General features: G+C 51.6%; 5 protein-coding genes and 1 long non-coding RNA gene across 23 annotated transcripts; 4 read left to right on the top strand and 2 right to left on the bottom strand.

The window, feature by feature from the left end:
• The first annotated feature begins 301 nt into the window (after positions 1–301).
• Positions 302–11,648, top strand: DDB2 (damage specific DNA binding protein 2). The gene is given in 12 exon segments (XM_072617599.1): positions 302–450; positions 453–560; positions 563–856; positions 3,886–4,019; positions 4,408–4,599; positions 7,718–7,863; positions 8,825–8,924; positions 9,012–9,189; positions 9,472–9,614; positions 10,849–11,013; positions 11,103–11,148; positions 11,339–11,648. Coding segments are annotated over 12 exon segments (1,716 nt in total). The 5' UTR covers positions 302–383; the 3' UTR covers positions 11,482–11,648.
• Positions 11,649–11,726: 78 nt separating this feature from the next.
• Positions 11,727–17,070, bottom strand: ACP2 (acid phosphatase 2, lysosomal). Of its 2 annotated transcripts, none has more exons than XM_072617601.1 (11): positions 16,817–17,070; positions 16,318–16,413; positions 15,822–15,908; positions 15,097–15,249; positions 14,902–15,000; positions 14,722–14,811; positions 14,168–14,300; positions 13,205–13,287; positions 12,935–13,041; positions 12,648–12,823; positions 11,727–12,565 (listed from the first exon to the last, which is right to left on the bottom strand). In XM_072617601.1, the coding sequence occupies exons 1-11, from the start codon at positions 16,949–16,951 to the stop codon at positions 12,432–12,434; spliced, it is 1,293 nt and encodes a 430-aa protein (XP_072473702.1). In that variant the 5' UTR covers positions 16,952–17,070; the 3' UTR covers positions 11,727–12,431. The 2 variants fall into 2 exon arrangements, with proteins under 2 accessions (XP_072473702.1, XP_072473701.1); XM_072617600.1 differs by having other exon boundaries at positions 16,279–16,413; positions 16,817–17,004.
• Positions 17,071–25,214: 8,144 nt separating this feature from the next.
• On the top strand, positions 25,215–34,912 carry NR1H3 (nuclear receptor subfamily 1 group H member 3). 2 transcript variants are annotated; one of them, XM_072617584.1, is made up of 10 exons: positions 25,215–25,338; positions 25,982–26,062; positions 27,067–27,291; positions 29,488–29,754; positions 30,144–30,352; positions 30,442–30,621; positions 30,828–30,927; positions 33,449–33,562; positions 33,729–33,823; positions 34,593–34,912. In XM_072617584.1, exons 2-10 carry the CDS (start codon positions 26,020–26,022, stop codon positions 34,737–34,739), a joined length of 1,380 nt encoding a protein of 459 aa, XP_072473685.1. In that variant the 5' UTR covers positions 25,215–25,338; positions 25,982–26,019; the 3' UTR covers positions 34,740–34,912. The 2 variants fall into 2 exon arrangements, with proteins under 2 accessions (XP_072473685.1, XP_072473686.1); XM_072617585.1 differs by having other exon boundaries at positions 25,226–25,338; positions 25,941–26,062.
• A 1,402-nt stretch (positions 34,913–36,314) lies between these two features.
• Positions 36,315–75,416, top strand: MADD (MAP kinase activating death domain). Of its 16 annotated transcripts, none has more exons than XM_072617553.1 (35): positions 36,315–36,443; positions 40,334–40,437; positions 41,683–42,279; positions 42,841–43,144; positions 43,503–43,634; positions 43,832–43,945; positions 45,281–45,361; positions 46,447–46,625; positions 51,239–51,474; positions 51,619–51,775; positions 52,027–52,130; positions 52,225–52,418; positions 52,847–53,115; positions 53,360–53,499; positions 55,529–55,630; positions 57,083–57,142; positions 57,511–57,613; positions 57,867–58,053; positions 58,142–58,292; positions 58,839–59,045; positions 61,546–61,646; positions 61,817–61,888; positions 62,216–62,374; positions 66,281–66,389; positions 66,644–66,706; positions 66,925–67,045; positions 67,138–67,243; positions 67,696–67,806; positions 68,385–68,492; positions 70,195–70,359; positions 70,501–70,573; positions 70,670–70,776; positions 72,458–72,527; positions 74,159–74,205; positions 74,471–75,416. In XM_072617553.1, the coding sequence occupies exons 2-35, from the start codon at positions 40,376–40,378 to the stop codon at positions 74,576–74,578; spliced, it is 4,899 nt and encodes a 1,632-aa protein (XP_072473654.1). In that variant the 5' UTR covers positions 36,315–36,443; positions 40,334–40,375; the 3' UTR covers positions 74,579–75,416. The 16 variants fall into 16 exon arrangements, 15 of the variants coding, with proteins under 15 accessions (XP_072473654.1, XP_072473652.1, XP_072473658.1 ...); XM_072617551.1 differs by having other exon boundaries at positions 61,817–61,900; XM_072617552.1 differs by having other exon boundaries at positions 36,330–36,347; positions 61,817–61,900.
• A 1,583-nt stretch (positions 75,417–76,999) lies between these two features.
• On the bottom strand, positions 77,000–103,504 carry MYBPC3 (myosin binding protein C3). The gene is made up of 34 exons (XM_072617598.1): positions 103,398–103,504; positions 101,192–101,458; positions 98,775–98,885; positions 98,609–98,683; positions 95,822–95,970; positions 94,670–94,787; positions 93,504–93,552; positions 93,103–93,126; positions 92,838–92,894; positions 91,803–91,823; positions 91,101–91,261; positions 90,171–90,303; positions 89,945–89,947; positions 89,461–89,585; positions 88,778–88,883; positions 88,279–88,445; positions 87,653–87,818; positions 87,370–87,476; positions 87,147–87,176; positions 86,476–86,612; positions 86,144–86,221; positions 84,891–85,050; positions 84,664–84,768; positions 83,759–83,947; positions 82,805–82,939; positions 82,417–82,584; positions 81,357–81,445; positions 80,805–81,000; positions 80,281–80,420; positions 79,300–79,459; positions 79,067–79,203; positions 78,468–78,654; positions 77,326–77,363; positions 77,000–77,192 (listed from the first exon to the last, which is right to left on the bottom strand). Exons 1-33 carry the CDS (start codon positions 103,420–103,422, stop codon positions 77,353–77,355), a joined length of 3,786 nt encoding a protein of 1,261 aa, XP_072473699.1. The 5' UTR covers positions 103,423–103,504; the 3' UTR covers positions 77,000–77,192; positions 77,326–77,352.
• On the top strand, positions 77,799–78,889 carry LOC140509742 (uncharacterized). Its single transcript, XR_011968901.1, has 2 exons — positions 77,799–77,978; positions 78,093–78,889. It is a non-coding gene; the product is annotated as an uncharacterized lncRNA (long non-coding RNA).
• Positions 103,505–106,549: the final 3,045 nt, after the last annotated feature.

Below are 106,549 nucleotides of genomic sequence, written 5' to 3'. Positions count from 1 at the left end.
GAGACCCCGACGGCCAGGAACCCGAGGCCCGGGACCCCGACGGCCGGGACCCCGACGGCCGGGACGCCGAGGCCCGGGACCCCCAAGCCCGGGACGCCGAGGCCCGGGACCCCCAAGCCCGGGACCCCGAGGCCCGGGACCCCGAGGCCCGGGTAGCAGCCGTAGACGCTAGCAAGGAGCGCGGCCTCGCCAGCACGGCCAGCCGAGGCCAACGCTCCAGCGGGCGAGCGTTCGCCCTGCGTTACCGCGGCAGCAAAGGGAAGACTCTCTCTTAAACCCACCCTCCGCGGCAACGCCCAGACGAATTAGCCAATCCTCAGGCCGAGAAAGGCTTTTTCACCAATTAGAAGCCTCAGAGCAGGAGTCGACGTTCTGATTGGTCGATGATCGTGAGGTCTTATTTAGGCCTGGCAAAGGGCGCGCCTGCAGCGGCTTCAGGGGCGCTGACGAAAGCGCCGACGACCATCTTGATTCCTGGCCTAGACCGGTCGCTGAGCGCCGCAGTGCGCAGGTCATCCTTGGCCCAATCCCACGCCTCCCCTTTGCCTTTTCCGGTTTGCCGGATTTCCCCGCCCCTCCCGGAAGGGGCTGAGCCACAGGCGGAAGGGGGCGGGACCAGAGGCGGAAGTCAGTTCGAGCGCGGCGCGCGTAAATTGGGGCTGCTGGCGAGTGGCCGTGGCTGAGGGCTGTTCTGGGGAGCCTGCTCCAGACCCGCTCCCCCTCCTCGCTCGCTCTCCGGGCCCAGGCGGCATGCCCCCCAAGAGGCCGGAGGGGCTCGGCAAGCGGAGCGCCCCAGCCCTGGAGCCTCCCCGAGCCAAGAGGCGGTGTGTGCGCAGAAGCCGGCCGCCAGCCCGGGGTATCGCAGACCCTCCCTCCGTCCTTCCCTCCCCACCCCGGGCCCGAAGCCGGCCCTCGGCCGACGGAGCGGGAGGGGGAGGTTGCACCCCCGAGTCCAGACGGGCCTCCCACGGTTGGTTTCCACGTGCACAAAAGCCCGGGGGACGGCCCCCTCCCTTTGGGGGTACAGGAGGCGGATCCCCAAGCGTGTCCGCCCCACCTCTCGCGGCGGCGGGTCCGCAGGACTGCAGTGTAGACCCCGCGCCCCGCGGCTGGTCAGCGGGATAGAAGAAGAGGGCCTTCCTTGGCGAGCTGGGCCAGTGGGCAGCCAGGCCGTGCAGGGGGCCGTGCAGGGAGCCAGGCAGGCCGGCGGGGCGGGAGGGGCAGGGGGCCGAGGGGGCTTGACGAGCGCCCGGGTGCGGTGGGGAGCAGCCGGGCCGTGCGGGTTAGGACGGTCAGGGTCCGGCGGGCACCCCCGTGGTGCCCCCGGCAGTGGCAGGGAGAGGAGGGGTGGGGTTTGGATAGCTGGGCCACCGTCTCGTGGGTGAGGCTCCAGCGTCTGTGCGCAGGTGACGAGCCACCGTGTGGAGGGAGAAGCGAGGAAGGCCCCGCTCGTGGGGTGCTGGCAGCTCAGTCCGGGTGTGCTGGGAGTGGTGTGAGCCCCTGGTCTCTCTAGTCCCATGAGAGATGGGCGCCCCTGACCGCTCCTTTCCCCGGGATTCCCCCTTCAGCCTTTCTTGTTCCCTGGCTCCCTTGCTGCCCAGCACTTCTTTCCCCCACCCTCGCTCCCAGTGAACTTCCACCTGACCCTGCTGCCCCTTCGGGTGAGCAGCCCCCGTCCATTTTTCTGTAGAGTGCGAGGCCAAGGTCCTCGGGGTCGGGAGGGGTACAGAGATGGCCTGTGACACCCAGTCCATTCGGGGCAGACCCAGTTGTGTGGCTGGTGGTGTTCAGCACGTGAGTAGGGCAGAAGGCAGATGGGGATAAACCCGGGGGAGAGTTGGAGCTCTGTAAGGGGTTCAGGGTAGAGGACAGCTTTAGTGGAACTGGTTGTGAGTTTGAGACCGAACGAGAAGGTGAGGCTAGATTTGGGTGGAGTCCCCAGCAGTCACAGTAAAGTGGAATGCTAAAGTTTAGTTGAGAGGCAGAGATGGAAAGATAAGAAATGGCATCTCAGCTGAATGGGGGAATTGTGTGTGATGGAGGCAGTTTGGGGTGTGTGGCTGAGGCACCCTGAGGCTTGAGCAGGGGGAGTTGAGGTTGATGACAGGGGAGATCAGGGCATTTGAGGAAACAGCAGCGTTTGTACTGAAGTCCTGAGTAGGAGAGCAAGAGTGCCCGTGAACCTGCTCCTGAACTCAAGAAAATCTAACCCCCACAGTCTGGGGGGGCCCATAGCAAAGATCTAACAAGCCCGAACAGAAGAGAGGTGCTGCTGAGTGATAGTGGGGGAGGAAGAGGGGAAAGGAGCATGTTCACTCTTCCTGGGTCAGGAATTTGGAGAATGGCGAAGGCAGATGGGTGCTGGGTCTTGTGGGGGCAGCTGGTAGAAGCAAGATGAGAGGAAGGGGCCTCTTATTAACTGGCCTGGAAGGGCAAGGCAGAGCAGGCCAGGGACCTGTGTTGGGTAGAACTGAGGTCAGGGGAGTGGGAGAGCAGGAGGTGGGAAACAGCCAGATTGAATCCTCTCAGGGATATGGCCTGTCCAAAGTGGAAGACAGACAACCTAGAACATAGAACACCAGAGCCCAAAAGTAGCTTTGAGCTCACTTAGGGCAGTTCCCTCATTCTGCCCAGGACAGCATGGAGGCCCAAGAAGGGGCAGTTGAGGTTCACACAGGCCCTTCAGATCAGCCAGGATTTAAACCCTGAGCCTCTAATTCCAAATCTGGAGCTCTTGCCACAGTCTCTGCCCCAGAGAGGGAAACCAGCTTGGGAACATGCATTTCTTAGAGTCCTGCTCTTCTGCCAATACTTATCTTGGTGGGTTCCATTTCAAAAAATTTCTGAGCATTTACTGATACCTCATCGTGCCAGGATTTTTATCCTATGGAATACCATGGGAAGCAAATGAGTCATTGGCTGAGGCTTGGCAACCTTCCTTAGGAGCTCTTCCATATGATGGAGTTTTGCTACAATTCCTTAAGACCTCTAGGAAGGATAGTGGCTGACAGGTGTTCCTGTTGTGCCTGAATATCAGAACTCTTCCCTGTCATTTTCAGATGGTTTCCTGGGACTCAGACCTGGCACCCACTAGCAGATCCCCAGCCATTTGCTTCTAGGTCACCATTCAGACTGACAAGTATGAAGCATCATGTGTAAGACACTTTCTGTGTCTGTGGGACCATAAGATGACTATGTGGATTTGTAGCTTTTGGAAGTGTTTGGACCCGTTCCAGTGGCAGATTATAGTGGGCTCAGCCCTCAAATTGATAGCTGCCTACATTTGGATGAAGGCAATTGTGGCCATGATCAGTCCCCCTGGGTCTGCTTGATCTTTTGGAATGGAAAACATGAAGTCTAACAGCCATTCACCTTGGGGTCTCTGCTTGCAAAGTCACCTCTGCGTCGCCCCTTTTTTAGTTTTTACATCATGCACTCTCTTGGATTTAAGATTTGTCATCTGAAGCACATCACTTCCTCTCAGTTTTCCTAGAATAATTTTAGAAGCTCTGCAAGGCAGTTCATATTTCCTAGCTTATTTTCCATGTCTCAGATCCCAGGACATCCACGATCAGACCATCTTTGTTTTAATTCAGAGTTACTGCCCTGGGGGTGGGGGGTACTTGCTGCTTTCTGTGTCCATTTCCCATTGTACTAGGTCCAGGTTAAGAGGAGTATGGAAAAGCCCTGCGGCAGGTGGTGTGTGGTCTGGGTGGATAGAAGCGATATTGGCCTGCTGTCATAACTAAGGTCGTGTCTCGGGCTTTCCCCGTTCCCTCCTCTTTGGCTGCTTTCAGAAGCAAAATCAGTTCCTTCTTTCTTGTGTGAGGGGGTAGATGATAGTTTGGGGTGAAGCGGGAAACATTTATTTCTTCTGCTTGGCAGGCTTGGGCAGAGGGGATGATGCTTCAGGCTGGCATCACCCTGGGTCAACTGGACAGAGAGAATGCCCTCATAGCATAATTTGGGCTCTCCACCAACATCAGCTGGGCAGAGCACCTCGGGCATCCTTCCAGCAGGTGAGATCTCTATTGAAGATGGTACTAAAGGGAATGGAGCGGTGGCCCCTTGGCCACTGTTGTGACAGATTTCCCTCTAACATTAGGGGATGGGCTGGTTAAGTTAATTGTGTGTAGAGGACATGATCAGACTCTCTGACTTTGAGTGATTGTAAACACCCTGATCCAAGTAACAGCCTGTTAGGGAGGGTAGGACCAGAGTGTGTCTTGTACTCTCCAGCAGGGGGTTGTCGATGACAGCTGGTGGCTTCCTAGTCATAATCCTGGGTGATTAGCTGTCTAGAGGTGGGGAAGATAGACCATAAGAGTGCCCAGGAGCTGTGACAGCCACAACAGGCATGTTGTGATGTGAATGTCTGAGTCCCACTTCTGTCCTCTCTGCCACCAGTGTCTTCAGAAGGCCTTTTTGCACTCTTTGGACTCTTACCGACTTTTCCGCACAGCCAGTCCCTTTGACCGAAGGACGACGTGCCTGGAATGGCACCCGACTCACCCCAGCACTCTGGCAGTGGGCTCCAAGGGTGGAGACATCATCCTCTGGGACTATGAAGTACTGGACAAAACCTATTTCATTAAAGGGGTGAGCTCCTGGGCTTAGCTTTGAATGCTTTTGCCCCTGTCCCATACTCTGGCTTCTCTGGTGTTTGAGGGACCTGGGGGAGGCTTTCCCAAGTGCTGGATTAGCTTCTTGGATTGGCGGAAAAAGCCCAATGACTCTCCCCTCCTCAAAAAGAGATTGAGTATTGAAGTTGCCTGGGCTAGTAGATGTGACAAAGTATTAACTTGGGCACATTAGAATTGAAAAATCTCTACTGGCACCTGGTAATCAAGCCAGAGTCGTACAAAGAAGGATTCAAATGTTTGAGGGCCTTTGCTATAGGAAAAGATAACCTAAGCTCCCGTAGGGCATCTGCCCACTAAGTGGAACAGACGAGTCCTGGGGTGCAGAGCAGGAGCTGGGGAGGGGAAGGGGAACTCCTCAGATTGCTATAAGAGGGTTTGCATTTGTAGGGTGGTAGGCCTGCACTGGACAGGGTCAGCTAAAGGGTGCCACTGGAGAAGAGAAAGTGAGGAAAGGGCCTGTAACCTAGGTGGACAGTGGGAGCTCCGCCGGCACGGTGTCCCTTCATCCCCAGCACTTGCAGCCCTAGAGACCGCTAAGAGCGGACGGCCCTCTCACAGGCTGTTTTTTGTATGCTGAGGTTGGGTGCTGAGGTGCTAAGCTGGAAACAGGAAGCAGATTGTTAAATAGTGACAGGGAAAGTGGCTGTTCTTCTGAATCCCTTAACGTAGGCGCCGTTTCTCTAGAACTGAGGTATCAAATTCCAATACAAACAAGGCCTTGTAGGCCACAGAAAACTCAGAAAACCACCAAGTGGCATTATCTATGTTGTACTTGTATTCATTTTGTCATACATTTCCAAGTTAACATTTGAATCTGCTCTAGAGTTTGGGGGGACATTTGGGCCTGAGCTGGACTGCCCATGTCTGAGGAGTAGGCAGTGGTAATCCTAGGTCCACGCTGGGACTGAAGGAGTGGGATCGGCTCCTGTCTGCTCCTTCCTTTCCTGGCTATAGGGGGCGCAGCCCCTGCCCTCTTCCACTTCAGTGTGGTGACTGGAGCCTAGGGCAGTTCACATTGAAATCACTCCTGAACCACTGAGTTTTAGAAAAAAACTGCGAACAAGCTTGAGAAAAAACATGAAATTCCAGAACCACAACTAAAATTCCAGTGATTAGTTTTTTTTAATTCCTATTTTTTCTAGAGAAGTGCCCAGGAAATAGTGTGAAAATATTTCTGCAGGCAAGCTTCCACAAGATACACTGTCTAATGTAAACTGCCTTGCATGTGGCATAGGTAGATATCTGATTGAGGATCTGGCCCATCTCCAAGGAGGATTTCCACCTTCTTAATAAGTAGTTTAGCAAGGGTGGGTCAGGCAGGATACAGCCAGTCCCGTTAGAATATTGGCCTAGGACTTTGTCTCCCACACGTTAAATAACAGACAGTTTATTCTGACCCCTCTAAAGAAGTGCCCAACCCCATCCTCCCTCCTCCAACTTTTCTTTTAGGAGTTCAGAATAAAAGCCACTTTCCCTGATCACTGGGGATGGGGAATTAGCTTATTTTCACTAAATGCTTGATATATAAACATGGTCTCAGTGAGTAAACCCATTTATGCAAACAGATATGAGGAAGTTACCCAAGAGTAAATGAGCCCTTTGGGAGTGAGATAAAGTCTCAGCTCAGCAGAGAAGAAAATGATCTCAGATCTCACTTTAGATCTCACCCTAGATCTCACCTGGGGAGTCTGTGCTTAGCAGTTTCTAGAGGTACAGGTACTGGGGACTCTGGGGATCTCCCTCACCATTCCCAGGTTTTCATCTTTTCTTTCCTCCGTCTGTCTCTCTTTGTCTTTCTCCAAAGCCTCACCGTACTCAGTGTCTGGGGCCAGCAGAGGCCTGTCTCCCTCCCAGTGAGCACACCGCCCAGCAGCAGGGACATCCTCCTCTGAAGGGCACTCTCCTCTTTTTATTTTAATCCAGCCTGGGAGCAGCAGTGCTCATTTCATTCCAAATTTAGACATCTGACCATGCCCCTGTGACTTTATATCCTGCAGGCCCTAGAGAAGAGACAGGTATGAACCGAGCCCCTGTCAGGTCATTGCGCCGCTGGGTGGCCTAGCAGATGGGACAGGGGACTGGGCTTGAATTTAACTCAGAACTGAGTTTCCATCTGACCCCATCTATGGCCATTAACTTCTGGTTCCTCAGCCATAATTTGGAGATAAGAAGAGCCCCTGTCTCACAAGGTTGTTTGATCAAATAAGATGGTATCCAGAAAGTGCTTAGCACCTAGTAGGTGCTTAATAAATGCGTGTTCCTTTTCTTCTACCCCACTTTTTTCTCCAACCCTTTTATATCCTAAGCAGATGATCAGTTCAGTGTTGTGGAAGTGGGGGAGTTGGCCGAATTGACCCAGGTCACTGGCTAGGAGAGGCTGAGAGGATCTAACAGTGCCTTTTTGTTTAAGACTTGTCTTCAGTCACACCCATTCACTCCTTTGATTGGCACAACCATCCTATCAGACTGGACAGATGAGGAAACTGACCCAGAGGTTGTCTCTAGCCTGAGGCTGCATGACTTAGTGATTAGTGGAGCTGGGACGAGCACAGGGTGTCTGACTGCTCCTGCCGAATCCAGCCTACATCAGAGAGGCCAGGAAAACCTCCAAGCATGTCCTGAACCAGATTCCAATGGAATTAGGAAATGTTTAACAAAATAAAAATATAAAACATAATGTTAATTTGGGGTTTTCTAAGTCCATATGCTGCTTGGAGGGATCTGTTTGATGCTACTTCTCTGAGCTCTGCCCCCAGTGCGCCCTTTTGACCAAGGGGATCCTATTCTGTCTAGTAGCCAAGAAGCAGCAGGGTACCCTCTGCTGAGAGGAGTCGGTTGGGTGTAGTGTGTCCGTGGGGCTGCCAGGTGATGTGTCTCCGAGCTGGTTGGGCTGGGAAGCTGAGCAACAGCTTGGGGAATCCTTCAGGTCCAGCTGTAGCCCCTGAAGCCAACACTGTTCTGAGGGAGCTTTCTTGGCTCATGAACTTCTGGTCCCTGCCCATGCTGGCTCACTTTTCATTAGGCACCAAAGGGATCAGCAATTCCTCCTGATCATCCAGCTTTTCTTCTTTCAGATTGGAGCTGGAGGGAGCATCACAGGAATGAAGTTTAACCCTCTCAATACCAACCAGCTATTCATTTCCTCAATGGCGGGGACCACCAGCCTCAAGGATTTCCGGGGCAACACAATTAGAGTCTTCACCAGCACAAGCACCTGGGAGTAAGCAGCCAAACCATCAAGGCAAAAGGGGCTTCTGAGATCCAAAGGGAGCACCCGGATCCCTTCTCCCTTCTTCAGGGGTATAGAGAAAGCTATTGCCATTTTCCTGTTCTGGCTCCCGTAGTCTTTCTGGTGTGAGTGGCTCCTTCAGGGCCCAGGACTGTGTGCTGAGCCTTTGCTTGGTAGGTTGAGTTGTTCTAGAGGAGATGGCAGGAGATATCCCTGTTCCTTTCAGTGCAGTTCGAACTCAAGACCTGGGGATGAGGCTAACAGTCCTGCTTGTCTGACTCAAGAAACATTGAGCAGGGGTTAGAGCTGGAAGCTTGAGTCTTAGACCTGTCATGGGTCCTATTTTCTTGGTCCATCCAGAAGAGGGTCATGTGCATAATCTCCCCAGGGGCAAGAAGCTAGACAAGTACTGTGTGAGGTGTGTGTGCATAGGAGGGGAGGGGTTCTTGGGTTCTTGACTCCCACATCAGGGATCACTGCCCTGCTGGAGTGGGCAGTGTCTCAGGTCCCTCCTGTGGCAGAGTGGCAGCAGCGATGAGTGGGGGCTAGCCCTAAGGGTTTGAGGGCTCAGTGGAGACCCAGGTTCGCCTGAGAAGACTGAGCAGTTTGTGGTGGGCAGCAGGATCTCCCTTTCCTTTCCTGCCCCTGGCCAAAGGGCCAGCTAGGGCCTCCAGGGTCTCTGCCTTCTCATCCTATCAGAGCTTTGGAAGGACTCGTACCTGAGCCCCCCGAGTTTGGGGCTCCTATTCTTGCCTTTCCAGGGTGGGGAATGGGCTAACATGCTAGAGAGCCAGCCTGCAGGACCCATGCTGAGTGCGGCAGCGCCAGCACAGCAGCAGCATCACATGCTTAGTCCTGACCAATCTGCCACATCCCATCCTGCAGTGTTCCAGGCTTTGTGTTTCTGACTTCAAACATGTGGGGAAGAAACTTGATCTATTTCTCCCTCCAGCTACTGGTACACCAGTGTGGATGTGTCTGCCAAAAGCCATGTGGTGGTCACAGGAGATAGTGTGGGCAATGTGATCTTGCTGAACATGGATGGCAAAGAGGTTTGTTCCCTAGAACTCAGAAACCTGGCCTTGCTCCTTTTCCATCCTCAGCACCTTCCACCTGAGCTGAGCCCTTCTTCTCTGCAGATCTGGAATCTCAGATTTCACAAAAAGAAGGTGACCAGCATAGCTCTGAATCCTCTCTGTGACTGGTTGTTGGCCACAGCTTCAGTGGACCAGACAGTGAAGATCTGGGACCTGCGCCAAGTCAGAGGGAAGTCTTCCTTCATCCACTGGATGCCTCATGAGCGTGCTGTCAATTCAGGTGTGAGGAGAGGGAGGGAGCTGGGAGCCAGAGCCCGTTCCCATTCTGCAGGGATGGCAGCCATTCTTTGAGGCTCTTGAGTTAAATGGCACAGGATAAACCCTCACACTGGGAGCTTTCTAGCTATTCCCAGTTAGCTCTCAGGAAGTTTCCAGAGTGCTTCTTCATGATTTCCACACTGGGACTGGCTCTTGGGGAAGAGGATGGAAGGGAGAGAGCAGCAGTCTGGGGATGCACTGAGGGGGCTCCTTGAAGACACAGGCTTCTTCTACACTTGTCCAGCTTATTTCAGTCCAGATGGCGCCAAACTCCTGACCACCGACCAGTACAGCGAGATCCGGGTGTATTCTGCCTCCCACTGGGCATGTCCCCAGCATGTCATTCCCCACCCTCATCGCCACTTCCAACACCTCACACCCATCAAGGTGAGTAGCAGTACGTGTTTGGCCTTGGAAACAATCCAGTGCCAAGGAACTGGTCAGGTTTGCCCTTGGAAAACCCAAACGAGTCATCCTGGAGCCCTGTCCTTGGAACTCTGCCGCGACTTCCCATGATCCTGTACTTTATTTTCTCCTGGCTAACGACTCTCACTTTCTTGTCAAGTATGAGCCCCTTCCCCTGGCTTCATTTATTGCTTAGGCACTGTATGCAGAGGACTCTGCTCTCTACAGTCCCATCTCTTCTGCAGACAGCATTTCTCAGCAATCTTACACCATCTCAAAGGAAATTCGTGGTTTCTTGTGCACAGTTGCTTTGCCCAGCCCCATGCCCGGCATCACTCTCCTGGTCCCCCAGGTTCCCAGCAAGAGAGCTCTGGATAACCCCTCTTGGCCCTCCCCTCATCCTTGGCAGACTTTCCTCTTAAACGAGTTTGGTCCTTTGCTCGCCTTGTCCACAGCCCTAGGCCAGGCCCTCAGGCTTTTAGGTGCCATTTCTTCAGATCGTTAAGAGCCTCTTTGGAACCATTTTTGGATTGTCTCATTCCCTTTCCCTCCAGCCCATGGAGGGCTCTTGGTCGATTCAAGTTAAATCTAAGCTTCCCTGAATGTATCTCAAGGCCCTTTGACCCGACAGCTCCTTCTTGCTCTGCTCCTTCTCAGCTCGCGTTTGCCCCTCCAGGAAGCACACTGGCCAATAACAGGTGGTTTGCTTCCAGTATTATGTACTCCACTTCTCCTTTGTCTGCTAAATTCTTTCCTCTTTCAAATTTATGATTTATGAAGCTTTCCTGTTTTAACCATACCTACTCCCTGCTCTTTCAGCCACTCTTAGACTTTATGTCTCCATATATTTAATATGTGAGTCTTTGCTTGTACAGGGATACTAGATTTAATCCAATTCTAGATTCAGCACTGTCTTAATTGGTCCAGAACATTTCTCTTTACTATAGGTATGCTGGCATTATCCCCCTCCCTTCCCCTAACGATTTGACTAAAAGTAGTTTGTATGTCTTTACTACATAGCAACTCGCAGTAGAGGGAGATGGCCAGGCCTAAAATGTTCCAGGCAGTTGGTGAAAACCAGCCTTGGATTATCCACCATGTACATGACTGGCTCTGCATGTTTATCTGTCTTATCTCCATCAAATGGACCATGACTGCCATGCCTGCTGAAGGGCCAGGGTTCTAAGCCCTCTGATCACCACCCTGTCCTCCCTAGGCAACATGGCACCCGCGTTATGACCTCATCGTGGTGGGTCGCTATCCAGACCCCAATTTTGCAGGTTTCACCCTTGATGAGCCTCGGACGATTGATTTATTTGATGGGAGCTCAGGGAAGATGACATGTCAGCTATATGACCCAGACTGCCCTGGCATCATCTCGGTGAGGCCTGGATCATGTTGTGGGTGGGGATTCCAAAAGGCCCCTGGGCACTCTTCTATCATCCTCACCTTTTCTTGTCTTCTTCGTAGCTAAACAAGTTTAATCCCATGGGAGATACATTGGCCTCTGCAATGGGTGAGTACACAAAAATTCTCCTGCTCCAGCTTAGTGAGAAGAGGTGCTGACCTGAGTTCTCCCACTTGGTCAGCCCAGAACTAGGGACCTTGCTAGCCAACGTTTCTAACCAGCCTTGTCTGGCTTCAGGGGGCCAACCCCAAAGTGCCTGGAGAGGCTAGGAACAGTAAGGTCTTTCTCCTTATCCTAGGTTACAATATTCTCATCTGGAGCCCAGAGGAGGCTGTGAGAAGGAAGCAGGAGGGGTTGATCCAGGCAATGAGTGAACAAGGATTAGGGAGGAACCGGTCAACCCACCAGCCCTCCCCTCGAAAGAGAGCAGGCCCAAATTAGCAGACAGCAGGAAAAGCATCTGTGCCTGGAAGGGCAGGCTCCAGGAGCCCACTGGGGCTTCCTCTGGAAGGCTCCTGATGCCCTTCCCTGTATCTGGCTGCCAGGCTGCAGTTTGATTTGGGATGTTTTCACTCTTAACTGTCAATAAAGTTATATCCATTTGGGAAGCTCCCTGGGTTCTCTGGACAGAGCTTGGTGAAAGAAGAGGCCGTCTTCCTCCCCACAAAGACACAAGAAACAACATGGAGAGTTCCAACACTTTCATTCCCCTTGGAGTCCACCTTCGTCCCTTCTGGGCTACAGCCCAGAGCTGTATAGCTCACGACCTGCGTTTGCCTAGGATTCGTGTCTTCTGTGCCCTGGATGTGCCTGTACTCTCCTCCCCCCCCCTTCCCCCATCTCTTTACATACATTCTTCAAGCCAATTCAGGATTCAGAGAAGTGGAAACAGCAGCAACTAACCCTGAGGTTTCCAACCTCAATGAGTTGGAGCTGTGACCCCTGCCTTGAGGGTAGGAAGAAAAGACTGGCTAAAGAGGCATGGGGGTGGTGGGAGATAAGATAGAATGTCCTGTAAGCCATCTGCCAAAGTTTCCAGGCTGTTGCAGAACGTAGTATCCAGAACTACTCTGGACTGACCAAAGGACTCCTTTCATCTGATCACTAGATACTTACCTAGCATGAAATGCATTGCTGCTGCTCTGTCCTGCCCCCCAGGACTGGCAGGGAGAAGACAAGCCCTCACACACCTGCTCAGAAATGCTGAGTGAGGAGGGTCCTGGGGTCAGGGCTTACGTCTCTGCATCAGATTGGCTTCCCAGCTTCCCTAGCCTGGGCACAATCAAAGGGCAGTCCGGCCAAAGGCCTCCTGTCTATGAATGGGAAGAGGCAGGAGGCAAGGGGCCTGCCCACCTCCTCCACAAGGCTGTAGGGAGGGGGCCTAGTGGTTGTCAGGCATGGTCTTCCCCATCGGCAACATGGCGGTAACCTGGAGGCTGGGCCTGCATTCGGAACAGGACTGTGAGAAGTAACAGGATGAGCAAGGACAGGATGGAGCCACACACGGCCAGCGCCACGATCACCTCTGAGGACAGGAAGAGGAGTGAGGTCTTGAGGGGGCAGGAGACCCTTTGTGTGAGATGACAAGAGAATGGTCCGGGGCTCACCTGTGTCTGCGACACTGCTTGTCCCTTGGCACTCCTGTTCCCAGTCCTCTGGTACCAGGGGCAGAGTGAGGCGTAGGAAGTCTGGGAGGGGGCAACGCTGGGAGCAGCCGAGCAGGGCCAGGGGCCACGGAGCCTTGGTGCTGTCATTCCGGAAATACATCTCCACAGTAAAGTTCCTGAGGGCAGCAGGAAAGCTCAATCTCCAGGCTGTGCTGGCAAGCTGGGGACCATCCTGCCCCTTCCAACCTCTACCCTTGGAGATTCACCAGGAAGCCAGGCCTACTCACCCATCGTCTTCTTGGTAAAGTTCAAACATGTGGCAGGAGGCATAAGGAGCTTGTTCTCCATTGTAGATGTCCAGAGCCATCTGCAGTGCCACCAGTGTGGTGTCATGCTGTAAGAAGAAGGCTCTTTCATTCCTGATGGCCCTTACACACACACCCCCCCAGTGGGGAGGGTCTTTCCTGCTGGCATCCCCAAATAGCCTAGGAATAGAGAGTCTAGGAAAGTGGGGGTCAACTATGGGTGAGAAAACATGAGTTAAAGAGTTGGCTCACCGCAGAGTAGACCAGCAGCTTCGGATGCCGGGAGGCTGAGGCTGCCCATGTGAGGTTCTTTCGAATCTCTGCTAGGAGGACCCCTGAAAGAAAACACACTCAGAAATGTTGAGTCACTGCTTGTGGCCATCAGAGCATCCTTGCCCTCTAGAAGAACTCCTTCATTTGAGCCCAGCTACCAGTTTTACCAGATAACTAGAATTTCAAAGAAAATGTTGACAGTATTAAAAAGCACAGTCCCTGCCTTTGAACAACTTATGATCTCAAAAGGCAGCATGGGCTTCAGTGAGACAACCTGCTCAACGATATATGGCTTTAGTCAGTGATGAGTCCATGAGAAAATACCTGGAGTACACTGAGGCAGCCCCCAAGAGGTGACTCAGATGCCTTTGACAGGCAAGGTCCATGGTCACGGGATTATCTATTCTTGCACCTGTACCAAAGTGGGTCCTGCCCACTTTCATTTATTTATTTATTTGGGATAATCCAAGGCTCTCTGAGGGCAGCCAAGTGGCACAGTTGATAAAAATGCTGGATCTGGAGTCAGGACGACTTATCTTCCCAAGTTCAAATCTGGCTTCAGACTAGCTATGTGAGCCCAGGCAAGTGACTTCACCCTGCCTGCCTCAGTTTCCTCACCTATAAAATGAGCTGGAGAAGACAAGGGCAAACCACTTGAGTATATCTGCCAAGAAAACCCCAAATGGGGTCATGAAGAGTTGAACATGACTAAACAACAACCAAAAGAGGCTCTCCAAACAGGTTCTGAATTCAGGGCAGAAATGAACCCAACTAACTCGCTCTTCAGAGATGAAGAAATGGATGGGAAAGATGAGCAGCTCTGTGAAGATGGGACTTACATATGACAAGTGCTGGCAGATGAGTCTGGGCACAGAAGCCAGAGACACCAGGGGAGCTTTGGAGGGATTCTGAGGAGAGTGGTGTGCCTTCCTTGTCACTCACCTCCCTGAAGCCGGGCCTTCTCTGTTGGCTGGTACATCCCAAAAAGGAACCGGAAACTGAGATCCTTGAGCTGCCTAAGGCGCTGCATAGTCTGGGGCGAGGCCCAGGTCGGTAAGGGCAGGTCATGAGTTTGCTGTATACCATATGGGCAGGTTAATGCAAGGTGGGTTAGAAGGAGCCCAGGGATCCCAAATGGGCAAATGGCTATGTGAGTACATGCGCTCATGTGGGAGGGGAGGGGAAAGAGGAGAGAGATGAGACCCGGGGACCAGGGTGGCAGCCAGTATGTCTGGGGATTGGGTGGTGGGGCAGACAAGAAGAGGAAGCTTCCATACAGACAGTCTGACTCAGCAATATGGAGTCACATAAGAACTGCTGACAGTTAGGAAACCATTTCCCATTTGGAGGTTCTCTTTCAGCCCTGGGAGGGGAAGTTGTGTCCGCTCCCCTAATATGCCTCAGTAGGTGGTGGGAGGCCTCTTCCCTTGCGTAGGGCCTGTGATTAATGACCCAGGCCCCTGGAGGAGGAACCCTGGGGTCTGTGGTCTGCACACCTCACAGAAAAGAGTGTCATAGATGTTCCAGGCTGTCTCTAGTGTCAGGTCTGTGACACCTGTCTCATTAGCGACCATCTCCAGAAATTGCTGTGAAGGTAAACCAGAGGTGGTCATGGTCACCCTGTTTCCTGTGGGCTGATGGCATCATGACTTCCTGCCACCTTCAACCCCACTTACAGCATTCTTAGCGGTCTCATTTTGGTATTCAGGGGTCTGGCGAGTCTCATTCTGTAGCTGCTCAAACCGAGGACAAGGGCCCAGTGGGAACTTCAGCAGCTGTAGCCAGAGGGGAGCAAAGCAGGGCAAGGATCAGTGACTGGTGAAATGAGGAGGAGGGAGTGTCCTTATAGGTGAAGGGACAGTCAGCCTCACCTTATCCTGGGCCTCAGGGACTGTATGGACAGGGATAGGCTGCCATGTGATATTTGGATTAAAAGACTGTGCCCCCTCAACAGGGAAGAGTCCAGCCAGGTTGGCCTCAGCACTCATAAGGGTGCGGTCAAAGTCTGTGCTCCGAATGTAAACCTGCCAAGGAAAAGTGAGCAAACCTCTGTCAGAGTGGCTGGGAAAGGACTTTGGCCCTTGGGACAGCAGACCTCCCAGCAGCTGTAGGCACTCCTCCGGCCTTGGACTACTGTGATAAGAGGAGCAGACCGGAAAAAATAGAATTTGGGAGAGTGGAGCAACACTGGAGAACCTGGGGTAGAAGCTGTCGTTAGGGTACGGTCCCTCGACCAGCTGCACTCACAACTCAGATTTCCTTAGGGCTTGTGGTTTACCTAGCCCTTGGCTCACAACCACCAGCTGTGGCCAGGGAGGCAGGGGGAATCCCCCAAGGCACCTGAGAGCAGATCAAGTGGCTCTGATTAACCTTCCCAGTGCAGAGGTTTCCTTCTCAGAGGTGGTGGTGCTTGGCAACTTTCCTTCCTGGTCTGGAGCCACATGGATGGAAATGCTCCCTCCCCTCAAGGACGGAATGGAGCAGTGAGCCTAGAGAGCTCTCTCCTCCTTGTACTGGAAAAGCTCCCCCAGGTGGTGCCAAGCAGAGAGAGGCAGAAGCCCTCCCAGAACCTCCCTGTCTGGATCCCTAGGCTCACCTCTTCCCGGTGGTAGGAGGCATTGAGGAAGCCCTGGTAGCGCCGCCGTAAAGCCTGGCCCAGCTCCCAGTGCTGGAGCATCCCCTCCTGCAGGCAGACCCAAGGGCTGGTCAAGCCGGGGAACCTTAGACTCTGCTGGTCTCTAATTCTGCCCAAGGAAGGACTGGTACTGAGTGGATCAGCACCCCTAGTCAGTCGGTCCAGCCAGATGGGTGGGGGGAGCTGGATAAGGGTGCCCCTGATCTAAGCTGGTCAGGAGGAGGGGTCGCAGATCCTCCAGCTCTGCTCTGCAGGCAGCTGGACCTAGCACCTAGGGTCCTAGCCATTTCCTTATTTTTGGCGTCCACGACATGCCCGGGGCACTTTGGGGGAACCTAGAGACCCCTCTGCGGAACCTTTCTGAGCGCATAGAACACAATACACGGGTTCCCACGGAAATCAATGTCATTTAACGAACCACTCGTGAGAGTCCCAGGGTCGGGGCGCCGGGACAGACCTTGGTCAGCTGGCCAAAGCCCTGGGGCCACTCTCCCTCCTGATAGGGGTCCTTGGGGTAGGCCTTGACGGGGGACCTGTCTCCGTGTCGGTACAGCTGAGGAAGAAGGAGAACCGCGCCGTAGCCCCTCACTCCCGGCGCCCCTTTACCCGAACCCCCCCGCCCTCCCCGCAGAGCAAGGTCCTGGGGTGGCCCCCGTCACGGGGGGGCGGGGGGTGACGCCCCGAAAGCCTCCTCCCTCGCTCCGGCCCGGCTCCCCCCCCGGCCTCCAATATCGATCCTTACCCGGAGACCCCCTGCGCCCAGAGCGAGCCCCTTGCTTACGCAGAGGTCCGCCCGGAACGCCGGAGCCTCCTCCCCGGCCCCCCACTCTTCCCCAGCCCAAGACACCCCCGACTCCGACCTGACGATCCCTAGCCTCGAAGCCCCCCTCCCACCCCGAGCCCACAGCCCCTCGACCCCGCGGAGACCCCGGCTCTGCGCCCCCCGACTTCAGCACCAAAATCACGAAGCGGAGACTCCGGGCCTGAGCGGGCGGCCTCGGCAGCAGCAGCAGCAGGAGGCCCAGGCCTCTGGCCAGGAGCAGCGGCGGCGGAGATCCCCAGCCGCGGCTGCCGGACTGTCCACCCGCCATCGCCGCCGCCGCCTACTGAGGGGCCCGCGAGCCCGGAACCTTAGCCGGGGAGTCGCCGAAGCGGCCCGGACGCGCGGCCCGGAGCTCCCACAGGAAGCGCCCGCGCAGCCATCTTTGTTGAGGGAGAAGGAAGCCCGGGTCAGAGGAAGGAGGAGGGAAATTGACCAGCGGGCCGCGGGCCTGGGGGGCGGGGTGGAGGGGCGTAGGAAAGGGCGCGAGGCCTCCGGCTGGAGGAGGGGCCGCCGAGGACAGCGCCCCCTGGGGGCGGGGCGGAGCGGAAGGAGCTAGGTCGATTCCCGGTTCCAATCCCGCCCCCGTGCCCCTGCGCGATGGATTAGCTGCATGGGCCCCCCACTCCCCCTCCCCCGCCGAGCCCAGCCCCGTGCCTTAATGCCCTCGTTTGTTAAATAAGGGCTGGGCCTGGAAGAGGGCGTGGTGGCGAAGCGCTTCGAGCCCTTCCAGGCCAGTTGTCCCCTGGAGGGCGAGAGCCGCCTTTTCTACCACGTGGCCCGGGGGCCTGGGTACCTGGGGCCTGGAGGCCTGGAGCCCGGCCTGGGGCCTGGAGCCCCGCCTGAGGCCTGGGTACCTGGGGCCTGGGAGCCTGGGGCCTGGAGCCCCGCCTGAGGCCTGGGTACCTGGGGCCTGGAGCCCCGCCTGGGGGCTGGGTACTTGGGGCCTGGAGCCCCGCCTGAGGCCTGGGTACCTGGGGCCTGGGGCCTGGAGCCCCGCCTGAGGCCTGGGGCCTGGGTACCTGGGGCCTGGAGGCCTGGAGCCCGGCCTGGAGCCTGGAGCCCCGCCTGAGGCCTGGGTACCTGGGGCCTGAGGCCTGGAGCCCGGCCTGGGGCCTGGGTACTTGGGGCCTGGAGCCCCGCCTGAGGGCCTGGGTACCTGGGGCCTGGGAGCCTGGGGCCTGGAGCCCGGCCTGGGGCCTGGGTACCTGGGGCCTGGAGCCCTGCCTGGGGGCCTGGGTACTTGGGGCCTGGAGCCCCGCCTGAGGCCTGGGTACCTGGGGCCTGGGGCCTGGAGCCCCGCCTGAGGCCTGGGGCCTGGGTACCTGGGGCCTGGAGGCCTGGAGCCCGGCCTGGAGCCTGGAGCCCCGCCTGAGGCCTGGGTACCTGGGGCCTGAGGCCTGGAGCCCGGCCTGGGGCCTGGGTACTTGGGGCCTGGAGCCCCGCCTGAGGGCCTGGGTACCTGGGGCCTGGGAGCCTGGGGCCTGGAGCCCGGCCTGGGGCCTGGGTACCTGGGGCCTGGAGCCCTGCCTGGGGGCCTGGGTACTTGGGGCCTGGAGCCCCGCCTGAGGGCCTGGGTACCTGGGGCCTGGGGCCTGGAGCCCCGCCTGAGGCCTGGGGCCTGGGTACCTGGGGCCTGGAGGCCTGGAGCCCGGCCTGGGGCCTGGAGCCCCGCCTGAGGCCTGGGTACCTGGGGCCTGAGGCCTGGAGCCCGGCCTGGGGCCTGGGTACCTGGGGCCTGGAGCCCCGCCTGGGGGCCTGGGTACCTGGGGCCTGGAGCCCCGCCTGGGGGCCTGGGTACCTGGGGCCTGGAGCCCCGCCTGGGGGCCTGGGTACCTGGGGCCTGGGGCTCCTGGCACAGTGCCCTGGGAAGTGCCCAGCCTGGCTGGTGACTGGCCCCAGCACAGATTTCTCAGTACCCCCTCACTGCAAACAGGGCCCCATCTTCCAGTGGTCAGTGACTCTGCCACTGAGCCCCGAGAGTAAGCCCTTGAGGTACCCCACCCGTCACGAAACAGAAGAGAGGGGGCACCCCGCACCCTTGGATTCTAGCATCATCGTCCCTGATTTGTTTCTTGGGGGGCAGCGGGTCTCTAGGGGAGGCCCAGATGCACAGAGAGGCGGTGGTAAGATGAACTGAGGCCTGAACTGGTTCTCAACCCTCCCTCAGATCCTTTGTAGTTGGAGGCCCTGGGGAAATCACAAACTTTCTGAACCTCAGTGGCCTCATCTGCAAAGTAAAGATGAGAGCTGTCCCCCAGGCTTAGTCAGGGGCTCTGATGCGATGTTAGGATATTTCTTTCTGAATTTTGAAGGACTCAGGTATTGGTGTCAAAGAGAAAAAGCGCCTCCCCAGGTGTAGGGGCCCCTGTAGGTTGACAGGACTGTGCCACGGGGCCAGGGTTTGCAGGCTGGGACCTGGGGCTCGGCGGAGGCTCCCCTTACTAGCCAGGGCCACCTCCGGGGAGGAATCAGTGCCAGAATCTGGTACTTCTGCTGAGGCGTTGCCTAAGGGTGTTGCCTTTCACCCAGCAGCTAGGCCCAGTGGAAGGAGCTCCATCTCAGCTCTTCTACTTATTAGCTGTGGACAAATCACTTCCCCACTTCATCTGTAAAATGGGGATGGTGACCTCTGAAGTCTCTTCCACCTTTAACTCTCTCCCTCCTATAGCCCTGGGAAGTTTGTGAATTCCTTGGAGCAGACTCCCCAGAAGAGAGATTTTTGTCCCGTGATGTTTGCCTAGCAGAGCTGGTTCTGGTCTCGGTCCTGGGGTGGAAGTTGTTTGGGGTTTACACGATGGGACAATGTTTGGCATATTCTGTAGCAGTGTGGACAGGATCAAGCCTGCTGAGTTCAACAGTACTTGTGAGGAAAAGGCCTGGGGGCCCAGAATGGCCAAAGAGAGATGTTTGATGAGGTTTCAAACCTGGAGCACAAGGGTTTTCAACCTGAGGTCCTTGAACTTTTTTTTCCAACTGTTTTGATAACTGCATATAATTGGCTTCTTCTGTAATCCAATGTACTTTATTTTACACTTTTAAAAAGGTTTCACTTAGACTACCGAAAGGGTGTATGGCACAAACCAGGTTAAGATCCCCCCAAATCTAGCAGAAAAACCTTGCCAAAAGATTCCAATATGGAGAAAGGGAGGAAAAGAGATACTAGAAGAATGTAGCCCCATCCTCCCAAATGGAAGTTCACTGAGGGCAGGGACTGATTCATTTTAGTCTTTGTTCCTCCAGCACTCAGAATAGTGCATGGCACATGGGCCTTGTTGACTTGGCCCCCAAGAAGACATACAAGGCAGCCCCTTCCCCTCTTCTGGTGGGGTTGGGAGATCCTAGGCGTGGACCGTGGTAGAGAAAGTTAGGCCTCCTCCCTCTTTCTTATTCTTTGTGCTGGAGGATGGAAGACTGTGCTCTGGAAGAGAGAGATTGGTGGATGGGATGAAAACCCAGAGGTATCAATGACGTTTTGTCATTTTTAACAAATCTGCTGAATTGGATTGGACCAGCTCTGGGCGTTTCAGGCAGAATCAGAAAGCCTGAGGAAAGGAGGAGGCCTCAGATGGGGCCAGGAGAGAGGGTGGGGGATGGAGGGTTTAGAGCAAAGTCTATCTCTCTGTGCGAAGCACATTTAGGTTTCTTTCTCTTCTAGAGCTGCTGGGGTGTGGTGGGAACAGGGGACCCAGGACTGGGAAGTTTGGGTTGATGATTCAGGGGAGCAAGAGGCTGGGGTGTCCCCTCCAGATGGGAGCCCTGGTCACAAGGCTGAACGGAAGACTGTGGGCAGGACCTTGGGGAGGGAAGGGGGTCACAAGGGCTTCTGGTCATGTGAAAACTCCTCTGGGGGCAAATTTGGTCACATAGGCCAGCCTTCTCTCTGGGCTGTCTCTCCCTCTGTTCTCATCACCATCCCTGCCCTTCCTCCTCCCTTCCCTTTCTGTTTTTCCTTAAGCCTCATTTGCCCCTTTTTCCTTCCCAAACCGCCCACCACTCTTCAAATCTCCGCTTTCTCTAAGTCAGAATTTACCTCTTCCCAGCACCCTCTTCTTTCTGTCCCTCTGCACCAGTGTCCAGTCCCCCTGCCCAATCATGTTAAAGTGTAGGACCCATGGGAACTGAATTCACAGCAAAACAGGAAGGAGGCAGTAAGCAGAGGGGTGGAGGCAGGGGTGACTGGCCGGGAGTAACCTCCGGCTTCTCTCTCCCACAGCTGTCCTGGAGCATCCTGCCTGGCTCCTCCATCAGCCTGTCCTCACTAGTCACCCCGTGGGGCTGGGTTCAAATCCTGCCTTCTGATGTATGAGCCAGTTCCAGGCCTCAGGCACGTGGTCCGTAAAAAGAGGAAGTGAGCATGCACACATAGGCCAACACTGTATTTGTAGAAATATAGATATACACACATCCACATGCATGCATAAAATAAACACGGATTTTAAATATATAATACACATGCTAACTATATAAACACATGTGTGCATATATACATATGTATGTGCCAGTGCATGCACACACATGGGTGGACATTTTGACTGTATAGAACACATATGTGCATATACAAATATGCATACAAAGGCATGCCAGCCATATTAGCATATATGTATATGCACACATATAAACTCATATATGCACATACATGACAACTATATACATACATGTGTGTACGTTTAATACATACAACCATCTTCTGACCTTTGACTTTGCTATGAATTAGCTGTGTTACTGAATGAGTCTGAGCCTTAGATTCATCTGTAAAAAGGGCATATTGCATGATATATGTAGACATGTATACATATGAATGTATGTATATGTATACACATTCTAATAGAAAATATGGGGTATGTATACATACACATACATGTCAAGGTGGGAGATTGAAGACCAAGTTAAGGGAACAGCAAATTCTATTTCTCTCTTATAGAATGTGATCTTTGCTTTGGCTTTGCATTTCCAGTGCTTGATGCACAGTAGGCCCTTAATAAATGTTCGTTGATTGGTTGGGAGGTCCTTTTTGAAGATGGGAAGCCCCAGGGCATCTCACTTTCAGCAAGTTAAAGGCAGAAAGTAGCTTAATGTAATGGGGAACTCCAGTCAGAGAGGACTGAGTTTGGTACTTCCTCTCTTTTTCCCTCCCCGCCCCAATATACTGCCTGTATGACCTGGAACAGTCACCTCTGAGGTCTCAGTGACCCAGGTGTAGTCTCAGTGAGCAAAAGGAGCTTTCTCTTCAGGAGTGCCCCCAGTCTGGATCAATACCCAGACAAAGTGAAAAGTCTGACACAAATATAAGGCCATTATGATTTTCCCCATGTTCTCCAGGGTTCCAGAGTGGGCCAGGGAGGCTAGGATGGAGCCTTACAGAGCTGCCCAGCCTGGGCCAACAGGAGGTGGAGGCACCTTTGGCCTTGAAGGGGCTGACAATCTTACTAGGAAGGGGGAGAGAGCCCAGGCTCAGTCTGTCAGCAAGTGTTAAGTGGTTAGTGCCCAGCACCACTAAGCTAAATCCTGGGGGTACAAAGACAAAAGGAAAATGTGCTATCATCAAGATGGCCTTCTAACTAAGAGATGTCAGATTGGAACCCTCTCGTTTTACAGATGAGGTAACTGAGACCGGGGGAAGGGCTATGCTTGTACAGCTCCTTGGGAGATTCAGATTTCTTGGTTTTCCATCCAATGCCATTTCCACCTGACTTCATCCGCCTTTATTCATTCCACAGATCTTTTGTTGAGCACCTAATAATGTATAAAGCCTTACATGCCTCAATGTACCCTTGTTTAGCACTGAATGTTTGCTCTCCAGGGGCAGAGGGGCTTTCCCTAGGAACTACATAAGCAGAAGCACTCCTGGGTCCCCTGGGTCACCTGCCCAAATCCAGGGGCAGCTGGAGAACAGTCCTTTCATTCTCACCCTGCCCAGCCAGACAATTCAATTCAGTTATTTCATGGGAACTTCTGAGCACAGGGATTCCTTCCATCATACGGATCCATCAAGTAGGGGGTTGCCAGAGGGACATGAAAATTAGGTGACCTGTCCAGGGTCGCACAACCTAGTGTCAGAGTTGACTTGAGAACCTAGGTCTGGGGAGTCCCAGTCCAGCCCTGTATCCCTAACCCTTAGGCTACCTCACAGGCACTGAGGAAAGTAATGGAGAATTTGCTTACATTTTAATGTGGGTTGCAGAAGCCAAGCCCATAAATAAATACACATAACAATTAGGGGAACTGGGAAAGTCTTCTGAGGGGAAGTGTCCCTTGAACCAGGAGGAAGCTAAGGATTCCTGGAGGGGGAGGTGAGTAGAGCAGGCTCTCTGGATTAGGAGGGCACAGGGTAAAGACCAGGAGGTGGGAGATGAAAGGTCAAGTTAGGGGAATATTGAGGTCATTTTAGCTGTGACATAGAGGATGTGAAGGGGAGGAATGTTAAAAGATAGGAAAGCTAGGCTGGACAGAGGCATCATGGGACAGATGGAGTGATGGATAGAGCGCTAGTCTGGGTTGTGTGACCCTAGGCAAGTCACCTGTGCTCCAGGTAGTGCTCAGAGATTGAAAATGGCACAGAAGTAACTGGTCTGCCTGGCTGAAAGGAGCTGGGAGTGGGGAGGAGCAGAGAGAAGAAAGAGGGCTTTAAATACCAAACAGAACTGATTAGGTCCCCTCCGAGGCCAGAACACGTGGTTAGCTGCTGGGGGGAGTTACTGCTTGGAAGCTGTTTTCCCCATTAAACTTGTGAGTTCCTTGAGGGTAAGAACTGTGTTTCCTTCTTTCTTTTGCCTCTTTATCTCACCTCAGACACTTGACACTCACTAGCTGTGTGACCTTGGGCAAGTCACCTAACCCCAATTGCCTCATCCTGGGCCATCTCCAGTCATCCTGATGAATACCTGGTCACTGGATTTAGATGGCTCTGGAGGAGAAGTGAGGCTGGTGACCTGCACAGCCCTCCCTCACTCTAAGCAAAGTCAGGTGCAAGTCATGTCATCATTTCTCTGACGGTGTGGTCTTCTTTGGCCACGAAGGAGGAACGGGACTGATCCCTTACCCCACGGAGCACTATTTCCTTTGATCTAACAATCACCCCCACGAGGGTTATTTATCATCCCATTTTACAGATATGGAAACTGAGTTTGTGAATCAAGGCATTCAGGATTGATGTGTGGCTCCAAAGAGGTCACTGTAAAGTGCTTAGCACACTGCGGTGCCTGGCACACAGCAGGTCTGTACAATGGTAGCTATTAGTGCTGTTGTTACTGCCGGTGAAGTGTCTGGGGCAGAATTCGAACTCACTTCTTTTTGACTCGAAGTTCTGCACTTAGTAGGTTAATATAGCCGTTAATAGTACCTGAGTGAGTCCTCCACTCTAGCTCACAGAGGCTCACAACTAACCTTTGAGGCAAGGATTGCAGATGCTCATCCTTTTTATCACTATTTTTACAGGTGAAGAAACTGAGGCTTGGAGGGTTTAAGTGACTTAGCCCAGCTATTAAATGCTAAAACTAGGATTTGAAACTGGATCTTCCTGACTCCAAGACCAGCCCTACTTCACACTTCACAACTTCTTGTAGCGCTTTGTAAAATGACCCCTGTTCAACAACCTGCGATGGAAGAGGTTGTTATTTTAGCGGCATTTTACAGACAAGGAAACTGAGGCCCATGGTGGCCCTCTAGGTCCTCGGGTGGGGCCCTTTGAATCCAAACGATTTGTTCTGTAAAACTCGGGCTCAGTTAAAAGGTCGCTCCTGAGGACCTAGAAGGCCACACGTTCCCCACCCCGGTCCAGGATCCACATCCGAACCCCATACGGTCCGAATCTAATGCTTCGCACTCTGGATCGTTAGACCGCTCATCGCAAGGTGAGCTGTCCGGAGAGCTCCAGGACCGGCTCGGAAGTCTCCTTTTGCACCCAGTGACCTTGGGCAAGTCATCAGCCGTACGAACCCGGAGGCTGCGCTGGACTGTCCCCTCCAGGTCTGGGGCAGCTCCCCTGCAGCCCGGTCCGGGGGTCAGCGTCCGACTCCGAAGTCCGCTCGTGCTTCCCACCTGTGCGCCGCGGCTCCCCGACCGCTCGATCCAGGTGGTGCGGCCGGGCGGACAGCGCCTTGGCCCCGGCCCAGAGGGGCGGCTGCGTGCGTGTGGGCGCTCGCCAGCTCGGGGTGTCGCAATCGCGGGGCCTCGGCCGCGAGCAGCGCCGGGACCTTTGCTCCGCGAGCTGGGTCCGGAGCCGAGTCTCGGGGGTGGGGACAGCGGGGCCGGCTCTGAGGCTGCCGGGAGGGCAGCGCAGGGCAGCGGGGCGCCCCTGGCCAGGAGGTGAGGAGCTCTGGGCTCGGTCCCGCGGGGGGAGGGCTGGGGAGGAGTCACGGGGGGGTGGGAGGCTGCCCCGGGAGGCCGGATCCCGGCCGGCGGGCAGAGCGCAGCCTGGCAGCAGCGAGGGGTGTTCCAGGCAGACGCCCTCTGAGCCCCTCCTCCGCCCTTAGCCTTTTCCCCACATTCACTTCCCTGGGGGGCTCCGGCTCCCTTTGCGCTGCCCAGCTCCGGCTCCTGGCCGCCTCGATCGCTCGCTCTCGCTGTCCTCTGGCCAGAGGGACTGCACCAGCCTGCCTTCCCAGCAAGGGGGCTCCAGAGGCATTGTCCAGCAAGGGCACCAGGCCTGAGGATCTGGTGGGTCAGAGGGCTGGGGGGTTGGGGGAGGGTTTCCCCCAGAAGTGAACTGGGCCCCTGAAGGGAATGGGAGATCTGGTAGAGTTTGCTGTCAAGGATATATCTGGGGGAGTGGGGGACTGTGCTGTTGGACATTTAGTGAAGAGGGGTCTTGGTGGGGAGGGAAGCTCTGTGCTGGCCGCCTCTGTTGAGATTCCAGATTCCTCCCAAGTACTAACTTGAGAGAAAGCCAGTGGGGACAGAAGTGACTGGATAGGGGCTTTGGTGAAGCCTCTTAAAGAAAAGAGAAGCCCCGGGGTCCTATGCCAGGAGGTGGCAGCAGCAGGCATGCTCAATGGAAGCTGATTCCTGAGGAATTAAGAGAGTGACCTGTCCCACTGGCAATGAGTTCTATCCCCTGTCCTTATTCAGCTATGGCAGCACTCAGAGCCCTAGACTGAAAGTTCAGCCTTAGCTTCCAGATGGGGCATTTGAAAAAAAAAAAACTAGCTAGGTGGGGGGGGAAATGGGGTGACACTGTACCTAAAGGCCCCCTGGCCCCCAGCCAGCATCAAATTTCAGAGCTGGCCCATTCCTAGAGGCTTGATCCCTCTCTATTTCAGAAAGGGCACCGGGGCACCTTAACTCTGTGCCTCTCCCACAGGACAGCTCCTTTGGGGATGTCCAGGACCTCAAGAGGAGATGTCCTCATGGCTGGGGCCACCTGTTTCTGATATCACTCCCGGTAAGCTTGGTTCATTTCCTCACAGAGGACTCCTGGGCTAGACCTATCCCCTTCCCCAGAAATCAGCTTCATTCTCCTTCTGACCCTGTCTTTTCTCTGAAAGTCAGCAAGTTTTTATTAAACACCTACTATGTGAATGGCACTGTGCTAAGTATTGGGGATACAAAGAAAGAAAAAAAATCTTTGCTCTCAAGGAACTCTCAGTCTGGGGAAGGGAAGGATTCTTCCTTGGATTTCTGGTCCCTCGATGTCTACACCAGCCCTATATTGGCCAGTGGTGTTTCCAGTAACTGTTTAACTCTTTGTCGTCTCTTGACAGTGAAGTTCTTTGGAGTATAGGTTTTGAGCTGGAAGACACCTTGGAGGTTACCCAGTCTAACTCCTCCATTTGAAAATTTAAAAAAAAAAATGTATTGAAGCATCCCATTAAGAAAAGAATAAAGAAGGTGGGGGAGGGGAGAAGGAGCTCAGAAAAGCTAGCCAACACATCAATGAATCTGTGTATGTGATGTTCCACTCCCATAGTCCCCCACTTCTCATCTTGTCCCTGGAACTTTAATCCTCCCCCTCATTTCACTGGTGGAGATTCTGAGGCTCAGGAAAGTGAGATGATTGGAGCAGTCATAGGCAGTAAACGGCAGGGCTGAGATTCATGCTTGGGCCCTCCAAATCCAACTGAAGTCCATTTCCAACATACCATGTTCTAGAAAGAACTGGCAAGCCCTTCCCCCCACCCCACCCCCCATGTTTGTCCAGGTTTTGTCTTTGAAGAATCATGGATGCACTCTGAAACAGACTTGTGCTAAGCTCTTCAGGGGCAAAATCTGACAGATTAGGAAATTGAGGTAGCTGAACCAGAAGGGAGGAACTAGTCTCAGGTCATACATAAACCCTGGTGTCCTGACTCTCCAAACTGATGCTCTGCTGCCCTCTAAGGGTGAAAACAAAATGATCATTTCCCAGGATATTGGGACTGAGTTGGGGGTGGCTCATTCTGTCTTCAGATTCGGTAGTGGAGCTGTGGAAGGTTGAATCCCAGGACGCCAAGCAGTTGTGGAAGACTGAGACTCAAGATGTGGTGGACAGCCTGGGAAAGGCTGGTAGCCCCTTCATCCTTGGGGAGGAAGCCAGGACTTCCCATCCCAGTGGGGGAGGCTCAGAGGTGGGGCAGGATGCAGGATCCACATCCATTCTGTTCCCCTGCTCAGAGGTTCATCCGGAGTCCACAGGTGAGGGGTGCTGTGTGTGTGGGGTCCTAACTAAGCCCTCATATTGGTACCCACCAAAGGGCAGCAGGGGCAGATAGTTAGGGAGGGGTGGGATTGGTAAGCACAGATGTCCAGAACAACAGGGCTGATGAGGGGACCACTAGTACTGAAGAACCATAACCAGGAACCTAATTTGGAGTCCAGAGTTCAGATCCTATACCTGCTTACTAAGTGACCTTGGGCCAGTCACTTCCTCTCTGGGCTCCACTGGTAAAACAAGGACATCCTTCAGCTTTAAATTCTATGATCAGATGCTTTATATCAGTAAGCATCTCTCATTTACCTCCTTTGTGTCTAGTCTTTTGCTAAGAACAAATACAAAAATGAGACAGTCCCTGTCCTCAAAGAACTTAGTCAGCTGGGGTATTACAGCATGTTCACAGATAAATACATACAGGCTATGTGTCAAACATCTACACAGTGATGGTGGGGAAAGAACTAACCTTTGGATTAATCAAGAAAGGCCTTTAGAAGGAGGCAGCATTAAATTGAGCCTTGAAAAGAGCCAGAGTTTAATTGGTCACTTAGCGAATGTTTGTGTAGTGCCCGATACCTGTCCAGCAGGAGGTGGAAGTGAGCAGAGAGTGCATTCTAGGCATGGGGAGGAGTCTGTTCAAAGGCAGTGAGTGAGTAGGTATTGGGGGAGGGAAGGTTGATTTGGGGGAAAGCCAAGTAGGCCTGTTTGGCTAAAGGGGACAGTGAGTGGGTGAAAGTAGCTGCTGCTGTAAGAGGTTTTCAATGCTAAACCTAGGCATTTTATGTTTCATCTCCCCTCCCCTGCAATTAAACAAGCATTTATTGAAATTTTGTGTCAGGCACCACATCTATCTCCAGGAATATGAAGACAAAACCAAAAGCAGTTTCTACCTTCAGGGAGCATGTTTCTATTGGAGAATTTTTCGGTGTTATTCTAGAGGCATTGGGGAGTTTCTTGAACAGGAGAGGGGCATGGTTAAGACCTGCAAATGAAGAATATCGCTTTGGTAGCTGGGTGCTGAATAGGTTGGAGAGAGGAAAGACAAAGGGGTCAAGAGGTTATTCCAGTAGTCCAGGCTAGAGGGGATGATAGTCTGACCTTGCATATCCATGGTAGGAGAAAAGAAAAGAAGAGAAGGATATGAGAGGCGCTGAGGAAATATACCAGGCAAGACTTGGCAGTGGGGAAAGGGAGTGAAAGAAGAGCATGGAGAATGACTCCTAGGCTGTGACTTTGGGGGGCAGTGAGATCAACAGAAGAGGGCAGTTAAGGAGAGACTTGTGGAGTTGGACGTGTTTCCATAGTTAGGAAGACAGCCATGGCCAGGGTCACACAGAGTAGTCAGAATGTGTTGTTGAATGCTGCAGAAAGGTCAAGGAGGTTGAGGACTGAGCAAAGGTCATTGGACTCAGCAACTGGGAGATCACTGGTGTCCTTGGAGAGAGCAGTTTCAGTTCAGTGGTGAGAACAGAATCCAGAAAGGAGGGGACTCATGTAATATGGTAGACAGATGAGGGACTATGGGTGTAGAATGTAGAATGTTACTTGGATACTTGGTTACTTGGATACAGACTTGCATACTTTGTTGATAAATTTTTCCTTAATTGTTTTTCTGTACCCATTTTTGGATATTAGGAAACAAATGATGTTACTAAAAAGGGGGAGAGGTAGCATGGTCTGGGAGTCAGGAAGCCCTGGGTTTCAGTCCTGGATTGGACACATGATCATGGGCAAGTTTTCCCAGCTAGGATGGAAGCTCTGTGAGAACAGGGAGTTTCCTTTTTGTCTTTGTACCCCTAGTAAGCGGAGGCAGTGTACACTCAGCCAGTGTGATGTTGGGCAAAGCTTTTACCTCCCAGTTCCCCCAGGCAACTTTCTAAAACTATTCAGTTGCATAAAATGCTCCAACTGGTAGAGAAAATGTTGCCTATCAGGAACCTGGTGCCAGTGGGCTCACAGGCCCGGCCCCTACCCTTTTCCCTCAGCACATCCCTCACACATAGTAAGTATCTGATAACTGCTAAGAATTGACACCATCTCCTTGTGCCCTGGGCATCTCTAAAACTCTAATCAATCCATCCATCAAATGCATCAACTGCAACCACCTCTGGGTAGTTGGGAGCGGTCTTGTCTGGATCAAAATGACAAGTGTATCCAAATCGTAACCAATCCTACTACAGAGCGGCGGCCACTGAAGAGGAAAAAGGGGCCGGCTCCCAAGATGCTGGGGAACGAGGTCTGCAGCGTGTGTGGGGACAAGGCTTCTGGTTTCCACTACAATGTCCTGAGCTGTGAGGGGTGCAAGGGTTTCTTCCGCCGCAGCGTGATTAAGGGTGCCCGCTATACCTGCCACAGCGGTGGCCAATGCCCCATGGATACCTACATGCGCAGAAAGTGCCAGGAGTGTCGTTTGCGGAAGTGCCGCCAGGCTGGCATGCGGGAGCAGTGTAAGGGCTTCTTTGTGCCATATGCTCAGGGATCCTGGGAGGGATGGGGGCAACCAGGCCAGCTGGGCACACGGGGGCAGTGTAGGGGCTCCCTCATGCCATGTGCCCAGGGATCCTGGGAAGGATGGGGGTAGATCCTGGGCTTTGTGGGATCAGTTCCTGGCTTCCTTCTAAGCACAGCCTTTCCTGACCTCCCTTATTCACATTCTCTTCTGGAGACCTCTTTGGAGGGTCTTGGCATTTCCTCACCTTCTGGTTGTAGACTCCAAACTCCTGATAGGCAGGAAGCCTGCCCAAGGCCCTGCTTCTCTTTCCCACACAGTGGGTACCCCATCCTCACCTGTGCCTGCCTCTCCTAGCCTTCTCCCTCACCTCCCACGTTCCCCCAGGTGTCCTGTCAGAGGAGCAGATCCGCCTGAAGAAGCAGAAGCGGCAGGAGGAGGAACAAGGCCAGGCACTGGGCCTACCCCCGAGGGCCCCCTCGCCACCTCTGGCCCTGCCCCAGCTCAGCCCAGAGCAGCGGGGCATGATTGAGAAGCTGGTGGCTGCCCAGCAGCAGTGTAACCAACGCTCCTTCTCTGACCTCCTCCGGGTCACGGTAGCCCTGGCATGAGGAAAGAGGGTGGGGGAGGGAGTCCACGGCCTTGGCTCTAGCTCACAGTACCTTCCCTCTCCTGGCCTGCATAGCCCTGGCCTCTGGCCCCAGACCCCCAGAGCCGCGAGGCAAGGCAGCAACGCTTCGCCCACTTCACGGAGCTGGCCATCGTCTCTGTGCAGGAGATTGTGGACTTCGCCAAGCAGCTGCCTGGCTTCCTGCAGCTTAGCAGGGAGGACCAGATTGCCCTGCTCAAGACATCCACCATTGAGGTGGCTCCGAATGGCTGCGGGTGGGGGGAGGTCGTCTCAGAGTAAGGGTATTAGCAGGAAAGAGGAAGGCTCCTGTATTTGAGTTGGGAGGCAGCCTGGAGGCAGAGGTAAGGGGGGAGGGCGATCCAGAAACGAGGATGATGGGGGCTAGGGGGAGATAAGGAATCAGGTCACCCTGAGCAGGAGTGACCTACCCGACTCCACAGGTGATGCTCCTTGAGACATCCCGGAGGTACAACCCTGGCAGTGAGAGCATCACCTTCCTCAAGGACTTCAGCTACAACCGAGACGATTTTGCCAAAGCAGGTAAGGACCTTGGGCTCAGGCAGGCTGAGTTTGGGCAAAGCCAGGAGGCCTGGAGGTCTCTTCTTTGTTCTGGGGGATCCGGAATGGTGGCAGAGCCAAACTCACCTTAGAAGAATGAGGAGTATTCTCCCAGCTAGGAGATGGCAAGGCCTATGTATCCTGGACTGGCATGTGGGCGAGGTCTCTTCTTGCCTGTAAGCAATTCCTTCTCCTTCATCTCCACCAGGTCCTTCCTATTCAGCCCAATCCAGTCTGACAAGTGTCATTAACAATAATTGGGGCAGCCAGATGGTGCAGTGAATAGAGCAGCCAAGTCAGGAGGATCTGAGTTCAAATCTTACCTCAGAAACAGACTAACTGTATAACCCTGGGCAAGTCACTTAACCACTTTTTACATCCCTCCCCCAAATTGTATTGATAGCTTTTGGTTTTATATCATTTCCAAATGTATCCTTCCCCTCTGCTCTACTCTTCGAGCCATCCCCTATAACAAAGAATTACAAAAGAACATGTAAAACAAGAGCAATTACGCCAAATTTACCAACATACCCACCATTTCTGACAGCGTATGCAGTGCTCCACACCCCAAAGCCCCCACTTCTGCAAAGCAGGAGAGTCTCCTTTCTCTGGTCGATTTTTCCCATGTCATTCTCAACGGCTCCCTACCTTGGGGTCAGGGAACTGACTGGCTTAGATGATAAGGGCCGTTTTAGGGTGCAGGATCGGGAGCTGCTCCCTGCCTGAAAGGTTTTCTCCAAGAATTAGCTCCTATTGACAGTTTCCCATAAGGCTGAAACAGAAGTGACCCAGAGCGCTGTGGGAAAGAGACTCTTCTAATATTCTATTGCCACCCTCATTCTCATTGTTATTTTATTTCATTTTGCTGGTGATTTCATCGGTGTCAGAAATTCCCTCCACTAAAAATCAGTTGACTTTAATCCGTGGCTTAGAGAGTTTCCCAGAGCCCTGAGAAGTAAGTGACTTGTTCAGGGTCACACAGCCAAGTCTTGTGATGCCAAGGCCAGCCTGCTCTTCATTATACTGGGCTGCCTCTCATTATGTTATCATGAAACACATAAGAATATTCAGCACGTTAAAGGTTTACAAAAGCTTTTCTTCCAACGTTGAGAGGTAGGGAGAGAGGGCTCAGTGCTTGATGTGAGCACAGTAACCCAGACAGAGTGGCAAAATTTGAACTCAGGTCTTCCTGAATCCTGACTCCAAGCCACTAGCCATGCTGTCCACTACAGGTGGTGAGTGGAAGAGATGGGATTTGAATATAGGTCTCTCCACTCCTTGGAGGTCATAAATGTGCGTGTTGTAGAAAAGGGGGAGCCCTGGGTTCACAAACTCTCTGTGTGACATTTGGGGACATCGTAGGAGCCTAGATCTGGAGATGAAAGAGGCCTTAGAGGGCATCTCATTTGCCTCAGTTTCTATGTCTGCAAATGGACTGGGTGCTTTTAACCTCTCCCCGGGACTAGGGCCATTATACAGTGATTTGGGGCTTCACCCAAAGGTGAAGGCAGTTCTGTCCCTGGACTGTGACTGTCACTTACTAGGTTTCTCCAGCTCCTCTTAGACAGCTGATAAAAATCAGGGGGAAAGTACAGAAACTGACTAATCCACAAGCCTGGAGTAGCTGAAAGGAAAGCAGATGGTTTCTAAAATGTTTGATCAAGTGTGGTCGACCAGCAGACCAGGGGCAGGGGAATTCTGGCTGTTTAGAAGGGGAACAGCTCTCCTAGATGTCAGACAGTAGTGGACAGGGACGCTGAAAGGCCAATAAGCCCACTGGCATCTACAGTGAATGCAGACACCCCTGAGAGGGTTGGTTCTGGGGCCCTTGGCCCTGGCAGTGACCACCTGTGTGACGCTGGACCTCCTGCCTTGGTTTCCTCATCTATAAAATAGTAAGGTTGACCTAGATGGTTTCTGAGGTTCTTTCCAACTCAGCCCTACATTCCTGTGTCCCTGTGCGTGCAAGATCTGGAGGCAACCCACAACCATTTGCTTTAATCAGTCATTTTCAGGCATGTCTGACACTTCCTGACCCCATTTTTGGGATTTTCTTGGCAAAGGCACTGGAGTGGTTTGCTATTTTCTTCTCCAGCTCGTCGAGGTGAGGAAACTGAGGCAAGCAGGGTGAAGTGACTAGCCCAGGGTCACACAGCTAGTAAGTGTCTGAGGCTAGATTTGAACTCAGAAAGATGAGCCTTCTTGACTCCAGGCCCATGGCTTTATCCACTGCACTACCTAACTGCCCCTCAGTTTCCCTGCCTGTAAAATGAGTTGGACTGGATGTCCTCTAAGGTATTTTTGAGCTCTGAATCTGGGCTTCAGCATTCTAATCTGTGTTATCAGGAGGAGGTTAGACAAGATAATCTAGAACCCAGTTCTTGATCCAGGATCTCTGGCCAGAATCCTGGGGATGTGGCAGAGGGGCCTCATGAACTTCCTCAAGGGGCTGTGGGTTACCCTGCTGTGTCTACTTTAACCTGTGCTGTGGCCTCACCCCCAGGGCTGCAGGTGGAGTTCATCAACCCCATCTTCGAATTCTCCCGCTCCATGAATGAGCTTCGGCTCAACGATGCTGAGTTTGCTCTGCTCATTGCCATCAGCATCTTTTCTGCAGGTGTGTGTCGGGACGGGGAGGTGGGCAGTGGGGCAGTGTCCTAAAGGCTCTCCTCCAGAACGACTCTGGAGGCTCCAGGCTTACCGTGGAGGTGTGTGTGGGGAGGAGGATGGGCAAGGTCCTGAGTCCTTCATCAGACCTCCTTGTCTCTTCGGGTGCCCCGCAGACAGGCCTAACGTACAGGACCAGCTTCAGGTGGAGAGGCTGCAGCACACATATGTGGAGGCCTTGCATGCCTACGTCTCCATCCACCACCCAAATGTGAGTGTTTCTCACGGCATCCCATCCCTCCTGGCACATTCCGAGTTCGTGATATAGAAAGCCAGCAGAGTGTAATGGAAAGACTGTGGGAGTTGGAATGAGGGGCACCTGGGTTCACATTCTACCTCTGACATTACTAGTTGTTTGACCTTGGGCAAGTCACTTAACCACTCTAAGACTTGGTTTCCCTATCTGTAAAATGGGGATAATCACAGCAAATGCCTCACAGGGTTGGTATGAAAATCAAATGAAACGACAAATAAATGACTAGATGAAGCATTTACTAAGTGTATGCCAGGTGCCAGGCATTGTGCCAAGTGCTAGGGGCACAACTATGAGTGAGCCAACCAGTCCTTGATCTCAGGAAGTTTGTATCCTAAGGGGGAAAAATGCAGACAGAGAAAACTGGAAACAGGGGTGAGGAGGAGGCGGAGAGGGGACAGACGTGAGGGAGGTAAAGCATGGTTGGGGTCCTCGGGAGGGAATAGCCAGGTAGGAGAGAAGGGCCTTGGGGAGAGGTTCTCCAGGGTGAGAAGGAAATGATGTCTGTAGAACACTCTGCAGACCTGAAGAAGCACAGGAAATGGTCGCTGGTATTAATGAGGATCCCAGCAGTTGTTCCCTCCATCCTTCCCAGCTTCCTTTGGAGCAGCTTTCTCTGGTCACAGAACTGCCAGCTGTTTCCTACCTCTCCCACCACTTCCCCTCACCCCACAGTATCACCAGCAAGGGAAGAAACTGAGGCCTGGGTTCTTGGGTCCCCCTCTAGGATCCCTTGATGTTTCCACGGATGCTGATGAAGCTGGTGAGCCTCCGCACCCTGAGCAGCGTCCACTCTGAGCAAGTGTTCGCCCTCCGCCTACAGGATAAAAAGCTCCCACCCCTACTGTCGGAGATCTGGGATGTGCAGGAATGATCCTTTCCATGTCCTAGCCTCATGGTTGCCTGGATGCAGGATGGGCCTTGGCTGCTTCCGGATGTGGGCTAGTGTGTGGGTATGGGGGAGGGTTGCGGAATGAGGAGAGGACATCTCTTTGGGCTGGCTGGGTTGCAGATCCTAAATGGGGCATTAAAAGAGAGTTGAAGGGTTGGGAGTTCTCTGGCTATTAGGGGAAATGGGGACACAGTGCAGGCAGAGAGGAATGACCAGACTGCACAGGACTCTCCACAGCCCACTCCCATTGCTCCCTGCCTTCCTCACATCCATTGGTCAAATAAGACAGTCCATGTTATCCCTCTGTGCCTGGCTGAGAAAACACCCCTGGCCAGAGGTCTGTCTCACATCCTGACCTCTGACCAGAATGACCTACAGGAATATAAAACGGAGACTAAAGGGTCAGGGTTTCTAAAGAGGAAGAAGAGGAAATTCTTGGAGGTCAAACCAAGGACAACATCTCGGCTCTGGCACCTTCGGCTCTCCTTCCATCCCAGATAATAGTTTGTTTATACGATATGTGTGTGTGCGCTGCCATTTGAGCCCTGCACCTACCCTGGGCTCTCTGGAGGGGCAGGCAAACACGGGGGGACCCTGGCCATCCCCTTCTTGTCTGGATTATCTGGATGTACCCAGAATGATCAGGATCCCATGTCCAGCCACCAGGGCCTTAAGATCAGGGTGCTGCCTCAATGAGGGGGGTGTGGATCTGTGCCCCTCTGTACCCGGGAAATGGTGCCCAAGAAGGCTAAGATTAAAGTCCGAAGATCATCAGCTACAAGAGACTTTTCGGGGTCATCCAGGCTAAGACTCTCATTTTACAGACGAGGAAGCTGCGGCTAGGAGGCCGGTGATGACTGGCTCAAGGTTTCACTGCAGCACAGCTGGGATTCGAACCCATGGATACAGGAATCCTTGAGTCCTTTCTCCCCGAGCCAGGGCACACCGCCACGCCCACTCCGCCAGGGGTCCCTCTTCGGCCAGCCGGACTTCATGTCCCGTCATGCATCGCGGGCGTTCCCTGCTCCTCCCTACCTCGGCGTGCGCCCTGCTCAGAAGGTGCTTGCAGCTCTCTCCCTGCGCCCCGCCCCCACCGCCTGCGCAGGAGTAGTGGGTTCCACGCCCCCCTCCCTTTTCTGGAGCCGCAAGCCCTGGGCACTTCCAAACAGTGACGGGGGGAAGGTGGGGGGACGGTCGTGCGGAACACCGGCCCGCGCCGCCACTCCTTCGTCTTCAGACGCAGCTTCCAGGTAGACCAACTCTTCGTCCCCCAATGGACGATGTCAGCATCTGAAATTAAAGGTTATTTGCACAGTAAAAACTGACGCCCACGAGTCCCCCCCTCCCCAGCAGGCCCGGTGGTGCGTGCCCCGGGTTTCGGTGCTAGTGGTACAGTCCGCCCCGCCCGGCCCCTCCTGTCTTCCAGCAATGGTACACCCCCCCACCCCCCCTCCAGTACAGATGCGGAACTGGTGCGAGGCGCGGAGCGCAGGGAGTCTGCGCCGCAGGTCTCCGCGCGCCCCCGGCCCGGCCTCGGCCCGCGCGCCCCCAGCCCCGCCCCGCGCCGCGCAGCCCCGCCCCCCGGCCCAGGTGAGGAGACGAGCTGCGGCCTCGCACCGACCCGAACCCGGAGCCGCGGAGCCCGGAGCCCGAGCCCCGGGAGGGCAGGGAGGGACGAGACTGGAGGTTCGAGGGGGCCCGCGGCGCGGAGGGGTCTGGGTGGGGAGCAGGGAAAACTAGGGTGGGGGCTCTGCAGAGGGCGCTGTCAGAAAGGGTTAGGGCGTGGGTGTCAGGGATGAGGAGGGGGGCTCCGAAGGGCATTGTGGGGCATGGGGGAGGGGGACTCTACGGGGGAGGGGGGGTCTCGGGATTAGGAAGTGGGAATTGCCAGAGAAGGGGTGGGGGGTTATCGGATCGGGGCTGGGGGCGGCCTGTCAGGAAGGACGGGGGGCTGGGCATTTGAAGGTGGTGGGGACTCGGAGAGGACAGTGTGGGCTGTTGGACCTGAGGGAGCTTGGCCCAGCGCGTGGCACACAGTAGGTGCCTAATAAATGATTGTGCGCGAGGATAGGGTTGTGAGGAGTGGTGAAGACTGGGGCTTCTGAATGAAGAGGGCTCTGGTGAGGTGGGGGGCCCTCAGGGAGGGGGCCGGCCTGATCGTGCCCCCCTGGGAGGAGGGGAGCTGTCCAACAGCGGGAGGGCAGCTGGGGCTGCTCGGGCCGGGGCTGCCGGGCGCACTCAGCCCGGCCCGGGCAGGCCAGGCGCAGTCAGCCCGGCCCAGGCAGCCCGGCCCGGACAGGCCGGCGCAGGCAGGCCAGGCGCAGGCAGGCAGGGCGCAGGCAGGCCGGGCGCAGGCAGGCAGGGCGCAGGCAGGCCAGGCGCAGTCAGCCCGGCCCAGGCAGCCCAGCCCAGGCAGCCCGGCCCAGGCAGCCCGGCCCGGGCAGGCCGGCGCAGGCAGGCCAGGCGCAGTCAGCCCGGCTCAGGCAGCCCGGCCCGGGCAGGCCAGGCGCAGTCAGCCCGGCTCAGGCAGCCCGGCCCGGGCAGGCCAGGCGCAGTCAGCCCGGCTCAGGCAGCCCGGCCCGGACAGGCCGGCGCAGGCAGGCAGGGCGCAGGCAGGCAGGGCGCAGGCAGGCAGGGCGCAGGCAGGCCAGGCGCAGGCAGGCAGGGCGCAGGCAGGCAGGGCGCAGGCAGGCCAGGCGCAGTCAGCCCGGCTCAGGCAGCCCGGCCCGGGCAGGCCAGGCGCAGTCAGCCCGGCTCAGGCAGCCCGGCCCGGACAGGCCGGCGCAGGCAGGCAGGGCGCAGGCAGGCCAGGCGCAGTCAGCCCGGCTCAGGCAGCCCCTGGCTTCTTGTCTCTTTCACCCTGGGCTGTAACCGAGCGTTCTCTGGAGAGGATGGGAATTCTCTCCTTAGGCCCCGTGGCCCTCAGTGCATCTCTGGTTTCTGTCTCCTTTCCCCTCTGCCTCCCCCCCTCTTCAGACTCCCCCCTTCTCCCTGCCGCCCCCCTAAATACTGGATCAGGCTCTGCTGATGCGATTGCAAGGTCACTGCGGGGGAGGAGGGCCTCTTGGCCTGCTCACGTCAATGGGGATGTCACATCTCCCTCCGGCCCCTGGGATTTTACTGTGAGATACAGCCCCACAAGGCAGCATGTCCGTGGAGGGCTGAAGCCATGTAACTAAGTGAAAGGCTCCTTGGCTCTGAATGTGTATCTGAGCAGCTTCCTGGATGATTCAGGACCTCCAGTGTCACCAGTGTCCCCAAGCCTCTGATCTTTCTGAAGGGGACGGAAGCAGGAACCAGGGGCTTTTGAGATTAGAAGATGTGAAAGCCAGGGAAGCCTCTGAGTGTAAATACTTGTGTGGGTCAGAGGCACATGGAGTTGGACTCTTAGGGGAGCAGTCCTGGCAAAGCCCTCACTGTCTCTCTTACCCATTTCACCCAAAGTTAGTGACTGATAATGGATCTGGCCCTAAGGCTCCCATATCAGCTTGGGCCGCAGAGTAGCTGTTATTGGTTTTCTTAGTAACCCCAGGAGATTAAGAGGAAGCCGTGATAAGGATCGAGCTGTTAGGAAACGGCTCTCCACGGCAAGGAGGGGTCCATGAACGATGCCCAGTGAATTGGTAGAAGAAGCTATGAGTGAGGTCTCTGAGATTTCCTCAGGGGGCAGTTTGCTGAGGGAGACTCCATGTAAACACACTTCATGGCTCAGCTCTGAGCTCTGGTCCTGTAGATTCGATTGTTCTCTACAGTGATCATTTTATCCTCCCCTTTCTCCCAAGGCATTTTTCAGCCTTTATACTTTTTCAAAGAAGGGATTTTTTTTTTTTTACCATCTCTCCCAACCTGTTCTTTTCCTTCTTTCCTTCTTGGTGCCCCTTCCCAGCTGGACTTGCTGATCTGCGTTCAGTTCTGTAGTGTTACCCTACCTACCCTCTGCAGTCTACTGATGCCTATATGAGGAGAAGGGACAAAGGGGCTGACCAAATCAATAGCCAGGTTGTTGATGGTCCCTGGGAGGCATGTAGAGCAGTCACAGCCTTGGTTTTCATTATGCAGTGGAGAGGAATTGATAGCAAGATCCAGACTGGGGGAATGTGGATATTGAAGGCAGGTGGGTCAAAGAACAGGCTAGCTCTGAGTGCTGTAATAAGGAGAAGAGAGAAGCTCCTAGGTTGAGGGAGGATGCATGATCATGGGCTCTGGGCCACTCCAGCTCAGCTCACGCCATTTGGTCACCAAGTAGGGGAGGGGCTTTGACTGCACTATGAATAGTGCTGGAAGCTGGAGTTGCTATGGAGACAGAACTGAATCCTATTACCTGCAGGTCCTGCTATCCTGTGCTTCTTGGGGGGTTTGAGGAATGTCAGAAGAAGCCTGAGGGTTGGGTACATGAGGAGGCTGGGCTAAATGGTGTATTATTTTGTAGAAGAGAACCAAGAAGTCTGTAAGCATATAGTAAGTTTACATGTCTACCATGTGTGCATGGCAAGCAGTAGTCAGGTGTGTGTGTGTGTGTGTGTGTGTGTGTGTGTGTGAGATAAATGAGGCTCTCCCCCATGTGTGTAATGAATAAGGCCCAGTGTATTTAAACCAGCCCTGGGAGGGGTTATGAAGAGGGATGAAGGAATTGGATGGCATTACTCTTACTTAACACTTCTCAAGCTTTTCCTCACTTTGGACACACAGCTTAGTCATTTAGTGAGCCTCCCTTCCCCTCACCATTTCCCACTTCCAAGGGGTAGCAAATACAGTGCTGAGTATTCCTGCTTTCATTTCCTAATATTGACAGCCTACAGTAAAGAGGAAAGATTCAAAGATCTCCTTTGCTCTGCTCTGCTTGACTTCAATACTGGATTCCCTGTAGAAGATTCAGCACCAAGGGCAGAACTCTTGGCTGTGGCTCCTTGGCCCTGGAGCAGGGGGGTGAGGGTGAGGCAAAGGGAGCACAGAGATTTTGGTTTTTGAGCTCTTATGTTGTAACGCTACTTATGCTGTAACAGTTACTGCTGCTAGCCCACCTAAATTAGGTGTACAGTCTTTATAATAGTCCAAATCAAGATGAATTCAGAATAGTGGTGAAAGTAGGTGGTTTGGTTTGATCTAGGGGGTTAATGATTAGGCAGGCTTGAAGGTCTAGTTTGATTCAGAAACCCACTGAAATGAACTGAAAATCCCAGGGCTGCCCTGAAAGTGATGTTATTTCTCTTAATCAGGAAGACGGAGCATCCTACTGGACCTGCTGTGAAACAAGTCACTCCCCCCCCCCCCCAGGTGGGGCCAAAAATAAACTAGCTGGAGTTGGGAGAGTATAACTTGTCCTTCTGCATTATGTTTGACTCATTCTCAGCTCACAAGCCAAAATAGAGTGCCAGGCTGAGAGAGTGTTCTTTTCTCCATCTCTGATTCTGCTGAGTTAGAGGACATGATGACTTGTTCCCTGATGCCTCTGTCTAAGGATGATGGAGTTGGGAAGGGTTAATCACCCAAGTACAGCAATGAAGCTCCTCAGTACATTTCTTCCTTTAGATTGCCATCATCAGCTATTTCCAGAATTCTCTCTGATTTCCATTCAGGTGCCCTGAAGTTTCTCTGAGATGAGTAGATGATTTGGAATCATGGTACAGAAGAAGAAGGTTTGCCCTCGGTTACTCGACTACCTAGTGATCATTGGGGCCAGGTAATGTTCTGGGGTTGGTTTTCTAGAGTTTGGACTTGCCTCCACTCCTTCCTCCTTAAAAACATTCTATTGAAATGGTCTGGTTTTCACGTTGCTGTCACTTCCCCATTACCCTCCCTCCATTCTCCCCTCGCATCCCTATCCAGACAAGAAAGCTCCCTTAGAACTACAGTTCTAAGAAATACAGTTGTCAATCAAGTCACACATCGCCTATGCCCATTCCCTCTGGGCAAGCTTGAAGGCCTGGAATTTTCTCCATTCCCTGCTCATGTTCAGTTGCATCTCAGTTTTACAGTTTTACTGTGCTCTTTCACCACGGTAAGGAAACTGAGGCAGATAAGTAAAGAATTGACAGGGGGGCTAGGAGTAAGAGTATTGGTACATAGAAACAGATCCTAGCACAGGGGATCTTAATCTGAGGTGAAAAACTTGTGCACTTGTCTTTATAATATTTTGATAATTATGTTTCAGTATAATTGTTTTCCCTTATAATCCTATGTATTTCATTGTATGCATTTAAAAACATTACTCTAAGAAGTGGTCCATAGGCTTCACCAGATTTCCAGAGAGGTCATGACACAAAAAAGGTGAAGAAACCCTGTCCTAGTAGCTTTGTGGGTCAGGGCAAGTCACTCTGTTTTTTCTTATTTCCAATTCCTTATCCTGCAAGAGGAAAATGATAGTTTGTGCTCCATCCCTGTCTCTGAACTTTTTTGTAATTCATGAGCAAGCAAGACAATCTTGCACTATGAGCTTCTCAAGCGTAACTGAGTTAACTTCCTGCCTTTCCTGTTGGGTTCAGTGTCTCTGATAGGGATAAGGTCTGATAAATGTGGATCCCCTATTTAGCCAAGCCGTTATCTGGGGCTGTAGCACCCAAGATTTTCTAGGACTGTGGGTCTAAAATAGAAGCATAAGTTAATTTATTGATGAGTAACAACAGGACTGGTAGCTGGCATTTCTGCCTCTTTAAGGCTTGCAGAGATCCTTATAGCAACCCTGTGAGATAGATGTTCCAAGTATTGTGGTCACAATTTTACAGATGAGGAAACTGAGAGAGGTTCAGTGATGTGTCCATCTAGAAAGCCTTGGAGGTAGGATTTAAACCCGAATCTTCAGGACTCTAAGCCTGACACTAGACTCACTAGGCCATGCTGCCTCTGCTGCTTTGTGGTAACTGAAATTGGGCAGGCCTTTGGTCCCTATGTCCCTGAAGGGTGATTGTGCTGGTTTTGTGTCCCCCAGGCAACCAAGCAGTGACAGTGTGGCCCAGACCCCAGAGTTGCTCCGGCGCTACCCCTTGGAAGACTACCCCGAATTCCCCCTCCCTCCAGATGTGGTGTTCTTCTGCCAGCCCGAGGGATGTCTTAGTGTGCGGCAACGGCGCATGAGCCTGCGGGATGACACCTCCTTTGTCTTCACCCTCACTGACAAGGACACTGGGGTTACTCGCTATGGCATCTGTGTCAACTTCTACCGCTCCTTCCAGAAGCGAATGCCCAAGGAGAAGGTGGATGGTGGTACAGGGCACCGCACCAAGGAAGCTGCCAAGGCCATTCCCACTCCAGAGGAGGCAAGCACAGAGAAGTCAGAGAGTGGCCCTTCCTTGCAGCCCCCTAGTGCTGACTCGACCCCTGAGGGGAACCAGTCTCCTCGGGGCAAGCGCTGGGCGAAGGGGGGGAGCCGCTCCCGCAACAGCACCCTGACATCCCTGTGTGTGCTCAGCCATTACCCTTTCTTCACAACCTTCCGAGAGTGTCTATATACCCTCAAGCGTTTGGTGGACTGCTGCAGTGAGAGACTACTTGGCAAGAAACTGGCCATCCCCCGAGGGGTACAGAGGTACAGGGGTGCCATTGACTCAACTATCTAGTCCCAAGAGGCACAGAGAGGATTTGGTTGGGTCTTTACCATAGCTGATGACCAAAGGGTGTGAGAGATTGGTATTCTCCCTTTTGTAAAGGTCCTAAATCTCCCTTGATCTGGTGGAGTCTGGGGTTAGAGGGAAGTCCAAACAAATCTCACCCCACGTGTGGGGCTCCTTGTTAAGCAGAAGGGTTTTAGAGAGTTGGGCTCTCTACAGCGTTCTCATTTGGAAAAGAAACAATGAATTTCATGTTCATCATCATTGACAGTAGAGCAGACCCTACCCACCCTCTGTGTTGGCATTCCTTTTTAACCCACCTCTTCCTGTGGTTGGGCCATGGCTGAGTCCAATGTGAGGCTGTTCTTACCATTTCTTCCATTCCAGTTACAGATCTTCTCTCCTTTGGAGTCAGCATTTATTAAGCACACAATATGTGCCAGGTTAAACACTGGGGATACAAAAGAAGGCCCAAGGCAGTCCTTGTTCTCCAGGTAACATGATGATTAGGTGTCTTTTTTCTGTTGGTTGTGTTTCAGGGACACCATGTGGCGCATTTTCACAGGTTCACTCCTGGTAGAAGAGAAATCCAGTGCCCTTCTGCATGACCTTCGTGAGATTGAAGCCTGGATCTATCGATTATTGCGCTCCCCAGTACCCATATCTGGCCAGAAGCGAGTGGACATTGAAGTTCTACCCCAGGAGCTACAGCCTGCTCTGACCTTTGCGCTTCCTGACCCGTCTCGATTCTCTCTGGTAGATTTCCCATTGCATCTGCCCTTGGAACTTCTGGGTGTAGATGCCTGTCTGCAGGTGTTGTCTTGTATCTTGCTGGAGCACAAGGTAAGAGGAACATTCTTCTGGGGGAGGGGGGCTCTGAGAGAGAAAGAGACAGACAGATTAAGGACCCTGACATTCCCAAGGATAGCTCAAAGACTCTGTTGACCTAATCCTCTAGAGAGAAAGACCATTAAACCTCTTTTAAGGAGGTGCTCTAGGACTGGAGGAATAGGAACAAGGTTATTGAGGCAAAGGAGTTTGTTGGAAAAGAATTACTGAGGTCACAGGGAAAGAGGAAAACTTTCTGGGCTTTGGGAAAGTAATTTGGATGTAGTGAAAAAACATAATTTGCGGGTTGGTGGCAGGCATTTCCTTGATGCTATGCTGAGGTGTGGGTCATTTTTGGATGGCTTTGTGTCAGGTGGTATTACAGTCCCGAGACTACAATGCACTCTCCATGTCAGTGATGGCGTTTGTGGCAATGATCTACCCGCTAGAGTACATGTTTCCTGTTATCCCATTGCTTCCTACCTGCATGGCATCTGCAGAGCAGGTGAGTTTCATTGTGACTTTTGGCTCTTTCACCTCTATTGTCACATCCTTGTATCTGGCTCTAAGGGAGAGACGCTGAAAGAACAGGAAGGCTGTGGAGGCAGTATTACTTTCTCTGATAAAATTCTGTCTTGGTGTATGGGATTGATTGGGTTGGTGTGTGTGCTCTCTGTGCCTCATTCTGTGTTCCACCCATAGCTGCTTTTGGCCCCGACCCCTTACATCATTGGGGTCCCTGCCAGCTTTTTCCTCTACAAACTGGACTTCAAGATGCCAGATGATGTATGGCTGGTGGATCTGGACAGCAATCGGGTGAGACACCTGGCAGGAGATGGTGGGATTGTCTGCGGTGGAGCTCTACTTTTTGTCTTCAGCTTGTGCCTGGACTAGTCTTTGAGGTCACTGCTATAGCTGAACAAAGAAAAGAAGTATCGTTCCTACTTTGTTAACTAGCAGGAGAGCAGTACAGATGGAAGGCCCTTAGCCTTGCCCTAATGGGTGCGATCATCCAATTTCCCCCCAGAATTAGGTGCTTTTTCCTCATCCTTTGAGAGCTGTTAGGCAGCGGTGACTGCCCAGGAGTCCAAATATAGTCCTAAGTCATAGGATTTAAAGCTGGACATTCACCCTCCTAATTATATAGGAAAGAAAATGGGCCTTGAGAGGGGAAGAGGCTTTTCTCACGTCGCACAGGTAGATACAGGCAGTTGTCTCTTGGCTTACTTTGTGGGCTGGAAGCAATGGACGGCTGTGTCGCCTTGGGTAAAGGCCGTGGGAGAGAACTTCTCCATCAGTGTTCTGTAGCCTCAGTGGGTTCTCACTGTAGCTGGTGGCCTCGGTCTAGGCACCCAGGCCCGTGTGCAGTTTAGTTCAGCAAACGTTCATTCAGGATCTTTTTTGTGTAGAGCCAGGTTCTTATCAGCATGAATAACGAATCTCTCACAGTGGCTGCACATGTTTCAATCCTCACCACTCACAGCTCCAGCTACATAAAGGATGATCATTGGTTCTAGCCCAATGGAAATATGCTGTACAAATTCAAATAACGTGACCGCTTAAGGGGAATTGATCTTTGCGCTAATCAGGCCTTAGCGATATAATACTGTGCTCAATTCTAGAGGAGATAACGAAGTTTAGACAAAACACAGTCAACCCCCGTGAATCTTAGAGTCTACTCACAGATACAGAGAACTGTGATACTTCGAAATATATAAGTACACTATAGAGGTAAAAAACAAAGGGGGAAAAGGTCACTACAGAATGTGGGCATCAGGGAAGGCTTCATGAAAAGGTTGTCTTTGAGTTAGGGTTTAAAGAATGGGTAGGAGGAATTCAACAGATGAAGAGAAGGAGTGATACCAGCTAACATTTAAATAATGTTTTATAAAGCATTTTGGCTTTCATCTGTTATCTCATTTGATCTTTAAATGGACTCGGTGAAGTAGGTATTATTCTCCCCATTTTCCAGATGAGGAAACTGAGACTCAGAGGTAAAGTGGCCTGCCCATGGTCCCCCATCGAGTCACTGCTAGTGTAAGGATTGGAACCCAGATGTCAGACTCTGTCTGCTAGGTGATCTTTTGAGGAGGTGCTTGTAAAAGGAGCTTCTGGCACATCCTAACAGTCACTGTGCTCTGCCTGCCATAGGTGATTGCCCCAACCAATGCAGAGGTGTTGCCCATCCTGCCAGAGCCTGAATCCTTAGAACTGAAAAAGCACTTGAAACAGGTGAGTGGAGGAAGGGGAGGGGGGCAGCTCGGGGTGCTCCAGTGCGGGCCTGCAGGGGTGGGGGGATGGACTCATCTCTAGGAAACAAGCTCCCACCTCATTGCAAGAAGTCAGGATCATCTCAAATACAGCATCTGTTAGTGTCCTATGCATAGCCTGCCCCTGTCATACTCCTTATGCCTTACAAGCAAGCTGTCAGTTCTTGTTTCTCCTCTGTTTGCGTGGCCTTGAAGTTATTGCCGACTCAAGGAACGTGTGTGTGTATGTCCAGTTCTCTTCATGGGGTCTTTTCTTGTATTTTCCTCTTGAACCCCAGGTCTCCATAGTGTCTTTCCTTCAGAAATCCCTTTCCTGGCTTGGTCCATTCCATCCATTTCTCATTGGTTTGTGTTCTTCCTCCTTTCACACGCTGCATGCAGTACTTAAAGGTAACATCTTGGGCCATACCCTGGAGGCTTTGCTTCTCACTCCACACCTCATAGCTCCCCTCCCCTGTCTTGTGTTACTGAGGCATTCACTGGTAGCTCTTAGTGATAGCGGTGTTGTTTTAAGTGGGTCACCCTGCATCCTCTGTCGCTTGCCCATTTCCCTGCTGGCTCTTTGCTGCAGGGGCCAGTGAGGGTGAGTGCAGGTCATTCGCTGTAGTTTTCTCCTGATATTCCTTCACCACTGGCGACTTTTTAGCAGGCATCACAAAGGAGAAATGAAGAAGGAGGGAATAGGAAAATAAAGATGTTCAGATGTTGATGGAAGCCAGGACTCAACTTATGCCTTTGGGATTCATTGGTCTGGAGTCTGTGAGATTTCAGCTTTGGTGATTATAGATGACTTGATTAAGAATCCCTGTGCCCTTAGGAGACTGGGATTATCTTCCACACACGTAGGCATTTTGATCTGTATTTCAGGACAGAGATCTTTGGGGTAGTTGGATCATGGATGTATGGTCTATCATTTGTGAGTACAGTTCCTCTCCACAAATCTCCACTAGCCCAGGCTAGAGTGAAAGGCAGAGGCTCTTTCCCGGAAGATGGCTGCTTATTTCCCAGGATTCCATCCTCCTTGATCATATGCCTCTTATTCCTCAGGCTCTGGCCAGCATGAGTCTGAACACCCAGCCTATCCTCAACCTGGAGAAGTTCCATGAAGGCCAGGACATCCCACTACTCTTGGGAAGGCCGTCCAGCGATCTACAGTCCACACCTTCCACTGAATTCAACCCCCTCATCTATGGCAATGATGTGGATTCAGTGGATGTGGCCACCAGGTGAGATCAAGCATGCCTGTATGGTGACGAGTTCTTGAACTGGTTTCCTTGGTGCTTTGGACAAGCTTGGAGCCTGAGTACTCCTCTTCTGTTGAGTTTTATAAAGTTGAGATTACAATATTGGCTTTTCTCTGCCCACTTTAAAGTTTTTGATTGCTAAGATAGGAGGAAATAGTGGGAGAAAAATGGTTTGGAGTAGCAGAAAGCTTATCACACCTAGAGACATTTTAGGTACATCCAAGTGTATTAAAGGCCTCCTGTGTGCCAGACATTGTGCTGGGTGCTGAGGGCACAAAGATAAACCATGGCAAGAAGATGCTGCCAAGAAGATGTTTTCCTGAGGGAGATACAGCATAGCCTCGGATAAGCATGATTCCAGGTAGGGAGTAAGCGGGGCCAAGAGGAGATTCAGATTAGACACAGTGCTCTGGACTGTCTGAGGAGGGAGAAAAGACTGTCAGCTGGGGGAATTAGTAGAAGGAGGTAGTTATGGAGGAGGTGGCACCAGGGCTGAGTCTTGGATGATGAGGAGGATTCTTAAAGGTGGAGGTGAAATACATTCCAGGCAAGTGAAGGTGAGCATGGGATGGGGCAGAAGCTGGCGTATTCCAGTTTGAGTGAAAGGAAATAATGTGAGAAAGATTGGGGGGCCAGACTGGGCTTAAGGATTTCACCCTGGATGCATCAGGGAGCCCGTGAAGGTTTTTGGTCAGGAGAGTGACAAGGTTAAACCTGAGTCTTAGGTTTTGGGAGCTATGTGAACTTGTTTTCATTTATAGGGAGAATGCCAACACTGATACAATTCACTTTTCATAGGACACCCACTCATTGGGCATTGGACAATGCAACAGCAAAATTAATAGTTATAGCTCTAAAAACTAAGACTTTTAGCACCACCTGTCCCCTTTTCTGTTGCGTTGTGACCACTGCTAAAGAAGAGGAAGCCTGAGGGATAGTCTCATTACAAAGTAAGTCAAAGGGAAGCCTGACCCATAGGCTCTCCTTGGAGAGGCTGGTCACGGAATTGGCCAAGTTGGTTTTGTCGTGAATTCAAAAGCAGTGAGAGACATCCTTTGGGGATATTTGGGTACTGGGTGCTTATGGTGAGTCATTGTAAAAATTACCGTGAAAATAATGGAAGCTTATACGGAAGGACAGCATATGTACGTGTACATATATATGCATGTGTGTGTGTGCATACGCATATAGCAATGCATATACACATGTGTGCATATCTATGAATATATGCATAGACATGTTGTATGTATGTATGTATTTTTAAGAGTAAGGAGCCAGAGAAACCAAAGACTTGTAGATTCCACAGAAGCCTCACGCCTCTGCATCATGAGTACTTTACTCAAGGAACTACTTGGGTGGGAGGACAGCTGGGTGGCACAGTAGAGTTAGAAGAACTCGACTTCAAATCTGGACTCACTATCTGTATGACTTTGGGCAAGTCACTTAATCCTGATTGCCTCCAAAACAAAATTTTAAATACTGAAAAAAGAACATTTCCATACATCAGAACATACAAAGAGGATTCTTTATGTAACTGAATCTGAGGATTTATTCTCAAGCTATCTGGAGGGAAGGCTACCAAAATCTCAAACATTACCCTCAAAAGAGGGTAAGGACAACTGGAAGTTCAGGGTCTGGAGTCAGGAAGACTCATCTTCCTGAGTTCAAATCTGGCCTCAGACATTTACTAGCTGTGTAACCCTGGGCAAGTCACTTTATCCTATTTGTCTCAGTTTCCTCATCTGTCAAATAAATTGGAGAAGGAAATGGCAAACCATTCCAGTATTTCTGCCAAGAAAACCCCCAAAAAAGGGTCATGAAGAGTAAGACACAATTAGAAAATAACTAAAACAACACAAACAACAACTTTATAAAAGAAAAACGAGTGCACATAGTAACTACTGCCCTAGGTACCTACTTTTCTCATCCATAACATTTTTATAAGAGTAATCTGCTTGCGTATTGAGGGCATCTTTGCTGAGGTTATCAGAAGGGAATAGGCAGGCTTTCATCAGTGATGTTCCATGATGAACCTTTAGCATAACGTAATTATAGGACAGCTATGATCCTACTGTATTTATTATTTGACTATAAGAAGGCATTTCAGTTTGGTAAAGCAAAATTCCACTTTTTAAAAGTCTCTTCTCCAACAAGATATTTCCCATATGTGTGTCAGGATTATTCTCGATTCCTTGAAAGATATAACAGAGAACCTGGTTTGACTTCCCTTTGTTCATTCATATCAGACGTGTGCTCATTAAAGATGAATTTCACTCCTCTAAAGGAGGCATCCAGCATAGGGTTCAAGTTAAAGAGGACTTCCCTAGAGATGGGGAAGTTTGGGACAACATTGTGCTGATTTCATCAAGTGTTGGAAGCGACTCAAGCAAGTTTGGCCTAAGGTCTTAGCCAGGAAAAACCTGACTAAAGCATAAGGAATGGTTTTTATCTCAGGGGTGGGGAACCTGTGGCCTCGAGGCCACATGTGGCCCTGTAGGTCCTCAAGTGCGGTCCTTTGACTGAATCCAAAGTTCACAGAACAAATCCCCTTCATAAAAGGTTTTGTTTTTGGAAACTTGGACTCAGTCAAAAGACTGCACCCAAGGACCTAGAAGGCCACATGTGGCCTTGAGGCCAAAGGTTTCCTATCTCTGATCTAGATTATAGTACATACTAATGATAGACAACTTGTTAAATATTTCCATGAGTATATCTATCTTGGACAGACCTTGCAAATGAATATTATCAAAATATTATCTTGAGGGATTCACATTGGGCCCATTAGTGAACTGAAACAAAGACCAGTCTTTTAAATACCAACATTTTTCTAGACCCTGATGTTGGGAAAGGTTGAAGGCATGAGGAGAAGGGGCTGGCAGAAGATGAGATGACATATAGTACATGGAAACAACAAACGTGAACTGGGACAGACTTCAAGAAATAGTGGAAGACAGAAGGGCTTGGCGTGCTGTGCTCCATGGGATCACAAAGAGCTGGACACAACTGAATAACTGAGAAACCAAACTTTTCCAGTGTTGTGTGTCCACGAGTCATGAAATGCCATAGGGCTTTAATTATATGCTTTAAAGAATGAAAATTTAAAGAAATGCTTTAAAGGATGAAAAAAAATTTATCCAGAGAACAGTAGAGAAGAACATGACAGACAAGAGAAGACACGTCACAACAAGCAATTACAAAGGTCAAAGGAAACAGAAAATGTATTCGAAGAAATGGATGAGTGAAAAGTGATGGGTTGGGCCCCTGGTGAGTACAGGAGATAATGAATAGGTTTTGTGTTTCATTGGATCCTTGGGGTGCTAAGAGAAATTGAGGAAGGCCCCAGCACATTGAGTGAGGATATGGACAAGAATGAGCCATGACGGCCATGTGTGGATGGCCTGTGATGTGCACTGGTGGAAGTAGTGCCTGCGTCAGTGATGTTACAGATACATTTGAATATCTGACTGAAATGTGAATTAAGGATAGGAGAATGGGAACACAGAGATTAGTTGGAGGCTTTTACAATATTCCAGGCAAAAGATACTGAAGACTTCACCCTGAACCACAGCGGGGCCTTGGCTGGATGGAACCGAGGCAGATGCTGGATTTTTAGAGAATCCACAGAAATTAGTTACTGCTTGATTCTTTCCTTTTTTTCATCTCTGAGTCCAAAGAATTTTCTGAGATTTCAAACCAGTGACTTGAAGAACGTTAACATTCATCGATAGAAATAGGGATGTTTGAAGAAGGGTAGGTTTAGGAAGAAAGAAAAATTTCATTTTTTTACATGTTAAATTGAGTTGAATTGAAAGTGCTGGTGCAAATATCTCAGTACTGTGCAGCAGGTAAGTAAGGATGTTGGATTGGAGTTAAGGGGGAAATTAGCTCTCTCTGTGTGTATGTGTACACACACATATGTGTTTGGGAGTCATCTGCATAGTGGTACTAGTTGAAGCTATGAATGTGGAGTGTGGAACCCAAGGTTGAGAGTGTAGAGAACAGATCCTTGGAGAACACTTTGTTTAAGGAACAGGAGACAGACAATTAGCCAGCAAAGGCAACGGAGGAGAAGACAGACAGGTAGGAGGAAGATGAGAGGAGGGCATTGTTGCCTGAGCCGTGGGAGGAGAGAGGATCTGAAAAAGAGTGTTGAAAGCTACAGAAATGCAAGGAGGATGAAGACTGAGACAAAGCCATTGGAGCTCATAATCTAGAAATGATTGGAAACCTTCAAGAGAGCAGTGCCTGTAGAATGGTGATAGAATGGTGTAGAATGGTGAAGCTTGACTTCAAGGGACTGAAAAGTGAGTGGATGGTGAGGAGGTGCAGGCAGTGAGTACAGAGACTTAGTGTGAAAGGGATGAAAAACAGGAGAATAGCTTGAGAGGATGATGGGGTCAAAATATGACTTCTATAAAGAACAGTCTAAACCTGAACCTATTTTGGAGTATAACACTCATGGCTCATTCATCTTCACCACTGGCTGCAGATACATGGTAGCCTTAGGGATTTGTCTACAACCTTGGCGTATGAAGGTTCTCCCTCTGTAGGATGTCGGCTGAATCAGATAACTCCACCGTCATCTTTCTCTTCAGGGTGGCCATGGTGAGATTCTTCAACTCTCCCAATGTGCTTCAGGGTTTCCAGATGCACACACGCACCCTGCGTCTCTTCCCCCGACCTGTGGTAGCCTTCCAAGCTGGCTCTTTTCTAGCCTCACGTCCCCGACAGACCCCCTTTGCTGAGAAATTGGCCAGGACCCAAGCCGTGGAGTACTTTGGCGAATGGATCCTCAACCCCACCAACTATGCTTTTCAGCGAATCCACAACAGTGAGTACAGCTGTCCTTTCCTCTCTTTTTCTTTCCTCCTCCTTTCTTTCACCCTACTCATGCCCTGCCTTGTTCCTTATTGTTTTCTACGTTCCTCTCTTTTCTGCTGCCAGCTCTCACTGATCATATCTCCTTTCTGGGCAGACATGTTTGATCCAGCCTTGATTGGCGACAAGCCAAAGTGGTACGCACACCAGCTGCAGCCAATCTATTACCGTGTCTATGACAGTAACTCCCAGCTGGCCGAGGCACTGAGCGTGCCACCTGAGCATGATTCTGACTCAGACCCAACTGACGACAGGTGAGCAATACCTGATGAAGTCTCGTGGCCTTATGGAGCTGAGTTCTGTCCTTCTCCCAGTGTTCCGTGATAGTTCTTAGGACTCTGGGATGAATTTTGGTGGCTTTTTCCTTTGCCTCTTTGTGCTGGTGGTCTGACGGTTACCCTTCTTTCTTGCCTCCATCCTGAACTGTTAGTATGTCTTTTCTGTAGCCCTCACCATCTCCCCCACTAACAACTGTCTCTTGGACTTCTCACTCTTAACTTGGCAGTGGCAGTGATAGTGTGGATTATGATGACTCGAGCTCTTCCTACTCATCCCTTGGTGACTTCGTTAGTGAAATGATGAAATGTGATATCAATGGTGACACACCCAGTAAGTATCTTCTGGGAAAGTGGGCCAGCCCTGGACAGAATGGCAGGCATTGGATGGGAGGATCTATGTTTTCTCACCCCTGGAATCTTTGTAGATGTGGATCTGCTAACCCACGCAGCCTTGGGGGATGCCAGTGAGGTGGCATTTGATGAGCTGCAGGGAAACCAGGGGGATTTGGATGAACCTGGGCCAGACAGTGAGAATTCCCAGGACAACCCCCAGCCTCGCTCCAGCTCCAGCACCACAGCCAGCAGCAGCCCTAGTACCATCATTCATGGAGCCAACCCTGTGCGTAGGGCTTTGGAAGGGAAGAAAGGTGGCAACTATTGGCTAGAATTTGGGCCCCTTCTTGTGGGAAAATGACATTCCCTAGTTCCTTCCTCAGTACTAGATTGGACTGGGTCTCACTTATCACTCTTCTCCCTATATAAGTGGATACTGCAGTTTAAAGCCCTCTCCTACCAAAAGCAATTTTCCTTCTGAGTAAATGTCAGCAGACTTGCTTTTAAGTCTGTGACTGAAGCCCCATTTCCTCAGATCTTTGGGGAAGAAATGTAGTCAGGTTGGGGATGTCAGAGACCTTTTTCCATAAGTATTTCCTGTCAGAGCCTTGAGATTAGAAACCTGGGTCAGCCTGGCTTGATTCCTGGTAAGGTAGGAATGCAGAAGGCTTAGTCAGACTCCACTGACCAGAGCTTATGTGCCATGGCCTGCAGGAGTCTGCTGAATTTACAGAGGTGGATGACAAGGCAGCAACAGGATTCTCCAACCCCCTCCGTACTTTGCCTCCCAGTTTTGGCAAATTAAGCTTGGATAAGCGTGAGGCAGAGAGTGGAGCCCCCCTGGAGGCTTTGGGCTGTAGGCATGACTATGACAATCCATACTTTGAACCTCAGTATGGATTTCCTACTGAGGAAGATGAAGATGAAGATGAACAGGAGGAGAGTTATACCCCACGATTTAACCAAAACCTCAATGGCAGTAGGTAAGAGTTTGGATTACTTTTTTTGGGTACGCCCACTAAAGTGCCTACCAAAGGGCCCCCTTACCAGAGCCAGGCAGGGGAGGAAGCATAACCAGAAAAACTGACCTGTTCTGCTGTTCCCCTGACATAGAGGTTGGGGTCAGTGAGAAGGGGGCTGGTTGTAGCAATGTAGCTGGGGTCTATACTTCCCCGAAGGTGAGGCACCTTGGTCTGGAGCTGACAAGTGCCACTGTGCATTTCCAAGGGCTCAAAAACTGCTGCGGCCCAGCAGCCTAAAGCTGGCAAGTGATTCAGATGCAGAGTCAGACTCTCGGGCAAGTTCTCCCAATTCCACGGTCTCCAACAACAGCAGCGAGGGCTTCGGGGGCATCATGTCTTTTGCCAGTAAGTGCCGTGAACTCTGTGAGGCTTTTTCTAACTGTACCTGTTTTACATAGAGTTACTTAATGAATGTTGATTGAATTCCTTGTCTTTCCCATTTCCTGTATCCATGGTTGGGCCATAACTGAGTTGAAAGTGGGTGGCCCTCTTGGGCCACATGGAGATTTTGGTCCTAGATCATTGCCAGACTCACCCTCTTCCAGGGGATGGGGGAGGGGATGGAGCCGATAGAGGGCGAGAAGACTGTACCTATGATGTATGGCATACAGGCAACCTTAGGAAATTCTTTTTTACTCATTCATTTATTTGGAGTTCATGGGAAACAAGCTAGCTGCGTGTTTCCCCGAGGTAATCCTCAAAGGAGACGTCTCCATAGCTACAAGCCATGGTAAAGCGCCTCGGTCAAGTTGGATTGGGATTTAAAACTGGTTCTTTTTCATCTTCTGTCTTTTGTTTTTTCATCACCTACATTTCTGAATAGGTTCCCCTTCCCTCTGCCTCCTCACTCTCTAGCCAGCAAGCCAGTGCTTTGTAACAAAGATTAGAAAAGAAAGGGATCAAAAAACTTAAAATAAACAGAAAGGATCAAAGCAGTTCAGCAGAACACACCACTTAGGCTGTGCAGCATTCCGTGTGCACGGTCTGCACTTACGCAGCGAAGGGAAGGAGGAGTATCTCCTCAGCTTTTCTCTGAGCTGCGCTGGTTATTAGAATTGCCCAGTGTTCAGTTCTTTGTGCTGTTGCTTTTCTGGTTCTCTTTCCTTACCCCTGATTCTTTATTTCTGCCATTTCTGCCACATTCATTCAGCTCAGTCTGTTTAGCTATTTCCTAGCTGGTGGAATCTATTTTATTTCTAGTCCTTGGTGCATGGACCTTTTCTTTCTGTCTTTGACCTCCTTGGGATACATTCCTAGCAGCAGGATCTCTGGATCCAAGGGTGCAGATGTTTTAGTTACTTTAGAAGCATAATTCTAAATTACTTTGCAGAATGATTGGAGTAATTCATAGCTCCACCAGTAGTGTATTAGTGTTCCTGCCCTCCCACAGCCCCGCCAACATTGACTTTTTCCCCTCTTTATCATCTTTGCCAATTTTCTGAATGTAAAGTGAAAACTTAGAGTTGTTTTGATTTTCATTTCTCTTATTATATTAGTGAATTGGAGCCGGAGCTACAAAAATGCTTATTTTCCTTACCCATCCTTTAGTGGGAAATTTTTATTTGGAGAACTGTTTGTTTATATTATTCAATCGCTTATAAATTGGGAAAACATCCAACCCTTTCTTTGCTTAGTGAAAAACTCTTTCATGACTTTGTAAGCTGCATGAGCCCATATTTGCTATATGGAAAAGAGATAGCTATACATACAGGGAGTGATAGTCGATTTAGAAAGGAAACACAAGCAGTGGGTGAGGTCAGCGTGGGGCCCTTCATCCAGAGCCATTGCCATTCTAATTGCCTTTCATATGGTCCAGCAGCAGGGGAGACTTCGTTGGTAGTTTTAAGACACCATCTGTTTTGTTGTAAACAGCACTAGAAAAGTGTGCCCCCAATAGATCTTCCATTTTGCCTGCCTCTAGATTCAAAAACCCCGGGGTAGACAATAGGTGATGCAGTGGATGGAGCAGAGTTGGGAAGACTCAACTTCCTGAGTTCAAATCTGGCCTCAGTCACTAGCTGTGTGACCCTGGGCAAGTCACTTCATCCTGCTTGCCTCAGTTCCTCATCTGTCAGATCAGCTGGAGGAGGAAATGGCGACCACTCCAGTATCTTTGCCAAGAAAACCCTATATGGGTTCACAGAAAGTTGGATATGAAAGGACTGAACAGTAGTAACAACAGACAGTAGTTAATAAGAGTAACTGGGCATCAGAGGCTGGGCTGTATCTGAAAAAGGGAGGAAGTGGGGGTGCTTCAAAACAAGGGCAGTTATGGAGTGGGGAAGAGGATGGTTTAGTACATGATGAATTTTGAAAGTGTAATGCCGTGATATTTGAGCCTCATGACCCCTCGATCTGATCCTCTTCCTTGTAGGTAGCCTATACCGAAACCATAGCACCAGCTTCAGCCTCTCCAACCTTGCACTGCCCACCAAAGGGTCCAGAGATAAGACAACGCCCTTCCCCAGTCTCAAAGGTAACCGGAGTGAATGCGTCTGATAAATTCCAATTGTCTAGGAATGTTGTCGAGGGGCTTGGTGCTAGAGGGAGTTCTGTATATCAGAAATTCTTGCCTTTCTCTGCTTGTCATGGGCCATAGCCTATTGGTGGCTGTCAGGTGGATGTTTCTTCTCACCTCAGGGTGAGGCATTGCTGTCTTACTTAGGACTGTGGCATTGTGGGGATCTGTCACTGGTATGTTCCTGCTGCCCTCACGTGTCCCCAGCACTTAGCCCAGTGCCTGGCACAGTAGTAGTAGTAATAGTAGCAGCAGCAGCAGCAGCAGCAACAGCAGCAGCAGCAGCAGCAGCAGCAGCAGCAGCAGCAGTAGTAGCAGTAGTAGATAAGAGTGTTGGACTTGGAGCCTGGAAGTTTAATCCTACCTCAGACACTTACTAGCCATATATGACCTTGGGTGAGTCACTTATCCTTTCTCTGCCTCAGTTAGCTTATCTGAAAAATGGTAATAATGATGATACCTTCCAAGGTTGTTATGAGGATCGAACGATGCTTTGCAAATCTTAAATGCTATATAAATGCTGTTCCTGTTCCTGTTACCCGTTTAAGAGATGGGCCAGTTGTTTGCCATGCCTCACTTCCAGAGCTTCCAAGATGCTGACTCAGGAGAGCTGCTGAGGTCACGAAGCCTCTTGGCTGGGCTTCCTGCCCTCTCAGGGTTCTGTGAAGCCTGCTGCTTGGTTTGGTCTGCTTGAAGTTCTGATGTTTAGTAACTGCAGTGGTGGCTAACGAAGCCCAAGTGGGGCTGTGGGATTCCATGTGAGCAGTGTTTTCCCTGCATATTGGGCCAGACCAAGAAGGGAGCGGACATTTCCCTGATCTGAACTTTCACTATCAAAAGGCCTCCCATATTTCTTGTTAGAGGGAGAAAACAGGGAAAGTGGTTTGTGCAGCAGCTTGGTGTTGCCTTTGCAATGTGGGCAGCCACGGCGGGGCATAGCGGGAACTTGTTCCTGGTGTGCCATTTCACACATTTGGAGGAAACAGCAATTAATGATTGTCTCACTGCATGACCGCACTCCAGCTCTCATCTGCTTCGCTTGTCCCCTGCCCCCTTCTCCCCTGCTAGGGTGTCTGCTCAGGATGAGGATCGTTTTGGGGGAGGGGGACCTGGGCTGGGTATTTTATGCCGGTCAACAATCGCTCTTCCTTCCAGCATGTGGCTGTGTGGTGCCTGGAGCTACCAGGCTCCCTGTGCTGTTTTCCCTGCCAGCTCTGGCTTTGAGCCCTTGCTCAGCTAGCTCTGGGTCCCTGCAGGTGAGGCTACCAAATACGGCAGCTACTGGAAGCGGGGCTCTGGGGCCTAGCCCGGAGTACATGGTGCTTGGCATATTTCTGGCTACAGCTCCATTGAGGGGTTTAGGGGTTGGAGGACTGTGGTGCACCTACTAATTGTGTTTTTATGTCCCAGTATTTGGGCTAAATACTCTAATGGAGATTGTTACTGAAGCCGGCCCCGGGAGCGGTGAAGGTGGGTTTTGCCTGCGAGCTGTGCATGACCTTCTTTTCCTAGCATCTTCTGTGCCTGCCTGGGGCCACCCTACCTGCGGGGCAAGCAGCATCAAATGAGCAGCCTACCTCACCCTCTCCCCCGTGATGCCTTTTGCTTGCCCACAGTGTGCTGCTGGTGCTGGGGACGTGCATGTGGAGTGGCCTTGTCTCCATTTCCACCTACCTCCGTGTTCCCTTGGCTGGTTTCTGCCTATGTGTGATGCCTTGAGTCCACTGCCACCCTGCCCTTGTTAGGAATGGGTGTGGACCATGGCTGGTCAGGGCTGTGTGGCACCAGCTGCTGCCCCATGATAGTGACCTGTATTGCTTCTACCTTCCTGGCTGTAGGAAGCCGGCGAGCCTTGGTGGATCAGAAGTCATCAGTCATCAAACATAGCCCCACAGTGAAAAGAGAGTCTCCATCACCTCAGGGACGAGCCAGCAATTCCAGGTAATGAATGGCCAGGCAGCCAAGTCAGGAGAGCAGTGTTTGAAGGGCTTCCAGGAGAAAGAGAGAGGGGAGGGGTGAACCCCTCAGAACCCCCAGTGTCCCCTAAAGAGGCAGGTCCAGTTTTTTGCTCAGGCTTTTGACTCAGCTTCAGTTAGTGAGTTATGGTGATGGTTGAGTGAGACACTGGGCAGGCGAGGCAGGGCTTGGGCAGGGGGCCAGAAGCCACACCTCTAGATGGTTTGTGTTCCCACAGTGAGAACCAGCAGTTCCTGAAAGAGGTTGTGCACAGTGTGTTGGATGGCCAAGGAGTGGGCTGGCTCAGCGTGAAGAAGGTGAGACGGCTGCTGGAGAGCGAGCAACTCCGAGGCTTTGTTTTGAGCAAGCTGAACCGCCTAGCGCCTCCTGAGGATGGCGCTCCCCAGGAGACGATCCCTGACGTGGTCAGTGACTGGTCTGGGCTGGGCAATGGGGGCAGAGCAGAGCTGATGGGACCATGGTGGGTTCAAGCCCCTGCCGTTGTTGTTTCAGGAGGTAAGCCGAAAGGTCTACAAGGGCATGCTAGACCTCCTGAAGTGCATGGTGCTGAGCTTGGAGCAGTCTTACGCCAATGCTGGCCTCGGTGGCATGGCCAGCACCTTCGGGCTTCTGGAGATTGCCCAGACTCACTACTACAGTAAAGGTAGTTGCACAGTTTGCCATCCCTGGCTTGTCTCCTCTTCAAGCGGAGTTCGCTCCTGGGCTCTGACAGCTCGTTCCCATTCTCTCCTGTCTGTAGCTTGTTTGTCCATCCTTATCTGAATGTGCTGTCCCTATTAGACTAGGAGCTCCTTGAACTAAATATTTACTGACTGACTGGGATTGGGGATTGTGCCCGTGTGATTTCACTGAGACAGGGAACCTCAGTACCAGCGCCTTGTAGGTTGGCCCCTTTTCTGCAGCTCAGTCACCCGGGGCACTTGATGAAAGTCACTCATCCAGGATGATCAGAATCACGACTTGAACCCAGGTCTTCCTGATTCCAGGGCTAGCTCCCCAGCCCCTCCACCCTGCTGTCTACATCGTTGTCATATGAGAAGACAGTTCACAGCTGTTTCCTGTATTCAGGAGTCTGCCTGTTCTGTTCTGTTCACCTCCCATGTGCCTCCCTCTCCATTGCCCCTCATCCTATCCAGTCTCCATTCTTCCTCCTTCTCTGGCCTGCTCACATTGCTATCCTTTTCCTCAGAGCCAGATAAACGGAAGAGAAGTCCCACAGATAGTGTGAACACACCAGTTGGCAAAGATTCAGGCCTGACTGGACGGGGAGACCCAAAGGCCATGGCACAGCTGAGGGTTCCCCAGTTGGGACCACGGGCACCAAGTACTACAGGAAAGGGCCCCAAGGAGCTGGACACCAGAAGCCTAAAGGAAGAGAATTTTGTGGCTTCCATTGGTGCGTATTGCTGTGCCCAGTGCCATGGAGAGGTGCTGGTTTCTGAATCTTTCCTGTGTGCCCACGTTTCATCCAGAATCCTGTCCTTGTCTTTGCCATACTTTGCTGCTCAGAGAGGAAGGCTCACCTAGTGATGACTCCCTGCCCCTTCCTAATACACCCTCACACCTCCTTCTGTCCCTTATTGCACCTTGACTCTGCCTAGACAGTGGGCAGGGCCTTTCTCAGGGCACGGGGAGGAATGGCTAATGAGGCTCCATTTTGGATTCTGTGCTGCACTTCTTACTTCCTTGACTCATTGGCACCTGGAGTTTCTTTTCTGTAGAGTAAAGAGGCCACGTGAGCCCTGGAAAGCTAGGAGGGAGTTGGGAAATGTGTCCAAAGTAAAGAAGGTTATCTGGGCCCCTGGAGCCCATTTTGTTCCCTATCCTATTTATCCACTTTCAGGACACAGTGCTGACTCCCATGGGGACTGCCCTGCAACCCCCATACTCCTCTTCATCTTGGGATCTCTGTCTCAGAAGTGTAGTGCTCTGAGCCAGTTTTTCTACACTTATTTCAGCCTTGCCTTGGCTAAGAGCTTGGTACTCTGCTATGAGAAGGAGAGTGTCCCTTCAGCAATACAGTGGGAAGCCCTCTGTGTCCCATCCACAAACCATTTGACCTTGAGCTGCCGAGGCCCTAGCTTGCTTTTCCCTTGGCCCTGGGTCCCTGAACAGTGCACTTCATGCTGTCGACTACTTGTCATGACCCTTAGTAACTGCTACTTCATCACCAAAAAGTGGTTATGGAGAGAATTCAGGTCCATCCCACATGGCCTCGCCCAGTGGGAGCTCAGCCTGCCGACTCTGTGAGAAGCTCCTCTCAATCAGTGTTTCCTGAATTGTGAGTTCAGAACTCTCTTCTGGAGCACTGTCAAAGGCTGTTTTGTAATTCTCTTATGTTCCCTCTGACATTGGCCAGAAGGGAAGGGGGACCTTAGCTTCCATCAGACTTCTAGACAATCTGGAATGTTCAGCATCCAGAATGGATCGGGCTAAGTAAGCTGTTAGCTGAGGAGTGAGGACTATCTCTGAGGCTTCTGGGGGGTGGTGCAGACTTTGAGTGGGAAGAATTCTTTCACCAGTAGCTGGGGGATTGGTCATTAGCCAAATAAACAGGCCTTCATCCATCCCTAAGCCATCAGTGAGTGAATCATGTCTGCATTCAAGCTCTTGAAAACCTTTCCTTGCTTGTTTGTTGCCTAAAGTGGCACTTTTCTCCAGTGAGTCTTTACAAATTGCCTTGTCCTAAAAAGGTAATTTCACGTCCTTTCCACCCAAGACAAGGACCTGACTAGCTCTGATGAAGTAGGACCAGAAGTTTTGTGCCTTCCATTCTCCTTTAGTGTGTGGAGAGGCGCTGGAACACTCGATCTGGAATGCTGTGCCCTGGCCTGGATCTCCCGGGGTGGGGGGGGTTCCATTCCGCCCGTCTGACCAGCCTCTGACTCTCTCTGTCTTTCTCTCCTGCTTGCACTGCATCTGGGGTAGAGTTGTGGAACAAGCACCAGGAAGTGAAAAAACAAAAAGCTTTGGACAAACAGAGTAAGGAACAAACGCCCCCCTCCCTGCCCCAAAGTCCCCCATACCTGCCAACTCCCCAGGCCCAGCTGGAGCAGGCTTACTGCGTCAACCCTATCCAAATTTGCTCTAGGGGATATTTGGAATAAGTGTGAACAGGTAGGTGGCATGTGTAATACAGGTATGAGGCCTGGAGACCCCTTCTCCCCCTCATAGCTAGAGTTCCTATTGAGTAAACCCTGGGAAGCTGGTTCTCTGTGCCGTCAGAGTTGGTGGGGAGAGGGCTGCTTGTCTCAGAGCCCCTTGTTGGATGACATCTCCCTCACCTACGAGAAGGCCTCTGGGCACAGTTGGCAGAGATGGGTGCTGCCCCTCCTGTGTTGAGTCTGTAGCTGTACCTCCCTCCCTGGTGCCTTGCCTAGGGATGCTTTCTTGCTTTCTGTCATTCTGTCCTTCTGCCATCCCATTGTTGGGGTTGGGGGGGAAGAGGAAGTGTGGAAGACCTTTCTCTTAGACCTGGAGACTTTGAGGAGGCTGAGCCATGTCCAGTGAAACAACTGCTATTTCTTTGTCTCGTTGGGCATTGCCTTCAGACATTCACTTGGGAGCCACTGCGTGACCCATCACTTTGCTTCAGGCACCAGTGGAGTTCAAGCTGTGAGTGCAGTGGCGTGTGGTTTAGACCTTTGTTTGTGGGTCTTTTTGTGTTTGGGGCCTATGGCGAGAAGAGGGTTGCAGAGCCCCTTGGAGCCAGCTTGAATGCTTCTCAGTTGATTTTTAAGGAACTAGGGGCTTGTTAAATCTATTGGAATGCTGAGGAAAGTAGTCCATGGAGAGGTGATTGACTTGCTGACCAGTACTGAGACCAGTTTGTTCTGCTATCTCTGTCCCACAGTCCATGCATGCTCATTAATCAAGTATTCTCCCCCTTTCTTTAGGGCCTGAAGGAATTAAACCTGTCTTTGACCTTGGTGAGACAGATGAGAAAAAGTCTCAGATCAGCGCAGACAGTGGTGTGAGCTTGATGTCTGGTTCTCAGGTTTGTGATGACCCTGTTGGGGGCTGGATGTAGGTGGCCATCTCAGCCCTTTTATATGATCTATCCTGGGAGGGAAGGCATAGAGGTGGGGAAAGGGGAAGTGACTACTTCTTAAGGAGGTTGAGGGTAGAGCCTGTAACTTGCTGAACCTTGTCTTTCTCTCATTTCAGAGAAGTGACCTGGAATCTACCATTAGTGTAGGCCCAGCAGTCATGGTCCGAAGCACAAGCCAGGATTCTGAAGTTAGCACTGTGGTAGGGGAACACCACACTGGTATCGTGGGTATAGGGAATGGAGGAAGGTTGCTTTCCTTTAGAGAATCACCCTAGTTTCAGTTCACTGGGTTCCTACTGTGGTCCTGCCTGTTCATGGAAGGGTCTTTTTGTCTTGGACCAGATCTTGAGACCTCCACACTCATAATTTTATAAATAGCAAAATACTCCTTGGGAGCACTTGGCACTTCTTTCTGGGTGACTACATCGAATTCCAGCAACTTAGAAATTCTTGGCTCCGTGTTAGAGGATTTCTTTGCCTTGGGGAGTATTCCTTACTGCTTGTTTTCCCCCCAGGTGAGTAACAGTTCTGGAGAGACATTGGGAGCGGACAGTGACCTGAGCAGCAACGCAGGTGACGGACCAGGTGGTGATGGCAGTGCCCACTTGGCAGGACTTCGTGGCACTGTATCTGACAGCGAAATTGAGACCAATTCTGCCTCAGGCGCCATCTTTGTAAGCTTTATTTTCTGCCCAGGGAAAGCCATTTTTCTTGTCCAGAAGGGAAAAATCAAAACCTGAGGAAGGAAATAGAGCCAGGGATATGGATGTCCTCAAAATAACTGAGTTGATTTTAATAAGAATTTCCTTCAGGCTTTTTTCTCCCTCACAGAACTATTATGAATTGTCTGAGCTTTTTAGAGCAGAGGTTTCAAACATGTGGCCAACAGTACTACCACTGAGTGTGGCCTGAACCAGATAAAAATGTAATTGGGAAGTATTTATCCAGATATATAAAAATACAATAAAATATAGATAGTGCCACATTTAAAACTGAGTCAGCACATGGCCTTCTGCATGAACTAATGGTCCCTGTTTCTATTCGAATTTGACACCTGTTTTTAGTAAAATTCTCTTCCATCAGTGATCATTTAGATGCCTAGCCCAGTCTGATAAGGATTTAACCAGCTCCTGTGTGAAACACTCAAAGCCTGATTTCAGGGTGGTGAGGGAAGATGGTTTGGGACTAATCAGAGATAGCAGAGTCAGAACTGAGTTGGGGTGCACTACTGTAGAACATCCCAGTCAGTCAGCAAGGATTTATGAACTTACCATATGCCATGCACCATGCTAAGCTCTGGAGATACAAAGAAAAAGCAAAAAGGAGATTCTGCCCTCAAGGGCTTATATTCTACTGAAGGAGACAATTTAGAAGTCAGAGTTTACAAGATAAATTAAGAGCTGGATGAAAGAGGAGATGGACCTGAAAACTTGGGGAACAAGAGGGCCTTCCGGAGGAGGTAATGCTGGAGCTCTCTCTGAAAGGAAGCTCGACTTTCTAAGAAATGGGGTTTAGGAAGGAAAGCTTCTAGGTGTTAGGAGCCAGCCATTGCAGAGGCACCGGGAGGAGAGATGGAGTGTTGTGTATGAAGAACCACTGCCCCAAGGGAGGAGAATGTAAAAAGATTGGAGAGCTAGGAGAGCTTTACATGCCAAACCAGATTTTGTATCTGACTCAGGAGCTAATGGGCATCACTGGAGTTCACTTCACAGCGGGGTGGCATGGTCAGACCTATGCTTTAAGAAAATGCCTCTGGCAGGTAGATAGAGGCTAGATCGGAGAGGGAGAGCCTTGCTGAAGTAGGCCAGATGATGAATGAGGTTTGTTCATATGGGAGAGATGTTTTCAACACTGAAATTGAAAGTTTTGGAAACTGAGCAGATCAAGGATGACACCATGCTCGTGAGCCTGGATGCCTGAAAGAATGGGGCCTGCTCCAATAACAGAGAAGTTCGGGTGAGGGGCCTTGTTTTGGGGACAAGAAAATGAGTTCTGTTATGGGCCTGCTTATAGAACATTCAGTTTGAAATGTCTAACAGGTAAATAGTGATGTGGGATGAACTCAGAGGAGAGACTAGTGCTGGATAACTAGATCTGGGCCTTGTCTGCAGAGAAGTGGTTGTTGAACCCAAGGGAACTTACAGTCACCAAGTGAGAAAGAACAGAGAGGGGCCTAGGACAGGCCTTGAGGGTCACCCACAGTTAACACCCATGACTGCCAGGCCTAGAGGCCTGTGTGGGCTACCCAAGTCTTCTTACCTCACCTCCGAGGTCTTCGGTTGGCCAAAACCGGATGCTCATATGAGAGAAAGGACGTTCCAGAGTCGAACAAGGGTTGAGCTTTATTTCAGGGTCTCGGTTACAAGTGCAGGGGGCGGTCTTCCTTAGGAGGAAGAGGGGGAGATTTCCTAAGGAGGCTAGGATCTTAAGGGATTGGAAGTAGAAGTACAAGCGGGGAGAGAGGGGGAGGGGAGAGAGGAAAGAAGAGAAGCGGAGCCTACTGTCCTCTTGGCTCCTCACGTGCTAAGAGAGCTTTCAGGCTTCCTCAATCCTACTTAACCTTCAGCCGCATAGTTTGCATCTGAATACCGTGCTGTTAGGTAACTAGGTGTGCCCAGATCCGGGACAATCTTGAGGGCGGGGAGATCTCTCTCCCATCACGTTTCTCACGGGAAGAGGCGGAATTACTCGAGATAGCTCGGTTCACCTCGATCCCCTGCCGTTTCCTGGGGGGGGGCCTCATGAGAGCTCTAAGATTTAGAAGCTCCCACCTTTACCCGCCCGAGACTGTCCACACGGAATTGAGCTTCCAATCCCAACACATGACAAAGAAGAAGATCCAGAAAAAGAGACTGAACTGCATCGGTCAGAGAGGTCGGAGGAGAACCAAGAGAGGAGAGAATGTTCCAGAGGAGAAGGCCATCAACGTGTTGGATACTGTAGAGAGGCCAGGAAGGATGTGGATCAAGAAGAAGCCATTAGCTTGAGCGTTGAAGAGCGCTTTAGTAGCTTTGGGTAGAACAATTTCAATTAAATGATGTCGGAACCAGAATGCAAAAGACTTAGGAGAAGGTGAGGGGACAGGAAGTGGAGATACTGATTATCACTCAACTAAAACTTGTTTCTCAAGCATCCCATTGTGTGTCAGTCACTTTGCTAAACACCAGGACTATAGAAGAAGGTGGAAACATGGTCCCTGGTCTTAAGGAGCGTGCATTCTGAAGGAGACACATACAAGATAAATACAGAGCAATGAGAAGTAATTTCAGAGGGAAGATTCTAGTTGACTGGGAAAGAGCTCTTTCAGAATGGCTTCTGTTTTAGACATTGAGTTTGAGATGCTTGTGGGTCATCCATTCAAAGTGCTGGGGTGGAGAGAAAGACCATGAGCGCAGCACAAAAGTCATCCATAAAGGAGCTAGAATGCCCTGGGCATCTGTGGATAAACGTCTACCACCACGGGATTTGAAGATCACTTGTTTCACATTTTTCTGCCAGCTCAGTGAGGCTGCCCTCTTCTGACAGGGGCTTGCTGTAGGTCACACTGCAAGCGCTAACCAGGCAGGCTCTAGGTCAGGCTTCCTCTTCCATGAGTTTCTCCTTAAGTAGCCAGTTTGTTGAATTCAGTGCTCCAGCACACTTGCCATTTTGTCAGTCAGGAATGGGAAGGGGAGATCCCTGGGAGGGCCTCAGGCTTTGATGACTGTCGGTCTGTGGGGAAGGTAGAACATGACATTTAGATGGAATCACTTATTAATACTGCTGGGCCTTCTGCATATGCTGTGTTCCCATTATGCTGTTTGGGGTGGAGAAGAGACCTATAAGCCAGCAGGATGTGCAAGTGAATGGGGCTTGCCCTTTACTGAATCTAATCCAACTGGTTTTAGTGAGCATTTCATGTCCTGCCATAACTTCTATGTGAAGAGTTCAGAATTTATTTGGGATGGTATTGTAAGACATGGTATACCTCCAGTCTAGCGAGAAGCCACTCCGCTGCATGCCCATGAGCCCTGAAGGATTTCTGACTCTCTCTGTCCTTATGCCTGGCATGAAGGTAAACATCACTTACTTGTGAGGTTGGCTTACTGAGAACAGTCGCCCAGACCTTTGGACTCTGAGATCAATGGTATTGAGTCCCCATTGTCTAGGAAATAGATTGCAGAGCAGTGAACCAAGAGGAGTAGCTCCGTCCTCATTTACAGAGTTATCTAGGGCAAATTGCGTTTTTCTCCACCTGCTTCAGTTTCATTCCCTACCCGTTCCCAATTGATAAAGAATACTGTGAGAATGAATATAGGAATCTTCTTGTTAATACTATAGAGAAAACCTATCTGGCTTTTCCTTGAGTTGGGTAAGTGCTCCTATTGGGAGTGACAAGAAGGAAGGCTAGATGGACACTTTAGGTAGTAACGTAAATGGTCGTAATGGAAGCTAGCCTTTGAGACCAGTTCAGTAAGATCCTAGAGAGTGGAAAAGCAGCGGGATTTACTGGGCAGTTTAGAGTAATAGACCCACTGATGGTCTGACTACTCTGTGGGGACCCCACCTATGGCAGCTGATCTCTCATCTCCTCCTCGCAGGGCAAAGCCCACAGTCTGAAGCCAAGTACAAAAGAGAAAGCAGTGGGCAGCCCCGTTCGTCCTTTTGAAGATGTGAGCCAGCGTGTCTACCTCTACGAGGGACTCCTGGGTGAGTGGGGGCAGAGCTCAGATAGGCTAGTTAGGACCAAGAGTGAGGAGGCTCTAGGTGAGGGAAGTGGTCGTCACCCAGGCCTCCCTTGGTCTGTGGTGACACACAGCGATCAGACAGCTTGCTGGGGTAGGAAGGGACACACTTTCCTGGAAGAATGTGCTAGACTTTGGTGTTTATCAACATCCTCTTTCTCTTTCTTTTCCTTTCTCCTTCCTTTGCTGCCATGACCCCTCCTGCTAATAACTTGGCAGGGAGGGACAAAGGATCCATGTGGGACCAGTTAGAGGATGCAGCTATGGAGACCTTCTCTCTGAGTAACCACCGTTCCTTGTGTACTGTGTCTTTTGCATCTCACTGGGAGGGGCTGACCTCACTGAGAGGCAGCTGTGCTCTAGAGTGGGGGCAGAGTCCTGTGCTCCTTTCTTCCCTGGGGTTTGAGGTGACTCCCTTTCCTAAGGAGAGCACTTCTGTGGCTAAGGAGCCACGTCCAAATGGCTTATGTGATCTTCTGAGGAGCCTCTCTGGTATTCAGGTAAAGAACGTTCTACCCTGTGGGACCAGATGCAGTTCTGGGAAGATGCCTTCCTTGATGCTGTGATGTTGGAGAGAGAAGGCATGGGCATGGATCAGGGACCCCAAGAAATGATCGACAGGTACACAACCACAGTTTGGACACGTGAACTCAGATTCTTCGGCTTCCTGCCTTCGTACTACCAGGCTGACTTGTCTCTTCTTCCTTGGGCAGGTACCTGTCCCTGGGAGAACATGACCGGAAGCGCCTGGAGGATGATGAAGATCGATTGCTGGCCACACTCTTGAACAACCTTATCTCCTATATGCTTCTGATGAAGGTAATGGAAGCCAGGGAATCTGGTCTCCTTGAGCTTTGTTATTCCTGCTACTGGAAGGGCCAGACCTGTTCCAGGTCACTGTAGAGTCTGTCCACTGAGTCAGACCATCTAAGTGTAGCCCTCCCTAGGGCTGTGAAAGTCTGAGGCCAAGTACAAAGACTTGTCATGAGGCAGTGGCAGTTTTGGAACAGGTGAAAGTCACCCGTATCTCAGCCATCCATGCCCGATGCTGAGGGGCACTCACTGTGACTCGGTGCCATGGTCTTCCCAGAGCTCTCTTCTTTCCCATTACTCTGGCAAAAAACATGCTGCTGACTCAAGGTGGTCTCTGCTGCCACTCCTTTCTTGATCACAGGGATGTACTCTCTCTGCCGTCCTCTTTTCCCTCCAGAGAACTGAACCTTGGGTTGGGGATTGGCCTCTCCCCACAAGGTCTTACTTTGGCTTCCTAGGTAAACAAGAATGACATCCGGAAGAAGGTGAGACGCCTGATGGGGAAGTCTCACATTGGACTTGTGTACGGCCAGCAGATAAATGAAGTGTTAGATCAGTTGGCCAGCCTGGTGAGTACCTGCTGCATTCCCCTAGGGCTCTTCTCCACCTCTTCATCAACCCTGTATTTAAGAAAGGCAGATGGTAGAGTCCTAGTGATGCAAGGGGTTGGACCCTGTAGAGCTGGGCCCCTGGATCAGGCTGCTGAAGCCTAGGTGCTTCTTCTTCTTCTTGGAATAAGGTTTTTAAATGCTTAAAACACTGAGGCTTGCAAAGGAAATCAACTATATTGGAATACAGGTTTCGGAATATTAAAATATTAAGATTGCTTGCTCCCAAGAGCCTGTCTCTTGGTTTGTTCCACTGTGGAGATCCAGGCAACCCTGTTGGGCTGCAGTGGTATTATTAGTTTATTCTGATTTGGAGCGCTGGCCTGAAGGCCTTAGCCCAAGAGCATAGGTCTTCAAAAACCAAAACTCTTGTGGATGGTACAAACTCTTATCTTTCAGATAAGGGGATTCAAGGGAGTCCTGATAGGACAGCAGCTAGCAGTGAGACTGTGCTGAATAGGGGCCTATTCTTAGCTCCAGCGCTGACCAGGGCCCTGCCCAGAGTCCTCTTTGACCCTAAAAAGTGTCTCCTCTACTAGAATGGGCGTGACGTGTCTCTCCAGCCGAGTGGCAGCCGTCACATCAAGAAACAGACATTCGTGGTGCATGCAGGGACAGACACCAGTGGGGATATCTTCTTTATGGAGGTAGGTGTTGACCAGAAACATGGAGAATGAATAGAAATCTTCCAGCCAAGAAGCCAGAGAACATTTGTCCATGTTGTCATAGGATTATGGGAGACTAGATCCAGAATGGAAGCATGCTCTTCCAAAATCACTTGGCTTTTGGCTAATTAACAGTGTAAAGGTGACCAGTGATCTCTTGCCATAGGTTGGTTTCTTTGAAATTTTAAAACATATCTCTTTGCTTAGGGATTTCAGGATCCAGTTATAGCCCTCCTCCACCAAGTTGCACTGGATTAAAATAAGTTATAAGGTCATTCCAGTTTGGCTCATTTGGACTTGATTTTCATGACTGTCAGAAGAGGCCAAATAGAGAAGGCCTTCCCTGAATAAGAAATGGAAGCCATGGGCTGATGGGGCTAGAAAAAGGGTTGGCAGTCTCTCTGTCCTTGGCTGGATGGCCCAAGGGGCATGCAGATCCTAGCTCAGTGTGGGCCTGGAGGCACTTTCCCTGCGACACGGTTGCCAGGGACCTCATTCCCTCAGCTCCAGCCAGGCAGTGTGTCTGAGGGCTCAGAGCTCACCACCTTCCTCCTTTCCTGTCAGGAGTTCTTAGCATCCTCTGGAGACAGGGCAATCCCAGCCCCCCAGAAGTAGGCCTTGCCCAGGACAGGTCCCCACATACTGCTGTGCCCTTTGACCACGCCGAGGCTATGGCCTGTCAAGGCACCTTAGAGTGTTGCCCAAAGATTGCCAGCTGGCGTGGGCTGCAGCAGCAGTTGCCGCTTCCATACCAGAGCTTTACGCACACCATTGTACTGGCATCTTTTAAGCATCTGAACCACGCCCTGGTCCCCTGAGCAACTCTGTCTCCTCTCTGGCCCTTTGGATTGTTGCTGTGTGAGTGACTGTGGAGTGTGGGACAGTGTTGTCCTTCCCATTTTCTAGGCTGTGAAATGGAAACATGGTGTTTAGCATAAAATCACAGCTGAGCTGGACTGGGATTTAGGAGCTTGCACTTCCCATTGTCCTCTCTTTCATGATCATGTATCTCCACAGGGTTCTTGTGATCCACAATAAACCGTCTGCAGTATTAAAATTCTTTTGGAGAGGACTTATGTGCTCTCGGTTTAGACCAGTTGGTATTTCTACTGCCCTTTGATGGGCAGAGTGCTTAGAAGTCACTTACAAAAAATGAGATATTTTCTTGAAAGTAGGTTTAGCTTTTCAAAGGTAAGTTCAATAGCCACAGGACTGAAGTATTTGTTCAGTGCAATGATACCTGGGAAGGCTCACTTGGGAGGGAATGAGATTTCCCCAGAAGTGACGTAAAAACAAAAATGCCTGGGTGAACAGAGGTGCCTTTGTGGCATCGATCGGAGCTGAGATTAGGAGTCTCACCGATGGCCTTCTCTGGTCGCCCTGCTCCCTGAGGAGCGGAAGGAGGGAGCATCCCTTATCTCCTTCGCGTCTCACCGAGTTCTGAGAACTATGTGCTGTGGATTTTGGATAAATGCTCGTTTGAAAAGGGAGAAAGACCTCTCTCTTGGACTTCCGTTCTTCTCGCAGGCCTCTCAGGAGGATGTCCTTACTTGAGCTCTGTGTCTCTGTGTCCTGGCAGAGAGCTGTGGGATGGGGCTGCTGGGACAGTGCCGGCACCAACTGTGGCAGGAGGCGAGGCCTCCAGGAGGTGGGAGCCGCTGAGCCTCTGTCTTCTCCCCTGCAGGTGTGCGATGACTGTGTGGTCTTGCGCAGCAGCATTGGGACAGTGTCTGAGCGTTGGTGGTATGAGAAACTCATCAACATGACCTATTGCCCCAAGACCAAGGTGCTCTGTCTGTGGAGAAGGAATGGGCCCGAGACGCAGCTCAACAAGTTCTACACCAAGAAGGTGCGGCTACGGATGCGGCTACGGTGTCCTCTGCTGTGGTGGGCTGGGGAGGGAAGGAGCCCCTGTCCTGGGATGCCAGCGAGCTCCTGGGCGTGGCTGTGGGCCAGAGGCTGGCCTGATTCCCCTCCTTGTGTGCTGCAGTGTCGGGAACTGTACTATTGCGTGAAGGACAGCATGGAGCGGGCTGCAGCTCGACAGCACAGCACCAAGCCAGGTGAGGTCAGCACTTCTGCCAGGCAGGAACTTTCTGGGCTGTCAGAATTCCTACAGGGAGCTCCCCGGGGCCTGACAGCCTCCTTCCTCAATACAGGTCCAGAGCTGGGCGGTGAGTTCCCAGTGCAGGACATGAGGACGGGCGAGGGTGGCTTGCTTCAGGTTACGCTGGAGGGGATCAACCTTAAGTTCATGCATAGCCAGGTAGGTTGGCAGGAGCAGCAGGAGGCCCTAGAGCCCACTACTTGTGTGCAGGGGCAGGGGCAGGGCCCCCAGGACCCCACCAGGGAAGAGAGAAAGAGAGAGAGACAAAGAGGGGGCAGTGGGCCCCGGTGGCGGACCTGGGCCAGGGGGCAGGCTGGGCCAGACGAGTGAGCCACGGGCCGGGCTCCTGAGGGCAGTGTGAGGGGGAGCGTCTCCTTCGACCCCTCTTCGCCCACTCCCTCCGGCTCTCTTGACTCCCGGGCTTTTCTTTTGCTTGGTGTTGGTTTGTTCTGTGAGTGTGGCCCTGGCACGTTTCTCCGTGTGTGAAGCTCGTGTCTGTCCTCTCTACCGGGGCGGGTTCTGCCTCTTCCTCTCCTGCAGATTCTTCCCCTCCCTGGCTCCCTTACCCTTAACCGTCCCTGACTCCACAGGCCATCCGCACAGAGCAGCCGCCCTCCGCCTCTGCCCCATGTGCCTCCATTACAGGACCCATGACTTCTGCCTTTCGGTCTTTTTTAACACAGTGTTCCTTTTCTTAAGCTAATTCCATTCTGCAGCCAGCGCCTGCTCCTGGGCCCCTTTTCAGCTGTCTCTTCAGCCAGGTGTTTTCCCTCCCTTTTCCTTGCTGTGTTCACTCCTTTCCCTGGGGTTCTGAGCTGTAGCTGGGCATGTGCTGCCCGAACAGGCAGGGAATACCAGGGAAGGTGAAGTTGTTGTTGAACTGGGACCTTCTCTCTGCTCCTGGCGTTTCTCCGCTACTGATTTCAGTGGGACCATCTGGGCAGTGTTGGGGTTACTGGAAGCAGCTGCCCAACCAGCCCGGCAGCCCTGAGTGCCTTTTCATTGTGGGATTTGGGGGAATCTGTCTAGACCTGACCTGACTGCTTTTCATATCCATGAGGGTTCCAGTACCTTCTGGGAAAAGGACCTTCTGTAGTACTCTTCCAGCCTGATGAGACTTAGCCAGCACACCCAGCTACCCTGTCCTGTTTATTGTCTCCCACTGACCCTCTTAGGCTCCATAAATGCTTTAATGCCCTGACTCAGTGTCTATACAGGCTGTTGCCTAAGGGTTTTGTCCACCCATGGTTTGTCCCAGAGAGAAGGTGTATGGAGCCCTGACTCCTGCCCTTGTGACCTCCTTGGAGGCAGTGTGGCCCTCAGAAATCTGTGCCCCAGCCTCTTCCTATAAGTTACTAGCCCTTATTCCAAAGGGGCATCTCCCCACTCCACAGCCCCCCACCCGCCCTCACTCCTATCCAGGCCCTTTCCAGTCCCCTTCAGTCTGAGGGGAGTCTCCCACCCGTGCCAGCCAGCCCTCTGCGCCGGAGGAGGATGCATGGTGGGCCACGTGGGAGGCCCTCGGGCGTAGAGGCCTGCCCGAGGCAGGGGCCTAGGTGGAGTGGCCCAGACCAGTAGAGGGGCCGAAGGGTTGGGGGTGGCCAATAAAACTAACCACTTCATTTCTCTCCCATGCTTTCTCCTCCGGCCAGGAGCGGAAGGTACACGCCCTTTCTGCTGTCTTCGCTTCTTAGCCTTTTGAGTTGTGTGTGTGTGGATTCTCCTCTCCTCCTTTGGGGAAATGTCTTCCCTCTGTGTGGGTGGGGCCGCAGCTGGGAGGCCGGGCTCTTGGGGCCACTCCGGGGCCTGACGCCACCCTTCTCCCCTCCTTCTTCTGCAGGTTTTCATAGAGCTGAATCACATTAAAAAGTGCAATACAGTTCGAGGCGTCTTTGTCCTGGAGGAATTTGGTAATTACCATCTTTTGCTCTTAGGTCTGGACTCACATGGCAGTAACTCAAACCTCTGAGCGCTGGAGGAGGGGCTGGCGGGGCAGGTGCCAGGGGACAGGGGTCAGGATGGAACCAGAGACAGTAGGCCCAAGGGGAATGAGGACACAGAGCAGGGGAGAGATTGGAGCCCTCAGGGACAGAGAAGCAACAGCCAGATTCTAGAGAATCAGGTACAAGGAGAGAAGGAGAGGACCTAGGGAGCATCTGCACTCTCCTCTGCCTGGTCTGGCCGCTGCCAGGAGCTCGGCGTCGTTGCCCACACGCTGTGCCACCCAGCCTGCACCTCTGCTCACCCTCCATGTTCTCAGGCTGCGGGCTGGGAAGTCTCTGTGCTCCAGAGTCACCACGGGGGGCACAAAGAGATGGAGAGTAGGTCGAGTCCGTGAGGAGCTGGAAGTCAGAGACACTTGGGGCACCCAGGGAGAGCTGGGAGAACAATGACCCCCAGGCCAGGGGTAGTGAGGAGGGGGCTGGCACCCGGGGCTTTGAGTTCCTGCTGTGTTTCTGCTTCACTCTCTTGTGCCCCTTCGTCGCTGCTATGAAAACCTTCGTTCTCCAGCAGGTAAAGTGATCTCGGCTCGTGCTGGCCCCCGGCCCCTTGCCTCAGTCCCTGCCAAGGGCAGGGGGCTCCCTGCAGCCACACTGCTGACTCTTTCTTCTCTCCCTTTCTCTTTCCCTCTGTCTCCCCAAACCTGGCTCCTTGGTTCTGTGAGTTCTCTCCCCATCTCTTCCTGCCAGACTCCCCACCGGGGAGCAGGGTTTGGGGGGGCTATCGTTCTCTCCTCCTCTGGTCAGGATTAGTTGTGGTCAGCTGGTCCTCCTCCTCTCCCTCTTTCTGGCACCGGGGGCTGCTCCTCTGCTCTTGGGCCCAAGGGGCCCCGGTGGCGTCTGCCCCAGCTCAGCCCGGTTCCCTGTGGCCCCTGCATGGTGGGAGCAGGGCCCACTCTCAGCCTTGCGTTCTGGGCTGTGGTCATGTGTGTATTTTGCCTGTGTCGCTCCCTTTCCTTCCCACTACCTGGGTGCTGTGCTCGCCTGTACCTTCTGCTCGGTGTGTCTGCTCCAGAGCCCTCTGACGCTCTCCCTCACATGGGCAGGCCTGGCTCACTCCCACCGCTCAGGGAGAAAACCATTTCAAGCCTGGTGGGTTTAGCATTGCCTCTACTGTTCGTTTTCTTCTAGCCCTGGGGGCTCTTGTGCAGGGATATGGGGGATGGAGGGATTGTGCTGGTCACCCCAAGCCCTCCCACTCAGACGGGGAGAAGCAGCAGCTCCCCGGGGTGGGCTTTTCCTGACCGAGTGCCGGGCACACTGAGGGAGCTGACAGCCAAACACTGCTCAGGCAGGAGGGGCCAGTCTCCTCCCAAACTGTGGCTCCAAGTCCACCCCCCCAGCAGCTACAGGGTCCTGAGGCCCAGGCAGGGGCCCATGGCTGCCCATCTCTCTGGCCTCGGCTGACGCAGCCACTATGAGGGGCCTGGAAGGGAGGGAATGCCGGCCCCCCTGTGCTGCTGCCTGGGGGGCCCGCTGCCCCTGAGCTGGGGCTCTCCGTTTTGAACTCTCTGTTTTGTCTCTTGCCCGCCCGGTTTTAGTTCCTGAAACTAAAGAAGTGGTGAGCCACAAGTACAAGACGCCGATGGTGAGTGTCCACCCCTCCCTGCCAGGCTGCTGGGGTGCTTCAGACAGGTGGGGGGTGGGCCCCTGCTGAGCCCAGGGGAGGAGCAGGAAGCATGACCAAGCTGGAAGGAGAATTCACTGGTGGTGCCAAGGACCCAAGAGAGCCAGAAACAAGCCTTCCCCTTCTCCTGCCACCAAGGCAGGAGTCCCCGCTCACAGGTGCTGCACGTGTGTGGCCTGTGCTCCCTGCCCTGGCGGTGACACGTCTGGGTCTCTTCTCCCTGCAGGCCCACGAGATCTGTTACTCCGTGTTGTGTCTCTTCTCTTACGTGGCTGCTGCTCGGAGCAAGGAGGCTGAGAGCAGGAGCAAACCCCCCCGGCCAGTCTCTAGCTGATGAAGGAGAGTTTGGCAGCTGCCCCTGCCCAGGGCCATCTCCCCGGCTCTGGCTTCCTTTGAAGTGCACGTTGATGTTGTCACTGAGACTGGATATTTGTGTGTTCTCTACAAGCCCTGTCCCTGACTCAGCTCGGGCTCCAGCCTGTGCCTGGTTGAGTGTGTGTGTGTGTCTCTCTCTAGCAGGGCCAAGCTGACCTCTTCCTTCCCTGCTTTGACCCTGGCCAGGCCTGATCTGCCCACTTCCCAGGACTACAATCTGTAGGTCTCTCTGAAGTCCATTGGCTTCCAGAAAGTAGGGAGTGGCCATGTGTGTGTATTGCTCATGTCCTTGTGACCTGTGTGTTGTGTGTTTCCCTTTCTGTGTCCTTGGCACTTTAACCCTCCAGGGAAAATTCCTGCCCCTAGTCCCTCAGAGTGTATACCTGGTCTTTTGGAACAGGTCCTTTCACTGGAGAATGAGGACAGGCCGAAGCCCTCCCCTCCCCAGCAGGGGGTAGGTGAAGGTGGGGACCCAGGAGTGGGTTGGTGGCTGGAGAGGTAATCAGCCATGCCTTCTCCCCCACACTGTCTTTCTCACCCCCGCATCTCATTCATCAGCGTGGAGGACTTGAGAGTGGTGGGGCTCCCTTGGGCCCAGGTACCAGTGGCCACTCTACCTGGACTGAACCAGAGTGGGGCTGAGGAGGGCCAAGTTTGGTGTAATATCTGTCTTCAGACGCTGCCTACCTGGGCTGCTCAGGCGGGCAAGGACGGGTGTGAATATCTCTGCTCCACGTTATTTATAGACAATGTACAGCCATGTCTGTGAATGTGAAATAAACGTCCTCCCCCCTCGACTCCTCAGGTGCCTGGATTAGAGTCCAGCCCCTTCCTTTCCAGCAGGCCCCTCCTAGCCCTGGTGTCCCCTTGCCTCCCCCCCATCACTCCTGCTGCTGGTTCTGGTCCCCAGGAAGCAGGCTGAGGACAGTACCCAGGGCCACCCCAGGATAAAGCAGCCCCAGTCTCTGCCCTGGCATTCTGTTGCTAGTGAGGAGTCCCTACCCTCCTAGCAGGGGAGGCTGGTGCCTCTTGTTTGGGGTTAGGGGCCTGCACTCCCAGGCCTTCGACCAACTCTGGCATGGGGCTGAGGTACAGCCCATGACCAAACTTGCCTGCCGTGTAAAGATGGCAGTGATGTGTAGCTCTGCTGTGAGTTGTGTTGACCACCAGAGGGACCTTGTGATCCATCTGTCTACACAGGGGAGGCCATCTGATTGGACTTTGGGCTGTGAGCATTCAGGGCTGAGGCAGAGGAATGGGAGCTAGGAGGGCCTCAGGCAGTAAGGGGACTTGGCTTCGATCACCTGTTCTCCCACGGAGCTGGAACTGGAACTCGTGTTTGATCAGACCAGTCACCTTTCCATTACACTCCGCTGTGTGGTGGGGCAGAGGTCTTGGGCCTAGTCTATAGGCACATATTATAGGTTAGATTTCCAAGTAAGTTTCCCTCGCTATTGACAATTAGCCTCCAGGTCTCAGAGGACAGCATCTTCTGGCCTCCTTATATATGGATGACATCCCCATGTCAGAGTTCTGCTGGGGGGTAATGAAAGTGGCTCCTCTCATCCTGCAGGGTCTCTTCATCTGGTCCTCCTCCCCTGCCTTCCCTAGGGAGGGTAGAGACTGTAGAAACACTTGTTGTGTGGGGCTTTGGGGTCTCCCTGACTCAGCAGGAGCTGAGCAGGGGTTGGGAGGCAAAGGGGAACTTTGGTGACCAAGCAGATTACCACTGGATGTGAGCGTGTTTGTCCTTTGTTGCCGAAGAAGACCATGCCATCCATGATGACATGACTTGCACCTGACTTTGTTTAGAGTGAGAGAGTGCTGTACAGGTCACCAGCCTCATTTCTCCTCCAGAGCCATCTGAATCCAGTGATCAGGATGACTGGAGATGACCCAGGATGAGGCAGTTGGGGTTAAATGACTTGCCCAAGGTCACACAGCTAGTGAGTGTCAAGTGTCTGAGGTGAGATTTGAACTCAGGTCTTCCTGACCCCTACACTGGTGCTCTGTCCACTACACCACCTAGCTGGATGCGAGCAGCCAAAGAACAAAGGAAGTTAGCTCCTCTTGCTGTGGTACCACCCCGACAGGCTGTCAGGCTCCCAAAGAGCCCACCGTGCAGCCTAGGCCTTGGCGTGGCACCTCCATGGGTCACCATGACCACTCCTCTGGAGGCCAACCTCCCCACAAGTCCCCTGTGGCCAGGCTGAGCAGTAACAAAAGCCAAGTTGTGGACAGTCCAGCGCGCTAAGGGGAAGCTCTTGCTGGCAGCGTGCAGCCCCTCTCAGGTGGCAGAGCTACTCGGCCGGCTAACTGCCGTAGACAGGGAGACAGCGGAACCTGCCCAGTGCCGATGTGAACAGCAGCCTCAACCCCATCTTTTCATCTCACTTTTATTTCTTCAGGGTTCAGACAGAGAATCCCCCTCCCCCGCCCATCCCCCACAGCTGCCTGAAGCAGGAGGGCCTGAGTTATCTCCCTCCCTCCCTCCCACCCCCAGCACCCACACACAAACACCACAGCAGAAAGATGGGTTTCCTCCAGGGTCAGGGCTGGGGTCCTGATAGCACCTGTGGCAGAGGGTACAGCTGTGAGCAGCCTGTGCGCCACACCCGCCTCCCTGCAAGCCTCTGTCCCCAGAAACAGCTTCAGCAGAGACATCCAGAGGAAGCTGGCTGAGAGCCCTTGACCGAGGGGACTTACCTGGCCTTTCTGGGCTCTCCAGCCCAGTTACTGAGGCACTGTGAAGGAGAAAGAGATGGGGAGCTCTTAGTTTAACCTAACTGTACAAACTCACCCCTTTCCAACCGATTCTAGCCTTTCTAGAAAAGCCCTTAGGAATGCTTTCTCTGTCGGGCCTGGCTGTGCAGGTTTCCTCTCCATGCTCGCCTCCACCTCCACTTGGCTACGAAAACTGCAGGGGAATGGATCTTTCTGCCCAGAACAAATTGGGGATCCATTTCCTTGGTGGGGACACCTCACGCATGGCTAATGTTCCCCGTCACTCCTCTTAGGACCATAGACTTAGAGCCACAAAAGACCTTAAGAACCAGCTAGTCCAAATCTGAGGGGCTTTCCAGATGGAGGGTAACTTGCCCAGAGGTACAGCTAGGATCTGAAGCCCTTGATTTTTGATTGATTTTTCTGCTGTACAGCAGCTGTCTCGCTTTTATCAGTGGCTTGGATGGAGCTGCGGATGACAAGCTCATTAAATCTGGAGTGGTAATTCCCTGCCTTCTTCAGAATGGAAGAGACTGAATCAAGGACAGGCTTCAGGGAGAAGGAAGACTGCGGGGCAGTGAGGTCACCAGATTTGGGGTCAAGAGCAGCTTTGTCTTCATGACAGACCTACAGTGGTAAGACCATTATAGCTGACAGGGATAGAGCACTTTAAAGTCTGCCAAGCACTTTGCCTGTATGATCTCACTGGATTCTGACAACAATCCTGTGAAAGAGGGGCTATTTTTCAGATGGGGAACCTGAGGCCCAGGTGAAGTCACTCGCCCAGGAGCACACAGTTACTGCTGAGGCAGGGTTCCTCCTCAGGCCTTCCTGCCTCCAAGCCCAGCACTCTAACCACTGCACTTCTTGGTTGTCTGTTTACTACATGTGTTAATCTGAAGAAATCACTTCTCTGGGCCACAATTTCCTCATCTATAAACATGCGACTCTAAATCAGTCATCCTGTGAGGGTTCAGACTCCAGCCAGAAGCTCTCCTGGTGCCTTTCTAAGAGCAGCTTCTTGGCCTTTGAGGAGGAACAAGGTGTCGCTCCCTAATCCCTGCCTTCCCTCACCTCCATCCTCTATTACTTCTCTTGTCCCCAGTGCCCAGGCCCATCCTCACCTCGCACCTCCAGACGGCACTCACACTGGGCTTCCCCCTGGGTATTGATGGCATGACAGACATAAGCACCCCCATCAAAGGGGCAGGGTTTTCGGATTTCCAGGGTCAGCACCCCCTGCTTGCTGAACATACGGAAACGAGCATCCTCCCCCAGGTTCAGCCCGTTCTTGAACCAGGAGATCTTGGGCTGTTAACCAAGGCAAAGGGGAGAGGAATGAGATGACCAAGTCTGCCAGAAACTCTGGGGAGATGGGTACCTACATTTCCCCCTTCAAGGACCATTGAAGGGCACTGGGATCACCAGATAGGCCCTGAGGACTTGTGCTAAGCCCTGCCGTAGGCCTTTAAACCTAGTTCCTGTGGACGATATCTAGGAACCACAACCATAAGTTATGGATAAATAGTGTATTGGGTCAAGCCAACAACTTATTCCAATATTTTATGTGAAAGCAGAGTCTTACTGTGGTCTGCTGTGGTTTGGGATGGACCCCTGTTCCACTTAACTTCTTCCTGAGAATCTGTGATGGATCCAGCCAGGAATGTACAAAAACCTTTTGGCCTACCTCCCATGCCCTTTGGGGTAGGAAGTGTAGCTGTACCTTAGGGTTTCCTCGAACAGCACAACAGAGGACTGCGTTGTAGCCTGCGATAACTGAGCGGTTCACCAGGGGCTGGGTGAAGCTTGGAGCCTCAGAAAAGTCAAGGTTTTTATACATGGGAGGCTGGTATGTGAGACCTGCCAGCAACAGAGGGGTCTATGAGGAAGGGCCTCCCCAAGTCAGGCCTTTGGTGAGAAATGGCACATGCCCCCAATTTGTCAAGGAGGAAATACCTATTTTGGGGATGAAGACTGGCTCCTTCGTGGTGGCTGCTTTCTCACTGGCACCCACCATGTTGTGGCTGAAGACCCGGAAGTAGTAATTATTGCCCATTATGAGCTCAGAGACCACACAGTGAGTGCGCCGGTAATGCTCTAGTACCGTGAACCATTCCTGGGGAGCAGAGACAGAGTTGATTCAATAAGTATTTATCAAGTGCCTACTATGGGCCAGGCACAAAGACAAAAATGGAACAGTCCCTGACCTTGAGTAGCCTACATTTTATTGGATGGGCAAGGAAGATTGCCAGGGAAGCAGTGCTGTTCCTACCAGCCGCCAGCTTGCCCTAGTCCCTGGCTCTTGACCTTTGTTGGAGCTGACCAACATCTCAACCTGGGTAGTGAAGGGGCAGTTAACTAGGAGCTGGAAGATACATCATAGAAGCTTTCCTTCAGTCAGGGCTCCCTAGGTGCCAAGTACTATGGCAGGTTCTGGTGATACAAAGGTGGAAATGAAGCCATCCCTGCCTTCAAGGAGCTTACAGCCTCCTGGACACTAATAAGTAAATAGAAACGATTTTGGCAGGGAGGGGAAACTCTCTCTTTCTCTCTCTCTCTCAGAGAGAGATATCAGAAAAGGTCTGTAGAAGGGTGAGTTAAAGGGAGTTAGGAATTCCAAGCTATACAGTTCACAAGGCAGAAGAGCTTTCTTGGGAGAGGCAAGGCACAGCCTCAGTAAGCAAAGGCACTGGCAAGGTAGCAGATAGACTATGGTTACAGGGGACAAAGGAGTCCAGCAGAATGAGAGCTGGGACCTTCCTGGCCCAGGAGGACCCCATCCTTCTTGTCTTGTTAGAGCAGAAGGCGGCCATGGTCTGCCATCTGGTGAGGAGTCTGTCCAACCCAGCAGATGGTGCCCTTCCCCTGCTCCTTCCTCCCCCATGTCCCCCCAGGAGTAGGGGAGAAGGAGTATTAAGCACCCCCCCCCCATCTTACCATGGTCTTCTTGTCAGCCTTTTGCACTGTATAGCCCCAGAGTTCTGTGTTGCCATCATCCTGGGGGGGTTTCCACTCCAGGGCCACGTTGAAGCCCCAGGTTTCAGTGACTCTCACCTCTTGGGGGGGGCTTGGTTTATCTATGGAGAGGAGGGTCTGGGTCAGCCTAGAACCTGACTATCTAAACTTCCCTCTGTCTTTCCAAACTTGCTAATGGCATGGAGAAAAGTGGCCTCTTTTTACATATTCCCTGGGTCATCCAGGGTACCAGGGACCCTTCTGACCCCTGCCAGCTGGGGGAGGGGATATCCTAATTTTTCATGGGATAGCTCCACAAAGCCAAGAACTACAAGATCCTGACCTTATCTCAGGTAGGAGAATTAGGATGGAGTGAGGGTTTAGCTTGGCATTGGAGAGCCCAACCAGCTGAGAGTCTTTGGGAATCACTGAAACATGGGTCATGTGGCTCCTGAATTCCCAGAAAAAAAAAAGCTCTGGAGTTGAGAGCCTCCAAACCAACACACCTACAATCTGCAGGACTAAGATGGCCTTGTCCTCCATATTCTCAATCTGCACGGCCACCTGGTAGGTGCCTGAGTGGTCCCTGCGGGCGGCTCGGATGAACAGGATGGTGTCTGTTGGGCTGTTGCGAATGCTCACGTCGTTCCCGGCCAGTGACTGCCCCTCCTTGCTCCAAGTGACCTGAGGCCGAGGCTTCCCCTGTGGGTTAGTGGGTAGCTCTATGCTCAACCCACTCCTCTGGGCCATCAGCTGACCTGATCCAAGTGTGAGGAGGGTGCAGGGGGGGATTCTTGAGGAATGGAAGGGTCAGAACAGGAAAGGGTAGGAGGCCAGGTACCAGCTGCCCAACAACCCTTCCTCCTCTGCTAACACTCATCAGCTGGAGTTCTTGGTCCAGCCCACAATGCCACCTGGCAAATGCTGCTCAAGCTCGAAATGAAATGTAGAGTCCTTAGGGCCTGTGGCACCCCAGTACCTCAGCTTCTGAGGCTGGAGAGGGTGATGTTGGTGGGCAGCCCCAAGTGAGGAGAGGTGGGGACAGGAAGGGCACTGACCTGGAATGGGATGAGAATATTCACAGGTTCACCCACTTTTCTCTGCACAGTCTGGCGTAGGTGCCGAGGAAGCCGGAGCCTGGGACGCTCTGTGGACAGAGAGGGGCCATTTGTCACAAGGCCTGACTTGGGGGACCCTAGGACAGGAGGAGGAGGAGGGGACCCTAGCCCTGAGTGCCTGAAGAAGCCAATACATTGTGGGGGGCCAGCCAGGGGCCGTGAAAGCTGTCTTCAAATGCCCGAAGGGCTGCTATGTGCAAGAGCAGTCAGACTCTGCTGGCCTCAGAGGGCAGATCAAGGGTGGTTTTGATGTAAGGAAAAGAGGCCTATGATCTCCAAGTGAAGAGGGCTACTTGGAGAGGTCACAGTGACCGGCAGCACCCCCCCCAACCAAGGCCTTCAGGCAAAGGCTGAGATTGTTTCTCCTGCGATGCCTCTTTAGTTATGGGTTGGCTCACAAGGCTCCAGACAGTCTGTGATTTAGAGTCCCTGTCCCACAGGAAGAAACAGAACCCCCACTCCCCTTCAGTGGAGGCCCAGGACCGAAGGCCTCCGTGGAACAGCAGCCTTCCAAGTCCTTAAAAGCAGCTCTTCTGCTTACCGGCAGCCTTCTCTCGGCCACCCCCACCACCCCCATTCCTTTGGAAGACTTGGGCAGCCCAGGGACCTAGAAATAGTTCAAACAGGACCCTCCCTCTGAGCATCAGGCTGTACAATCATAACTTCAGAACTGTGAGGGTCATCAGAGGCCTGATCTGACCCTCTCCTTTTATGCTCAAAGAAAGGGAGCACCTGCCGATTTCACTGAACAGTACACAAAGGACTCTGGTGTCGGGCTCCACAGCCAGTGCCTTCCCCCTACTCCATTGCTGTCTCCCTAGGAAGCCTTTGGGCTCAGTCTCTCCATTCCCAGGCCATGTCTTCTATCTGGTAGGGATCTGAGGGTCTGGGGGCACCACATGGTCACTGTTGCTAACTGGAGTTTCAGGTGGGCTGGATGGGATGAATCCTCTGCTGCTCCAGGGAAGGAGACACCCACCTGCCCACCTGTGGCACTCACCCAAGATCTCCTGCACAGTGACAGGCTCCTTGGTGGTGGCAGCAGCACTAGGCCCAGCCAGGTTGTGTGCCTGTACTCGGAAGAGCAGCCTGGCTCCAGTGGGAAGCTCCTTCACCAGCAGCGATGTGCACTCTGTTAGACTCTGCAAAGCGCTTATCCACTCAGAGGCTGCCAGGAAAAAGAGCCCTAAGTCGGCACCAGCACCAGCACCAGCTCCAGACCTCCCCTCCGGGGACCAGGAGAAAGGATGAGGCTGAGCTGGACCTGTCAGGACCAGGCCTGCCTGCAGGGACAGGCACTCTGAGGCTGGTGCCCACAGGGACAATGCTTGCTGCCTGAACATAAGCTATAGGGGTGGGTGCTGGGATAGGAGGGGGCGCTGACTTACATCCCTCTCTGCAGTACTCCACGCTGTAACCATCCAGCCCCCCAGCCCCAATACGCTCAGGGGGCCTCCATTTGAGAGAGACAGTGCTGTCAGAGACGTCCTCTACGCCCAGGTGGGTGGGCTCACTGGGAGGGCCTGGTGAGAAGACAGAGGTTAGGGGGTGTATTCACCTGTAACACATGCTCAGAATCTCAGAATGGGAAGGGCTTTCAGGGCCTATTGTTAAAGGCCTGCTATGTGCCAGGAACTGGGAAAGGTCATGAAGGTGAACATTCTCATCCCTTTCTGCCAGGGGACCTGACTGTCTCACCTTCCCTCTGTCTCTCCCTAGCTGAGCAGGAATCCCCTCAAAATATCTTCATCTGTAGTTCTTCCCTCTTCTGCCTAAAGACCTCCAGGGAAGGGGCATTCACTCCCTGCCCTCCTGGAGCATCCCATTCCACCCTGGGGTTCCCTAATGGGTAGATCTTCCATCTGGGCCAAAATGTGAGTCTGTATTTTCCCCCTGTGCTTCTAGCACTAACACCACTCACTCCCACACATTCTCCTAGCTTGGTTCCAATCAGATTTCCTGGAAGGACTCTACATAAAGGAGTGCCAGCATTAGGCATATGGGTTGTCCCCACCCTGCCCTCCAAGGCCCAGCTCAGGCAGAAGGCTGGGCAGTGGCAGGTGGGACAGTGACCTGGGGTCCAGGTGGAGTCTATCAGAAGAGAACCCTAGTGTGATAAGGAGTTGGCACATCTATAAATGCTATATATCTACAGGCTTTGTGAGGCACTCTTCAAATCTGGTTGTGTCCAGTACACAGTAGCCCTGTGATGACCTAGGCAGGACAGCTAGCCCTCATCTCACAGATAAGTGAATCAGAACTCAGAGACCTAGAGTGATTTTTCCACAGCCGGGCTGGCCAGAGTAGCATGGGGTATTGTGGGGAGACAGTTCCAGGCTCACCTATGGGCATGAAGGGCTGGGAGGCAGGGCTGGGCCGAGACATGCCAATAGCATTGACTGCATAGACCCGCATCTCATACACCACCCCCTCTATCATGCGCTTGGCCTCGTGGCTCAGCTCCCGGAGGAGGTCAAAATTCAATCTCATCCACCGGTAACTCTTCTTTTTCTTCCGTTCCAAGATATAGCCTGGAAAGGGAGAAGGGGAAGAAGAGGGGGAAGAAGAGTTATGGAGGACAAACTAGGGGTGCTCTCCTACCCCAACCCCAGGGAAGGCTCAGCTTGACTGCCTTTGCCCACCTGGGCCCTACCAGCATCCCTCCAACTGATGGGGCTCCCCACTTCCAAAATCGCTTTACTTTCACTCACCTGTGTACCACTTGTTTCCACCCACTAGAATATAAGCTCCTTGGGCACAGAAATGGTTTCATATATTGCCAGTGTCTAGCACTGTATTTGGCACCTAGTAGGTGCATAATATTTGTTGAATGAATGAATGGAGAAGGGTGAAAGATAATAGATGAAGGGACTTGCTGCTGAGAACCCAAGACGTCCCTCCACTTCTATCCGAAGATATCCACTTCTGATCTCAGGACCCCTAGGCCAGGCTGACCCGGGACAACCAACAGGTTGGGATCATAGGATCATAAGGGATCTTGGAGACCATCTAGTCCAAACTTTATAAATACAGACCTGAAGCCCAGAGAGGGAAGAAATTTGCAGAAAGTCACATAAATAGAAAGTAGCTGAACCAGGATTTGAACCCAGATTCTCTGACCTCCAAACCTGGTATTCTTTCCAAGTCCTAAAGGTAATGTCAGGAGAACAATCTAGTCTTCTGATAAGCCCCAGGCTGGCCCTAGGCCTGCAACTGATCAATCAATCAATGAGTATTCCCGTCTCACCTAGGATAGGCTGTCCGCCATCATAGGCTGGGGGCTGCCAATGCACGGTGCAGGAGTCTTCCCCTACATCGCTAATCTTGGGGGCTGCAGGTGGGTCAGGGACATCTGACATGGAAAAGGAGATGTTTGATTGCTTGTCTTTTCATCTCAGGGCCCCCAGCCCTGGATCCCAGGGGAGAACCCTGTGCCCAGAGCCTTGCCCCTTTGTCCCATGGTGCCTGCCTCACCGATGACCTTGACAGTGATGTTGACTTGGTCTTCCCCCACTGGGTTCTTCACTGTCACAGTATAGACACCCTCATCCTCCTTCTCAGCCCCCTCCACTGTGAAAATGCTTCGGTCCTTGTGGGTCTCCACACGCACCCTACCCTCGGTCTCACACAGCAGCTGGGAAGGTACCAAACAGAGGAAGGAGGTCACTGCTGTGAGGGATCCCTAGGTCAGGTCTCCCCAGCAAAGTCAAGGTCAGAAGTGACTAAAGGAGGTCCTGGTTTCCTGATTTTCTCCTTGGGCTCTTTATATTCCAGAGGTAGACTGGGACCATCCCTGGGCCCTGGCACAAGGAACTACCCACAGTTCAGACTTGAGAGTTAGCACTACCAAGTAGGTCACTATTGATTCCAGGGCCCCATGCCAGGCACAATGAGGGGAGAGAGAAAGTACATTAGATTGAAGATGCAATGTGGTACAGAAGAGAGGCCAATGGACTTGAAATCAGGAGACCTGGGTTTGAAACCTGGCCCTTAGACTTGCTAACTCTGTGACCTTGTACAAACTGCTTCCCTCTCCTGGCCTCAGTTTCTTCAGCTGTTAGACAACCAGGCTAAATGCTTGAACTACAGGGTGAGGAAACTATAAACTTCGCTCTGTAGGACTGCCATTGAAAAATGATCAATCAAAGGTCTCGGGCGCTTGGCAACTCTTGAATTCCCTGAATTCTGGGATCCAGCAAGGAGATTCAGGTTCTAACCCAAAGCTATACAGACTGATCTTGGGGGGGAGGGTCGTTGACACTCGGGTACACCTTGTCCCTAACAAAAAAAAGTTTTATTCCTTTATTTACTCATTCATTCACTCACATAGTCATTCATTTTTTTCACCCATTCATTTATTTATTTACTCACTCGCTGATTCACTCTCTCACTCATTCATTCATTCCAATAGATGAGAAAGGACTTCACAGTCAACAGGACTATACAGACCATCAGGCATTGTTACAGAGCTAGAGAAAGAGAAGACGTTACATCTCTGTGTCTGCCCCACAGTTCCCCAGACTTCAGAAGACACAATTGAACACGAGAACATGTAAGCAATCAGATAGTCACAGGGGCAGGGACTGAGAGGATGCCCAGGAAAGGAGTGGTAAGGGAGCGTTCCTCAGGGAGGGCTTCCTTAAAGTGACAGGTTTATGAATACCCCAAGTTGGGGGGAGAAAGGGGTAAAGGAGGGCTTTGGGACCAGTGGACTCTGGGTCTCTTACCTTCTTCTCAAATATCCACTCGTTGTTGTCACTGGCATCTCTGGGAGCATCTGGGGTCTCACCTAGGCCTTTGTTTCCCTGAAAGGCAGAGCCTCAGAATGAGGGGAAGCAGAATGGGGATCACAGCCCAGCTTGGAGGGGGTACCCGCAGAACATACAGCCTCAGTGCTGTGTCCCCCAGCTAGCCCTGCCCTTGATGTCCTGGCTGCCTTTCCTTCCCCACCAGCTTCCTTCCCCTTGACAAGAGTTGTGTGTGTGTGTGTGTGTGTGTGTGTGTGTGTGTGTGTGTGTGTGTGTGTGTGTGTGTGTGTGTGTGTGTGATATGGGGGTACCTGAATAGCCTTTTGCCAGATGACAGTTGGTGCTGGATCCCCAGAGATGGGCACATCCAATCGTAGCTTGTTCCCAGCTACAACCACGATTGTGTCAGGTGTGCGTCCAGGACAGTCCAGATGGATCTTGGGAGGTTCTGAGGAAGACACCCAGGCATCAGAAAGAACGATGGATCATTGGAATGGGAAGAATGAGGCCATACTGTTCAGCCTGGAGAACCTGAGAAGCCTCACATGACTTTTAAATCACAGACCAGGGGAGTCTGCACTCTGGTCCTGAGGTCTGACTTCCCTTCATGGAGTGCATGTGCAGATTACACACTAACACATAACTCTGACAGGTCTAATTTGGTGCTCACAACGCAGTGGGGAGATGCAATTGGAGCTCCAATGACTCAGACTACTGTCTGGCCCCTCTATTCTACGAACTCAGCATGGCTCTGCTTATTCCTTCTCTAGTTGCCCTCCTAGAGCCATCAGTGCCCACCATAAGGAAGGCCCACAGAGAGGACTGACAGGGAGCATCAGCTCCTGAATGGACCTTTCTCAACACTCAACCTGGCACTATGATCCTGGCTCTTTGGGAGTCTGATGAGACAGTGGTGAGAGAGGGAAGGGACGGTGGCTAGGGGTGAAGAGGGACTGGGCAGAAGGGGATGTGTGACTCTCACCTTGCCTGGGAACAAAGTCGATTTTGACCTCTGAAAGGGAAGAAAAGAGTGGGTAAAGATGAGAGAGGAAGGAAGATGTCAAGGAGGGAGCAGAGAGGTTCCCTTCACCCAAGTGACAGGCAGTATTGGCTCTGCCATCCAACCTACGGGTCGTCCCAGGCACCACCACATGTCCTATCAGGCAGATGCCCCCAGCGCCCAGTGCTGGCTGTGCCAGTCTCACCCATGAGGTGGAGCTTGGCCGAGAGGTTACAGGCGAAGCCTTCAGGCACGAAGCTGTAATCTGCTTCGTCAGCAGGTGTGACATCATCGATGGTCAGCTTGTGGACCCTAAGGACAGAGGTCTCAGCTCAGGGAAGGCCCAGGGGGCCAGGACCTCTCACCACATCTCCCTATAAATAATAGACCTCGGACACCTCATCCCCCATCCTCCCAAGAGCAAGGGAAGAGGGGAGCAGAAAGCAGGTGGGAGGCCAGGTTTCTCAAGGGCTGAGCCACCCACTCACCGGCCAATGTGGGACACCTTGATGCGGCTGTCTGGCACCAGCTCCCGCCCATTCTTCAGCCAGACTCCCTTCACATTCTCGTCTGACACCTCACACTTGAACACGGCCTGGTCCCGAGCCCCCACCGTCAGGTCTGCGATGTTCTGATACACCTCCAGTGTCTTCTCTGGGGAGTGAGCAGGATGGCTGGTGTGAATACAGGTGTGAGCATCCGCGTGTGGGGAGCCAGCGGCCCTCTGAAGGGACCCACGGCCATATGTTTGTACACAGATGGGAAAACCAATGGCCCAGACCCTAACTCAGATGCTTCAGAGCTTTGGGCAAGTCACTTAACAGCTCTCAGACTCTGTTTTCTCATCTGTAAAGTGAGGATATCAAAACAGAGAACTTATAAAAGCCTTTTGCAAATATGAAAGCAACCATTGTGGTGGACAATTTCCTATCCCTCCCTCGTCCTCAGTTTTCTTGTCTGTCAAACGAGGGGTTGTACTCAAGGGCCTCTGAGGATCCTCCCAGCTCTCTATCTATAGTCTCATGAAGTCACAACTTAGTCATGTCCTAAGGCTGTGCCTGTGGGGTGGGGAGGGAGGGGGTCCTCGGTGCTGTCCACCCCGTCCCAGCCTCACCCTGTACTATGAGCTCTGCCAAGGCCTGGCCGCCGCTGGTACGGATGGTGTAGTGGCCACTGTCCTCCAGGGTTGCTTCATTGATGATCAGGTGATGCTTGCGTCCATCTTTCTTAAAGCGGTATTTGAAGGTCTCCTCTCGGGTCAGCTCCACTCCATCTTTCAACCTGGCCCAGGTAAAGCAAATCACTGTTATGGTGATGGTGGGAGAGGGGGCCAGAGGGATTGACTGGGCTGGAGTGGTCATGATCTGGGGCCTGATGCTCGGGGGCATGGGGGACCTCCCACTGGGAGGCGAAAATATATGACTGGCTAATTTTGGACCAAAGGCTGGACACATTCACGATGCCAACCTCCCCACTCTCCCCCTCACCCCCAGCTTTCAGGACCACCTTATCCTTAGGAAGAAGGGCAGGGATGGCCACCACTGACATCTCCCATCCTGCCAGCTTCCAGCCTTTTCCTCCTTCCACCATTACCGACTGGAGGCTGTACTTACCATTTCACAGGGGCTCCCTCTTCTGACACTTCACATTCAAATTCTACCCGCTGTCCAACTGTCACCATCTGGTCCTCCAGGGCTCTTGTGATCAGCACCGGGGGCTCTGCCAAAGCACTGTTGCTCTTTATCCTGGGTTTGTTTGGACCTCATGACTCCCCAACCCCCACTACCCAATCACCACAGCCCCTTCCACCTAACAGACTGGCTCTGTCTGGGGTGGCACATTTTGGGAAGGACATTAACAAGCTAGTGAGCCTCCAGAGGAGGGACCTTAGAGATTCATCTGGTCCAACTTCTTTATTTTAGGCATAAAGACATTGAGGCAAAGAGAAAAGAAGTAGTGAGGGTACTGAAGACTGGAACTGGATCGTGGGAAGATCTGTTACCCGAGCTGAGGACGTTTAGCCTAAGACAGAAGGCTGGGAGAATGGGAAAGGGGTTCACCTCAAAGATGTACTAGGACTGTCTGCTTGGCTCCAGAGCCTGGGGCCATGATGGGAACAGAATAGGAGAGCTTCCTAATACTGAGAGCCATCCCAGAGTGGGATGGACCATCCACTGGGGAGGTGGCACCTTCCCTCCCTCACTGGATGGGTGACCATCATGAAGAGAAGCCTGTTCAGTTGCTGGTTGGGCCGATGGCCTCTGAGGTCAGAGAGGGTGGTCCACACCCCACTTACCTTTCACAAAGAGCTCTGTGTTGCACTTGTTCCCATTCACCACACACTGGTAGGCAGCATCATCTGCCAGGGAGCACTGGCTGATGGTCAGCATGCGCTTGTTGCCAGAAGACTCAAAAATATACCTGATGGGAGGGGGCAGACAGAACCTGACTAGACTATCCCAGGAACTAGACCAGCCCAGGCCACAGGTGAGGGTTGGGCAAGAACAGGGAAGGGGGACAGACAGATGCTAAGGAAGTACTCACCATCTGCCACCATCATTGTTTTAGGGCTGGGAGGGACCTCAGAGGCCAGGTAGGAGCTTACCTCATTATTCAGATGGGGTTCACTAGCTTGCCTGCTGTTGCACACTGCTTTGTTCAGTCAGAACTTCAGAGGCACCTCCTCAAGAGCCACAGCCCACCTCCCAACCTCACCATAGCCTGGGGAAACATGACTCCTCCCTGCCCCTTCCTCCAGCCAACCCAACCCAAGAACTTACTTGCTAAAGGCCAGAGGGAGACGACCAGTTTCAGAATGGAGGAGACAGAAATAGAGAAAGAAGACAGAGCCAAGGGGCATTCTTTTGTCAGACTGCTCACCACCTCTCAGCCAGCCCTCTGGTTCCCCCCCCCTCCCCAGCTCAGCACTCCTTGATGTCTCATCTCCCAGCTTCCCCCTCAAGATGCGCCACCAATGCCCATCACCATCCCTGCCACCAGACACACCTGCCACTCATCTGAATTTCCTGCCCATTCTTCAGCCATTTGACCTCAGCATCAGGATTGGCCAATTCAACCACCAGCCGGATCTTCTGTCCTTTGTTAACCTGGTAGGCAGGGTCCAGCCTCTTCAGAAACGCTTTGGGAGGGACACGGAGACAGCTTAGGTTCTCCTGGGGAACCTGCCCCCCGACCCTGAATTAGTGCATTCAAAGTGGGTAGGGAATGAAATAGATGCCACTCCACCTCCTTCCCAGACAGATTGGGGAGCATGGGGAAGTGAGAGCTGGCTTTGAATACTGGCTCTGACACTTGCTAGCTGAATGGAAACACTGACCCTCAGTTTCCCCATCTGCAAAATGAGGGGAATAAGACCTGCACTCCCAAGGATTGTTGTGAGAAACCTTTTGAAACGTGCTACAGAAACAAGAGCTTTAAACTTTTTAGGACTCAGTTTTCTCTTGTGTAAAATGAGGATTTTGGAATGATCTTGGCAGTTCCACAGCTCTGACAATTCTGTGTTTTGGGTCCTGCCCCTTGGGGACCTCTTAGAATCTTCCCTGCCCCGGGGGCGGGCGTACCCTCTCCTTTCTCAGTCTATTTGGCATTTTCTGTTTCTCTGGGTCCACATTGTGAAGGCTGTCCTTACATCCACAGAGCCTTCCTTGAATGTAGAAAATGCTCATTAGAGTGAAGTGAATTGAGATCTTAGGAAGATAGACTTGGAACTGAAAGGGACCTTAAGAAATCAACCCCCTCATTTTACAGTGACCCAGAGGTAAGTGGCAGAGGCAGGGTCAGCTCTAAACCCTCTGAGGCTGACATGAGCTGTATTAACTAAGGTCTTCTGGGCTCCCCGATGCCAGGGCCCCCTGGACAGAGTGCCCAGGTCTTGCCTGCAGGAAAGCTGCTCAAGGTCAGAGAGGCAGGACTCACCAGTGCTCTTCTCCTCCTTCTTCATGCCCTTGAGGCGTTTCAGCATGCCCCGGAGGTCTGTGACACCATGCTGGAAGGCTATTCGCTCATACTCTGAGGGAGGGGCTGTCCTGAGGATCTCCCACACATCCTCCTCTGCTGGGACCTCCAGCTTTGGGTCCCTGGTACCAACCAGATGAGTCCCACAGAGGAGGGCCTCCCCTTCAGAGCCCAGCCCTCTCCTCACCATGGTCTCAGAATGCAAGAACTCCCACCTGGAGCCTAGAAGCATAAGAAGCACCCTTCCCTTCTCCCAGGGGCTGAAGACCCTCTCTCCAATCTCCTCCACCACATGACTGCCCCCCTCCAGGACAGAGTAAGGGAGGGTCTCTGTGAGGTCAGGGAAGTGGGGGTGGGGAAGGCTGTGGTTCTGGGGCATCTTCCTCCATGGGGATTGGAACAGAGAAGGAGCCACCATCAGGCTCCAGTTTGGGGAAGGCCAAGTTGTTTCTGGGTGGCCTTTGGATCCTACAGAGTTTAGTAAAAGCCCCGTTGGCTGCATCTTCAGCCGAGCAGGCTTGCTGGGGACTTTGGGGAAAGAGCTTTGGTTTCACGGTAGGGAGGAGACCTATTCATATTGGGCTTGGTTTGGGGTCTGGCCCACCAGCAGGCCACCAGGGCACCAGGGGTGCCTCTGAATAAGTCAGGGCCAAGGGCACTCACCTGGATGTCCTAAGAAAGCTGCTGTACTCCAGGAATGGGTGGGTAAGGAGGGAGGAGAGGGAGGGAAAGGAGATGTGTTCATATCATTCGTGTCTCCTCCCCCTCAACTGGCTCCTTTATCTCCTTAACATCCCCCACCCCTAGTGAGAGGGAAGCCTTTTCATGGTGGTTGGGCTTTTTAAGGGACCAGCATGATCGGGACCTGTGATTTCATTGACATGGGAAATTCCTTCTGCCAGTGCAGATCCACCCCTTAGAAACTTAAAGCATTGCCTAGGACACAGAGGTTCAGTGACTCGCCCAGGGTCACCCAGCCAATCTGTGTGTCTTTCTTGAAGGAGAGCTGCTGGGCATGCTGCCCCTCAGTAAAGGGGACGGGGTGATTGCAAGGAATTAGCCAAGTCCCCTAGGGAGAGTCGTTCTCAAGGACTTTTCCCCTCCTCTTCACCCAAACCTTCCCCCCTCAGTGTTATTTCCTCACTCTCTGGGTGGCAGAGGCCATGGCAGCAGTAGCAACAGCAGCAGCAAAAGGGGAGGGTGGAGAGAAGAAATAGAGAAGAGAAGCCACGTGAGGTCTGACTGCTTGGAGTCCCCTTCTCCCCCTGCCTTTGGCCCTCCTCTAGTGCCCAGGTGCACCCCAGGCAGGCTGCGTGTCGGATAGGGAATTGGACGATTGCCAAAGCTAAAGGTGTGGAGCTGTCTCCAGGCACCGTGCTGGTACTTTAGAGCAGCTCAGCAAACACTGATGCCATGATCCTCGCTTTTCAGATTCTTTTGGTGCCCCCAGTCACTTCAGCTTTACCAAGCCCTGCCCACCTGCGCACCTAGCTCCTCCTACCTGTGTACCTGGCCCTGTCCCACCTGAGCTCCTGGCCCGAGAGGCAGGTGGAGCGAGGATGCTGACCTGTCGTATGGACCAATAAGGCAGGGGGGCTCCTGCAGGGCTCCCAGGGCTGGGAAGGGTCGAGGAGGACCTGAATGCAACTCCTCTGACATCAGGCCCAATGTCCCACCATCCCGCTGATACCGACTCACCTCTTTTTCAGCAAGGAGGAAAAATCCAGGCTCCCCCAATCGTCGTGACCATCTGCACTGCAGAGAGAAGCCCCCCAGCCCCAAGAGTGAGGCTAGAAAGCCGGTGAGGATGAAGGGCCTGGAGAATGAGGAGGCAAGCCTCCCTGCTAGAGTCCCCAGGGGTTTGAGGGGGATCCCCTCCCCCTCAGGGTCTTAGAGGAGGTGCTCTGACCAGGGCATCCACCCCCTTCCTGAGCTCCCGGGCTGGGCAGATGGGCTGAGGTACCTGGTTCGACGAACACCCAGGCTCCTGTAAGGAAGGACCGGGCACGAGGATCATAAATCTGAATCTAGAAGGGACTTTAGAACCCACCTGATGCAACCCGGCATTTTACAAATGAGGACACTGAAGTAAGATCAACTCCTCTGCCCTGAGCTTCCAGGCCGGGCCAGGGGAGATGGTATTTGGGGAGCCTTCCCTCCTCCCCTGCCCCTACTGAGGGGACCAAGTTTCCCCCAGGACCCCTTGATGAAGGCAACTGCTAGTTTCATCCCTGAGCCTCTGCCTCAGGCTTGGACTGGCTGAGAGGTTCCCAGGGGGCAGGAGACAGGCTTGGATGGGGACACCTGGGGTGCAGTTGGGGACAGAGGGCAGGGGGCACTGGGGAGATTACGGTGTTCACTCACGGGCGACGAAATGCTGAGCGAAGGTCAAGGTCGGCTGGACCGATGGCCTCTTTAGGGAGAGGGAGGGAAGAAAGAAGAGAGAAAACAGGCTGTACAAAGTGGAGGTGGAGGAAGGGGGTGGGTGGGCAGAAAGTAGAAATGGCAGAAATGCTAAATCCTATTTTACTCTGACCCTGGGGGATCGCAAAGCATTTAAAGGCCCCTCTTACCCCCTCATCCTTCCCCCCATCCCTAGGGAAATTTCATAGGATTTAAACTGGAAGGTACTTAAGGAATCAATTAACTGTGGAATCTCAGGGTTGGAAGGGACCTTGGAAGCCATCTATCAACCCTCTAGTTTTACAGATGAGGAAACTGAGGTGCAGAGGGGCTAAGGGATTTGGCCAAGGACACAGCTAATGTCTTAAGCTTAATGGGCTTCAGTTTCCTCATCTATTAAATAAGAGAGTTGGATTCAATGGTCTCTTCAAACTCTAAATTCTATGATCCCAGGACTTTTGAGAGATGGCTTTGGGAGTAGCTAATAAAGGCAGGATTAGAACACGGGCTCCTGCTTCCCAATCCAGGGCTCCTGCCAATGCCCCACACTGTCTGATTAGTACTTGGTAAACTACAACTGGGAAGATGTGGTATGGTTTCTTGGAAGAGATGGCTCCTGAGCTGAGCCCTTGTATGTGAATGAGGTGGGGCCAAGACTCCCATTTCTCTTATCTTGCCTCTCTGTACCTAGCATGGTGTGAGGTCAGTGTGGTTGACTAAGTCAAGACTGAGAGAAGCCTGAGAATGTCCCAGGTATGTTCCAGGGACATAGGGAAGAAAGAAGACAAAGACCTCCAGCCCCACTGGACAATCACAGTGGGTTGGAATTTGCTCAAGTTAACAAACATTTTTAAGCCCCTATGATGTGCCAGGCACCAGTGCATTAGCTGGTCATTCCCTTGACCTGGTAATAATCTCTATAATTCTCAACATAATTGTCTCACCTGACCCTTACAACAGCCTTATGAAGCATCCTATCTTCCCCCATTTTACAAACAGAAGGAAAACTCAGAGAGGTTAATTGACTTGGTGAGGATCACACAGCAGTTAGAGGAAGAATTTAAACTCTGGTCTTCCTGACTTCCAGTCTTGGGTTCTATCCATTCCACTGCACTGCCTGTACTCACCATGGACTGTGAGATTAAAGTTGCAGCTGTCAAATTTGTCCTTGGTAGAAACTTCACAGCGGTATCCGCCAGCATAGGCTGCCTGCACCTCAGAGATGTGCAGCTCAAAGAGGTAGACCTGTAGGGGAAGCAGTGGTGGGTGGGGAGTTGGGGCAAGACCAGGGAATTGGGTCCCTGGGATGCTCACTGCTGCTTTCTCTCCAGGGAGGCTCAGGCAGAGGACTCTCTAGTTTGGCCATGTCCCCTGATCCTAAGCCCAGCTGCTCCCCCACCACTCCATCTGCCATATTCCAAGCTCTCACCCCCATTCTGCCTCCATCTCTGGCCTTTCTGAGGCTGTCTGGAGTTGTAGGAGATGAGGGTCTGACTTGTAATCTCATTCTGTCGCTACCTAGCTGGGTGACCCTGGACGCTCCTCTGAGTCTCAAATTCCTCATCTGTCAAATGCGGGAGGAAGGGGAGGATTCACAGGCTCATGGCTCAGAGCATAATCCATTTCCAGCTGACTGGGAATCTCAGAGGCCATCTCAAATCTCCTCATTTTACAGCTGGGGAAACTGAGACCCAGAAACTTTCTGTAATTTGCCCAAGGAATAGCAGAGAGAGAACTTGGACTCAGATCTTTAAGGGTTCAAAATCCACTGTCTCCTTCCTTTAAACCATTAGGAATAGGTCTGGGGGGTGGGGGTGGGGGCAGCTAGATGGCCCTGTGGACTGAGTACCTGCACAGGAGTCAGGATGACCTGAGTTCAAATCTGACCTCAGACACTTACTAGTTGTGTGACCCTGGGCAAGTCACTTTACCCCAATTACTTCCCCACCACCACCAAAAAAAAAGAAAATAGGGCTGGGGGCTGATCTGTTATTTCTTTGGTACTTTAGGGGAACTTCAGAATGAGGAGGCACCCTCTACCAATGAAGGCTGGCATCTTGAGAGCTGCCAAGAACAACCAGAGGTTGCCCAGTCTGTATATGTCAGGGGGAAGCTTGGAACGCTGATTTTCCTAGCTTTAAGTACAGCTCTCTAACCACTCTGCCACCTCAAAGCATCCTATTCATCCCAGGATGCCATGACCTGTGGCTGATGCTCTGCCCACTTGGCATCCTTGCCCAAGGTCTCCCACTACCATGGGGACCCCACCAGTCGCCAACCTTGCTGGACCGATCATAGCTGTCATGTAACTGCAGATTCTTCCCCACTTTGCCACTCAGATCCATCCACTTCCCCTTGAACCACTTGACCATAGGGGGCTTCAGGAGGCTGGCCCCAGCCACCTGGGCTGAGAAGGTGATGCTATCCCCTGGAGGAGAAGAAAGGTGTGAGGGGAGGGATGACCCCAGCTCTCTCATCCCCTACCTTCCTCATGGTAGAATGGCAAGGACAGTGGACTTGGGTTTGAATCCCAGCCTTGACCCTCCATATCCCCATGGCCACAGACAAATTGCTTCTTTGTGCCTCAGTTTCCCCATCTATAAAACATAGGTAATGATACTCGTACTGCTCACCTCAGGGGATCATTTTAAGGAAGGTGTTTTTTTGAGCTCTAAAGTTTTATAAGAAGGTACTGAGGACAACGTGTGAAGGAGCTGTGGACGCTTCCATAAGACTCCCAAGTCAATCCTGGGTCAGCAGTCAATCTGGCAAGGAGCTTCTGGACTTAGCCAGGTTGACCCTCAGACAACAGGCACAGAATTCATCACCAGGTCTGGATCCCAAGCCTTTCCAGATCACTGGGGCCCACCAGGACTTGGACTACACCAACATTGCCTTTAAGAACTCGGGGTCAAGAATCAATGCCAAGCTCTGAGCTGATACTGCCACCCAGAGCCCCCAGTGCCCTCACAGTGGAAGGCACATGCTTCCTCTCCACAAGGCCAAGTTGGGGCTCCCTGACTGGCCTTCTCCCTCCTCCAGCCCCCTCCGTCCTGGGGCCATCCTCAGTCTTTCCAATCTCCTACTTTCTGCCCCCTCTATAATCCTGTCTTCTACTACCCTCTCTTTCCCTTAGACCCCCTAGAACCCTCATTTATTGTTAATAAATAATAATAAAAATAAATAACTAGCTTTTATACGTCCCTCCCTTCCTTTAAGGTGCAGCTTGGGCACCATCTTTTTTTTTTTTTTTGGTAAAGCAATAGGGGTTAAGTGACTTGCTCAGTGTCACACAACTGGTAAAAGTCTGAGGCTGGATTTGAACTCGAGTCCTCCTGACTCCGGGGCTGGTGCTTTGTCCACTGCCCCTGGGCACCATCTTCTACATGAATTCTTTCCTGGTCCTCTCCAATTGCTAGTACCCTCCCTTCCAGACTACCTTGTATCTAACTCCGTTGTACAAGGATTTCTGTGTTTATGAACTTCGTATGTATATTGTACATGGCTTTTTTGTGTTATCTCCCCCATTAAGGTGAGAGCGCATCACCAGGAGGGAGTGTTTCATTTCTTTGTATTCGCATCCTCAGCCTGTAATACAGTGCCTGGAGCTATACAAACACTTAATAGATTCCTCGCTATGTCATTTCTGACCTTTCCTGACTCTGTGATTCTGGGCAAGCCACTGAACTTCTCATTTGTTCCTCATATCACCCCTGGGAGGTGGGGGCAATAATGATGTCCACTCTTTGTGCATACCCTTTGACCCAGCAATGTCGCTTCTAGGGCCATATCCCAAAGAGATCATAGAAATGGGAAAGGGGCCCCCAAGTACAACAATATTTATGGCAGCTCTCTTTGTGGTGGCCAAGAACTGGAAATCAAGGGGATGCCCATCCACTGGGCAATAGCTGAACAAGTTGTGGTATGTGAATGTAATGGAATACTATTGAGCTATAAGAAATGATGAGCAGGAAGACTTCAAAAAAACCTGGAAAAACTTCTATGAACTGATGCTGAGTGAAGGGAGCAGAATCAGGAGAACATGGTACACAGTAACAGCCACAGTGTGCGAGGACAGTTTCTGATAGACTCAGCCCTTCTCAGCAATGCAAGGACCTAAAACATTTCCAAAGGACTCTTGAGGCAAAATGCCTTCCACAGCCAGAGAAAGAACTATGGAATCGGAACGCAGAACAAAGCAGGATATTTTCTCTTGTGTTATGTTTTAGTGTGGTTTGGTTTTTCTCATGGTTTCTCCCATTTGTTTTAATTTTTCTATGCAACATCACTAATGTGAAATTGTATTTAATAAGAATATAAGTGTAGAACCTATATTAGATTGCAGCATGCTATCATGGGAAGGGAGGGTAGAGGGAGGGGGAGAAAAATTTAAAACTTATGGAAGTGATTGTTGAAAACTGAAAACAAAAACAAACAAAAAGTTATTATGCCCATTTTTACAGATGGGGAAACTGAGACTTAGAAAGGTTAAGTGACTGGCTCAGGATTACCAAAATTGTAAGAGGCTAAGTCAGGATTCAAACTCAGGTCTTCCCGTCTTTAGGCCCAGCACTGTTTACAGTATCATACTGTCCTCTCAATTACCTCCCATCTTTGGCCTCACTGAAGGTCAACCTTTGAAGGTGCTTCACCTCACCTCCTGACCCCTGCATGCAGGACCAGGAGGATGAGTGGTCTTAATCCTTGCTCCCTCCTGCCACCTTCACTCAGCAGCCCCTTCTCCTTTGAAGGTCACTCCATCCTGCCTAACTCCTGGTGCTTTCATGTTAGGGTCACTCTCCCTCTTTTTCTATAAGCTCCGCACTCATCTGACAGCTATCTCTGCTCCAGCCTCTGTCTGCCAGTTCCTCTACCTCTCTTGACATCTGCCTCCGCTCTGCCTCCCCAGAGCCAACCCACCTTTCCCTCCCTTCCCCCTGCCTCCTCAGCCCCATTTCACCCAAACCTGCCTCAGCTGCTAAAATGCCTGGTTAGAACTCTGGCCACAATGTGCTATTAAAAGAAGTTAGTGGAGGTCAATGAGCAATGGCCCCATAAGCACTCACCCACAGTCACCTCGCCATCTTGGGGCCGGGTCACAAAGAGGCCAATGGGGTCACCAGAAACAGCTCCAGAGGTGGCTAGAAGAGATTCCAGCAAATGGATCACTGCCACTTTTTAACTTCAAAAGCCTCTTCCTACCCTGGCCCCTGCCCTCAGGTCCTCTCTCACCTTCACTGTTTGGAGAGCATCCTTCAGACCCTGTAGTGGGAGCATCACTTGGGGAAGGGGGCTTAGAGGGCAAAGGTGCTTCAGGAGGGGCTGGAACCAGGTCAGGCTTTTCTGGGTGGGATCAGAATAAGGAGATATTTAATGGATTCCACCCCACCCCCCCCATGTTCCCAGAAGTCACGGGCTACTTCTACGTGGATATTTCACGAGCCCATCGGACTCACGTAAACCCACCTGTCTTCCCTTCTCTACCCCCCCATCCCAGCACTTTCAAGTCAGCTTTGAATCTTTCCTGCCCTGCAAACCAAAGCCTGTCAAGGCTCCCTTTCATTTCCACAGCCACTGCCCTAGCTTAGGCTTTCATCACTTCTCATTTAGACTACACTGGCCTTGTCCCTGGTCTCCTTGGTCACCCCTCCTTCTAAATACCAGAGTGCTGGTGATAATAATAATATTTATATAACACTAAGGTGTGTAAAGCGTCGTACGTGTGTTACCTGATTCTCACAGAAACCTTGGGAGAGAAGTGCTTTTACTCTTCCCATTTTACACATAAAGAGACAGAAGCAGGGAGAAATCAGATGACTTTCCCCTTGTCGCACAGTAAGTAAGCACCTCAGAAAGGATTCAGACTCGGATTATTCATAGTCCAAGTCTGGCCCTTAGCCACCACCTGCCTAGATACCCTGGCATAGCAGCGAAGAGACTTGGCTTTGGAGCTCTGGGAACTGTCTCTGAAGCTACGAAATGTATGGTCCTGCTCAAGCGCAACCTTTTCTCTGAGATTTAATTTCTCCCCCTGTCAAATGGAGATTAGCTGATCCTTAAGAAAATTTCCAGTTCTAAATCTATGATCCAAACTGTGCCCAAGTGATCTTCCTAAATATAGGTTTAGGGGGGCAGGTAGGTGGCACAGTGAAGAGAAAGTCAGATCTGGAGTCAGAGATCTGAGTTCAAATCTGGCCTCAGACACTTACTAGCTGTATGACCCTGGGCAAGTCACTTAAGCCTCTCTGCCTCAGTTTCCTCATCTATAAAATGAGCTGGAAAAGGAAAAGGCAAACCACTCTAGTGTCTTTGCCAAGAAGACGCCAAATGGGGTTACAGAGAGTCAGAAATGACTGAAAAACAACTCAGCAATAACATGTACAAAAATAAATAAATGTTCCCCTTGCTCCTGCTGGCTTTTATCAGTCAGACGCAGAAAAGCTGACGATTCTGCAGGACTGTTATTAACCTGCTACTTTACTAAAGTTACCAGGGCTTCCAATTAATTTTCCACTGAACGTCCAGTGTTCTTTAAGCAATCCATCATATCCCCCGCGGACTGAGAGAATTTTGCCTCCTTCCCACCTTTACTGGATCCTGTAATTTTTTTTGTCTTCTTGCTGCAGTTAGCATTTTTAGAACCAGATCAAGTGATAGGAATGACAAGAGGCAGCCTTGCTCCGATTCTCAGTTTAGTGCTAAAGCTTCTGGAGTTTGTCTACCACTAATAATGCTGCCACTTGATTTTAGATACGGAGTACTTATCTTGTCACAAAATGGGCTATTTTTCCTCTGCCTTAAAAACAAAAAATGAGTGCTATTATTGTCAGAGGCACTTATTGAAATAATCATATATTTGCATTTTTGCAATTATTAAGAATTTTACTCCTCTGCTCAATAGCCTTCAGTGGCTCCTTATTCCCTGTAGGATAAAATACAAACTCTTTAGCTTGAAATTTTAAGTTCTCCACGATAGGCTTCCACCTGCCTTTCAAGCCTTATTTTACATTATTTTCTATAATCATACCTGTTCTGTGTTCCAACATCTCCTTTCTTATTACATAAATACGTACAAGTCTTCTTCTCTGACTGGAATGTTCCTTCAAGGCTCAGCTAAGGTATCTTTTCCTCCATGAAGTTTTTCCTGATCTCTCTACTTGTTAGTATCCTCACTGCCCTTAAATTACCTTACATTTCTTTATCTGGGCATATTACCTATCATTCCTTCCCAGTAGAATGTCATCTCTTTGAGGGCTGAGGCTCTTTTCTTTATATCCTCAATACCAAGCAACACCTTCTATACAGGAGGAATAAGTATAGTACCTGAACCTGTTGAATTCATTGGTATATGATACTTCAGAATGAGAAAACTCTCTCTGCCAATGCAAGTTGGTATTTTCTCTGTAACTTAGCATCATAGAGAGTGGCCCAGACACTGAGAGGTTAAATCTCTTTTCCAGGGGTAGTTTCCAGAGGCTGCCCCAGGCTGGATTCCAGGAAGCCCCTAGGTTCAGCTTGTCCTTTTGGCAAAGACTGAGCCATGGGACTCAGAAAGGGCAGGTGCCCAAGTGGAGGAAGGAGACCCACCCTTGCCCCTGAGGGTACCTGCACTCTGAGGCATGAGAGGGAACGATTGGAAGGCCACAGACCTGCTTCTTTGACCTTGAGTTCAAACTTGACCTTGGAAGAGCCTGCGATGGCTGCATACTGCCCCTGATCATCAGGCCCCACGTCCCGCACGGTCAGAGTGTGCCTGGTGCCCTCTGACATCAGCACGTACTTGTCACTGGCTGCAATGTCACTGCCAGCCCTCTGCCAGCGTAGCTTGAGGCCTGCCCGCTCGGTCTCGGCTTCAAATAAGGCAGAACTGCCCACGGCTGCCTCAGCTGTTTTGGGTTTCTTGCTAAATGCTGAAACTGAGGAGCAGTTGAGGTTCAACTTTAGGTTCAACTTCATTCAGCTTTAGGAAGCCCCCCAGTTGTCCCCCCAACTGATCCCTCAATACCCCCAACTCCTAGAGCAGTTCCAGCCTTGTCTCCCCTTCCCTGACTCGTTATCCGTACATTTAGCCAGATTCTAGGCAGGAATCGAGTTCTCTCCATTTCCTGACTCTTCACTTCTTGCTCAGAGTCGGGAGAGAAAGTGTTAGATTCAGATGGGAAGGGGGAGGTTGACTCGTGGGTGTAGCGGCAGAGGGCTTTCTGGTCTTTTCCAGACCTAGGATCCCATGATTCTCCTACACTGGGGTGATTTCCCCCAGTGCACCTTGGAGGGCTTCCTGCCCTGCCCCTGGTATAGCCGCGATATGTCCCAGCATTCTCCTTCCTCCAAGCCCAGCCCAGAACCCCTCTGACTGATGCCTCCCCTCAGGCACCCTGGCAATCATCTCCCTCCCCCCAGGAGTCCCATGGTGGCCAAGGCAGCTGAACAGTGGTGACTGTGAAGGTGAAATGAGGATCATCCTCTTATCTTAATGTGTTGTTGTTCCGTCCTTTCAGTAGCATCTAACTCTTCATGGCCCCATTTGGGGTTTTCTTGACAAAGATACCAGAGTGGTTTGGCATTTCTTTCTCCAGCTCATTTTACAGATGAGGAAACTGAGGCAAACAGGGTGAAGTGACCCGCCCAGGGTCATACAGCTAACGTCTGAGGCCAGAGTTGAACTCAGATCTTCCTGACTCAAGGTCCATGGCCCTATCCACTGGGCCACCTGGCTGCCCACTACCCTAATACAACCCTATTCTTCATGCCAGTATCAGTCTCTTTGTTTCTTGGGCTCTGGGCTGGGGGAAGGGACAAGGAGAGAGAGGGAGGAGGAAATGAGGAGAATTCTGACCCTGCCTGGTATTTGGCTAAATTTATCTCTCTGGGCCTCAGCCTGATAACAAGCAGCTGTGATAAGGCTTTGGGGATGGGGAGGGGAAGCGGCCAAAGACAGGTGCCAGGAGATGGATACCTGGTTCAGTTGTCCTGTTGTTGGGTGACCTTGGAGGGGAGAAAATTCGAGGAGTGGGGAGTGAGGAAACTGACAGGAAAATGAGCCTGGGATTTGTAGCCCCCCCCAGAAGGTAAGAGGTGAGGGACCAAGGGAACTCCAAAGTTAGGGCTCTCTGTTGTACCTCCAAGAAGGGGTTCTCAGACCCCATCCCTATTCCAAGAACCTCTATGGCATTGGGGAAGAGACCAGAATGGGCAGAGCAAAAAAAAAAAAAAGAGCCCTCCCTCTCTTGGGGGCTGCCTTCTCCTGGAAAGTTATATTCTGTTATAAATGGAAAGGACAATGAAAGCCTTCAGGTTCAACTTCTCATTATACAGATAAGAAAACTGAAGTCCACAGAGATGAAGTGATTTGCCCAAGGTCACACTGGTAGTAGCTGAGAGAGCCTGGATTCATAGGATTCTAGGATGCTGGTCACAGCTTCTGGGGTCCTTAGAGACCCTCTAATTTGGCTGGCCCCTCATTTAACAGATGAGGAAATTGTGGCTTAGAGAAAGAAATGGACTTGCCCAGGGTCACACAGGCTGTAAGTTTCAAAGCCAGTATGTGAACCTTGGTCCTTGTGACTCCAAATCCATCCCAAGCTGGACAACATCCACCACCCTACGTTCTGTCATGGTGGCCAGACCCCTGGCCCTTTCTTTTGCCTCAAACCCTCCCAGCTCACTCCTTAGGCCAGCCAGCAGGGAGAATTGGTCTCAGGCCCCTTACCCTTCTCTAGGGTAGCAGGGCCTCTGATCCCCACCGGGATTCCAGCACTGTTCTCCCTGACCAGCCCCAATTTGGCCCTCATCCCTAAATCCACTGCTTTCTCCTGCCCCATCCCCACTCATCCTCTCATCCCCAGGTATCTTTACCTGCTTTCTTTGCCAGCTCTGGCATCCTGAGGAAGTCTTCTGGCACCTGGGTACCCACCACCAACACTGACCAAAGGAGCAGGGAGCAGAGAGACGGAGTGAGATCACCAGTGTCTCTGGTCCTATAAATCACTGCCCGCCCCCTACCTTCCTGTCCTCCCCCAGCTTTATCACCAGGGGCTCCTTATCAGCTATGGGCTCTTGTAAGAACTAAATATAGACAAATTCCAGGGAGCAGAGAGAGCCCCCTCCTATAGTGGGGAGATAGAAACAGGGCCAGTGAAGGAATGCGGCCAAAGCCCAGCTAAAGGCCAAATGACCTCTCTCTCCTAAGGGAGAGCCTCCTCTCTGAGGTCAGTGACTTGGACCCCCCCTACCACCCTGCAGCTCATTGCTTCTCCCTCTTCCCCAGCACCCACCTAATGGGAACTAGACCTAGCTGAGCCCCCAAAGAGATTCTGTTGAATTGGCTGGTGTCATTTACCCTCCCCCCACACATGCCCTCTATCTCGTCCTTCTCTCTGTCCCATTCAGGGCACTCCCAGGCCCCTAGAGATTCCCACAGCCCTCAACATTAAGGTCAGGGTCATACTGTAGAGCACAAGGACAAGGCAGGGGTGGTACAATCCTGTGGTCACAAGCCCAGGATGTGAAGGCAGTCAGATATGGTGGGAAGGTGCCCTGGCCCTTCGGCCTGGAAACCAGGGTTCATCAGAATGTGACACAGTGGGGAAACACCAGCCTCTGGAGTCAAAGGACTTGGATTGAAATCCTGCCTGTGATGAGTGTAGCCACTCTAGGCCTCAGTTTCCTTATTTGTAAAATGAGGGGATTGGACAAGATGGCCCTTGAGGTTTCATCCAGCTCTAGGCTCCATAGATGCCTGCTTTACCAGTACCTGTATGACTGGAGGGAAGTTGAGTCATCTCTGAAATCCTGTTCCCTTAATTATAAAATGAGGTTAATAAACATTTTACAACCTACCTCATGGTGTTGTTGTGAGGAAAGTGCTTTGCAAAACTTAAAAGCATGACAGAAATGGGAGTTATTTTTTAATTGAATTATTTTATTTGTTTTCAGTGTTCAACAATCACTTCCATATATCTTAGATTTTTTCTACTTCCTCCCCCTCCTTCTCCTGTCCCTCTCTGCTCCCTCCCTGAGACGACGTACAATCTTATATAGATTCTACACATACTTTCCTATTAAATGCATGTTGCATAGAAGAATTAAAATGAATTAAAGAAACTATAACACAAAACAAAACAAAATGTAATACAAAAGAAAACTGTCTGTTTCTATCTGGGATGCAATTCCATAGTTCTTTCTCTGGATGTGGAAGGCATTTTGCCTCAAGAGCCCATTGGAAATTTTTTAAAGTCCATGCATTTTAATGAAGGACTAAGTCTACCAGAAAAATTCCCCGTACACTGTGGTTGTTGCTGTGTACAAAGTTCTCCTGGTTCTGAACCTTTCACTCAGCATCAGATCATACAAGTCCTTCCAGGCCTCTCTGAAATCTTCCTGTTCATCATTTCTTACAGCACAATAGTATTCCATTACATTCCTATACCACAACTTATTCAGCTATTCTCCAATGGATGGGCATTCCCTTGGTTTCCAGTTTTTGGCCACCACAAAGAGAGCTGCTATAAATATTTTTGTATGTGTGGGACCCTTTCCCATTTCTATGATCTCTTTAGGAAAGAGTCAAAGGGTATGCACATTTTTGTAGCCCTTTGGGCATAGTTCCAAATTGCTCTCCAGAATGGTTGGATCAGCTCACAGCTCCACCAACAATGAATGAGTGTTCCAAATCTCCCACATCTTCTCCAACATTTATCATCTTCCTGTTTTGTCATGTTAACCAGTCTGGTAGGTGTGATGTGATGCCTCGGAGTTGTTTTGATTTGTATCTCTCTAATCAATAGTGATTTAGAGTTTTTCATATGATTATAGATAATTTTAATTTCTTCCTCTGAAAATTCCCTGTTCATATCCTTTGACCATTTTTCAGTTGGGGAATGACATATTCTTGTGCATTTGACTTAGTTCTCAATATATTTTAGAAATGAGGCCTTTATCATAGACACTAGTTGCAAAAATTCTTTCCCAGTTTTCTGCTTCCCTCCTAATCTTGGTTGCTTTGGGTTTATTTGTGCAAAAACTTTTTAATTTAATGTAATCAACATTATCCATTTTGTACTTCATAATGTTCTCTATCTCTTGTTGGGTCGTAAATTTCTCCCTTCTCCATAAATCTGACACATACACTATTCCTTGCTCCTCTAATTTGTTTATAATATCAATCTTTATACCTAGACCATGTATCTATTTGGACTTTATCCTTGTATACGGTATCAAGCATTGGTCTATGCCCAGTTTCCACCACACTGTTGTCCAGTTTTCCCAGCAATTTTTGTCAGTCAGTGAGTTCTTATCCCAGAACCCGGGGTCCTTGGGTTTATCAAACCCAAGTAGATTGCTATATTCTTTAACTACTGTGTCTTGAGTACCTAACCTATTCCACTGGCCTATCCCTCTGTTTCTTGGCCAGTACCAAGTGGTTTTGGTTATTGCTGCTTTATAATACAATTTGAGATCTGGTAGGGCTCGACCACCTTCCCTAGCATTTAATTTCATTAGTTCCCTTGATATTCTAGATCTTTTGTTCTTCCAGTTGAATTTTGATATTATTTTTTCTAGCTCTAGAAAATAATTATCTGGTAATTTCATTGGTATGGCATTGAATAACTAAATTAATTTAGATAGAATTATCATTTTTATTATATTAGCTTGGCCTACCCAGAAGCAACTGATGTTTTTCCACTTACTTAGATCTGACTTTATTTGTGAGAAAAGTGTTTTGTAATTGTGTTCATATAGTCCCTGGGTTTGTTTTGGCAGGTAGACTCCCAGATATTTTATAGTGTCTACCCTAGCTTTAAATGGGATTTCTCTTTCTATCTCTTGCTGTTGGGCTTTGTTAGTAATATATAGAAATGCAGATGATTTATTTGGGTTTATTTTGTAACCTGCAATGTTGCCAAAGTTGTTTATTATTTCAAGTAGCTTTTTTATTTGATTCTCTAGGATTCTCTAAATATAGCATCACATCATCTGCAAAGAGTGATAACTTAGTTTCTTCTTTG

Source organism: Notamacropus eugenii, chromosome 6, assembly GCF_028372415.1.
Source record: "Notamacropus eugenii isolate mMacEug1 chromosome 6, mMacEug1.pri_v2, whole genome shotgun sequence".
NCBI classification, from domain to species: domain Eukaryota; kingdom Metazoa; phylum Chordata; class Mammalia; order Diprotodontia; family Macropodidae; genus Notamacropus; species Notamacropus eugenii.
Note: the sequence above shows the minus strand (reverse complement) of the source record. Positions and strands in the feature narration are given on the sequence as shown.

Excerpts from the sequence above, each read along its gene's own strand:
- NR1H3 (XM_072617584.1), top strand. The coding sequence starts at position 26,020 with ATGTCCTCATGGCTGGGGCCACCTGTTTCTGATATCACTCCCG. Across the intron at positions 30,622-30,827 it reads TCAAGACATCCACCATTGAG|GTGATGCTCCTTGAGACATC; the intron begins GTGGCTCCGAAT and ends CCGACTCCACAG. Across the intron at positions 33,824-34,592 it reads TCTCCATCCACCACCCAAAT|GATCCCTTGATGTTTCCACG; the intron begins GTGAGTGTTTCT and ends GTCCCCCTCTAG.
- ACP2 (XM_072617600.1), bottom strand. The coding sequence starts at position 16,951 with ATGGCGGGTGGACAGTCCGGCAGCCGCGGCTGGGGATCTCCGCCGCCG. Across the intron at positions 15,250-15,821 it reads CCTCCTACCACCGGGAAGAG|GTTTACATTCGGAGCACAGA; the intron begins GTGAGCCTAGGG and ends TTTCCTTGGCAG. Across the intron at positions 15,001-15,096 it reads TCCCTGAGGCCCAGGATAAG|CTGCTGAAGTTCCCACTGGG; the intron begins GTGAGGCTGACT and ends CTCTGGCTACAG.
- MADD (XM_072617551.1), top strand. The coding sequence starts at position 40,376 with ATGGTACAGAAGAAGAAGGTTTGCCCTCGGTTACTCGACTACCTAGTG. Across the intron at positions 66,390-66,643 it reads CCTCTACGAGGGACTCCTGG|GGAGGGACAAAGGATCCATG; the intron begins GTGAGTGGGGGC and ends ATAACTTGGCAG. Across the intron at positions 70,574-70,669 it reads ACAGCACAGCACCAAGCCAG|GTCCAGAGCTGGGCGGTGAG; the intron begins GTGAGGTCAGCA and ends TCCTCAATACAG.
- MYBPC3 (XM_072617598.1), bottom strand. The coding sequence starts at position 103,422 with ATGCCAGAGCTGGCAAAGAAAGCAG. Across the intron at positions 94,788-95,821 it reads GCTATGATCGGTCCAGCAAG|GTCTACCTCTTTGAGCTGCA; the intron begins GTTGGCGACTGG and ends CTTCCCCTACAG. Across the intron at positions 86,222-86,475 it reads TCTGGCAAAAGGCTATTCAG|GGAAACAAAGGCCTAGGTGA; the intron begins GTACCCCCATAT and ends TCTGCCTTTCAG.